The 118,256-nt window shown below is 29.1% G+C and overlaps 1 long non-coding RNA gene across 1 annotated transcript; it reads left to right on the top strand.

Moving 5' to 3' along the window:
* The first annotated feature begins 5,053 nt into the window (after positions 1 to 5,053).
* Positions 5,054 to 88,594, top strand: LOC108558042. The gene is made up of 4 exons (XR_001890883.1): positions 5,054 to 5,327; positions 33,545 to 33,576; positions 63,513 to 63,830; positions 88,521 to 88,594. It is a non-coding gene; the product is annotated as an uncharacterized LOC108558042 (long non-coding RNA).
* The last annotated feature ends 29,662 nt before the right edge of the window (positions 88,595 to 118,256 follow it).

The following is a 118,256-nucleotide window of genomic DNA, read 5'->3' as shown; positions in this document are numbered from 1 at the left end:
GGATGATAAATATTAATTGATTAGTATTATAAAATACATCAGCAAGTGAACAAGTTATGGCTTCGACTTGTGTAGTAGAATCGTTGAAGAGCATATTGATTGAGCTGGAGAATTGTTTGAAATGCTATTTATATAGTATCAACATAATCTGTAGAGACAGGAAAAAGGGCTTACGTAAACAACCAAATATCTACGAGAAAACCCGAAAAGTAGAAAAAATTCAAATACACAAGCACAGAAAATCTCATAATCATTATGCCCTTAAGAAATGTAATAGGTGGTTGAAAAATCAAAAAACAACAGAAACAGAATTTTGGAATGTAATATACCAAAAGTATAAGGATACACGAAACAAATATACGCAATTTTCCGAAAAAGCTGAACTGTTTATTAACAATGAATCTGATCAAAATAATCAATATACACTAATAGATTGGTCTTGGGATCTTGTAACATATGCCAACGATCAGTTGAATCTTTTGTTCGCATACATTGATGGTCAAAGAGAAATTCTCAAAGATGAAGTTCAACCGATTGACTATCTTGAAATGGTTCATAGTAATGATAAAATTGCCAAACTTTTCCAGAAAACATACAAGGAAATGATTTTAGGAACACATAAGTATCGTTATATTATATCGTGTAAATGTCATAAAACATAGCATATGTTATGTTTTATTTCATAACATTTTAATTATATAAATATTATTAAAAAAATATGTCTTTTGTAAATTATATTTATTTAATATACATTATTAGTATAATTTTAAAATTGATGTTTTATAATATTTATATATTTATTTTTTTAATGTAAAAGAACTTTGTATTCCTAGAAAACTTAATATTCAACACAAGTTCAAGAAACCCAAATGTACCCTCCTTCAGTACATAGTATTTCAATATTCATACCGTCCTTACTTGTTGCAGTTTCTTTACCTGAACTCTTCAATTTGTAAATTTTATGTTAAACATATGTGATCTATTTAAATATATTTCATTAAATCTTATATTTGGTTTTATTAAAACGCGTATTTAATAAAATAATATTATAATATTATATAAATATTTTTAATAACGATGATTTTAAAACGTTCAACTAACATAACTCTCCTTCAGTACGTAATGCGGTCCGGAACTGAATTTTTCGATACTAAAATTCTCCAAAAACCTTATGTAAACGTATAGAGTGAATTATTATGACCATTATTTTCTTAATGATTTTTTAATTTTATGTACATATCAAATAATCAATGTCTGAGAAAATGAATAAATGAAATCAGTATATTTCTTGAGTAATTTGCATTGAAATTTTAACTACATAATCAGTTATTTATAATAATTAAAATAATAATCATAATAATAAGTAAATACAGCAACAAACTTTCAAAATCAAAGAAAATCAATACTCCATATCAATCTATACAAACTTTTTTTTTGAATTAGTTGATAATTTTTTGACATCAAATTCCCCAAATGCGATATCTATCCTTTTTCAACAATAGGTTAAAATATTCTGAAGAAGTACAGTACATATGAATTAAATATTATTCTTAGAAATAAATTATTTGAATACCTTATGCTATAAAGTGCAAGTAACTGCAATAAAATTTAGAAAATTCTTCTTCTTTTGATAATCTGCTTATACCAAAAGTTAGCTCAAGAAAAAATTATAAAAGTTGACTGTAATTAATCAATTGAATTAATATTACAAAAGACATTAATAAGTGAAGAAGTTATGGAATCGACTTGTGTACTAGAATTGTTGAAGAGCAGATTTCATAAGCTGGTGCGATATTTGAAATACAAATTGTGTAAGCTTGAAATAATCTATAAAATAAGAGAAAATGAATTGTCTAAATATCCAAAGATCTACGAAAAAACACGTAAATGCAACAAAATTAAAATATCTATGTACAAAAATTCCCGCATTCGTTATACCGCTCAAAAATCTAAAACGTGGATGAAAAATCATGAATCAACGGAATTTTGGACAATAATTCTCGATATATATTTAAGTACAAAAAAGAAGTACAAGAAATTTGCTAGTGATGTTAAAGAAATTATTCAAAATATACCTGACCAAGAAAATAAATATTTTATGTCACAGTTGTGTATGGAAATATTATTGTATGTTAATAACCAATTATTTATTTTGAATGAATGCATTTGTAATCATGTAGAAATTAAATATGACAAACATCACTTGAATGAATCTATTGAAGCGTTTCTCACTAATAATGAAAGGGGAAAACTTTTCTATAAATCATACAATCAATTGATTTTAGAAATAGTGAATGTCATTCATGCTTTCAAATAAATTAGTATATATATAAAAGATTGAATTACATTTAAATTTTGTAAATATTATTTTGTATTCAAACTACGTTACATGTTAATTGTATGTTTTTATACATATTAATAGTATAATTTTAAAATTGTTGCTTACGTTTTCCAACATATTTTTTAACTTTACCATTTGTAAATTTTACGTCAAACTAATGTGATTGTTAATTTAAGTAAATTTAATTAAATTTGTAATTTGGTTTGGTTCAAACGTGTGTTAAAAAAAAAATGCAACACTTAGATTTTAAAAAAATGTTTGATGATGATAAAAAAATGATAACATAAGATTCAATATAGACCCAATTTATTTACAAACATCTGATTTTCGAATAACACTTTCAAAAGTAACTAAATTTAAGAGGATATCATTACTTAAAAAATAAATGTATATAGAATTTTATGATTCATTATTTATAATCTATTCTAATTGAATTAGATATATTTGAATACATAAAATAGATTTATTTCAGTTAAGTATGTCAATATTTATAATGGAGCTGCTAATAAACACATGTTAAGTGTGAATAATCAAATTCCCCGTCACAGAAATAAAGGTATATAATGTTGTACGGAGATGCGATAATTGAAGTAATTAGTGTGCGGCATGTAAAAGGAAAGTGCAATTTGCGACTGTAAGAAATTTCGCGTTACCTCGAAGGAAATTACGGATACTACCTTATATTGTAAAGATAGTTAGGAATGTGTATGTTGCACTTGATTACTGAAACTTTTCTAATCATAAATTACTTGTGGAAGAGGTAGTACGAGTAACATCAACATCCTACCTACCTGGTTACCTATTGGGAAACCAAAATTCTGTTCGGAAATTTTTTCGTCTTTGTATTCATAGACCGTATTAAATAAGGTTAAACATGTAGAATTATCTTGGCCATATTTATTTTCAGAAAGGTGTAGAAGACTTTGTACTAGATATTTCAAACTTAACGACCATAACAAGTTTAATACAAATAAGATTAGAGAAGACTGTACATCATCATGATCATTTTAAGCATAGGTTAAGAGAAGCCAGCCCTTTGCGTGGAAGATTGTTTTAAAAATTATCACAAACAATAAAAAAATCGTTTGTTTTTTGATTTTAAATAAACTTTGTATGTTTATATTTTCTGTTCATTTATTAATACATTTTCTGTTCATGTAAGCCAACCATAAATGTTTATCCTATCCTTGAGATTTCCATTCATATTAATACATCATAGCAAGTAAACAAACTACGAGATAATTCGTAGTTGATGTACTACCTCAACGTGTTAATAAACTATTCTTAATCTTATAATTACCCGAATAGTTATGTGAGAAGTAGTATACCGTCATTATCAGTGTTAAAAACTTTCATCGGCATTAAGCTAAATAATATTTCAATCTACTACTATAAAAAGTTTGAAGTTATTATGTAGAAAACTACAAGTAATGGTTACTATGTATTTTTTTGATAAGCCTGTCAATAAAATCCAGAATTTCTACTCTTTATAGTTTTAAAGGAGTTAGTATTAGCATGATCATAGTCTTGATTATTTTCGGAAAAATGTGTATGTCTTTGAATTGAATGTAAATAATATCGCAATTTGCAATGCGTTATTGAATCAACTTGTATTGTTATGAAGGAGATAGTACTACCCTAGTCATCATTCTCCTCATCTTTTACCTATTATTGAATTATGTGTATATTATACCAATAATATTAGGACTTAATACAACGGATATCATTATATTTATGAATCTTTTTAGAAATATACATATATCATCATATTTTATTAATATTGCTACTAAGCTTTTATACCATGCAAGTTACATCAAAAAATATAAGGTCATCTTCGGCAAGATTCATTTTAACTTTCACCAGATACTAGCTATTCACTGGAAAGCTTCTAAATATCATCATAATTTAGATGGAAATAGTAGTACCATAGTCATCAACAAGGTCATCTTTTCAAATATGCATTTTTAACTTTCGCCAGATACTAGTTATATCACTCGTAAGTTTGTACATCACACAAGTTACACCAGAACATATCCTAAGAATTCCCATACTTTTAACTCTTTGAGGTGTGGTGGTACACGCAATGGACCACCTTTTGATTATGCTTAATAGGGAATTATTATAATTTTTTCAAAAATGTATAGGACATAGGAATAACCATTTAATTTGGTTGGTAAGTCAAGGGATGAATCTTGATAGGCCATACCATCCGATGTTGACGAAGTTGTCTGATTCGGTTATAAAAAAATTAGTTGGGTCTAAAAATTTAGGAATTTCTCACATCTCAAAGAGTTAAGAGAAATAGTACTACTATGGTCATGATCAAGGAGCAGATGTTTCATAAGTTGCATTTATAACTATCGTCAGATACTACATCTTAAATACTGTCATCCCTGATAAGCTTGCAATGATGACAAGTTCGGAACATCTTATAACCATCCAATATACTTCTGAAGGAGTGCACATCTTCAGCAAGGTGCATATCTAACCAATATTAGATAGCATGCACATCGCGCAGACAACTTCAGACCCTCTTCTAACCATCCAGCATACTTCTAAAGGTGATAGTAGTACCATAGCCATCATCGTCGTGATCATCTTCGGCAAGGTGCATATGTAACCATCGTACGGAGCGCATGAGGAACGCTGCATTGCGCGGAATCTGGGCGGGTGCGATTAGAAAGTCTCTTGCGCGTCGGATCTGCACGGACGTTCGAAACGCCGCGCGCGAAATCCAGTCGCACTCGCGCTTTCCGCTCAAACACATTGCGACACTGAAACGAATTTATTTCGCGCGTTGCGTTACGAATACGACAAAATAAAATTACAAACAACATAAACATTCTCGTGAACTTCCGAAAAAAAAAGTGTGTTCCCAGTTGGCTTCTATTCTAATCATCATTTATTTGTGCGCTGCAGTTTTACCAGAGAGAGAAAAAAAACTTGTTAACTCGTGATAATTACTACAGCGATTAAGAACAATTATGTAAGTAATTGAAGAATTTTATTGAAAACCCAGTAATTTTTAAAATTTCTTTTTCATTTACTTTGAATGGAAATTGTATATTGTATAGAAACTTTTATAAGCGAATTTGAACTAACAATGTCGAGTTATTTGAAAACAAATGGTTTACACATGTCATTTTAATAATATATGGATTATTGTGATTTATCACAGACAGAGTTGTAAACAATAATAGTGTCAATAAATAATATTATTCTTTTTATTTAAATAAATATAATTCATTGTTATTTATATGGGGTTGGCCTCAAAAATAAATCAAATATTTTGAACAATTGTATTAAATTAAGTGTGATATTTTTACACGATTTATTATTATTATTTAATAAATAAATTTTATTGAAAAATATGAATAATGATGAAAAATAAAATTATATTGCAGCTACTAAGTTTCAGCAAATATGGTTTTTATTAAAAATTAATAAATTGATTTAGTTTAAATGATATTTATTTTAATTTGACTAAAATTATAATAAAATGGAAATAATTAGCTAAAATCAAATTAAACAACATAATATTACTAATATTCATATAATAATTATAAGTACAAAATTTAGTTAATTATCTCAATGTATATGCAATATATAATAATACAAAAAAGATAAATATGCTAACTTTTAGTAAAAAGTATTTTAAGCACTATTTATAACCAAGTTGAAGAAATAGTCTTAACTAATAAAATATAAATTAAACAAACTCATTTTTTTTTAATTTATAATAGAAATTCAGAAGTATGTAGTTTTTTATTAACATAAATAACAATTGAATGCAATTATTTATGCTTTTGAAAGTAAAATGTTTGGTTAATAATATACACAGCTTGAGTCACTTTTATTTATAAAAAGAACATATTTATATGTTCGAAAACACTTCAATAATTTGTGTTGCGAATGACAATGGATAAAGTATTTGGTATTTATTCAATACTCGTCAACACATAAAATTCCAATTGGACAATATATATGTAAACAAAACAGTAAAAATACCATAATAGTTACACAATGTTTTATAGTTTTCATCAGGGTTTCTCAAACAAAAACTCTTAAATTATTATTTGATTTAGAAAATGATATTAATATAATAAATAAGTACTGATTAAATTATATAATAAGCTTAAATTATCTAAAATTATTAGATTAAGAATCGAAGGTGGAAATATTAGCATATATACACAAAACTTTTTTTAAGGGAATTTCTGCTTTCACCTCTCATTGTAGCAAATTATATGCTAGTATTGAATACGTATACGTTTTATTGATAATTTTACTGTTTATTATAACTTTTCTATTGCAATTAAAGTATGCATAACAATTTTAAATAAAGGTTACTGAACTGAATATTCACAGTTGTTAAGTTTTAATTGAAGTTGCAAAAGTATATTTTTTTTGTATGAATTCACCTTCAGCAGAATAGTTGTTGAAGGTGAATTAAATTCACTGGAGCATGGAATAACTATGTAAAAACGTAAATTGCAGATATTTGTATGATGTGAAAAAATACTCATCGAAGGTGAATTAAATGCATATCATATGAACCGTTGCAGAAATAAAATAATTTTGTAAATACTATTATCGAATGCTGTTATTATTTCTTATTTTAAAGTTTATTTTCCAAACCGATGCTTTGTATAATTATTATTGAATATTTGTTTTGTATATTTACAACAATTTTCAACTTATAAATTAAATATTAATTTATAGAGTTTTCCATATTTGACATATACACTTTATTTATAAAATAAAATGGAGACATTTAGTGATTAATACAGCATCATTAGTTCGATATGCTTATATTTATTATGATGTTCCAAAAACAGTCTAATTATATAAACTTAAATGCAAGTCAATAAACTCAATTGAGTAGTTTATTAAGCGGATGGCTTAAGGTATTTAAGGAAAATATTAATTAGTTGTCAATTGTATTAAAAACATATTTATTAGTTTTAATATATTTTTTATTATACTGTTTAATTAATTTATAATCGTTTCAAACATAAAAAACAGGCATTTGCATATTAAGATTTAAATTGTCTTTAAATTCAAATAATACTATTGTTTTGGTGTTTTTAAAGTTCTAGTTAAATTCTCTATATAAACAGAGGAAAGGTCCATTTGTGCTAGTCGTTATTGATTTTTTGTCTTAATGATATTCATGTTTGGCGGAATTTGAATGTACTGTCAGTTGTCAATGCTTTTCCCAAAGCGTAGTACGTGCTGTTTTTTAGATGCATAAAATAATTTACGAAAATCAATACCAAAATACCTTTTTTTATATTAAATTAGAAAGACGAAATAGGCATTTGCATTATAAAACTTTGAAAATTGATGATTATTTGAGAAAATATTATTCGATTATCGATTATTTTATTCCTCTAATTCCGAATAAACTAACATCATATATTAATAGTTGAACATGAAAAAGTTAATATAAGAAAATGTAACAATATTTTTTTTCAACAGCTGAAAAAGTGACCAATAATCGTAACATCATTCGTATAATGCGGTTTCCATATGTATAGTTATACCTTGTTTAGCGCTTTAGATGCGTTCCTGAAGACAGAGCGCTAAACTAAACAGCGTTATAGGAGATCATTTTAACACATATCAAATAAGGAAACAGGAACACGCGACCAAAAATAAACAAATTTTAAGTTGTGTTTATAGTAATTTGTTTTATATAACACGTAAATTTGCACACAGAAATATTAAGTTTATTTTTGTGATGAAGGTCCTAGTTCTTCTGATATTTTTCATTTTTGGCGATAAAAAATTTGGAATCATTTGTCGTTTTCTTTTTCTTTTATTAAGCAAATATTGGTAGCAGGCGATCGCACCCAAAACGGGAATAATCATATTATATACGAATTAATGAAATGCCTCGATAATTTGAATCAGGGTAAATTTTGAGCTTTTTTAAGGCAAACCGCATTGAGGCAGCGCTAAACGAGGGCTAACTGTTTCTTATAACGCGTTTTCCATATTACGTTTTAAAAATATCATTATAATTTTAATAAAGTAGTAAATAAACAATAAATAAATTTCGAACTCCATGAATTATTAAAATACCGAAAGAATAAAACTGGTAAAACAACAACATATAATATTTCTTCTCAGACAAATGAATAAAACAACAACGACCAATTTCGTTTACTAAATTGCATGTAATGGACTAAAAAAGGCATGACAAAATATCGCATTCAAGGTAATTTATTGATTTAAAACCATTTTATTGAATCGGAGAAAAGAAAGATTATAAAAAATAAGAACTTATAAATATATATCAAATCGAAATTCACAATTTAAGTTCATTGATCTGTCACTAAGTGATGAAAAAAAAAACACAATTAAGTCGATCTATTTCTTATAGTCATATATATATTGTAGGTCCCCAATTATGTTGAAATAATAATACGATTAATTAGCGGAATTCTTTCAGAAATTCCATTTATGTAACTCCCATTAGATTTAATGAGCGAATTTCTTATTATTCAAATGTATACTCTCAAATAGCTCTCGGTCTCGTTCGGTTACGAAAATTCTATTATATGCAATTATGATAATACATTTATTATTTCCATTACGTTTATTTTCTTTTTTTGTTTTGTTTTCGTTTCCATTGGGATTTATTTTCCCGTTCTCTCAGTAAAAGTGAAAGGACGCGTATTACAGTTATAAAGCATATACACAGATTGTGCATGTATAGGAATGTGTATGTATATATATACACAATGTGTCGCAAGTGTTTTAGACGTACGTATGTGCTCGTTTCCCAACGAAATATTGTTCGATTGTATATAAATATATATATGTATATATATTGTACGTAAAACCACGGAATGTTTATACCCGCTGGGGCGTTAAATTAATAATATTGTAAATCCAATCGGGCCTTCCATAATGGTATTTTTCTATCCTCTTTTTTTTCGATCGCACTCTCTCCTTTTTACGTCTCTCTTTTTATTGTAACCGGAGGGCGGCCAATTTTGAAAACGTAAATTCCGTTAAATTAAAAACCAATATGAGTAAATGTGTGCATCGGAAAAAGCATAAAGCAAACACGGTATTGAAAATAATTAATATTGCTTTTTGATATAGCTTATTTATTATTTGTGCTTTTAAATAGTCAATATGAGTACCATTATTTATTAATAATCGTGTACGTTATTAAAATACAACATTGGTTTGAAAATTGAAAACATTAAAAACTTTTTTCGTAATTCCATGTTTGTTACAATAATGAGTTCAAATAATGAGTTCTAATCAATTTATTTTGGATTTATTAAGTTTTTAGTTATTTTTAATTATTTCGAAATAATTTAAGCAGATTTAATGAAGTTTATGGCTAATTATATTTGTTTTAAAATAAAAAAATATTACTGTAATATGTTTTATTACGTAAGATACGATACTCATATTATTTTCTTTCTTATTTACTAGAATATATTAAAATGTTTCTAAAATAATATCAATTTGTTTAGTAAATTTTAAATTTATAGCATAAATTCTTAAGCCTGAACATAAAATTTCCTGATAAAATGTTTCTAATTATTTTTAGAATTTTCTTTACGAAAATAGATCGAAATGTTCCTAAAACGAATGAAATATATTTATTACAATGAATTTTTGTCTATAACTTCCATGCATTTAGTCAAAAATATATTATCAATATTTTTTAAATATTAATTTCATTACAAGAATTTTCTTGAAAATTTTTATTCCTCAGTTCTTCTCATTAGCAAACATGTATATGTTTATGTTTTATAAACATAATTAATTGGTATAATTTATGAAATATTATATATTTTTCTTTGTAAAACTTTTATTTAACGTTATGAAATTTTTATTATTGTTTCTGAAATTAGTCATTAAGTTGAAAAATATTTATCTTTAAAACTTTGAATTCCGAGAAATTACTCACCATTATATGTTTATTGTAATTTGGATGATGTAAGAATATTGAATAATATTCATATGAATATTAATTATTTGTTTATTTCGATTGATGCTTTATATTTAGAATGAACTTGAGTCATTAAACGATCTTGATCAATTATAGCAAGATTAATATGCAGCCGGTTTATGGGAATCCCAATAAAGTATGTTTAATTATGTTATTATGTGCTTGAAATATGAACATTTTTTGTTTTAGTTCAAAAATGAAGTAAACGTCATGTATTGTGAAATAATTTATTTGTGAATTTATTGATTTCTATGTTTTTTTTTATAATAAATTAGTTTTGATTGGTGGTTTATAACTTGTTCACTATATGTTTGATTCTATAAACAGTTGTCTACAAAAAAAACTCGTTTATGGAACACAATTTAAAAAAACTTGTTCGAAAACCGAAACTAATATAAAATGTCATAATACTAAACAAATATTATTGCTTATATAAACCATTAAAAAGTAATTGATGCATAAATCATCTATAAAATAATGGAATAAATATAATTTTAAAGAATATGATATTGATTACATCATTTATTGTAACAACCAGAATATTACATATAAATGCAATAAATATAAACAAAAATTAAGTTTACTTTATAAGTACTTAATTAATTTTATTGCGCACATTATTATGAAGAAATTGCATTTTTCTGTTTCTTTTGCTGTACTTCGCACACATTTATTGTTAGTTTTTTGCGTGGATACCGAAGTTATATGCGTAAACCGATGTATTTTTTGGGTTGTATTTTTGTTTAACTCTTTGTCATCTGACCTAAATACTTGTTGGTACTTTAATGTAATCTTTATATTGTATATAAAAATCATTTGTTTTGCAATTGGAAACACCAAGTTAGTAAAAACCTACATTCAAGTAATACTTAATATTTCTGTATAGGTTATTTTTTTATGATGTAATGAAAAGAAAAATTGTGTAGCTGAATATCATTAAATAAATTTATAAAATAATATTGTTACTAAATATCTATATGAAAATTGTCCGTTTGTGAAAATCCGTTTTAGTAATCTAAATCACTATAATTCATCGTATAAGTGAAAGTAAGTTAAAATTGCCTGACTTTACCAAAAACTTTTTTTCATTGAAAATATTGCTGAAATTTAATAAACAATTATAATCAACTTAATTTTAATGTGTTTTAATTGTATGTCTCATGTATTAGTCTTTCATTAATCAGAAAGGTTTATTTAAATCTTTTAATAGATCCTAAGTTAGAATAAAATGCTATCAATTACAATTACAAAAGAAAACAAACTTATTACTTTTTTTTTCAGTGCTTAATATACAAAATTTGATTTTATATTTAAAATTTGGGCAGAAATATCAAGTTCAATAAATTTTATTTGAGATTTTAATGTTATATCTCAGTTTGTTTTATTCAATAAATTATGATTTATAATTAAAAATATTATATTAAACCTGAATTAATTGAATATCTGTTATTAAACAGTATTATTATTTTATAAAATGCTATAAATTATAAAGAGCTTTGAAAATGTGACTAATTAATGTGGAAATGGAATCACAAATAATAATTAAATTGTAATGAAATGTACGTAATTTATTTATATATTTAATTAGATTAAATATGTGTGCCCGATACGAAAATCCTTTAAAAGCTTGATCGGTTAATTAACTTGTAATTATGCACAGCCAATGATCAAAATCTGCATGCGCGTAAAATTTTTTTCCTATGACAGTTTGACGTTGCCATGATTAAATAATGTGCGTAGTGAAAAGTCGATGAAAAGTGTAAACAGTATTTATAAAATAAATAATATAAAATGACCGTAAATCATGTGGAGTTTGTTGAAATGCCCTGTACTCTGCTGCTGTGTGTGTTATTTATGGGCGAAAGGAAATCCCTTGCAAATTTTATGCGAAATATTGGCGGCCGAAACCATAATTTCTGGCGTTAAATTTTACGTAAATCTAGATATAACAAATTATCGTAAATCTGGTAACCCCGAAGCGTCCACAGGGAACTACCCACTAAAAAAAAAGAACGTACAAAAAAATCGTACAAAACCTGAAAAAATAATACTGCGATTTATTTTGCTTTGCCGGGGAATGTTTACATAAAATTTACATGAACAAAGGCTGTTTCCTTGTCTCTTCTGATTCTCGCTCTGTTCAATTTTTTTTTGGCGCTGTGTCTGCAGGGGTTGCTGCCACCCTATCATGATTAAATTATATCGGATCGATGTTGTAGGGTAAAAGTATCGGCGAATTAGAATTTGAAAATATTAGTGACATTTTAGAGATGGAGAAGGGAGGATTTTATATAGATGCCCTTGGGGCGTTCAATATTCCAGACGGTGCACCGGAGAGTGAACGAGGCGGCGAAACACTTTTTGAACTTAAAAGAATAACATAAACTGTTTTCATTTCTTATTCCGTACAGATCGTTAAACATCAGAATACAGTTATGCAATCAATAAGCATTTAGAGCAATTGATCAATAAAAAATGTTTATTAATTAAATAAATTTTATTTTTATTAAAATTTTTTGTAATTTCTCTATAAAATAATTTTGTTAATAATAATAGAATATTATTTAGTTAATAGAAAACTGTAAATCTTATGTGTATCGCAATACGTAGCATAGATTAATCGGTTCCGTCAATATTACGGAATAAAAATAAACAGCACAAAAGTGACTCTATAAAGGAAAAATAACGGGAATAAAAGGAACAAACTTAATAAAATCGGTTTTCGAATATGAAGGCAAATAAAGTTTGTAGCAAATTATGCATATTTTCTAGTCTTTTCTAGTAGATGACTTTTTATTTAATTTTATTTTTTTTATAATACTTAATTTATAGAAAATAATCTTAAATAACTAAGAATTGTAATTATTAATTTAATAAAACTATAAATAAAATTTATTAAATTATACAAAATTATTAAAAAGGAAATTTAAGTTGAATTAGTAACATATTATTATTGCTTCTTTTCTGTATTACTTTTAAATATTTAATTGCAAAACATAGTTTAATAATTCTTACGCAGTTATGAAATTGGATACAATTAATCACGAAATTAATTAATAACTGTTTAACTCGTTGATGCGGGCTGTCTGAAAAGTTCGTGTTTTCAATTATATTAGGACAATTAACGAAAGCAAATTAGCGCGTCTGAATACTATAGAAAGTATGTAAAGAAAAAAATCCTTTAGCAATAATTTTGAATGTATTTTGAAATTGATATAATTTGAACAAAAAGCCGGGAATTCAATGGTTTTGAAATTATAACGTATATTATAATAGTCTTCATTTTTAATTAATTAGAAAAGGAATAATTATTATACCTGCTCGAAATATTTGTATACACCAATTCTATTTTGAAACTAAAAATATATAAATATCTTTTTTTTAATAAATAACTATAAATAACTGATAGAGAACATTACAATGCCGTTGGAATTACTTGGATTTCATATACCTCATAAAAAAAAATACACAAATTGAAAATTATATAAAGGTTTATGAATTATTCTTATGACTAATTCAGTCGTATAAATAGTATTATTTACTAGTAAAATATAATGAAACTTTTCTCAAAATTTTATTTTACTTTTTACATGTGCTTATTTTCAATCATAAGTATTATATGGACATATGTTCATTTATTTATATATTTTAATAATTTGCAGATATCATACTGAATTAATTACAAATTTTGTTTATTTAAAAAAATGGACTTACACCACTTTCTAAATAAACAATCCATGCAATGAATTCATACAGTAGGTTTTCATTTTGAGCAATTTTATAAAAGCTGTTATCATCTAATCTAAAAATCTTACATTGAGATTGGTTTATTTTAAAATTATATAATCCAGCGTGGGTAATCGGTTCTGACAATATCCCGGCCTTGAATGTATAAAGTTAAAAATTCGATCTTTTATGTAGCAACAAATAATTGCTTTACTATTTTTTTTTAATTGAGTTTCATGATACTTAATTAAAATTTAGTTTATTTTGACATTTTCGAACCGAAAAAATAGAGAATTCATAAATCCGCACTATGTGAGGTATTGCTTTAAATGCAAATGTATTTTTAATATTCTATAATTTATGAAAGAAAATGAATTCTATTAAATAAAGTTATAAAGAAGATAAACCAATCCTATGGAAACATGAAGTTTTTAATCATTGAAAATTCAAGATAAATTCGATTCAAACAATATGCATGGGTTTGCAGTGGTTTTGACGTGAAATTATACGTAGGTAAAAATACAATATTATGGCGAGGAAATGTTCGAAAAGCTGCAAAAACAATTGCATATGTTCGGCTTTTACGTCACCGTTTGTGTAATGCGAATTTCACGATTACATTTCATTCGAACATTCATTTGCACTCTGTCCACCGACAACAGCAAACAAATTAAAATAAATAAAAGGGCACGCCGTGCAAGTTAAATCAAATATTTTTAATTACGTTCGAATTCAATTAATTATATGTTCTCAAATCCATTCAAATATATAGGTTTTTTTTTAATATAAAATAAACTGTACATCGAGATTTGTATTTCATTAAATAATTTTAATTATACATTTTAATTAGAACATTTTTATTATACAAATTGAATACTAACAAATTTTATCATTTTGTAAAAGTTATATGTTTTATAAACAAATTATATAAATGTTAATTTGAAATGTTTTAGTCACTAAAGTTTTACTACGAATACAACAATACTTTGCATAGTGCGGGTATTCGGTTTCGACAAGACAAGATCGAGGACTTTAAAACTGCCTAAAATAAACTGTACAAAATGAGAGTTGACTGTATAAGTGAAAATAAAACATTTAGTATTTGGAGAATAAATCTCTAAAATAAACCATAAATTTAAAATATTATGAAGCTTTATCGTATACAATAATTCAATAATTACAAAAAATAAAATGATTAATCGAGTGATCAATCAAAATACAATTATATGTTCGAATTGAAGATATTTCAGTGAAAGTCTTCAATGCGGCTACCAATCTTAATAAAACAACAACAAATATATTATTTATAGCTCGATACAAAACATTAGCAGGGATTTCTCCAGATTGGCAATAATTAAAAACTTTCGCTTCTGAAAATCCATTTCCTTACTGTAAAAACGATTATTATCTATTTATTTTCTGTCTGAATTCAAACTCTTCCGCGATAATTAACAAATAATTAAATAAAAACAAGAAGAAGAAATAAAGTGAAATTGCAATTTAAACATTCCATCCATCTAATTCCACACCGGACGCAAAAGAAAATCCTAATAAATCGAGTTTCCCCAATTGAAGAGTTGAAGAAATTTTAATTAAATAAGATGTGTAAATGCAATTTGCTTATTTCGCTCGCGCCTCACAGTCTATCTGGCCCGGAAAACTGGATTAAACGAGTAGTAAGCATTTCTTTTTAAAATGCAAATTTAATTACAACTTAATTACAGTTTACAGTTTTCGCATAGGTCTTTGTTCAAACAGAATGAAAAGGGAAAATATATAGAAAGGAGGGAACAATAATAACACATTTAATTGTGTGTAATTTCATTGGGTTGATAATACTTCGTTTTTTTTTTCGTTAACTTCTGGTATAATTATTCGTGAAGGATAAATGTAAATTCGAGCGGAAATAATGCGTAATTAGTTAGATTGAAGGAAAAAAATACATCTAATGTGTAATAACTTTAATGGTCTATTATGAAGTTTAAATATCATTACTTGATTATGCAAAAAATGTCTATTAAAGCTTTAATTAGGTGTTTTTTTGATCCAACATGAGCTTCATTATAAATAGCGCCGTTATGGAACAATGGGCTCAAATCAGAGTTCCCATTAATAATTCAACAATTATGGATTATAATAAAATTATGCGAAAAATGATATTTTGCTCGCGGATCATTAATCCCGCGAAAACCAGTAATTCCATTAATTGCGAATGCCGCATTATTAAAATAATGTACATACATTTATTCTAATTTATTTTGTTTTTAACTTAATATGGACAGAGTTGCCTAATTTGGACCACCAGAACATTTTTTTTTCAAGTAGGAATATTTATATAAAAATCACGTGAAGGTAAGAAATGTATTATTAATTCTCATTTTAATTAAATCTAAAAGTAGATGTAGTGATTGCAAACATTGCATTCATAAGGTTATTATGTCTAGTTTAAATATATTTATAACTAGTAATATGTATTTCTGTCCCCCTCTCTGGTATTTCGCTTAGTAGTATATTTCCCTAATATATCGGACTGTTCGAAACCGGACTAATTGAAAACTGCACTAATAAAGGGAAAAACATTCGTTTATCTACATAATTTTGTATAGTATTTTTTTAATGTAGTCAATTAAAAATTTTGAAATTAAAATATAGTATTCTAAATTACCAATTTATTAATTATTCAATCATTATTTTATGCTATTCTTTCAACTAATTTATAGTACTGAAAAAAAATAGTTAAAAGTTCTGATAAATCATTTTAAACAACTAACTAATTTAAAAATCCATTGTTTCATTCCATTTTTTTTTTACTTTAAATAATTTATAATTGCTCATGCATGAATAACAAAATATACGTGTTTTACTAATTATTTTGCCAACGTATTTACCGTAAATACAAAATCGAAAATAACTGTTATCTGTTTAATTGGCGTTAATTAATTAATGAAAATCACTCTCCAGTTTATAAAATTTACGGTACGATTTTTCCAATGATTTTATCCGGTTTAATAAATATATGAAGGGTGCAAATCGGATTCCCGTTTTTATTTGCTTCACTGATGACATGTCGACATATAAATTTCGATTTTATTCTGTGTTAATAATAATGTTGATGATCATGGTAATGATGCCAAAATGACGATGAATTTTTCAGCGCTACGTAAATATTTAATCCGACAATTAAAGTCAATTATGGATTTGGCGGATGGATTGCGCTAATTGTTGTGCGCCAAATCCAATTAGATTTGCATTTTTATTCGAGCTGAAAAATCTGCGCTCGTTTCCATTTTCTTTTCTTTTATTTTTTTTCCTACTTCCCTTTTTTCGGTATCGAATCGTAAGTTGAATTATTAGGGAGATCGTTCGAACTTTGCTTCCACTATACACGGCACAATTGGAATACTTTACAGGAGTTTCGATACCCTTTTAATTGGCAAACTTATCCACGATTTGATATTGATAAGAATGTAAGCTTTCCTTGCTTCGGCCTTTCTTTTTTTTTGCTCCTTTATTTCGTTCGAAAGCTTTAAACTTTTCCATTTTATAATCCATTAATTACAGAAATCAAATTCGTATTAAGGCGTATTTCCTTTCATTTTTAAATTCCTTTAGTATAAATTACATGAATAATATTAGCAAGAACAAACGTTGATACTAACTTATTTTTAGTTAGTATTTTATAAAAATTGGTGTTGTTTCATATTTTTTTATTGGAATAATATATATTTGAACTTAAACATTTTGTAACATTTAATGACACAAATTCAAAAGATGACATCTTATCAAAGCAAAATATATTTTGTAAATATTGTAAATTTATATAATTTGAACCAATTGCAGAATTTTTAAAGTTAGTTATATTGAGAAGAACAAACATTTAAAAGAAGCAAAAGTTGAGAAAAATAAAATTTTTAATTAACTTAAATCTAATTAAAATACTTTCATAACATATGCGTTCACAACTTGAAATTTTTCTAAGTATCTCAAAGTAAATCTTCATGAATTTAAACACGATTTGTGTTTCTATTTGTGAGTCTGAAATGTTTTCATCTAAAGATTAAAATACTCAATTATAACAACAAAAGAAAGTTATTTTAAAATTTTCAAAAATTCAATTTTTTTATTTACGTTTTTGGTGAAACCATTGCGGTTTGCAATATACACTCGATGACATGCACCTGCGTTTGCGTTCGTTCCATTTATACGCCACAAACTATTTTAAATATGAAGAGGTCATTAAGGTCAAGTGTGCAATTTTCCCTTTCTAAAAAGCTCGAGCCTCGTTCAGCGGCTGCCAATTCTATTTGAAGACACGGCTTTACAGCTTCGCTTAGAAAGAAGGCAATAATAACGAGGAAGAAAAAAATATAAAAAAGGGCGTTCAATGTAAGTGGTGTAATAATTCCCATTAGCAAGGAATGCGAATCTATCAAATAAGTACGTGATAAAAATGGTGCATGCAATCAGGCATGATGGGCGTGGACCTCGTATAATAATTCTTTTTCATCGAACCTACAACCATGGAACAGTTAGGACGTTGCGTGATGGTAATGCATACACGCGTATACGGTTTTATGGTTTCTCGCTCCTGTTTGCAATTACGTAAAACTACCTGATTTTTATTTGCTGTCTCGATTTCTCCGATTTTTTTAAATAATATCTTGCGTAAATGACGCAACTCTATTTGTTACTTTTCTCGTTGATTTTCATCTTTTGTATTTCACTCATTCATCTTGACAAGTTGATGTCCTTTGTTGGTTTACCGTTGGTTTTCTTAAGTGTTTTATGTATGTAGGCTAATGCTCTTATTAATTGGAAATACTTCGCTTTTAGTTAGGTGAAAAGTATAAAAGAAGAAGCGCGTTACGCTTAACAGCTTTATGTTCGGTGTGCTAACAAACCAGAGAGAACTATGAAGAATTCTAACAGTTTTTTGGAATGACACAATGCAATACTTTATTAATGTCGAAAATATTTATTTTTTTAAGTGCGAATGCTCTAAAATGGTTTCTTTTTTTGTACCAAAAGTAGCGGAAAATGGTAAACACGTTTACAATTGTTACAAGTCGATAACCTGAATTTTGTTTTAAAATGCTTTTAACTTATAAATTGAAATTTAACTATGCTTTTTAATTACAATGAAAATATTTTACAATTACTTACTTTTATTTTGTTAATTGTTTGACTAAAATTAGTTTATATTTTGTGACTTTATGATAGTATATTTATAACTACTAAGTGTAAAGTGAATTGATCAGTTATAATTTTTGGCCTGCATTTATTTATTTCATACTATGTAATTCATGAAATAAATTGCTAATATATAAAATATTTTTAAAATTCCAAATCTATCGAATATTTCATAAAACAGGTATAAATTGTAAAAGAAAAGTTGTATTAAATAAAAAAATATATAAAGGAAATAATTGATCCCTTTTAAATTATCTTGCATGTGTTTTGTTATGAAGCTTTATCAAATAAAGTAGGAATACAAGGTAATTTACAAACTTGAATTACATTAGCCTCGTTTTGTTGATCCAATGCATTATTATGATGATTGTCGTTCGGTAATGATGGGCTGCGGTCTACGAAGATCCCTTGTAATTGATCCAGTTTCTGGGTCGCAAAACGATCGCACTTCTAATGCTTTATCGTTTACACTATGTACTAAATAATATCTTGTTACTGGGTAAACGTTTAAAGGGGGTTAATTGAGAAGAAGAAATGTGTTTGGGCAGAATAGCGTTATTCCTTTTACATGGGGCAATAGTGGTTGCTGACTCGGTAAGAGGACGCTCATCGGAAATGTTTATAGTTAAGAGAAAGGTCATCTACTTTTATTATATAAGATATATCACGACAATAGATTATATTGCTATTACCAAAGGAATTCATGTTATAAACGATTTTTTATTTACAAAAGGTTGTCTTTTTTATTTCGATTATAGAAGTTGTTTTATTTACTTCCGTCTACAAGATAACTCTTAGTTGCAAGTGTATTATTTTCTATGACATTTTGTATCTAGTAGCGGAATTTATATATTACAGTTATACCTTGATTAAGAGGTAACTTTTAACGAAGCTTTGATATAAGGAAGTCCGATTTTTTTTTATTCAAACTATTCTATTTCCTAAGTTCAACCATTATAGCTACGGAGACAAGAGCTGATACCAAGAGAAAGCTTTGTGCACTACTGACGCTGGACGTCAGAGACTCGTTCAATATATTCGCATGGAAGACTATCATGGATGAGACAAACAGAAGAGGAATTTTCGTCTATCTCCAAAGAATTATAAGAAGCTACCTCAGAGTGCCACATAAAGATCCCGAGCACCCATGGCGAAGAAGAATTGGTAATAAATAGACAGTTTCGCAGGGATCAATGCTAGGCTAAGCGCTAAGAATCAATCAACCTGCAGACATAACAGTCATTGGATATGCGGATGATCTGGCAGTAGTTATGGTAACAAAGATTGAAGAGGAACTCACTGAAAAGGTAAATGTAGCCACATGCAATAGTCAGAACTGGATGCCATGAGAGGGGACTGAACAAAGAGGATGCTAGACTCAGACTGCTACAAAAATGGAACAGGTCGGAGAAAGGAGCCTGGACTCGTCGTCTAATCCCACAAATAGAGCACGGAAGCACAGTGAAACAACTTTTCACTTAAGCCAGGCGCTATCTGGTCATGGATGCTTTGATTAGTACCTGCATTTCATCGCGAAGAAGGAGGACGAGAGGTATTCATACTGTGAGGACGACGACAGCTTTGAGCATAGCTTTTTTTTGGAAGCTGAAGATGAGTCTGGATGAGGAAAGAGGTAGAAGCAGAATTGGGAATCTTGCTAGAGCCAGAAAATTTTGTTAGCGAAATGCTGAAGAGTGGAGAGAGCTTGGAGATAATATCAACATATTTACCAGAAGTGCTACTGACTAAAGAAGAAGAGCGGAGCTGCAGTAGGCCTACGAAGATAGCACTGTATGCCGAAGAAGAAGGGGAGAGCCTTTAGTGAGGTAAGAATACATCTGTACCACGACTCCACTCGTGGTCCCTATAACGTTGGCTCTCCTCTACAAAAACAAAGTTTGACCCCATAAGTTTCAATGAATCTTTTCATTTTGTTTACGTGTTTCCATTCTATCTATGGTATTTTAAACTCTGAAAAGGAAGTTTTCTTAACGAAGTAATTTTGCGGAACGCATCCTGTTCGTTAACCTGGTATGACTGTATTATTTATATAGGTGATAGCTGTTATTTGAAAGTCACAGTTTAGTTAACATTTAATTGTTTTATCTCAACCTTCGTAAATTGTATTTACGACATAGAAATCATTTAATTAGAACTATTTTCTATGTCAAAATGTACAATTCATTGTTTTAGGTCGAGGAAAATCTAGATTAAATGTGTATCAGAATCACCTGCAAAGTAAGTTGCATTGACCTAAATAGGATCTCGTTTAAAATAAAAATGTCTTCGAGATCGTTTTCACACCTACGGCAGCTATAAATTACGGGGCGCGGCTATTCTGTAATACCACAATAGATCTGGTTATTAGATAACATTATCGATTACACATTTTTTTCTTTCTCTTCCATCTCGCGATTCGTCTCATCTCTTAACCGCTAACATCCATTGCCAATGCATTTAAATAGACGCACCTATGCCGCATATTTATAACAACTTCAGGCGCTACAATGAAAATCAATTTCGTCTAAAGGAAAAGGACGAATGTAAATAAAAAAGGAAACATTCGCAGAAAAAGTCAATGACCAGCGTTAAGTTAAACTCAGAATTGAAGCCTTATTGCAAATATTCATGCTTGGATTAACATCATCGAGTGAAATTCCAGACAATTTGTATGTTTTATGCAGGAATTTGTTGTTGAACTTACAAGTTACATATACATATTATGTATTTAAATATAAATATTAAAGAAAATGTTATAATAAAATTTATTGCGTATAAAATATGAAGTAACTATGAATCGATATTTTTATTTTGTTCAATTTAAATTTACTTTGTCTTATTTGGATTATTTTGCAATGTTTCTTGTATAACAAGGATATTTAATAGTTTTGTAACAACACATCATCATTATCGAAAAACTATTATATTATTTCTGCTTTTTAATACAAGGTAAAGTAGAAAATCGATAAACCTACTTTATTAATTGAATAATTGTTATTGGCTGGTAATAATTATGCAATATTACATTCATGTTTAGTAATTGATTCATTGAAGAACTTATATAAAATTTGTTATTGTCATTCTACTGACCTCAAGTAATGTTAATTAATAAAGTTATTTCATATTTATTCATAATTATTATAAAGAAATTTTTGGGCTGGAATTATTTTTTTAATGATTTTTATTTAAATAACAAGAATATCTGTATATTAAAACTATTATTGACATGCTGAAAGTATGGTTATAAAAATGTACATGCTGAATTGCGTAATGAATCGGTTTAAGAATTGTCAGTAGAAAGCTGCTTTAGCAAATAAAAAAAAACTACACTTACAAATGTCCATTCAGTGTGCTTAATACCGTATCAAGTTTGTTTTAAAATTGATGAATCTTACTTGAACTAAGAACAAACATCCTTTTGTGATTAAGTTATATAAGTCGGTAATTATTATGTAGGAATAAAGTAAGAGAAAATCATTGAAATAATGCAAGCTTGAAATTAATTATGATAATAGATGAATACTACTTATAAGAATTGAGATGTAGGCGTTAAAACAATGGAATTGCAATGGATAAAAAAATCTATTAGGTAATTTTTGTTACTACTCAAAGCATTGACACAAGATACAAGCATTCAACAGGTATTTGAGGCTGGTATAATATTCCTTTCTCTGCGGAGTTGTGTAAGTGCGCCTACAATGTGTCAATCAAAGCATGTGTATGTAAAATGATCTTCAAATGTAATTGACGTGGGGAGCAGTAAGTGGGTTCTCTCCTCTTTAAAGTTATCGAGACAGAAAGGGAATGAGAGATGGAGGATAGAAGATGCATCTCCTTGTTTCCTCTTCTCTCCATCTCCACAGTCCGAGGAGCAGCATCTTTTGAAGTCGGTATCCGTTTAAGGAAATAATAAAAGGAATGCGGCTGGCATTTGAAATTACACGCCGTTCGATTCTAATGAAATAATAAACTGGCTCTCGCAGCTCACGAGTTTCGGTCCAGTGAAAGTTATCGTGTTTCGCGATGCCTCCAAATTAGATCCAGAAATGCAAGAACAACAAAACAATGCGAGAACAACAGGAGAGGAGAATATCTACAGTTCATCCTCATTTTCACTGTTCGAGCAAATCGAATGCCATTGCATTGCAAGTTACGGCGTTTTAGTTTATTTTTTATTTTTTTGTTGGGGCCGATGCACCGAGAAGTCTTGCAATAAAATTCAAATGTCCCGGGGTAAAGTAGTTTTTCAATAACGTTTTTCTCCCAATTCTCGACGACGCTTGCGACTTTACAAACTGTGCGCGTCCTGAACTTTCGCACTTTCCTTATGAGAAAAGCGAAATAATAATGGATTCGGGCAGGATGACTTTCAGCTTAAAAGTTTCCATTTTAAATCCATGTACAGCCTTGTGCTGTGCTGCGGTCTTATCCCAGCGATATCAAAATATAATTTATCGTTTTTAATTAAACTTCGCTTACTAAAAACAGATATAAGAAAGGGATCTCCTATTAGCTCTGATCAAATTGTGTCAAGAATTGTTCCATTTAAGAAGTCCAAATATATTAAGATTAAATTTCTTGAAATATTAATTTCTTACAAAATTTAAAGTTCTATAATCTTCTAGAAGGAATGTTATGTGATTTATGATTGTATATAGTTTTTTTTATGTCGTATAATCTGTTCACAATCTGTTCATCAATGTCACGGTTGACATTAAATGGATAATCTTTCCCGGTGGACACTTACAATTATAATGATTTTTGATTTAATTTGTTGGTTGGCTGTCGTATTGTAGGTTAACTTCAGAAGTATATTGATGCTCTGCTGTTCCACTATTTTATTTGACTGTGAATCTGCTGCTATCCTTAACACTGTCATTGTCCATCGACTTGGCTGAAGGTCCATATGCTGAACCTCATTCATATGAATGTCCATCCATCTGTGATGAACGTTGGCACTATTGCTGAAATACCGACTAAACCATTCGGCTATTAACCAGTTATATAGCAAATGCGTCTCTTTTGAATAGAAATTGCGTCTCATATTGGAAACTGACTGTTTTCTTAATTGGAAAGTGGCTTTTTGCTCCAAAAAACTTTGTTTTTAATGTACTGATATTTAAAGTTAAGTTAAGTAAACCTAAAAAAACTTAACTACCGAAAAATAAATTAAGCATAAAAGTAATTTGAACTAAGCAAATACTAATCCAATCAAAAGTAAACTAATCCTAACAAATCAGAGTTACTCTAACCTAACTTTATTAATTATGTTAAACCCATCATTCACATACTGATCAATGAGTTAGTTGGTATTAGTTAGTATTACAACGATAAATGTTAATAGTTTATCTAACTTGCTGCCGAATTTGGACAGCTTAGATAAATTTTTATTTTATTAAATATGTAAAGTGGTGGAAATATTGTTAGTATTATCATCTTCATAATAATAATTAACTATTAATATTTATTAATTATACGTATCAAATTTCACTAAATATATTATTTTCACGTCTTATTTTTTTCTTATTAAACATTTATAAAATAAATAATTTAATTACTTTTTTTTCTTCATTTTTTTTTGTCTATATTAGCATTATTTGTTGATTACGTTCAGTATATGATAGGTATAAGAACAGTTGCAATCTTCGTTTCATGTAGCTTCGTTGATTATAAAAGTTTAGAAGACCTGAAGCTAATGTAAACAAACTATACCCGCTAGAGCAGCGGATCCCAAACTTTTTCAATTTGCGATGCGAACTTTATGTTGACAGTAGTTTTTCTACAATTTTCTCGGCGTACAGTTTGAGAACCCCTGCGCTAGAGACAACATCGCAACTATTCTCTCTACAGCCATTCCATCTATATAGTACAGTCCTACCAGTATAGTCATCGGTATGATTTACGCGACTTTGATTAACACAGCCATTATCAAGAATGCAACTACCGCGTAAATCGAGAGAACCCACCGTGTATAAATTGCACATATGCTAGTAGGATTATGCAATTAAAATTATGCAGAAACTGTACGGCGGGCATCATTTGCATACTGCAGGCGCAGATGACTTTTTTCTTCTTCTCTCTAAGCGCTAAGTATGTGTGTAATAAAGATTACCAGAGGGGAGACTTTTAATATGCGAATTATTTGCAATTACGTAACAAGAGGCGGCGCGGCTCGCCGCATAGTTTCCCAGCAGGTTTTCCTTCCTATTATTTTTTTTTTCCAGAAGAAAACTTCGTACGCATTTGCAAAATGTCATTGAGATTATTGAAAGTTATTAGCGGACAAGTGATAATTCCCTGAGCAAAACAACCTTGATGGGATTCGAGGAGAGGAAAATTATTCTTTGCGTTGCATATGCTTATATGTAAGGTCGTTAGATTGAACATTGATGGAGATGTATAAATAAATAAGTTAACGGAATATTGCGATCTGCTGCTCGACATTGTAAATATTAAATAATTCCTTGGGTTTTTCTTGTTTGTTCATTTTTTTATCGTTGTTTATTCAAAGCTATGGAGAACAAACAATGGATGTTATTTGATGCACATCGTATGACCTTCCTTAATATTTTCGTATTGTTCTATCCACGTACGTGCTGTTCTAGACTTACAAAGTTAATTTCTCGAGTTGAGCGGAAGTCGGTATTTTTGTTGATTTCCGTGATTCTTCTAATAGATTAGATTAATTTAACCTCTGACTGTATAAATGTACTTGAAGACATTTTTTTTGTCTAAACAAGTCATTAATAGAAAAAAAAATACAACTTTACTAAAATACTTTTCTAAAATACTTTACTAAAGTATTAAAAGAATACAAATCACTATATTGGAACTATACCAAAATATGTACTGGAGGGCGGAAATATTGCGGACAATAGTTCTACGTTTATGTATAAATACTATTACACATAATACATTTTAGTTATGACTGTTTTCTCATCATGTATTTATTATTTATGTACTCGTTACTTTCCAGATTACTTGTCGTTATTGCTTAACAGAAACTAGTTTAGCATTAGATAATTTAAATACTTGGTAATAACATGCTAATAGATATGCTTTTGATACAAACAAAAAAAGGATCAATATTTAATTTCACTTAGTTGTAGGTTTACAACCTTTCACTTTCTTTTCATTACTTAATGAGAACCGGAACACAATTTGTATAAATATTAGTTTCATACCATTATGATATTTTTTGTATTTCAAATTATCAAAAAATAAATCATATTTTTTTTCTTGCACTCAGTTTATTAAATTAATTAAGGTTATATACTAATGTGAAAAGGATAGGAAAAGTAACAAAAAATGTATATTAGTTAATGAATGCGTTCCATTGAGTGTTCTCAAGTCTTTGATCCGTTTTTGCCGAGTTTAGTAAGTGCTACTGGAAAAGGTGATTCAGCAATTAACTTAATTAAACGTCACTTTGTATGTGTATATTTTCATTATATAATTAATAATGAATTAATGTTTTTTTTTAATATATTTGTTTGTCGAAAACTTTACTGGATAAATTTGTGTTACATTGTTACATTAAATTTATTTTGATATATAATTAAAATATAAAATAAAAAAAATCATCTTTTGATTATATCTAACTTATATGTATATATATATATATTTTAGATAGACAAAAAATAAATTTTGCTGTCTTTAGATTTATAGTAATAGTAACACCGTATAGAAGCTGTAATAGTTCTAACATTTAGTTTGTAAAATAACTTTTAGTTGGTAGATTTGAATGTAAATCTACAGCAATGTCTCGCATAGTGCGGCTTTGTATTCATTATAGTCAAGGGGTTTCCAAACAACGCGCCGCGGCGCCTCCATGAAACTTATGATATATTAACATAAAATTCGCCCTAAGATAGACCAATGTTTTGACTTGGGGCGCCGCGGAGAAATTCTGATACATTAAGGGCGCTGGAAATAAAAAAAATTGGGAACCCCTGCTATAGTTAATAAATTCTAAAAAAATAGAATAGAATATATTTTTTTATATATAAATGTTCGGATTTTTCCCACTATGCAGTCAAGTGTTGTTTTATGTGGTTTATTTTTGTATGTATTTATTTCATCGACAATGCGAAATACTGGCGGAATCGATTTCCCGCTCTATGCTTCGTATTGTTGTATTTCGATTTAATACGATCTAAATTTCAAAAACTAAAATTTCAATTGTTAATAACAACTTTAAAAATTTGTTTTTTTTTTTCATGAACAAGTAGTTTTTATTTTTCTGTTTAATATAATTATTGTTACGGTAAGTAGCGAAAATATTATATAATTAGATTTTGCACATAAAATCGATTTATTACAACTTGGTTATTGTGAATTTTACAAATAAAATTTAATGTCATAAATAACTGATAATCAATCATTAATTTATTATAAATTTAGTTTCTGAATACAAATAATAAATATATATATCACTAGTTCTACGTAAGTATCCGGAAAACATGTAATAATAGAATTCTCGGCATTCTAAAAAAATATTGTTTGTTTGCGCGTTCTTGGTAAGGAGAAGTTTTGTAATTAAAAATTGCCATTCATTCGCGTCTCACGAAGTCAGCCCATTGATTTTGCCTTTCTTAGACACGTTATGTAACTGCTTCTCTCGCTGTATTGTGCAAAGTGAGAAAAAAGCACATAATATAAATACAAATGGAGATGAAAAAAAAAGAAGTGGCGAAAGAATGCGAGGGGTTTTCGACGAAGACCTTTCTCAGCAAAAATAAAATTGCTTTAAAGATAAAATCGATACAAGTCAGTTGCATTTTCAATACGGCTCCCAATTGCGGCACTGTCGAAACTTATTAGTTGTCTCTTTATTACCCAATTTTGGTTAAAACGTTATCGCCTGAAGGCTTTCAGCCAAATCGTTTCACTGAACCAGCTGTAAAATAATTATGTACAGTTATTTAACTAGCAGTAATAATCTGTAATATTTATTACTTATTAAATATCCGTCACCTTTAGGTACAATACAGTCAATTATATTTTATTTTGTTCTTTTATTCGAATTTAAAGGTTATGCAGTAATTGCATAAAAATCAATTTACCGATGGAAATTATTTTGTTCGTTATTCAAGGAGAATAAAAAATTATATGTTATTTTTAAACCTGATTTTATGAGAAAATATATATATATATGTGAACGATGTTATTATTTGCAAAAGTTATTATTTTTTTCATAAAAACTTTATTAATAGAAAACTATTGAATGAAAATATAATCAGCATTGGGACACGTTATAGTAAATGATGTCATTGAAAATCTAAAAGATAAAAATATTATAGGAGTATTGATAAATGTGGATGTATTTTTTTAAGGCGTTTTGAAAAAATTGAAACAATAAATTCGAAATAATTTTTGTAAAAATTATATCTTATGATCAACTGCAGCCCACGGACCGAATGCGACCCGCCTAGAGTTTCTATCCATTTTCAATTTTAATGTTTTTAAAAATGGCGTGTATGACTGTCTAATTGTATAATATGTATCGTCTAAGCTGTATAGACTAGATATAGACTGTATAGTGGTAGACCCAATAACGCGGGCAAGCGGGGTCATTTAGGACCTTGCGGCGTGGTGTTGCGAGAGCTGGTACGTCCTTCTGGGGTCTCTTCCTGCACCGACACAGGAACTCAAGATCCTTACTTCAGGAGGCGGATAGATAGCGACCGAAGCCGGGCTGCGGTGGGGGTTAGTTACCCCGCGCGATCTGATCAGGCCCGCAAGCACCTTCGGGACCTTGCAGCGGGGTTTTGTCTTTGCTTGAGGAGCCCCAGCCAGGTAAATCTTAACTGCAAACATGGTGTTACCCGTCTTATTCTCTTCAGGAAATAGGCAATCAAGACTGTATTGACTAGACATGATTTGTATCTCCAAAAAATGTATCAAAATATTTGCGATTAAGCGATTAAGCGGATGGCCCAATTATCCGAATTTCCATTTCTTATTTGCTCGGTTTATTTTCCGTTCTTTAAGATTTGTCCTTAACAAGCGGCTGTCCCGATTAACCCAATTAAGCGGAATCGACTGTATTACTATATTATTATAACAGGTTAGGATTCTAATTAGAAAATGATCGCGAACGATATGTAAAATTATTTATAATTCAAATAATGACATGATCAATTTACTTAAAAATTGATGTCTACTGAGGAAGGAGTAAAATTAGTTTTTATGTAGAAGTGTTCGAGATTAACGAAAGATTGACTTGTTATCCAACCGTATTATTGAATGCGAAATGAATATAATCGCACTATGCGAAGTATTTAGGTAAGTTTTCTTGGAAGAAAAATTTAAACTTTTTAGAGTATAAAATGTAAAGATATATTATTAATTATAATGAAATAGTTGTCCAAGATAATTATTTAATACATGGTTTTATAATTCTTTCAGATCTATTTTTATCTCGTTCAAGAGAATTTATGTTTATTGTATGCAAGCGACATTAATACTCTTTGTAGAATGAAATTTGGTACAGTTTATGGATAAAGAGGTCTGGTGTGCTGGTAGTATTTCTAATGTAATTTACTCGAAACAATGGAATAGAATCAGCTGAGAATACGTGCCATTCTCTGGTGCAGCTTCAAGTCGGAATAATGCAGAGCATGAATTTATCCCCAGCCATTGGGACGTGCAATTATTGTGTCTGCGGAAATTCTTTTCGCCCTCTCTTTATGTTATTCAGGCCGCATGTGGTGTTAGAGCTCCTCTTGTATAGTCGAAATTCGTTACAATAATGCAAATAAATTGCCGTCGTAAAGCAAAGTACTAAATGCTTTCGCGCCAATACAAATGGCCCACCTATTCTATTTTTCCCATTTAGCGGTCCCAGGCTGCTACGTAAAGGGCCAAAAAAGGACGACAATTACGTATCCCTGATTCCTCTTTATTGTGCCTTTTCTTTCGTTTTATCCGTACGCAGGCACTACGAAAAAGAACTTTTCAGCAGCGCCAGTTCTTCAATGCATTTTTATTTCTGTATTTTCGCTTTTATCGGAATGTTTCCGTTTCATCGATTGTGAATATTTCTTTTATATATTGAAGCTTGCTGTCTCTTACAATATATTCATATTTCATATCTGGAATCGTTATATGACAAATATTTAGAAAAAAATGTTTTACAAACAATTTATATAAATATATTTGTAAAATTTGTAATATTTATGTATGATATAAAGGTTAATACGTGTACAATACATTATGTTTATTAGTATTAATAAGGAAAGATTGCAAATGATTACTTATATTTGGGCATTTTAATGTTTTATACATCATAAAACAAAGAAAAATTGAAGAAATTAAAAATTGATGTAACGATGACCTTTTATTATTTATTAGTTTTTCAAGCTAAACTAAATTAACGCTGTTAATTGTCTGGATAATTGTTGCAAAGTTACATAATAGGAATGTAGGATGTAGATTACTATTATGTGAACTATGTCAAATCTTAAAAGTTGAAACATTTTTGTCAAATGTTTTCCATTATGATCAAGTTTTACCTTCATCTCTTTTTTCCATTTAGACTGTATTTAAGCTTATTGCGTATCAAGAAGAAACAAGTTCATTTTCTCTTGATATGTAACATATGTATAATAATATTTATTGATACTATTTACAACGTAATTAATTGGTACCGTGTTATGTACCAGTCAACCTTCATAGGGTTATTTCTGATTTACTTGAATGTTGCATTTTTACTTAATCTTGATATATCCAAGATTATTGAATGCTTATTAGTATATATGTTTATATCTGATGGACAGAATTATCATTTTTATTTATCTCAACCGTGATTTACAAAGATTTGTTTCGTTATGTCATCTTTAGTCGTAAAATATTAAATCAAGGTTTTCTTATAAGAAATATATTACAAAGTCTGGATTTTGCATCGAGTAAAAATGCAATGTCATTATTACTGTTTAAATAGGTGCAGAATACTAAGAAAACTTGAATGATTCACTATGACCATTATTTTTGTATGACCATTATAATTGTATTAAAAAAAAATAAAATATTTAAATAAATTGATTACATTTTGTCGATTACTATAAAATATAATAAAAAAAAGTACTTACTTTGATGCTTTCTACCAGGAGAAAACGTAATTGTCGATTAACATGTTTTTATTATAAGATTTATTATTCATTTAAATAATTCTCTATGTTTAAATTTCCATTAGAGAAGACCTTAAAACCTGCAGCAAATTGCACGTAGTTACCTAAAGATTTTTTCAATCCAATTTTCCCATTGCCCATATTCTCGAGAAGTATAGAAAGTCAGTTCAGATTAAGGAGTTGCAAACTATGAAAATATGTACAAAATGCTTCAACCAGATTTCTCCCGCTTTCCCAATGAGCAAAGAAATAACAAACGGTACCGACCGTCCAATTGTGTATGCACCACAAATGCTGCAGCTTCACTGTTCAACAAGAAACAAGAAATAAATAGTGCGAATAATGAGAATGAAAAGTAAATATTCCAGAATATTTGTTCAATTTACCAATTCCATTAACTAGGAAGCATCGAAATGACATTAGGAAAGTATTTACCGAGGAAATTAAATGAGTATGGTGAAATGAAGAGGAGACACGACGCATATGCTTTCGTTATGTGAATTGATTGCGTCCGTGGTTAGTTTAATGGTTTGTTTTAGTATTTTATTGCTGGAATCCTCTTTTTTACATCATTTATACAACTCAGTGAAAGTAAACGGAGAATGCGCCACTCGACCAGCGGAATAGAACGCGAATTATCTTTTATATCTTCACGTAATTGCGTTTCTCGGAGTTTAAATGAATCCGGAAACCTTGCGTTGCTTAGAAAATACTAATAATTAAACCATAAATGCATGCACGTAACGATATTTTATTACATTATTCATTGCAAATTTCGCCGTAAAATAAATTTATTCGCATTTTTTTTTAACGTACAAATTTTTAGTAATTAACATTTCATAATTATACTAAGAAACCGCAGTTTGCTTTTTAAATTATTTAGTAATTAAAACAGTAAATTTCTTTAAATAATTATTTTAATTACCAGAAACTTTCAAACTTCAAAAATTAAACTATTGTGCAGAAATTTGATGCAATATAAAATTTGCTTTAGTCCGAAATTTATAGAAATAATATAAAATTCTTATTTGTACAAAATTTATTTAATTATGTCATCTAAAAACTATAGTATTTAAAACATAGCATAACTCATAATCATGTAACAAGATAAATAAATATAAATTATTACAATTATAAGTTTATTTCAAAAATATTGTTTGCAATTAAGGCGTATTATACATGAAATTTATTGTGCAATTTTCTGAAGAATAAGGATAATACATTAATTTGTAATAAATATTTTTTATTTATTTTATGTTATAATTATAAAAATAATGATTTTCTTTATACAAATATAAAGTATTATTATTAATAAATAGCTTTTTTATAATTGAAACCAATTAAAAATGATATCATTTGCAAATGCGCACATTTTGAATAATAGTAATTGTGATTTTTACTTTATATCTGATTATAAGTAAAGTTAAGGTTAGATAGCAAACATAGTATTAATTGTAACATTGCTCCTGGCTTCCAATCAGCGGAAACCTTAATCACTTGTAAATACTTTATTTGCATACTAGATATGCAATTTATATATGATTATGATTAATTTCAACATACAAAAGTCACATAAACCGTTTTATTCGCTTTCTTATTAAATATGCATATATATATTAGCAAACTGTTATTGGAATTCCACATCGGAAATTGTTTATGCAATCGCATTAAAGGCATTTCTGCATATTTAATATAAACCTGATTATACACACATGTGTTTGTTAATTGTTTTGTTTATTATGTATAAAGAAAATATTTTTTATTAAAATAACAGTAACATTATTCAAATGCTGTAATTATATAATTATAAAGTTTATAAAACTAGCCCTATACTGCAATGCCTCGCATAGTGCGGCTGCAATCAATCCGAACCAAAATTATTTTAGATTAACAGCGTCATGCAGTTATTACAATTTGTAGAAATGGTAAAAAAAATCTCTATTGAAAAATAGAAGAAATCAGAGTATTTTGTGATAATTTATCAAAATTAAACATTGTCCTTAATACACAAAGGACAATGCTGTTAATCTGAAAGAACTCAACAAATGTAGTTTGTTTGTTAATATTGTCGATGATATAATGAAACAATTATATTTATTTATTAATAACAAAATATGTTAGTTGTTATTTTCAATTTTGTTGTTAAAAACTCCTAATTATTTTTCTCTTTTACAGAACCACGGATTGGGAGCAAATCTATCATATTGGTAAGTGTCAGTAAACTAGTGCTGCCACTAAATAAAACATGAAAAAAAGTATTGTATTTTATGGGTAATATCTTGAACCCAGTGCGTACATAAAAAGGGCATAACATGTAATTTTTTTTTGGCAGGCTCATTTTGTGTGCGCCTCAACCCTTATTAAAAGCCACCACGTTTATATGACAAAAAAAAAACAATAAAACTGCATCCGTTAATGCCCCCGGTGTGGTGGTATATCATAAACATGCAAGTCTGCAATTACTCCACTTCTGATTTATTACGAGAAATACAACCCGTGTTGTATACGTACACAAATGGAACTCGCTGGATGATGTTCGTATAATGAACACGTTTTGTTCCCCAAATGGGGATTTAAGGAATCTCCACGTCACGGTTAACTCCCATATCATAATACAATATTATAATCAACATCAAGTATGTTTCATTTAATTAACATTAATTAATTAAAATACAATAATGATTTATGCGAATTTAGTTATGAATTTTTGCATATGAAATTTTGTATGCAATTTAGATGAGCCTGTCCCAACATCCGTGATTTCAATAAATAGAAATGCTTTTGACAAAACAGAGCAAATATTGATTATCCTCGTGCATATATTAAAATTTATATAGTACAATATTAATTCCAATGTAAACATAGTACACGGCGTAATGCATATAAAATAGATACATGCACTTGGCACAGCAACAACAACAACGCCGGAGTTGGTATATTAAAATGGCAGACAATTTATTTATATAGAAAATGGATTTACATAATTTTTATTTTCGCACAAATTAAATTTTATGGGGTCGTACGGACGACATGTATATATGTACGTACGTGCATTCATACCACTGGGCGCAGGTTATTTTTATTTTGCAGTCATCCCTGGCTCTCGTTTTTCTCCCGCTCTCGGCTTTTGTGATATGAATTCAAATATAAATATTTGCATGCGTGTAGTAATGTTAATAACAGGTCCGGAATTTTTAAATATCCCTTCACTTCATTCCGCCTAGTTCATTTAATCTGAAGGAAATTTCTAAATAAAAATATAAAATAAAAATATTAAGCCAGTTTTTAATTAAACAATACCGTATGTTTCTTATGAAATATACTCGCTGTAAAAATGGATGAAATATGTAAATTTTTTGGTAAAATTATTCAGATATGCAAAGGACGTTACCTATTTGTTTCACTTTGTTCGTTGCTTTTAGAAATCAATTAAATTCAATATCGATTCTTTATGTGAAGGTGATACTTCTATTGTCATTAAAAAGACTTATCTTAAAATGTATTCAAATTTACGTACGCTAAGCGAATGTAAGTTAATTTTAAAGTTCTCATGTAATTACATGCATTTATATATTTTTGTATATCCGTACGAACGTACAAGATTATGGAAGTTCCTGAAGTTATTGATTGTTTCCTATAACGATATAGTATCAATTTAACATAAACAAAAGTCATAAACACCATATGCATATGTCTAGTGTACGGTTGCCGGAATTGTTGTACGTTGGTATGAATGTTCGTACGTTAGTTCGGTTATGTTTTTTTTAAGATTGTTTTAGTTATATATTATATAATGTTCGGTCAAAGGATCGTAATTCGATAGGATATTTTTCCAAGAAATCAAATTTCTACTACAAGATCATTTAGAAAAAATAAAAATAACCATAATTCTTTCCTAATGGATACAGTATGATATTAAAAATAGAATAATTTTCTTGTGTTCATATATTTATAAAAATAGGTGAATTTACTTCTTTATATGTTTTAAGGATTAAAACTGCGTACTTTTACTTAAAGTTATGTCATTATGCAAATTGTAAAAGGAAATATTCACGAGGTTAATTACAAATGAGCGAACTCATCGTCGGTGTTCTTTCGCTTCTCCGTGAAGATGCGGAAATGAACATAAACACAGAACTTTTACTGACACGGATAGAGGTGGATGAGCGCACCGAAGTTTACCAGAAATAGTTTGCATTCAATATATACATAAAAAGCAACAAGACTAAAATAGTGGGAAAGAACGCAACTAAAATAATGTTCATTGAGCCGTGACGAACTGCAAATAAATGCACAATCATTCGCGTAAAAGAATGAAGGAACGCAGCTATCCTGATTTGTAATTCCTTGCGTGCAACGAAACTCCGGGAAATTTGTAAGCAGTTCAAAAAGTTTTATTTATTACCAAAAATAGACGGGTAAACGGTTAATCGTGGATTCCGCGAAGGTATTCGACTTAACTGTAATGGGAGCCTGGGATTAGTGCAAGTTAACAATCAGTTTCCTTTTGCTCGTCATCTTATTTTTACTCTTTTCTTTTGTAAGCTGATAGAAAATAGAGGAGAGAACGGAATGAAAAAGGAAACTCGAGGTTGAGTTGCCATTCATGGCTGTGAAATTAAATGGGACACTTTTTAAGTCCCCTCTCAGTACATGCAATTATTAGTTTACTAACGACTACCAATAACACACTTTCTTCGTATTGTGAAGAGCGAAGAAATAAATTGTGTAATTACATACGGAGTGGAGAAGAAGAGCCGTTCGATAAATTCTCCCATCGAACTTTCACGCGGTTTGCTTGCTTCTGCACACTCAAAGAACATAAAAAGATGATATGAGCTAAACGTGTTAAGAGAGGAGAAAAACGGTGAAGCCGAGTGAAGAACGCTTGCTGTTTCAGATTTTCAATTACTTTTTAATAATATAAGATTAATATCTTGAAAGAAAATCAATTACATCCCAGTGCAGTACACTTATAATGAGCCATTTTCTCTGTAAAGGATGTTGTTAAGGTTGAAATTTCACGTTAACACAATTAGCGTTTCCTAATTCGGTTATAGCAACTGCAGTCTAAATTAAATAGGAAAAGCGAAGTCTTTATCAGCAACATCATTTAAGACGCCAACATTGCCTATAGCTCTCATCATTTAGATAAAATATTATATAACGGTTTGATAATATTACTAATGATAATAACTATTTATATAATTTGTATCTCATCGTATACGATAAACTAGAGTTACAATAAAAGTTTGAATCATAATTATATTTGCTTCTAAGCAACCAGTGGTAATATTTAATTTATAAAAAAAAGTTATAAATTTATTATATTTTAGCTTCTTCTTTTTGTACTTAATTATTTCTGCTATTTGAAGTAATCATATTTTTCAGTAAGGATTGAAGTATGGTTAAAAAAATTTCAATATAAAGATCATGCGTAGGTACAATTTTGGATTATCAAATATATAAACATAATTGTTTCAATAAGAATAACAAAAAAAGTATTACATATATATACAATTTGAAATTATGTCTAAAAAACTTACAAAGTACATTAAGCTAATGCAAAGTAATTGTGAATTCTAATAGACATGTGTTGTGTTATCCCAGTGATTCCCAAAGTGGTCTATATCGAGCCCCAGGGGTCTATGACAACCTGCAAGGGGTCTACGTCAGCGAAAAGAAAATTTGGGGGTCCATGAAATGAAAATAGGGGTCCACGATGGTGTATCTCAACATACACTGATAGTACCTATTTACTTACATTATACTATCTTATAATATAAAGACATATACATTATTTATATATGTTTATAAAATTGTGTAAGTTGTAGGATGTAGGCATTCGCTTTGTGGTCCCAATACATTTTGAATTTGTAAAAACCTGCACATAATGATATACCAGTATCATCTTGTTACAAGCATATGCGCAGTCTCAGAGCAAAGATCTTAATAATTATAAAGATGTCCCAATATAAATAATAAATTTACAAAAAATCAATATCAGGTAAGTAGGGGGTCTACCCAAAACCGAAAAACATGGCAAGGGGTCTACGACACAAAAAAGTTTGGGAACCTCTGTGTTAGCCGGAACGTACATTTTGCAAAAAACTCAAGCATCATTTTCAGAATATAGATATTTTAATCAGCCGTCGACTAACCAGTTTTATATTATTGTACGTTGGTATGCATATTTCTAAATAAGTCAGGTCAGTGTTTCTAATTAATCATGTACTTATTATTGAACGTACGTTAAAGGAGCATTAACTGTAAATAACTAAAAAAAATAAAATTTATAAAATGAATTATAAATCTAGGAAAAGAAAATAAAATGAAATTTATGACAGTTTCCTGATTAATATTACACTTAAAATTCATAATATAGTTAAAGTAATTGAAGAGACGATTGACTTAATAAATACGAGCTGTCATATACAGTGAAATAATGTTTTTAAAATATAAAAATAATATAAATTGCAAGCAAGTCGAAAGTAAAACAAAAATGGCACGTAGAGAAAGTACTTCGGAGAATGCACATCACGAGTCGATTCGAAATTAATTAAAACAAGGAAGAACCGTAATATCGGAGACATTTGATCGCTGACAGCGTATTTCAATTATTCAGAGAAACGACGTCGGTTAAGCATATTTTACAGTCGACTGCTAAATCAAATACCCATTAAAACGTTGCATTCTATTTATATGCTCACCATATTTTTTTTTATATGTATCTTTTGTTTCGTGTTCAAAGCATGCGGTAATTACGTAAAGCAGTGTAGATTCTTAATGCGCGGAAATGAGTTTCATGAAACGTGTTCGGATATAACGTCATTTTATTGTTGGATTTTTTAACAATATATAAATTTCATTTAAAATATTTTCTATAGGTAATTACATGCTTTCTAACTTTGACTTTTTCCTATGTTATATGAGGTAATTGTAATAGGATTTTGATATTCGTTAGTAGAATGAGCATCTTCAATCAATCATTAACGTATCCATTCACAATTATTTTTTTTTTAAACATAAGAAATTGAACGTCTGTTATTATAGTATATAATTTGATTATTTGAGATGTAATATACACATCTTATCTTGAAGTATTATACTTAAACACGGCTGTAAATAATATTTTTTTATTACAACTATCGGTGAACGAACAATTCTAACTACGAACAAATATTCGGATAAGGAATACTTTAATACAATAAAAATCTATGATCGGTTAACGAACATAGTTTTTGATCGAATCACAAAGGAATTATGAAAGTACATTAATTATTTATTATGAATACTTCTTTATAATTTTTTAGTCTTAATTGTTATTCAATTTGAGTTTATTAGTTTATTATCTCATACAAGTTATAATGTTATTGTAATTGTTGCTAAAAATGCTTTATCATATTCCTTTCTTACGAAATTTTGTATACATTTTGTTGTATATAATATATGTTGAAATAATAGAAACCAAGTTTGTTGCCAAAAGTGGAAAAAACGGAAGTTATTCAGGATGTCCAAACAGGTTTCAGGAAAGCACATAATGGAACCTGTGTTAAACTCCACTATATCATTATATACTTCTACGGCCCTTGTTCAAACTAGACACATTAGGGATGCTTTTATTAAACTCATAAACATATAAATAAAGATCTCTACCGTTATATAACTATGTAATGTTTAATATTTTGAATATATAAATTCATTCATATAGGAATTTACTAATTTTCAGTATACACGTTCGAAGTAACGTACACTTTATTGTAGGACCTTATCATATATTCGTACGAACGTACAATGACATTCTATATTAGGGATCGCCAAATTTCTTTGACTTTTTTACACACCCTCTGGTTCACTATTAAAATTTGAATATAAATCCACCAAGTAGAAAATGTAATTCGACGCTCAATTCAATTTTATACTGGTCTATATGGACGGTGACGTTTGGTCCTTGATTAGCGCTTCCTTGATTAACGATGATGTCATATAATGCAGTTTACTAGAATCTCTAAATTTACTTATTTACTATGGTTAATTGTTATCTAGGAACAAATTTTATTGAAGTATTGTACATACCTCAAACACTCGTCGTACGTTCCTGCGAATATTTGTTCTTTAATCAGTCGGACCAAAATGAATAAGTTATAGTTAAATGAGCTCTAAATATATAGCATTTATATTACTATTTATATATACTAACTTTTTCATCCGAATTAACATCAATGATGATCCATCAATCAAACAATAAATGCAACAGATGACACATATGAACTTCATAAATAATAAATGGTTTGTTCAGTTTTAAATAACATCTTCATCGTTGTGTAAATGATAAAAATCAACGCACAAAAGTACGTCAGTATTTTTTTGTTTTGTTTGCTGTTGTTTTATTTGATAGGGTCAAAGCCGCGTGATTTATTATTGATGGAGCGTGGGTGGAATGCGCACAGTATACCCGACCCGTTGATGTAATCGCTCATAAAATGCGCGTCCAATTTTCCAAAACCATATTTTAATACGCAACATTATATTATCTGGCATCAAAATTAATCATCCAATTTCCATTTTCATAAAACCATTCGAACGAAATCAAACATTTTCATGGCACGTGTATCTCCACTCCACTCCCTCTGTGTATCGACGCTTTCCACGTTTGGTTTGGAAATAGCTCGAAATGATGGCTCTACTATAAATAATGAAATTAAATGGAAATGTACGGCCTACATTTGAAAATTTTGTTATTGGATACGCTGTTGTTGTGCATGGCCGAGTGTTGTTGGATGTGTATCAGTGAGGGTTGGAAGCCAATGCGAGGACTAATCCACTTATGTTAGTGTAGCATAATAACCGTCCTAATCCTGTAGTCCATATAGTCCAAAGTAAACATTACGAAAATCGTACGGTTGTCAAGTTTACAAATCCCCGGCATAACTTATAATTCCCAATTATTAAACTTTGATTTGTATTATAATTACCGCTCATTTACATTATTAACATTCTACATTCATCGTAATGTTTAATTACAATTATATTGAAAATATTATATTTTTTTTATGTCTTAATTTTATTCACAATCTGTTCATCAAAGTGAACATTGAGTAAATTTAAGATCACGGTTGACATTAAATCGATAATCTTTCCCGGTGGATAGTTACCATTATAATTATTAGATTTTTTTAATTTGTTGGTTGGCTGTCGTCTTGTAGGTTAACTTCGGCATTATATTGATGCTTTGCGATTCCACTATTTCCTTTGATTGTGAATCTGCTGCTATCCTTAACACTGTCATTGTCCATCGACTTGGCTGAAGGTCATTCATTTGACTGAGCATCTGTGATGAATGATGGCCTTATTGCTGCAAGGACTGAGAGGGCTCATAAAGGGCCTGGCTTAACCAGGATTCTAATCGGCGCACACGAAATCGTGGGTAGGGCGACTTAACCATTCAGCTATTAGTAGCCCTGAAAATATTATATGAAATTATTAAATTTGTATAACAAATCCAAAAATAAATATAAATTTTGAAATATATACGCAAATTTTTATAATACCCAAATGCTCAGTAATTGTTAATAATATATACATTTTCTTACCTAATTTCAGATCTTTAACTTCTTTTTTTATAGAGTTTAGAGAATTTGTATTTTTTTCAATTTGAACTCATATTTTATTTATAATTATATTTTATTATTTTATAAAAAAATATAAATGGTTATTGTCATCTATTTTTAGAAATTTTCTTTAAATTTACTTCTTTTATTTTTTTTAGAAAGATGTTTTTTTTTCGTTATATAAAAGCGATACAATGAAATCTTAAATAGAAAAACTATTAATTTCACTAATAATGTAAACACATACAATTGTGTAAATTTAAAATGGAAGCATCAGGTAAGCAATTTATTGTAAGTTCTATAATCCAGATAATCTCCAATTTGGATAAACATAATCGGTTTTGGTTATAAATTAGGATTACGAGTTTGTGCGGCATCGAAATCCCAATGTTACATGTAATTCTCCAATATTTATTTACACTCAATATAATACGGAAAATTTTTCAATATATAAATAAAATATACAATAAGTATTTGCAAATTATTCGCAACCTGTTATTTATTCATTGTTATTATATTAATTAAATTTATTTGAAACTACAAAAAAGAGACTTAACATATAGACGAAAAAAACTGCCGCTCTGTGTACTATTTTTTTTAGACTTTATTTTGCTCAATTCAAATCTAGTTAATTTCTAGTGAATCTGTGTGGTATTGCTACATTCTTCATAATTTGTTATACTAAATATGAAGTAATTTATCACAATAACATTTCAATAAATCTCACCTATATAATAAATCTGAATATAATTAGTTTACCCATAAATCTCTATATTAATAAGCCTTTGAAAATACAGAAAATCGTGATACATTATTCACGATTTTTGTAGGTTTCTGAGTAAGAAAATGTATATATAAATCTAGTACGCAAATTCAATGCCATGCTTTGATGGTCTGCATATGAAAGTACAAAAAATGCCAAGGTCTTTAAAATCGTGATGAACACGCAAATCACAAACACTAAATCGCAATCACGAGACATAACAAGCAGGAATCTGGAGAGACAACGCAATAGGTGTTTTATAAACTTGTATAAAATGTAAACTAATTGTTATTCGTATGTAAAGTAAAAATTATGCGTAGATATTTTCTAGCATTTACTAGTTTCTTTATTGCTATTTTTTATTCTATCTCACACTTTATTAAAACCAAAAAGTTGTTGAAAATATAATAATGAAAATTATTAATTAGAATTCTATATAAATAATTCAAGTAATTTTATTTTATGATTCTTTTATTTATAAGGTTTTTTTTTAAATAATTAAAATTGTATTTGTAATTCATTCAATATTTAAAAGAAAATATTATAAAGATCAAATATTGACCTTGGCCCTTGATTATTTATATACATTATGTTTATTTATATCAAATTTATGTTTTTGTACTGCTTTGGTATTTTACATTAGTATTTGTTGTGACTTTTGTCCGGCCAATAAATAACTATTATTATTTGTTTTTTTTATACTCAAAACCTAATAACAATTTGAAAATATTTTCATTTTTTATACCTTTTAATGAACTTGCTTTTTTAACGAATTTAATAAATAATTTATGAATGCTCTTCATTGATTATATAAATTAATTATTTTACCAGCGTGTTGTTAAATAAGGTCGATTTTCGTATTTATTTTAATTCGGATTTTCGGTGTCCATCGGTTTTGAGTGGGATATAAAGTTCGTTTACCGTAAATACGAGAGTTCATTAACCAAATGAAGCATTTAAATAAATATTGATTAAATCCGAATCGACCTGATTGCATTCAGTTTAGTTGTACATGATTCTAATAGGTTTTACCTAAATAATTCGGGCAGTATTGTTTAGATTGCAATTAATTCGGAACCCAATTGTTGTTGATTAGTATAAACTTCAATACCATCTGCATCGTGCACTTTCCACTTCCGACTATCTCCAAACTGAACGTGTTTGTGTTGATTGATTGAAAGGCAGCAGGCAATTGTGGTCGAGTTAATCAAATCAGTCTTAATACGATTGCTTTAGTTTTAGAGGTAAACGAACATTGACGTTTTGCCATCGAGGTTTCCATAGTTGGTTGGTATACAGAAGATAAGGGGACACACCACAATTATGTGTTTACAAAGTTCCTAATGTCCCTCTGATTGCAGTCTTCACATAGTTGCACTCTCTCTCACTGCCTCTATCCACAGCTATACTCTCCAGCTTTCTCTCTCCATAACTGTTCTCGCCATAACCGCTCTCTCTCTTACTCTTGTGCAAACACTCTTGGACTTGGGCCATCCATTAAACCCAGCAGCTTAATGAGTTCTTGCATTTCCCCAACGTGCTCACCGTCCGCGATATCTACACCGGCCACCCGATCCTCTCACTCTCCCCATTTTTTTTGCTTTCCTTTCTTTTTTTCCTCCCTTTCCTTCCTGTTAATACTGGACCGAAATTAAAATTGCATTTTACGAATGTTTCCTGCTCCGATTTTAATGGATCACACATCGTACGTTCATCAATCAAAAAACTTCGTCTTCGAACGCTCTGGCCATTAATTTCAGAATTGCAATCATCAATTATTTCGACCCCTGCCTCCGTTCCTTCCGCGGCCTTCGCATCATCTTCCATTTATGTTTTCTATGCAACAAAAAATAATTTTTTTCTTGGTAATTTGTTTTTGCTCGTATGTTTAATGCATTATCATTAGGCATGCCCTTGATATAACTAACAGATTTACGAAGAACGTAGTTTGTAAACATCTCTAATAACGAACGTAAATACAAGAAGTATTTTACGTTTTTCGCGAATAATATTGTTGGATAAGATAATAATACGCAATAGAATTACCGCAAAAACAATTTATATTGTATATGAACCATTTATAACATATATTAGTATGTTAATCCATCCTCCACAAGGTCTTTCTGTATTATAAATAAGTTTTCAGAAAAGTATAAGTTTCCTTTATATTTTTAATTACTTTATTATTGAATCAATTGTTACTTTGTTAAGAGATTTTGACTATGAACAAGGGGACCTCAAATTTTAAAGTGTGCCAACAACAACCTACATTCGTCGTTTCAAGAACGGATTCTTCATATTCTATATAATTAGTGAGGATTCACTATAGTGTGGTTTGAATATTAAAAAAATAGTTACAAACAAGTCGGGTTATTGGCGTAATTGATTATCCACACTATACGAAGTATTTCTTTATTTTATTAATGTAACAAAATCAATTGAAGTTAAATACAGATATGAAAATACAGAAACGCATATATTATAATTTTCGCATGGAGGATTTGTTGCTGTTAGCATTTCGTATTTTTAGGTTGGTTTTATGAATGCGAAAGCTAAAAGCATTCGCATTGGAATTTTATACAAGCTTTTCGTTTGCTGGCTATATAATTTTACCGTACGTTTGAACGAATTTCGTTGGCGAACGGAAAACCCCTTTTCCGACCGTACTGGAAAATATTCCACATATACGATTTTTGTTTGTTTTTTTTTTATTACATTTTCATTTCCACTGTACGTTTTTATTACATGTCTACACTGTCGTCGGTTATTATTTATTTCAACTTTAAATTTAACCAAAAATTGGTTTTCAATAAGAGTACAATAGTGGATTGGTAAAACTTTTGCGCGACATAAATCAAATAAACTTACCAGAAAAGCTCCAATCTAAATATAGAATCTATTTCAAAGGCATTTAATTAACTGTATCTATAAATCATTTGGGAAAGGCGACCTACACAAATCAACAGGTGCAGAGGACACAGACGCCGCGACTTTTCCTTGCATCTGTAGTTATAGCTGTAGTCTGGATCTATACACTTTTATATATATATGATGTCTGGAGAGGAAGAAATAAATAATGCTTTATTTTTCGCTTTCCAAAGAGTTGCCACACATATTCGGTTCATTTGGTCCAAATTGTTTTAGGCCTCTCTTTTGATTGTATATAACCCGATCACGACCTAACATCGTGGAGGTCAATCGAATGAATGAAGTCGACGAAGTTCCCTTTTTTGTGTTGTTTTCCCTTCTTTATGTATGAGAACCACCCGACCTGATCTAAATTCAGTAAGCCAAAGTCAATGTTGCCTACTAACAACGAACCTAGGAAAGTTGGTCGGTCTTGCAAGTTTTTCTTTCTTTTTACGTCCAGTTTAGAATAAAAAGAAAATTTATATTTCCCATCATTTGTAAACATTGCATTTCGTATTTATTCCGTACAGTTCATTGTATAAGGATTACAATTTTCTCCTGGTAGACGATTTTATTGTATATTGCTTTCTTTTATTGTCTCATTTAATTGCTTCTCTCAAAAGATATGATATCTACTGCAAATGGAACATTTTAAAGAAATCATTACGAATACGATAAAATATTGTTTTCTTCCTTTCAGTTAAGATTTCACTTTTCCACAATTGTAATCTTCAGGAGATAAGGAGGATAAATGGCTTCTTAAATCGATGAAGAAACAAGTCCGGTAATGAACCTCGTTTTTGAATGGTTTCGGTAGTTCTGTTGGTGATGTGATTCTTGCAGTTGGCAATACCGGTTCGTGTAGCGCCCTCTATTGACGGTTCAGCATATAATCGGCACATAATATAAATATTCTTAACATTGTTTGTTAACCGAATACTCACTGTATTTGTCTAAGTACAGTAATAAATAATAATAATTGTGTGCTTAAGCTATTTTTATATTTAGGGTAGTTTTCGAATATCTTAATCAAAAGGTGACAACTATTTCAAACTTTTCGAATATTTCTTGAATTACAACTAAAAAAAATTTTTTCATACAAATAATTTTAATAATAAGTTAGAAGGTTAACGCAGTTTCTAAAGGATGATTATAAATAAATATTTATATTCATAATTATTTAATACTAAAATGTGTATAGTCATGGTTATACATCATTATTATCTCATTTTTATACATCACCATTAAGAAATGATTTGACCTCGCCGTTTTGCTAACAGTGTCATTATTAACGATGAAAACAATTACTATATAAACGTTTAAAGAATGAAATGTAAAAAATTAAAATATTTCCACTTATTAATATGTCGGCAAATTAATATATCTGCGTATAATGAAGCAAATATCCTAGATTTCTAGAAGGATTCGCATATGGTATTTGTATATATGCCTGTTATTTTATCCTTTTTTGTTTAATTAATTGCCGATAGGAGAAACGAAATACCCATAGAAAATGGCGTTTAACGATGTACATTACAAAATGTATTTCGTAATGGAATTTCGTTTGCGAAACTTCTGCACATTACATGGAGTCATTACTTGCTAATGACATTGATACTCATTTCGTTGAATAAATCAAACAGGTTGGCAATTTGCATATTACTTGAGATTATGTATTTGCTTTTTCTTTTTGAATAAAAAAACTACAGTAATAATTTCTATAGTTCGAGTATACCACGAAATGTTTGAAACCGGACTAATCGAAGGTATCATCTCTATGTTTTTCAATCAATACAATGAGACTAATTTAGATACTTTTTATAAAACCGCACAATAAGAGACTTGATTTAGGAAAAAAAACATTTATCAATTAGATACAAACAATATTTTTTTAGAATTTATATTTTGCTGATTGAAACCGTACTATTCGAGGCACGGTTGTAATTAATTTTAACATGTTATGTTTGATGGAATTTGTTCTCGCTGTAAATAAAAAAATTAATTATTGTTTTATTATTTTTTTATTGGATGTTAAATTTTTCCGTAATGTGGTGATGAAACAATATATTTTTGCCATATTAATTATGTAATTTTCTTGGAATGCAATTCTCGTAAAATTATGTTTCTTTAAAGTTTTGCGTAATGTTTAAAGCAATTTACTTTAGAAATCAAATATACGTTGTCTTCCTTATTGATGCGGGAAGTTAATAAAATGTTATATGTAAATGTGCATATGAGATGCCTATGTACTCAAGATAGAAGGCACGAACAATCTGTGATGGATCTGTCGTTAATAGAGTTCGTGATTCATGGGATAAACTTTACATACGTTTACAGCATCATTCATATGCATCATATGGAGTTTAGCTAAAAGACTACTGAAATTTGGACTGTTTTACTTTCAGACTGACGCATGTAAAGATTAACGTGAGATGTGTTCAAATAGCGGTATTCATGGAGTACACTCCTCATCTGATATACTGTAATAAAAAATGAATTACAGTTGTATATAACATATTTCATTTTATTTTCTGTCATTTTATAAATAATGATTGCCATTATATCCCTAACATTTACATGAACTAATATAATTCAATAATTTATTTAGAAATATAAAAATTGTAACGTTTCTATATATTAAAATTAATATGGTTTTCAATTACTTAATTTTTAGATAAAATGTTCATATAAGATAATTTTATACACATCAAAAAGTGTAGCTTCAATCAAATAATATCACTATTTAAATTTTATTTTATAGTAATTTAAATAAAAAAAATCTCAAATTTTAAAATTTATACTGTACTTTTTCATTCCCCTGTCATCAACTACCTAACTGGTGTCTAGGGCTCACGACAATCTTAATGTGACTCTCCAAAAACCGATACTATACGACCCTGTTATCAATTCTTGAATTGGTGTATTAATATTTATTGCGTAACATAAATTGTAAAATGAAGTGGATATTAACACTTACTACTGCATTTAAGATGTTCTAAAGATATCATCGAATGTGCTACATATTAAGCAACTCTAAGTACCTATAAATAAGTTGAAACTGCATGTTTAAGTAAAAGGTACGAGTCAAGAAATTTATATATAAAATATATATGTCTATATATTAATTCCAAATAGGGTACTAAATTTGGTGTTTACATTTAATAATGTAGTTATTTACTCCATATAATTTAATTGCCTGTTATGTAATTACACCTTGGACGTATTCTAATTAACAATTGTATGTAGCGATTTGAATAATGCGATTACCTCATATCGGTTAATAGATACATTTGATTTTATCGATTCACATATTCTTAATGTAATGATATCCGATTTAATACCAATTTGAAACAACCGATTTGGTAAATACCATTTATATAATATTGAAAATAATGAACATAACTTGTAGCATATTTTCGTATTGAAAAGATTTATAAATTACAGTGAATGATCAGTTAACGAACAAATCTGACAACGAACACTTTCGAGAAAGACATTATTTTACTATTTTTTACTAAAGTTGTCATTATCTAGTTTCTATGATTTATGCAGGATTTCCAATATATAAGATATATTATTAAGGTTCTTCGAGTTATTCATTTAAATTGAGATATCTTTTGATTTGTCTCATATAATAATGTATTTTTTCTATAATCAGTGGTGGAACTTCAACATTTTGTTCGGACCCTAACATTTTTATATCAAAATGATAAAAATAAAATAAATTTATAATTATAGCGACCACCGTAGCCTTGTGGTTATAGTAGTCTGTATCACGAAAATTTAATAATAAAAAGTTGGTTCAAACCTCACCAACAAAAAAATGTGGAGTCTTTATACAACGAAAGGGAATAGAAAAGGGACAAGAGACTTGCGTAAATGGACAAGGGACTTGCGTGATATCCTGCTTCGGGGCCAATAACAAATTTGAATTTGTTAACAATTCTGGAAGCCACAAGCAAATCTTGTAGCCATCTTATAGAAATCCCATAGAAATCTCATAGCAAAACACCACCTATACATCGGACCACTCCGCTTTGTGGTTCAGTGGCTAAAAATGTGTCAAAAATTTCTGGTGTCTCTTATAGTCCAATTATGGTGCAACCTCACTTTCAGATAAGCGACATCGTGGTAGCATGTCTCTCGTACATTAAATGCGCGTGCGCATTGCAATAAATCAAAAGTAACGAGGTTGCAACATTAGGATAATGTATGGAAATTATGAGTTATCTTATCATTGTTCTACGTAGTTTATTGCCTTTGAATGTGTTTTTGCAATGCAGAAATTGATTGATTGATGTCCTTCGCGAAAAATATAACATGCACAGTTGTATCATTCATATCATGAATCCTTTATGCGTGGAAAGGCCGACGGCAAATTATATACAGTGCAATAGTGAGCATAAAATTTAATAAACCGCGACAATAAACCACGTCCGGGTGAAATATTCACTTGTGTACAGTGTATACGTACTCACATCGTAAATCCTAATCGCTATTGAAACCGTTCTACCTCTCGTTGGGTTCTGTATTAATTTATTATTATTAGGAAAACCTGGGGCACTAGGTGATCTCCGGTCCACATGAATATTTCCGTGGTCTGGACTCGTATATCACGATATATATCCGAAATACTGGCAGTAATGGGTACATTCGGAGCGGCTTTAAATAGGAAAAAAGCTACAGCGAAAAATACATCCAGTGAAGGCAATAATAATGCATTACTCTATTAACTTGTTCGAGCTGAGAGATATGGAGATGGAGACTAAGAAGCGAACGGGCAAAAAATATATATATAGCAGAAAAGTTCTGAAGAATTACGTTCATTTACGTTATTAGCTCTCCGAAAGCTTCATATTTATTGGACCTATTTTCGAAATTTATGCCGCCATAAATGCGTCACTTTTTAAAGGAATTATGTTTTAATAATGTATTAAAGGCATACCAAATATTTATTACATTTTAATGATGAAGTAATGTGACGTTTACACTTCATTTTATTTTACTGGCCATTTATCTCGTCAATTAATTAATTAAGTAATTGAATATAAAGTCAAGTAAATTTTGTCCTTTATTACATAAATGATAAAAAAGATATTTATATACATTTAGAAATAAATATTATTACTAATAGAAATAACTAACTTTTTCTGTGTTTCTATAAAGTTTTATGTATATAATAAATATATTTTATTTATTATGTAATATACAAAACTGTGAAAACTGTGAAATAAAAACAACATGAACCATTGCAAGGTAAATTTCTAAATTTATACTAAGTCTCAAACAAATTAATGTAAATTACATACGTTAATTAAATAGTTCAACGTTAAACTATTTTGTATTTTAAACTGCTTATTGTGTTTTGAGTTTGTAGTTGAACTAAGCTTGAAGGAGCTAATTTTCCTAGCAATTTGAAATGGAAAGACAGCGAAATTCAATTAGCACCGAAAACGGATAAGACGCCGTCGTATCCGGTCTGGCGCAGGAAATGTGCTTTAAATCCATTTCTACACTTGTACATCCGTATTGTATCCACGCGCTAAGAAATGATAACACAGAACATCCGTAGCAGATCCCATTATTTCCTATACATTGGTTATTATTATTTTTTTCCTCTTCTCTCGCTGAGATTATAAAGCCTTTTTCATGAGATGAAAAATATTTTATTATTATTTTTTTCCCGAACGTTTCCTTTTTGAGTGTCCTTGAGTTTGGAAATGTAATAATTTTCAGCGAATGGAAAGTTTCGCCCAGTTCAATTCCAATCACGGAGCTATTAAGATAATGGAGTGATTCGTCGAATTGAAATCATATATTTGAACGGCGATTTTATGTAAACATCTATATTCAATTTCAGACACTCGAGATGGTTATTTGCATTTGCAGAATTTCTTTGAAAATTGATTTAGTTCATTCAGATCTGTGTTTTTAATTATGTAAACAAAATACAATTTCTGATAGCCTCATATATGTTACAAAATAAAATATAATTCTGTATTCTACAGATTATGTAAAACTTAAAACGATTAGAATTAGGATAGCCATAGTTTTTAATATGCATGCAGTAATAAAGACATAAAAAATATTTCTTAATACTTTCTGTATAATAAGAACTTATTTTATTATAATATTAGAAATGGCGTATCAATCACACCCCCGTTTGTACAAGGTCATACGAGTTAAGGGTGTTCTTAGAATATGAAGTATAAGTTGTTTTTAAATGTCGACAAATACTTTTGTTGGGGTCTCAAAATCAAATTCAAAGTTGATACTTGCTTGTAACCCATATATTTAAAGGGCCCACTTTGATTGTGATTTTTCTTCAAATTTGTTAGATATTAGCTAATAAGAAACTGAAGATAGAACAATTTCTAAAATTAAAAAAGTAATGGACACAAGTATAGATTTATTATTAAATTCGTAACCTAAATCTCAAATTAATTATTGCCTTCCCTTGATCTAATGATATACAGTAAGTATATACTATGTCACGGATCAGAGTAATACACTCTCTTATACGGCGTGATTGATCCATGACGGTGATTAACCTTTAACTAACTCGTAGATGTGTGGTTAGCTTCTGAAATAAAAACAGTTTTCATTTTATGCGAAGCACTTACAACCGTTATATCCAAACTGAATTAAAAAGAAAATAACACTTAGATTTTAATTAGCAATGTAATGGAAAATTAAGCATACGCCTTAATTATTATTTTATTCTCCCGTTGTGTAATTGGTCGAAGTTAATAAGGAGCATTTAATTAATGGCAATTAAACGAATATTTAGCAGCAGCCCATCTCAAAAGCAAACGGCGTATTTAATTGAAATATCAAATACAAAGTTTATGTCCTTATTTCCCTCCGGTGGCAGGAGTTTCGTTCTTCTATTACGTGTCCTCGTCCCTTTCGTTGCTTCTTTTTTACAGTCTGCGCGACAGTAAATAAAAAGATAAATGGAGCGGGCATTAAAAATGAAACTTGCCAGGGAATAATTTACTTGATTTATTGCCCTTTCTCTCTCATACTACCATCTCTGCTTTCGCCCTCTGATTGACGTCGGGGGAAATTAATTGGTTGTATTGCCATGCATCAACTGCGATTTCTTTTTAAAGACAATAAATACAATAGGAATATCGCATCTATAACAGAGGTGTACTGGAACTTTGTAACTAGTTTCCAACTCGTCTCATTTTTTATTCATAGCTTATACGTGATATAAGAGTAGTGAGAAACACTTATAATAAGTTAATTAATGAGATAATGATATAAGTTGAAATGCAGTGGTATTAATATTGAGGCCATTGCAATTACTTTGCCCTAGATGGGACGTGTACTTGAATTAAATCAGACCCAGATACTCCAGCTCTCTGACTCGCGCATTTCAACTGTGTTGAAAAAGTTGTGGCGTTTGTAGAAAGCGAACGACCGTTTGCTCCAGAAAAACTTCCGATAGATCGAAATGAAATGTAAATTGTCTGGTAACGGTGTGTGATAAATTATTTCGGAATCGTGGATTTCGAGTGAGAGTACGAGCGGCCTCCTCTCGAAGATCTTCGAAAGTGGTTATACCACTCTTGTCTTCTCAATGAAAGTTTCTCGATTAGTTCGAGCCGAGCCGTCGTTTGTTGTTGTTGTTCGCTATACCAAGTAGTTCCGATAGTAGTGAAGTGACTGTGTAATTTGTCAATTTTGGGATTACAACCTCTTCTGCTTGTACTAACAGGTATACCTCAGATTAATTGAGCAGACTCAAGTTTTCAGACATTTATTTTCTTGTGGTCTTTTGTTTACTTCATTTAATATATTTTTTTAAACTTGTTCAAATAAAATTATTAAAAAAATTTCAATGAAATTGAAATAAAAAAAAAGAAATAAAAGTTAATGAGTTAATATTGCTTGCTTGATTATAAAATAAATTTCATGTTTAGAATTATTCCTAATTTTTTTGATTAGAAAAATATATTCAGTATTTTCTATTATAGATATCAACAATAGTTTGCTGAAATAGTTGATTCTGAAGAAAAACAAGCAAGATATTCAAATTAATTGATCAGTCTGAAGTTTTTTTTCAAATATTTATTTTCTCCTTCTAAAATCGATTGGTTCCACTGTATGTGGAGCCGACCGATATCATCATTTTCCGAAGCTTGTTAAAAATTTTACACAACTCTGCTTTGTGTACAAACTTTGTGCAGAGTTATTGTTCAGTACGAAATTTGCATAAACTCTCCCCAGCGGTTTTTGGAAACGGATTTTTCCCTCACGTCGCTCCTCGCCTACGCTGTTATCTGCTGTCGCGATAAACAAATGAAGAACACCGAATGCACTACATAATAAGTAGTTTCGCGGCGATTTATTGCGTAACCCTTTTGCTCCCCCTCTTCCTCCTGAAGGGGTGGAAATTTATTCCGTCGAAATAATAAAGCGTGTAGCTGTAATTTCGCTTTCACGACAGCAAGGATTATTATTTTAAATGTTTTATATGACGTCGTTTTATTCTGTTGTATTATCCGTGTGCATAATCTCCGTTACGGCATAATAGAACCGACATCACAGTACGGACGCTGCTTTATTGGAGCGCAAAAACTACATTAACGCAGTTATGTAACTATCGGTTAAAACGAAAATACTCGTTATACCTGGCTTTTAATTACCCATCGTCGATTTTCACATTGTTAAGAATTCACGAGGTTCTAAATATAATTGCACTTAACATTTTTTTTTCTAGAAAATTTAATTAATATTTATTAATTTATTTCTATAATAATGAATAAAAAAAAATTATTTTTATAGTTAATTTTTTAAACAGATTTTAACAAATCTATTACCACGTTATATAAAGTGTTATTAGTTGAAACACTTACATTTATTTTTTAAATTAATAATGATTTTTTTATGAATATTGTAGATTTACCAGATTACGTTTTATTAGTAATGTTACCTATGGTCAATAGCTTCTTGTAGCAGTTGACATTTGTTGTATGAACAATTATTATTTAAGATGCAAATAATTGAAAAATATTCTATACTTATATTTGTTGTAATAATCACATAAAAAATAAACAGTCTCATACAATAAAAATAATTATTTAACAAAAAAAATATCAACTGCTATAAAGGTTCATTAATTATTCTATATTTTGAAACTTTTGAAGTAGTGATCATTATATTTAAAATAAGACAGTTAAAAATAAACTTGCAATATTTGTTAAACGTTTTCATAGCTAAAGTTGAAACTTGTTTTTATTAAGAAATTCTTTTGATTGAGGTACCGCATTTCGCCAGCATAGATAAAAGTAATGTACCTTAAGAGCACTTCCGTGGATACCAAACAATATACTTCTTGGCTCACATTACTCCGTTGTTTATTTTCCGCAAAAGTTCACCGCTCAAGTAGGTTCAGATTTGTTTTTGCTTTCACACTCCAAATACAATGTATACAGTTAGTTTATAACATTATTGGCAGGTATATTTTTATTATACATTGTTAAAATTTTTAATTTTAGTTTACATAACTTGAATGTAATATTTTTATAGAATTTTATACATTCCGGTATTACAATACATTCAAATAATTTTTGTTAACATTATAACTAAATTTCCTTATTAAAGTGAATCTAAAAAACAACATAAAAAAGTTTATATTAATTTCGTTTATATGTGAAACAATAACAAATTATAAAGAGTAAACATTTACTTTTTATTTATTATTATGTTCTACAAATTTTTAATTGTACTTTTGTATTACTTTTTTAAAGATCCTTATTTTATGTTCGATAAATTTTGTGTTTCTAAACAAATATTATTATAGAGCGTGAGAAATTTTAAAGCAAGTGATTATACTAAGGAGGATTTAACAAGAAGCTACTAGACATATTGTGGATAAGAAGATAAGATAATAAAGGTTTATGAGAGAAATTTGTGATGTAAATAAGTAACTTTAACTCTAAGTACGGATATGTGTATAAATATTGACGATTAAGCTAGGTTCCACTTATTTAGTTAACTACAACTATCGAGTACAGCTAACAAAATAATAAGTTTTAAAGAAGCTCTCGTTTATAAATTGATACTAATATTTTCCATTAGAATATTTAATAAAAATTTATAGTATGATGAGTAAAAGATTTTTCATTAAAAAAGAAGCAATTTCCATATTAAGTTGCCAATGGTTTCCCTCGATAATAATAAAATTGAAGAAAATTGAATGTAAGTGGCAGTGAAGCTTAAAATGCAATTTACGTCTGAGTTCGGTAATGATAAATTTCTATAACTAGCGGAGAAAGAAAGATGTAATTGAGTTGCTGGAAAATGAGTATTTACGGATTGATTGTTGAATGGAATCCACTCATCGTCCTGCCGTTTCGAAATTATCCAATAGAAAATATCTATTACACAGCCAATATAACATCCATGATGTTTGCAAACAATTACGTACATCAATTAACGAACATTGCGTATATTTATCGCAGATTCAATAATCGCAAATTGAACGCACGCCGAAATGTAATAATTTCCGATCCGAATAATTCCTGTTTTGATTATATGGCGTAACGTCGTTTATTACGGTAATTGAGAAATGTGTTCCTGGGATTATACAAAATTCAAAAGTTGAAGAAAAAACAATTATATAATTCGAATTTGGTTTTATTTCTTCAGATTCCTCAAGGAAATTCTGTTTCTATTTCGTGCTTTTTTTATTATTGCCTTGATTACTAATTAATTTTTACATATTAATTTTATTACATACAAACATTTTAAAACCAGTTATCGAATTTTACTATTTATACAATATTAATTTAAAAACGCCAAACTGTATATCCTTCCAAGTATAAAAATAGATCCAGTTTGTTGTTAATTTTTAATTGTTAGTAGTTTATTAATTCATAAGGAACTGCATTAAAATAATATGGTTATGACAAAAAAGTTAAATTTCTATTATTTTATGCGCATTTTACCTTTCCCAGTACTATATACCAATATCAAGTACAAGCAGTGCTCACTTAACGTACACCCTTTAATGTTATTTCAATAATACGTACGTGAATACTTACAACACACAAACCGAATGTCCGCACGAATGTACAACAATGTACAAGTATTCATATTGTGTATTTGACCTATGTTCAAGTTTTGTTAAAATATATTAAAAATAAAATTTCCATCGGATTTTACTAATTTATCTAAAAAAACGATTGAGACAATGCCAAAACCTGGATTATAAATATAAAATAGATGCATCTCACCGTTAACTTTTAAATACGAGATAGAAACAAATTTGCATAAATATTCAGATGTGCTTTCTATTTCGAATCCACGGGGAGAATTCCGGCTTTGTTGTATGACGGTATGAATTTCTGTGTTTGTGTTTTCTACTATTTGCCCTCTTAAAATATTCAGAAACTTCTTCCGCTTTGCGCGTCTTCTTGTCGGCATCCCTCGGTACCTAAAATAAAGCAATAACCGCTTGATTTATCTGCTCGTCCGCTTAAGGAAAAGGATCTCCACCGTTATATTCATAGTGTACCGACTGAAAACAAATTCTTCGAGATGATCATAAAAGGCAAGCGAAACAAACGCTGTGACTTTTAATACTTCACCTCGATGCAGCGTGAAAGTTCCACCATGTGAAGGTGTTACGCAATGCGGTATGAAGTATTCGTGTAGAACAAGCGAGAAAATATTATGTTTACTAAGCCAGCTAATGTGGTGAAAGGTCAGTGGTAATCCGAAGTCAATAGCCTCAAATTAAAAAAAAGATTTAAATTTGAATAATTAAAATCTTTTATGATAATATATTGTATACACCGCTCCTACATCCAATATTTTTAAGTTATTTGTTGTCTTGCATCCACATTAAGCGTAACTTGAAATATAAATGTCAAAAGTTCTAACTATTTCTATATCATAAAATATATTTCTATGAAATATGGATTTACACATTATAGTCATATTTCGTTTAACTTTGATAACGAAGCTTCAATATAACGAAGTCCACAATAGTCCGAAAACTTTAATAGTATTTCTAACTTTAATTATTTTCTCTCGCACTTATGAAATAGTTTCAGTAAACGTCGACTGAAAAAATAGAAATAAAATTGTGCTGAAAAATAAATGAGTAAATGTAATTAAATTGTCATACAGTTGCATTTAAATGAAGCGCAATGTAACTAACAATTTTCGGTAACAATTAGTTCCGCAGATGGAATGGAATTATTAAAATTTCTTGCGCGGTTTAACAAACGGAGAGCAATTCGTCCACTTCGTGGATTGTATTAAAATGAGACCATTAACACTGGAGCGACAACATTCGTTATTTTAATTGGTGGAGCTGAAATGAAGTCTCAAACGAACGTGAATTTATAAAGACGTGAACGCTGAAAAATTTTTACGTAAATGGAACGAAAGATACAAAACGAGCGATATGAACTAAGACGGAAATTATACCGCCGGACCTGGCGGTTCGCATCGATTTCAAGCCGAATTAAACATCGTTCATTAAAACGTCATTACCATTTTAATTACCAAATAATTACTTGTATTCAATTTATTTTAATTTTCAAATTTAATTAAACTAATTTATTATTTTGTCTTTGATGTTAATGTTTATGAAATGATATATATACATGAAAATATCAGGAAAGTTTTTAAAAGTAATTGGTATTAATTACATATATTAATTAATAAAATTGAATTATTAATTATTATAATAATTAATATAGTTATAATAAACTCAATAAAAGCATATTATCATATTTGTAATAAGTAAGAATTACAGTTTGCTAATCGTTAATTTTACATGTGGATTTTTTGGTATAGACATCTCTTTATTCACACTAACGTAATCCATGTTCATGCGAACGTACTTTTTTTCTATCGAATTATGTAATTTATTTCCTAAACCCGAATTTGAACAGAAGACATATACACAATCATTGTACGTTCGTACGGATATTTGATTCCAGTATAGTAAATAATCATGAATCTATCGAAGTAACGTGAAACGATTGTACGTTAAGTGAACAATAACTGTACTTGATCATGGTTATAGTACTCGGAGTAATTATATAATATTCAAAGTATACTTTTATTGAAGCAATAAAACCTTGGATCTGTTTGAACCACATAATTCAAAGGAATAAACACTTTTATGATGAATAAATAAAATACAAGTTTACAATTACGTTTATTTTATTTGATTTAATTCTAATTATTAGATAACTATAGTAATAATATTATTAGTAAGACATTTTAAATGACATTTCTTAAGATAGAATCTGTCTTGCAATCTTTGTAGAAGCGCTAATTGTAAAACTTTAAAGTTATTTCTCTAATAGCATTAAATGTGCGAAGGTACTTAAAGTGTGATTAAGTACAGTGGATATCTCTTTTAATGTTGAATGTGCGAATGCACTTAAAGTGTGATTACGTACACCGTTGATGTGGGACAGTATACAAGTCCAATTATAAGCAATAATCGTTGTCAAATACATTAAAATTTCATTTCTTTAAAAAAGAAAACAAAAAAAATAGTCAAAACAACTAATTATTTTTATACATATTAATTTACTGCATATTTAAAGCAGATGCGTTAAGAAACTCGAAAATAATAAATAGCCGCATTTTAAGTGCGAACGGTCAATACTCTGCAAAACTGGATCGACAAGTTACGAAAGAAAAACAGAACAATAAAAATTATAATAACGCCGTGCTTCACATTTTTTTGCTCTCTTCTTCATGGCGTAATAAAAACTACCAACAAACAACAACCGGTGAAAAATATTTTTCTACGAGTTCGCCGCTTTATTATGTAATAAATTATTTTTACGCTTCGATAAATTAAAACGCGCTCATTTCGTGTAACGTAAGAGAGCTGGTATTTATTTCGCACGTACAGCTGAAACGTTTTTCCTATTTATTTTTTTGGTTCTTCGTGAAATATAAATCATACCGGAACAAAGAATAATTAGCAGCACGGCAGGATATTGTGTTCGCAATGCGAATGTAAGGCACGACCCGATCATCTTAATTAGTAGCTTCATTCCGATTAAACGCTCTGAAAACATGCAGAACAATGAGTGAATGCATTTCGCTTTCTCGATTGCCAATTGTAAAATCGAAACTGTATTGCATTCTAATTGCGACGTTTAATGGACGTGCCAGATGGTTTTATAGAAATTTGACACGAATCTATCTTCGATTAATGCTCATCTAAGTATCGTTGACCTCTTTTCCTTGCTTTTATTGTGGATAATAGTGCTGTAACTTTCACGACATCACTTAATTAGCAATTAGAAATTCAAGCGTAATTTACAAATCCGAAATTTTTGCAACTCAATTTGTGTTAAACAGAAATTAGATCATCATTAGTACATTTTATAAATACTAAATGGCAGATGCGGCTCATTTGATAAAAAAATACGGCTCTAGACTCTTTTTTAACAGATAAGTGGCTTTATGCATTAAAAAGGTTGCAAGGTTCAACTATAATTGTAATGGGATTTCTTTCCTCCAAAATATAGCTCCCACTTCTTACAGTGGTGGTTACAGTGGAAAATTTGTGAGGCTCCCTAGACTTTTTTTAACAGACAAGTGGCTCTTTGCTTCAAATAGGATGCCGATATGCTGCAAAGTTCCACTGCAATGGGGTTCCTTCATATATTTTGTACAAAAGTAATACATCAATAATATTGAAATATGCTAACAAAAATAAAATAAATACATAGGGATAATTCTCATTATTAATAATAATGACAAAAGATATTGATCTTTCCGCCCATTATTATAATATTTTATCTAATAATCATAATCAATATCAAACCTGCTAATAAATTATAATATATTTGTCTTTAGATTTTAGTTGATTTGAAAGCAATGTATTATGAAACTATCAGTATATAGATTGAACTATTCAGCATTCCAGAAACCTTGAATTAGAAACCTTTTAAATATTTCTATCCGACATTTTTATTTTATTGAGATTCGAATACTGAACAGTTTCTCAGGAAACAATCTATAAGGATTTACTACTGCCTCGAAAAATGTTGATCAAAGCTAAAGACATGGGTAAGAGGAAGCAATTTATAGCGAAAGTTACCTGACTCGAGGATTGATTATTGAGCAGAAAACTCCAGACTTATGTCGGATAAAAATAAAACATTCTAATATTTTCATTAAAATGAGTAGATAGTAGTGAAAGTATTGATTAAATGAATATATTCTGCAAAATACATAATTCGTAAAATTGTTAAAAAAAAACAGATATCATAATAACAAATGGGAATGGATACTGAACACTTTTAATTTTAATTGAAATGTAAATTGAACGTGTGTAATTTATGTTGGACATTATCATTATACGATGTGTTTGTAATGTGCATGTTTTAGTTTACAATGAGAGCGAGAGTGAATGAACGAAAGGGGGGAATGAAAAATTTATCGTCCGAAGGGCACCATTAATCCTAATTATTTTAATGCCATTTAATCTGCAGATTAGCGGCGGCATTTACGAACATCGGGATTACGTTAGATAATCTAAAAATAGAATCACCGCTACTCGGTTTTGATACCTTCCGTTTCGCATCATTTATAATTGTAACAAAAAAAAAGGATTATAAAAATAATTTAGTTTAATCTGAGTTTATCGATTGATTATATTTTAAATACAATAAGTTTATATGTATGTGGAAAAGACACAATAATAATAAACGTATATTTGACAAAAGTCCGAAATTCGACAGTATTTTAGTTAAATTAAAATAAACAAAAAAAATACATGATTTAACTATTTTTCCAGTATTTTCAACCATATTTTCAATAATAGTTAAATAGTTAAGTAAAAGTTTGTTCAAGTCAAAAACTTTCTACCCATTTTTTTTATATTTTTAGCACTTGCTTGTTTTTTTTTTGTTAAATATAAAAGTTATACAAAATTGAATATATTATAAAAAAGCAAAAAATATTATGATTCCTCGAAAGGAATAATAATGACAATAACCGTGAAAACTTTCTATTCTACTTTATTTATTTTAAATTTGTTATTGCACATGGACATAACTGCGGTCAATCTTACTGTTTGCTTTTCTTCGTGTTTGGATAAATATTGAATTTGTATGTAAATTTATTCGAGATTTGGAGAAGGTACGAAGAAAAAGGCAATCCAATGCATGTAGAATTAGTTGAAGTTACTGTACGGACTCGAAATTCGCTTCGAGATGGAACGAATCAACAAGGAATTGAAGAGAGAGACAGTGTGTAAGACAGGTTGAGGACGGTAACGTTGGGAAATCTCATTTCCATTGTTATTATGTGATATCGAGTACAGAAATTTTATTTGAAATTCAAATGCTAATGGAAGATTTACCGTTCTGTTTTTAATAGAAAACAAAATAAAGACAGAATTTAATCAATACGGAATTTTTAGATTCAAGATATAATAGAACTTATTACTTTTATAGTTTTTTATCGACATAAACACTATGATAATATTTTAATGTAATTAGTCTCATACTTATAATTATTTATTTTTATATAGTAAATATTATTGTAAAACTATAGTAAATGTTTTTGTAAAACTATATATTAATGAGATTTCAGACTTACGAACTAGTTCCTTTGAAAAAGGTTGTTCGTAAATCGGGGGAATTTAAAAAAAATCGAAATGTACTTATCTGACCACACTTTATCATGGTTTTTACTTTTATATATGTTAAATTCCTTATTAATGACTGCATACATTTGAAAATATAGATTAAAATAAACAAAATACTTACTTGCAAATACTTTTCAATGTAGACATCACTATTATTTCATAATAAATGGCAAAATAAACAAATGTAACAAAACAGATAATACATCTTTCAAAAATATTATATTTTATTAAAGAAATTATCAATTTTTGTGTGGACAGATTTTTTTTATCACTGTAACATGTTAGAGCTTATAGAATTTTATTCGTAATTCCGGGAGTTCTTAAGTCGGGGGATACCTGTATACTGTGACACAACTGTCATTTGAATACACCTGATTTGACAGGTGTACTACTAGAAATACTAGTATACATTTGACATTAGTTAAATAACAATTGAACTAATGTCAAATGTATATTTTGTACACCTGATTTGATAATAATGTCTCATATAAGATATACCGCAATACATGTAAGATCCACAATATGCATGACTTGAAATTTGACACAACTGTCATGACAATAGTTGGTACGCTTGAATTTGACATTTCTCTTATATCAGATACTTTATCAATTATATTTTACATAAACAAAACAAATATATTAATAATCTTTAATAATTAAAACATTTCCCAAATTTCCAATCAATGGTATTTCCAATAAAAGAATTTTATTCAAATATTTTTCACAAAGCTTTGTTCCACTTTTTTGCATAACCCATTTTTTTTTATCTTTAAAACGAAACGCCAATATATCATTAACAATTTTTTTCGGGCTTGTTCGCTAAATTAAATTTCAATGGTGAAATCGTTGGACCTTTTTCATTAGTTATTTGTTTATTTATTTGCGCCTAGTTTGCAACTGCTTTTTTTTCTCTCACGATAATAAATTCAATTACCGGAATTTCCAATTATAGTTTTTTTTTGCAATACGTGTCTACTACCGACACAGGGATGGAATTCGTTTGTGCGTCCTAAATGAAATCTGGTATTCTAAAAAAACTTTTTATTTTTTTAATAACAATAGTAATTTCCGTGTATGGATTAAATTGTTTAATCATCAAGAATGAAAATAATTGTATTTATTAAGTAATAATAATTTATTATTAACAATGTTGTGAAAAAACAGTGAAACAAATTATTTTAAAATAATAATTAATTAAATAATTACTTTATATTGTTATTTATTTTGTCTATCGATTAATCTACCTTTTAATATGAAAAAAAAATAAAGAAAAACTAACGAATCGATTATTAATTTATTTACATAAACTTGAAACCAAATCAATAAGATAATACCTCTACTCTACAAAGTAATATATTCAGGAATACATTTTAATACAATATTTACCTAAAATTATGCAGATTAAAAACGAATTAAGACTAGCTTAAGTAAAGTCTATTGACTTATAACTACATATTTTAATTACCTAAGGTGATATGTTTGTTTAAGTATTAAAATTATATAAATATATTATATTTTTTATATTTGCATGTGAGATTTATTTGTTACAACTTTACATTTTATGTACTTATAATTTTAATCGTAACTGAATCGAAATATACCGATCTTATAAAAATTTACAATATATCATATAATTCCCAGAAGTAATTGTAAATGTGCTTTATCATCATAGAAATGTATGGTTCAATGTATATTACTATTGTATTCACGTATCGTTCAGTGACAACATTAATAGTGAATGACTTTGGATGACAAGCAAATAAATATTTACAGAACAATTCGAATGATAAAACTAGTTGCAGTACGTAAATTTTTATTAAAATAATTGAAATAGAATATTTGTACTACCCACATCAGTTGCGGAAATTATATTGAAAAAAAAAATTAACTGTAAAATTGTATCGGAACATTTATTATAGTTGCGCATAAACAAATGAATTGTTTGAAGGTAAATTGTTAATAATACTGTACTTTCAATTACACGCACGCATTGCAATCGCTGCGTGTGTCTGTGAGGAGAATTCAATAAATCCATGTATGCCTACATGCGTTTTAATTAATACGAGTATAAAACCCCCACACACATAACACACGAACAATTCCAATAATAAACAAGCGATAATGCCCTGTCGACATCAATTCGACCACACGATTCCATATCACCGCAGAACTGCAGAGAAATAATTGAATTTGTATCTGTTTCAGATTTCCTCGTCCACGCTCGTCCTTCCAAGGATCGCACGGTATTATGTGAACAGCCGGATTGTAGAAAAGTGCGCGCGCGTTCCTCCAAAAACAAACATTCGTAAAACCAATCCACCTCCCCTTTCATCGTGTTTCAAATTTAATATGGACGCTGGTTGTGAAAAGATAAATTAATTACTCTGAAGATATATATCTCTGTTTGTACATCTAAATATATCTTTCGCGTTGGCTTTCGCTTCGTTGGAGGGCACACAGACAGACGACGACGACGACATGGAGACCGAGGAACTTATTAAGCTCGTCGATGGCATCTACAAAGTAAGTTTACTCATTCTTTTATGTTACGAACTAATTGCGTAAGTCAAATCATTAATCACTCAATTGGAATTACATCGAAATCAGCAGTAAAACGTATCTGATGATGTTTTTGTGAAGGGGAATACGACGTCTTTGAACTCACTGGCAATCGTAAACCCGACAATCAAAATCCCGACAGTTTCAAAATCCCGACAACCATTATGACGAAAGTATAAATGTTGTTAAAGTTTATTACAATTAAGTCAATGCAAACAAATTCAATAATAATATATTATTATTAACAATAAATAACAATTAATAATCTAGTTGCATTTTAGATTATTTCTTATTGTTAGGGTCTATTATGTATAAGTTTTTATCAACCAATAAAATATACTGCCGGGATTTTGATATTGTCGGGATTTCGATATAAACCCCTTTGACTATGACTATACAGTAAAACCTCGTTTTACGTTAATCGAGGAATTTTTACCTCGATTAACGCCAATTCGGTATTGCGCCTATAAAAGGTATACATTTATATATTTACTATATGTTAATAATGCATAAAGACTTAACAAGTATGAATTAAAACAATATTATTCTTCAAATTTAATTCATTTTTTTATTAAGAAACTGTTATATCCTCAATTTTAATTATTTTTTTCTTAGGAAACGAAAACGTGCTTTGTTTTATTTTATAATCATGTTTATATTTGTTTCAAACACATTAATTTGCTCTAAATTAGTTTAATTAATTGTAAATTGAAATAACAGAACATGTCAGTTATAATGAAATTAAACAAATAATAATTATCTAAAAATATACTATTTATATTTAATAGTATTATAATAAAAACTCGGTAATAGTATACTTCATTTTAAACTATGATGAAATATTCATATATCTCATTACAAAGGAAAATGGAGATAACAAAGGAGTAGTCAGTTATATTTAAGAATACTAATATTAAGCATTTACATATATTTTATAATCAAAATTATTTTAAATGTATCAATTATATCATCTATTTCATCACAAAATTTATCTCCAAATATTTTTTAAAATAAAAATTTTAGGTGATCCAAAATTATGCAACTCTTTACTACATATTTTTTTTATTTTCCCCACTTTTACTTTCGTGATTTGTATATTGTATTATAAAATATTAGAGTTTATTTCAAGAAAAGGGTGTATTTATTACGAAACCCTTAGGAAACCAATTCCAGGAAGGAATTCGAGCATGATGCCACGGCGATTCCAGTCCATCCTTTGAATTTTTTACATTGTCGTTTTACGGCCATTCCTTGCGTTGTAAGTCTCTCCGGTGACAATTTTTCGTGTACGTAATAAATGTAGAATAAATCCAGTACTGGGCGGATTATCTTTACAGTTTCGTTCTTTATGCGTTCGTTGATTTATTAAATAATATAATTCACGTGAAGAGAAAGAGTTGACGGTTATTATGAGAGTGGAAATAAATGTATGGGTTTCATGCGGTGGATTTATGTGTAGGGCATCCGCACATCCGTGGCCTCCTTTATTTTGCAGAACCAAAATTTTGCTCTTCAGGTGTAATTAATATTAAGCGAAACGAGCCTAAGCTGTAACTTTAAGCGAAAAAGTTTTAATGATATCTAAATTAAGAAAGTCTCGCCAGAAATTATAAATGTAACAAAAAAAAAAGTTTACAATTTTTTTGGTTTGCCGTAAGGAAAAATTATAATTGTATTTTATATTGTATTCATTATTTATGCCAGTGTAGAAATTATAACATAACAAACAAAAAGTTTACAATTTTTTTTTGGTTTTGTCTCGTACGGGAAATTCTTTCATTCATGCGAATACAGAAATTATAATTTATATCAACTATAGGGTCGGCACCATTATTTCAGATGTATTGGTTTCGCGCGAAGGGACTGAAGGGAAGAACGAATACGAAATAGAAAATAAAGCCATAACTCAGATAGAAAGTCGCTTTAATAAAATGGAAATTCAATTACGGTTATGACAATTCAGAAGAAAAATTTATAGTAATAAAATGCATCAGATACAAAACGTGGACTGGAAAGAGGAAGGTGAGCTGCTCTTCTCCGCAAGAACGTCGCTCCCGCACAACTTTCCAGACTCTCTCTTATTTTATAAGTCAAGATTTAATGCAGAATGGTAAATATTTTATAAAGAAAAAGATTGAGGAAATATTTTTCAGTATTTTTTTTAAAATTTTAACTAGCATTGTTACAATTCAAATTCTTATGTAGTACATATCCATAATATTTCAATATTTTAATTCGGATAGTGCGGCTTTGATTAGTCCTGATTCATTATAGTCCGGTTTGTAAATTTAAAAACAATCTAAATTCGAATTTTTGATACACGCATTATTGACTTTTTCCCTTTATTCAGTTTAGTCTCTTTTTGTGCAGTTTATGTTAATATATATTTAGTTCCTAGATTAATCCGATTTCAAACAGTCCCAGTTATTGTCGGAACTGATTAACAGAACTATAAGATATATTACTCTATTTGGTATTGATTAATTGTCAAGTCAACCTTTAGACTTGATTGGTGGGAAATATTCAAATGTAAATTTGTAGTGCAATTTGCCATACATTTAGAAATTAATAAAATAGATATTTTCAAAATTTCAGCATCTTGATTATGTCTAGTGTCATAACATAAGGGAGAGTTGCCGAATTTGGACCGCAGTTTAGATTACTTACATGACTTGAGCTATATAGAGAATCTGCAGCGACAGAAAACAAATGTAGGTTCATTAGGCATAATAAAAGTATCGTCATTGAACAGTTGCCTAAATTGGACTTGTTAAATTCAAGAAAAATTAATGCAACTGGTAGAAATGTATCAAATAGATATTTTCAAAATTTCAGCATCTCAGAAACCCAAAATGAAATATCTTAGTGTCACACCTTGTATATTTATACCACGATAATAAAAAAAAAACTATAAATTATATTATACGAAAATTAAATTTATAGTTGAAGAAAAATTGTTATTCATCTCATCAAAATATGTCTGCATACATAAGATAAGGATAGAACTCACGTCTAAATATGGAATAATTTCTCAATATATCTGCGAGATTTTTCTCTTGCACGGCGGAAGTTTTCATTACTTCTCTAATATTAGCATGTTAAATATTTGTCGTTGCATAATCATTTGGGGCTGTATAAGGGATGGAAATTGGGAAAAGCGCGCGCGAGCGATTTGCATAAACAGCGCTTCAATTACCATATTAAAAGTTCCAATTTATGATTATTAATTTTCATTTCTCTCCCACGTCTGGGGAAAACACAAGGAAAATAACAACAAAACGAACCAAACGTTCTCCGTACCAAAAGTCAAGTCACTATCGCTGAAATTATCATGAATTGTGCGAACGTTAGTACAATTACATTTACCGCAATGAATTTAAAATGTAGAATTTTAATTGCTTCTAAGAAATCTTTTAGGTTTTATTGTAACTTTATTTACAAACTACATAATAACAAATGATAAAGATAAATTTTGAAATAATTCAATATTAACGAAAGTATGATATTCCATTACGTACTTTCAACTACCAATTAATTGTTAGTGTTCATATCAATTTTATTACTATTTCTAAATATTTAGTATTCTGTATTATTCTCGTGGTCAACTCATTTTTTTTACTACATATAGAATAATGCTTCTTTTTTATATGTTGACATTGGTTGTATAAATCGATAATTAGTAATTAAAATTTTGTTGCACTATAAGTATAGCAATCTTATAAGTAAGATTGCTATAAAAAAGCAACATCTTATAAACTAACAAATGTATGGTTTATTTATAAGAAATTTGTACATGTTTCACAATTATAGCATCAAATAATACTGCGTTACATTGTTTCTTAAGTGAAAAGGGTTTTCCTCAGGTGCATTAAAACAAAGCCTCCACTTCATAAGTACTTAATACGATTTTGCGCATAAAGCTTTTCATTGGACCGCTGCATATTTAATGTATTTATTGGAGGTGGCGTTTTTGCAAATGGAACTTTTAGAATAAAGATCCATACTGCAAGTTCCATAATCAAATATTCTAGAATTCATAATCCGCAGTCTAGACGAGCTTTTAATGTACTTTCTGGCTATACCAATATTTTACTGCATTGCAATTATTTTTTATTTGCTGCATTCATGTTTTTTTGTATGCACATTTGTTACGTAGAACGTGGAATAGCATTTGCGGTCTCGATTGGCATTGCTTATTTGGATCATAGAGCGCAGAGGGGCGAACATGTTGGCCAAAAATGATTCGCGCACGAGTAAATTCCGAGAACGATTTACAAATTGCGGCTGAATATATTTGGGAGGTTCATCTTCTCGAATAGAGACGTGGGAATGGAGAGGACGTGATCTCGGCAAGAAGGCGATTTCGATGATTATTATACGATTGAATTATTTATGGAGTATTGGAATTTTTCGCGAAGGTGATTGCATTAATATCGTGGAGAGAACCATTATTGGAAACCTGCAGTAAAACGCTTATTATGTCAGAAGTCTATTTATTGCTATTGCAACACCCTGCAACACTGATGGTAACAACAGAGGAGTTTCCTGAGATGCGGGTAGATTCTCCAATTTTACTGCCAACCATTTTACATTTCTTTTTATTGCCCATTACCTGTGAGCAGTTTTCATTTCACCTTAATTAAATTAAAATATCTTTCGAGCTGCTTCCACATTGAGAGTCTTCCATTCCATTCCAACCAGCCTCGACGGTCTTACGTAACAGCGCTCGAAAGGAAAGTGCAAATGATTTTTGCAAATACTTTGCGCACGCTGCGATCGTTGCCCAACGAGAATTGTCTGTGCTTTTTCTTTCTCTTTCTTTTATTTTAGACACATATCTTCGAGAATGCCTTCGGTTCTTTTTCCTCCCTCCCTCCCATCTGACACATTGGCATTTTGTATTTGAACCCAGAGATCGATTTAGGCCATCAGTATTTTGTTTGTAAAGATTATCGACGCATTAGAAGGATTGCTGTTATGTTATATTAACAATATGCTTTATTTGCTATTGATTTCACTTTCCATCAAATTATAAAACATATGATTAGAATTAGCTAATTTTACATTACAACTTTTTTTAAATGAATAATTCACTGAAAATGGACAAGAAGACCTTGATTAAATAAAGAGTTTTTAGGAATGCTACAGGTAAAGTTGGAGTTTTTACGATAAAAACATTTATTATTCACTATAATATTATTTTTTAGTCTAGATTCCAGTTGCTAAGAAGCATATGTTCGATGTTTGTTACTAGGGTTTTTATGAGTCTAACTAGGACTAGCGACTATCTAGGACTAGTACTAGGGACTCGACAAGAATCCCTTTCGAGGACTCGGTAGGACTAGAAAGATTTAGGAGGACTAACTTTGTATTAAATAATCATCTTATTTTATAGTAGGGAATTATCATAGTGAGAGTACAATATTTGGGCTATTGTACTTATATTTCCCTAATTATGTGTTTAGATGAATGTACATATTTGTAGTCATAAACGAATTGACTGGTATGAGACAATAGTCATTACTTAAAATTAAGAACAATTATTACAGATTGATTAGTTTTGGAATTTTTCAAAAGTGTAAAACTACTGAGTAGTTATGGAAGTACATAATAAGTACCAATATAAATAATATTGGATAATAATGGTTGGCCAAAGCAACTTACTCTTGTTTAGTAAAAATAAATTTAGAAAGATAAAACATAAAGTGTAATTATTTAAATAATTTTAAGATAGAATATTGTAATTTATAATAAAGGTATTGTGAGAGACATGTTTGTTATTATCATCTAGCATAGTCCAATTAGCAAGGAACATGACATCTGCTGGATAGATAATGCAAGTTTAACATTCTTGTGAATATGCTTAACACTTGTGCTGATCTACTTTGCATTAATGGTTAATAAGTTGCGCAGTCCCGTTGCCGTTATGAGAGAAAAAGTTGTCCTAGTTTATTACTGGAAATGGAAATAACAACCAATAAGACCCAGGAGAGGAGATTCCATTGGGACTGTAAAAATACATATTCCTTTCAGTTCCATATCGAACAGATCCTTTTACAATCATTGTTGTTTGAATTGAGTTTAGTAAACAAAATAATTCTATTAATTCAGTAGAATTTCGGTTTTCGATTATAATTATATTCTTATAGGCTGTTCGAAAACTGAATTGTTTAATGTAATATTGCATTGTCCATTCTAAAACTGACTGGTCGTCCACTTATATTTATTTTGCATTTTTGCATTTTTACTGCATCTCATTTATTTACGTTAATTATTATAATTTATTTATCAAGTTAAATTAATTTTAAATGAGTTATTTAACATATTATTTATAATTTACATTGAATTCATAACTAATTTGAATTCTCTAATGGGACACATTATATAAATCATTAATATAATGTAGTTTCCATCGCAATCGATTAAGATGAGCAGGCAGAATATTTATGAATGTATGCTGATGACAGATATTTAATCTATTGAGGAAATAATGGTATAAATGTGGACCGATATCCGGAGCGAAGCAGATTTAACAAAATTAATTAACGGATTTGAATACCTTCCTCAAAATTGATTGAGAAATTACTTAATTAAGTTTCTTGGTAAATTTAAATGCAGTTAGAAAATAATTATTATTTTAATGAATATTCATGTTTATTTTATATTATTTCTTAACAAACTTTATTAATTACTTATATTTTGTTAAAAATTTTATATATCTTCTGAATTAAATTGAAAATGCGTTAAAGTTTTATTAAATAATTATATTTTATCAGAAAAATATGTTACAGTTTATTTTTTATTTTTTTTTTAGTTTGGTTTCAAACAGTCCAGGATATTAGTGGAACTAATTATACGCACTATGCGAGTATTGCTGTATCATGTTATTAATGATGCAACTAAATTTGAAAACAAATGATTTATTATTACATTGTCTGTAATTACGTTATTCGAAACTAATTATGAAATATAATTAAATTTATTGTCATCATCTATCCGCAAATTACCCAAAAAGTTTCCGATTTCACCTAACGTCGGATGTGATATTTATGTTTGCCGGAGATAATGCCAAGACGGAGATATCTTCTCCTTTATGCGCCGAGTGGCGAACTTCCGAGTCTGGGATTGGGGAGACTGGTAAGAAGATTCCGAGGGGAATTCGAGCTAGTTTAATTAAATAGAGCGAGACATAAATATGGACCAAAGTTTCTTCTCATTGTGCGTGGTGTGTCTGCCAGAGTATCGCAACCAACAACGGAATTATATCTACTTTTTGAACAAATACCGCATCCAACAGAAGAAGAAAAAACAAAATCAAACAGACAAAAACACAAGTAGAAGAATGACTGCTGTTGGCAGAGATCAAATCCGGATAACAGAATTTCGTCTTTCGCACGAATCTCAGCAATTGGATACAGCGTAGCCATTCCTTTTTTTCTGTGCCCTTCCTTCCAATTTCTCTCAGCATGTGTATGTCATGAATTACAATGGCCCATAAAGATTCCTGAAATATCCGCGACAAAGGCATTCCGCTATTCGGCCATCTTAGCAATTGCATTTATTGATCGATCGATTGTGTAATAGGTTGAATGATTTAATAAAAAAAAATCTGACAAGGCCGTTCGAACAGTTGGTACGAGTGTTAACGTAAACGTTATTAATATTTATTTACGATTGTGAAAATCGTTTTAAGTAATAATTTTGTGGTGAGCTGAACCCAGTGAAGCCAAGCAAAAAGAGGAGGAGGCTGATCTCTTCGGTTGTTTGTTGAAAGAAGGTGCAGCCTCGATGTGGGACACACAATGCAGGCGTGAAGAATTCCGAGCTGACACACTTCTCCATGACAATCCATTGACAAATCCCTGAATTGCCTTCACGGAATAATTATAAAATTAATGCACAGCTTCAATCGAACAATCGTCTGCTGTGACGCATTGCCCAATGCTGGACTCGAATTAGCCTGATCCAAATTGATTCGTATCTCCCACTTTATCCTCTCCTCTTGTCTCCCCTCACTCGGAATTCCATTAAAACCATAAAACGGCTTTCCAAATACGAAACTACATAAACATACCGAAACATACCGCTTTTATTTATTTTTTTTTACTCGCTCTCGATTTATATATATAAAATTGCAATTTTAATCAGATCAGACTAATCGATTACCGAATAAAATGGTTTCCTGGTGAAACTACGTTAATTATTTCGCTTGGACGTAATATTTTCGAAATACTTTTATATTGTAATTACATTCCTTTTACTTACTTTAACTAATGCATTTCTACCTCGCTATGCGATTTCTTGTTCGTTAGTTTTGATACGATTGCGTAAACTCAAATTTGTTTGATACTTTCTGTTTAAATTTGCAATGACCATAAACAACTATTTACTACATACAAGATTTTCTTCACTACCAGTTTTTGTTTTAAACAGAAAGTAATAATATAATTTATTTTTTTAGATGGTACATTGTAACGAAATGTTAAAATAATTATAATAATATCCACAAAAACATGCATTTTATTATATTTATAATTCTCATTTTCACAATATATTATAATAATTATAATATATTATAATACATAATTAAAAATATATAATATATCTTCACAAAGGAAATTATCTTTTGTGAAAGCTAATGAAGGTACGAAGATAGATCCCTAAACCATGTCTCCTGCGGTCCCTGCACGCATTATACATCTGTCAGTTGCGGTCTTGCTCAAACCCTTCGACTTTAGGAAGTTTATTCGTCATAGGTATTTACCTACCTGCATATTCGGAGCTATCCGAGTATTGATTAAATACTAAGTTGAGAAATGCGTCTCAACTATTCGATATTCTTGAAGTTATATTAATACTAATCAAATGATTTAATAAAACCAACAACAATTTCTTTACATAAGTTTTAGATATATCTATTAGATTTTATATATATACTGTAAGTGAATTTGTTGATGTTTATAATATATTTCTTTAAAACTTTTTTTTATTCTTGATGATGAGAAAGAGGTAAACAACATATTTGTATGACAGTTATATAATTGAAGATTGCAAAGTTTTCTTGGATATACCAACTAAATATAAACAAGGGAAATTCAATTAAGTAAACTATAAATGTAAGTATAGAACAAAAGTAATTATAGAAAGAAGTACCAATAAAATAATAAGAAAAGAACTAGTTCAAACTTTAAAGGTTCACATCAATTACTAGTTCCAAAGACGGAAATTATTGAAATAACTAATAGACAATTCAATCATATTATCTTATTGATATACTAACTGGTGACTAACAGATGGAAAGACTGTGGTCAATAATAAATTAAATATCTTTTTTTAATGATCATCTAAATAAATTACGAATATTTTAATAATGATAAAGATTTTTCAATAAATTTTAAAATAATGAAAAAATGGAACATATATGGAATATCATTCATCTGAATAATGTATGAGTAGTATATTTTACGTACGATTTCATCCTTTTTTGAATGTATAATTTTCAACAGTGTATTATAGAATTTCAAATGTATTCATTTGCATTTTTATTTTACCAAAAAATTGTTAACTTATTTTCAATTAATATAAATATTTACACAACGCACCCAGGATGTATTTTTGTTGTACATTCAAATAATTTGATATGAGTATTTCCATATTCACTTTAGTACCTTCTCCGCTACTCAGCTGGTTAAGGTTTGTATTTTAAAAATACATACAAATACTCGTGCATTTGACGTGATTATTTTACTGTGCGCTTTTGTTACGGCGCCTTAAGGCAATATAAATAGTTATTGACAGCAGTCTCTTTACCTTTTTTTTTATAATATTTAGACTATTACATATTTTAAATATAAATTATCAATAAAACTATAACTCGCATTGTGCGGGTACCGCCCATATCCCGGATTGTTTGAAACTGGACAAATATTACATTTTAGGACCTTAAAACCACATATAAATAAACTTCACATTAAGATCAATTATGTATAATAAAAATAAGTAATTTGTTAGATTTTTTTATCAATTTAAATTTAATTTGTTTTCAAATTTTCTAATTTATAAAAAAAATCGTTCGATCGAAGCCGCAATATTGTTGTATTTATATATTTGAATTATTTAATAGATTTATCGAGCTTCGTTATTCAATTTAACCTTTCAGATCAAATTTCAAACCAGTTTAATTGTACGTACTGAATTACCGAGAATATACATTTCATGATTGTATGTGAGTCTGCAGACGTTTATTTTGTTCCTGCGTGCGTTCTTTTCGAAAAGTTGTTTCGCGCGAGAAAGAACACAGCGCGTTTGATGTAGTCGTGGTTGGCTCTCAAAGTGGAGCAAGAAAGTGGAAACGGCTGTATATGAATGTGTGTGTAGGATAAAGGTCGGTGACTCGTAAATGAAACTAATTACTTTTCAATATTTATAAATACACGAGTACACACTTTCATTTATGAAGTGGATACTGCTGTTCTTTGCGAAATTGGACAAGGCCATTTGCATGGTGCCTTATAACCTTTACTTCATAACGTTTGGAATGATCGATCGCCATCATCTAACCATAACGTATTGCAAATTACCGTTTGCTAAACGTCTCAGTCCTGCATAGGTTTTCATCAATACGATAAAATATCATTTTCTTCTCATCAAAGCCTTATTCGATCTGGCATTTTAGTCACATTACTTTCATTGCTTTTCAATTAGAAGATGTTTATGTAATCAACGTTTCGTTTTAGATTTAAGTTATTATGAAGACATTTGCAAATTCCATGTCATTAAATTACTTGAATTTGCAATTATGTGCATATAATAAGTGAAGCAATTTCGATAGAATTGTAAAATCCTATAACTTTTATTTTCCAAACAGTTGAGGCAATCCACTGCAATTTTATTGTCAGAGTTTATAAATTTACAGGCATACCTGTAAGTACTATACATTACATTTACATCACGGTTTCAATCTAACGCGATTAAAAAATTCACATAACACGAATGGTGATAACTGTAAGGAAAGTCAACAATTAAAATTGAATAACCTTGATAGTTTACTTTGTAAGTTATTATTAGGATTGTGTCCGTTAGAAGCTTTTAATCTTTCAAATTGTGTCTTTTGTAAAACTATTTTACCATTACATGGATATTCTGGGAATGTAATTAACTTGTTATAAAAGTCTTGTCCTGTTTCAATAAAGTTGCAAAATTCCATGATGGATAGGTTTTATCTACCAAACTGTTGAGGCAATTTTGTGTAATACTTAGCAAGTGTTTGATATTTACTTGACCTAAAAGCACTGTTGCAATGTTGACAACAAATTGATTCCAGTTGAAAAGTTTTCTCTCCCAATACACACATATCCCATATAAGTTCGGTCAACGGAACCGAAACTTTCCTATTCGTCCATCTACCAATTTTAATCTTCACGGAAGTGTGTTATCGGCCGGAAAGCCTTTTTCGCATAAGTCTGATCGAAGGGTGTTGCTGCTGCTGGTCTTTGATAGATCGCTAGGTTTTTCAGAACTTTCGTAAACTCCAGAATATTTGCATGTATGAAATTTAACGTGCACACGTTTCCACTCGCTGACATTCCAGCGATTAATGTACTACATTTTCAGGAGATTGATCACTGTTTCATACTTTTATACCTGTCGCATTTTCTCATAATGAATTACGGAAGTTTTCGCCAAACACCATACATTACGACGGCGAAGAAGACGAGGCAAGCAAAATAAAACAACGACGAGTATATAATTCAGTTTGATTGATCATGGAGTAAAATCTGAGAAATATAAAATGTATCGAATTAACGATTCGATTGTAATTGATTATAAGTGCTCTAACGAGTTTTCTGATTCACTAAATTCCAGTTCGTCCGGAACAAAGATGAAGAAATTGATCCCCGCTTTCACTCTGCACCAGTTCCTCTTCAATTTCAATTTAGTCTTGTTCAAGTAATTTCAACGTTAATGGGAATCTCACGACAGTCAAGTACTTTTATTTTTCAGTGACAACAGGTGACAAATACATTTCGATATTTCAACTATGATGAATGAAACTTTATGATGGATTACTACTTTTTATAAATTTCAGTTTATATTTTATTATTCATATCAATTTGTTTCATTGTATTTAGTTCATATAATAATATAATATTTTAAAGTTGAAAAACAAACTAGTACAAGCAATATATTTAACAATTTTTTTTAAGACAAGACAATATCATATAAAGATGTAGATCATATCCATTTATTTTACAAAAATAATGTTTGTGCCTATCTAAAATCATAGTAGATTAATATGGAAAAGTCTGTTAGAAAATAAAAATTAAGGTGCGTTCGTAATATGTCAGAAAAGTAAAATTTTACAAATAATGTAAGGACTTCAATCAAAGTTCATTATAAATATGATATATCATGAGGATACACAATGTATATGTTGTGAATACAGTAAAATCCCGCTTAACCCCTGCTCCGGTTAGTATTACGCATACGATTTTGTTGCTTTGATACTCCCATGCAGTTTGATAGCGCTTTTGAGTACGAACTAATGTTTGCTATTTTACTCATTTAGCGCTGGAACTTATTGGAGCGAGTCTTACTATACATGTTGATAATAGTACTTGAGCCCAAAGACTTAAACCTTTCTTTGAATTAATATTTTAGGTATAGGCTTAGTATCTTAGGTAGATATTCAATTAAGGTTTATAAGTCTTCTTTATATATTTATTTAATAATTGAAAGTCATTTTATTAAGGTACGTTCACATTAAGTACTTTTCAATTAATTAAATGTCATTAATGAAATTATCATTTATGTCTTAGATCAAAGGAAATGCTATAACTCAGAAGTGATCTAATCTGTTCAAACATAATGTAAATAAAATGAGATGCTGAGAAGTCTATTAATTACTATTTTACATTAAAATATAGTGAATAGAAAGGAATTACCTTATTTTATTACAGTCTTTTTTTATATCTCGTATTTTATGTCTGCAATGAATTGCATTGCCTAAGTAACATTAGCAATGCAATGCCCACACTTACGGATTCAGTTATTTTAAACAATTTGCGCGGCGAACTGTGGAAAATTCTCATTCGATGCAAAATAAAACCAACATTTTATTGCGTAATGGAATTGAATGTAAAAACACATCGCGATTGTCTGCAATATAATTTCTATATAAACTTTGAGCACGTTCGGCTCTCACACACGGAGATCGGCTGTACAATTTTCTGATGAAATTGTTACAATAGCGCCATTCCAGCGAGAGGGAAGCGTGAAATAATTTACATATTTTGCAATCCGCACCGGCGTGCGTTACGTAACGATTTTTAGCGCCTAAGTGCCGATCGGACAATTAAAGTCGACGCTTTAATTGGATCCTACTCTTACGGTTTCGCTCTGAGCCCATTCAGAGATGTAAACGTAGCTCGGATTTCAGGAATATCATTTCTTCTTGTCGCCATATGTAGGAACAATCTCAGTCCTTCTATTTGTTCTTGCTGAATGTCAGTGGTGTAACTAATCGCATGCGAAAGATACTTGGGATTGTTGTAAATTACGACTATGCAGTTTCTGTGTGTGTGTGTTAGCATGCAAAGTGCTAATTTGTGTCTATTGGGTATGTTCGAGCGTTCACAATACTTCAAAGCATGTTCTTTTTTTATTTCATCTGCTAATAAATTCAAGTGTTACATGCACACTGACAACAACGCACTAAAAATAACTATTGCATAGACATTTCCTATAGTTTAAATTTTTACAGCTTTAAAATGATTAGTTTCGAAACTATGTAATTTGTACACCAATATTTACAAATTTCCATAAAGTAATTTATATAATCTGACAACTCAAATGACAAGGGTTGTCTACCAGTATTTAGTTAGGTATAATTTGATTTATTTTTGTTAAATAATAATAAAATTTAATAAACTTAGGTAATATTAATCCATAATATTATTATATAAAACTATATATAGGGCCCACGAGGTTTTTTTGGAGCCCAGCTGCTAAGATACCGACACCTGAATAACCCCCCACCCTTAACTGGTGCCTAGTGACCATGAGAACTTTAATGCTGCCCTCCTTGGAAAACATTGTCCTTTTCTCAAGTAAAATAATTACACGATAAGAAAGTACTGAACAGAGAAATATAATTTACGTAATAATTCTGATATACTAACATTACACCAAACAATTGTTTCTACATTTGCGTAAGCACAGATGAAATTTCATCATTCTCATTCTTAAATTAATTGATATTACTTTTAAAGAGGATAAATCATGTCGAAAAGTAATTATAAATTTAAAAATATGCAACAGGTGGTTAATGTAAATCAGAGGTTCCCAAACTTTTTTGTGTGGTAGACCCTTGCCATGTTTTTCGGTTTTGGGTAAACCTCCTACTTACCTGATATTGATTTTTTGTAAATTTATTATTTATATTGGGACATCTTTATAATTATTAAGATCTTTGCTCTGAGACTGCGCGTATGCTTGTAACAAGATGATACTGGTATATCATTATGTGCAGGTTTTTACAAGTTCAAAATGTATTGCGACCACAAAGCGAATACCTACATCCCACAACTTACACAATTTTATAAACATATATATTTTTTTTTTACTTCATAGCTATTTTTATAAATAATGTATATGTCTTTATATTATCAGATAGTATAATGTAAGTAAATAGGTACTATCAGTGTATGTTGAGATCCACTATCATGGACCCCCATTTTCATTTCGTGGACCCCCAATTTTTTTTCGCTGACGTAGACCCCTTGCAGGTTGTCATAAACCACTTTGGGAATCACTGATGTAAAATTTATTAAAATGCATATGGTATCCATACAAAGGAGACAGTAAAATTAATAAACTGTCAATACAATTTTAGAACACTAAATATATGTTTTGGCAACAAATTAAGGTGCGTACATATGAATTATGTTATGTATTTCAACATTAATAATTTTAAATAAATTAATCTTAATTCAATCCGATTTAATAATCAATCTTTTTTTATGAAAATTGTGTCAAACCGAACTGGTACTCATAACATATCCGTTAATTTGTACTTCTGTGATGAAAGTTATACCTCGAATTGACCTTGACATTACACGTAATCAATTACACCATGTAATTACGTGTAATTAATATTAATCGTATTATATTTTAAAACGTATGATACCCAATTACCTAAGAATGTTATAACCGAAATAATATGTACATTCCTGCTTTGCATTTATCTCCGGTATAAATCTTAATCTAAAAACTGCACTGATTCATATGTGAATCATATGCATTTACATAAGAATGAGGAACTAATAAAATTCAAAATTTAATTACCTTCGGTTTCATATTAAAATTATAATTCACTCGTATACAATGTACATATAGAGTGCATAAATCATCCGTTTTTTAGACCTTGCCCACATCACGCTGAAAGTTGAATAGAGTACGAGCCACAATTAATTTGTTTTTTTTATTGTGTATGAAACCTAGCTTGTCTTGTCTATTATTTCTATTATAATTAACAACGTAAGAATCATAAATAATGTTTATTATACAGTAAGACCTCGTTTAGCATTTGTCGTCTAGAAACGTATCCTAGTTGTATTGTAAATAAGTTTGTTTCTAATTACAAAAAGGTATCAATCACTGATCTAATTATATATGACAAAATGTCAACTATGTTTCATACTAAATAATAGATATAATTTATATTTATGGTGCAGACAAATTCTATGTAAAGTAAGCAATGCAAGGAATTTTATGCAGATGTTGGAAATTTGGTAATCAGACCAATATTGTGATGCTTAATGCAGAATTATCGCGCCATTGAGAGAGCTTCGACCAACTGGCCGTGACTGGAAATTGCTCGAAACCAATCTCATTACACGAGGGAACACAATTCGTTCCGTCAAATAACTTATGGTCTAACATAGTGCTATTCTTCTGGTGCAATTTCTAGGAAGAGCGCGAGAAGTTAAAAAGAAAGAAAGGAAGTAGTCGTCGCTCTGCAAAATTCCGTATGAAAGTGGTATATCCGTCATGCATACTGAACGGTTCTCTTCGATAGCATCCGAATAAATTTCGAGCACGCACAAAAGGTCCTGGCGCAGTGGCACTTCTTCATTCCGCATTAAATATTCGATGTAATTAGAAGTTGGAAAGTAAAATTGTTATGTTTCCTCTGGGTAATCTAGAAAGTATGTAGAGGTGCCCGCCATTTAAATGAGGCTACTACTAACACTAATGCAACCTGTTGTTGTTGTTTCACGCGTGTTACGTAATGCGAGCGGCTGCTATGGTTTTATTCCATTTCCGAAATGGAATGGTGGATGGTATGCAGCGGCGGCGGTGGTTCGGTGGTAATTTCGGATGAATAGCTCTGTTTCAAAGAGATGATGTTTTGGATGCTCCCAAGTTTTAATGCGTAACCAAAATAATGGTATTTGCCAACGTTCGTGAATAGAATTTCAACATTTACACACGTACGCACACCAAATATTTGCTTTTATATTTCATATAACTCGTTCATCAAATACCAGGCAAACAGCGGATGCCATTTTCTATTTACCTAATATGTTAAATATTAGTTAACTACTGCAAAGCATACTCGTATTATATTGATTAATTGTTCTGATTAACAAATATGTTTATTAAATCATACTGTAGTATCCGAGTAAATTTAGTTGATTATTACCCACCTACAAATAATAGGCAAAATACAATGCTTTTATAGATAATCTTCATTCAACGTACATTTTAAGATATGACAGATCAATCCAGGATGTTTTTCTACACATACCCATTTTTCTTCGGCGTCGCAGATTTTTTTTTAAGTGCAAAAGCGAGTCGCGAACCAAGAATGTTTAGAATCGCTGGTACAAATTAATATATATAAATATATGATCAAGCAGTAGTATGAACAATAAGGTGTTTCTTGAAATATAGTAAAGGCATTAATTCATATGGCAATTTACGTAATTTATTTAAAATATGAACTTATAAGTTATACTTAATACTGTATGTGAGATACAGTATTATTAATTAATGGACTATGAGATTTAACATAATAATAAAATTTGATAATTAATGTTTTAAATTAACAAAATTCTTGTCTATTGACCATGGGTATTTTTGTCGAAAGATATAAAACAAATTATCCATTCGGAAATAGAATTGCTGAAACTTTATAAAATTAAAAATATCGCTATAAATTGTAATTACGTACTCAGACCAATCCAACGCATCTTGTAACATTAACGAGGCATAATTAATATGCATGACATTTAATACTAAATAATAATTAGCGGATTAAATCAGCTGCACAAGTTTGGACTGTCCTGGGAGGATATATTGCAGTCACAACATCGCCCACAGAACTTACTCATCAAGAAGTGTATCTTACGTATGAGTAATATATGCATTCGTTAAAAATGCAAATTCGGCTTTTCGCAATATCCCATAAAATACCGCATCATTGTTCCTCGCATAAAACTGATGAATATACCCATTTATTAAAAGGGCACTCCTTTTCTATAGTACCTTTTTCGAAAGGGATCTGAAAATGCCGACTTTCTAATCATGATTTACGCCAAGATATGAGTGTTGTATATGAGCGCAATATGCGCCTTATAAAGGTGAATGCATTTCCAATCTTCCTCTTGGATTATTCACATCTCAAGCATTTTATTTCGCTTAATTAAAAAGAGTATTACATAAGACTAAAGCGCGTACCAATTGTGTTTTGTGAGGAATAAGTAGTTAAGCCCGGGTTAATTGACCCCTGGCTAAGCCCCCGTGCCACTAGGCAGATTAGAATCCCTAAACAATTAAACGGCATGACGAGAGCTCTGACTAATTTCCAACGTATGAAACTTAATTAAACAGTTGCACAACGCATTCACGATACGAAGCGATAATTGCACCGTAAGGATTAGGTGGAAAACAAATGATTTATTTTTCCAAACAATCCAATTATTAGTATGGATATCTGTGCTTAACAAGGTTTGATGGGGGAAATCCGGTTCGGACAATAAAATTTAATTGAGATTAATACAGGAGACACATCTTTGGATGCCTTCCAAGTCTGGCAGTTTTTCAATTAACTAAAGACATTCGCGATGGCGCCTCTGTGTAATCCTCATTAAATGCTTTCGGCTTGTAATTGCTAGGTTATTACGCATAGGCGGGTTTGTAATTAACGCTTGACCTTCCTTCCTACAGCCTCTCGGTACACGCACAAAAATTTCGCTTGCAGAAGGGGGCGAGAGGGTGAGGATGTTGAGGAATTTGCATTTAAATTTGTTTATAAACGCCCAGGAATGTAATTAATTCCAAACTCGAGAATTTATTGCACAGTAGTTACATTGCTCGAAAGGTAAATAAATAATTTTGGACTTTCATGTAAACGTTCTTTCGCATTTTTAACTTTAAATACATTTTAGATTTATTGAAATAATCATAAGAAAACACTAAATAAGACTATTTCTTCCAATTATTTATTAAAAAATAAAAAATATTCATAAAATCTTAATAAATATAAAAATAATTTAGCTATTTATAATATTTACTAATAAAGTAAAATTAGATTATAAGTTGAAATATTTTGAGGTTTTTCGCCTCCAAAAAATCAATTTTTTTAGTTAGGTTTTATATTTTGACAACTAATACTTCTTTAATCAGGTTATAAAATCATAATCATTAAATATAAAATACCATATTATAATAAATTTTTATGTTAAAATATTGATAATAAAATATTAAAACAAACTATTTTATAAGTCACTTTAATAAAATTATATAATATTATTTGTCCATTCATACAATACATTTTCACATATATTTATTTGTGTAGAAAATTCTGGTAAATTTCTTGAAATAAAACTTACTGAGTTTATAACTGTAAAAAATAACCTAGTGTATTCCTTTATATTACTAATATTTTATATGAATAATATTATAATATATTATAAATAATTACTTGAATTAAAATACTAAGATTAATATAACAGGAAACATAATTATAAAATCAATTGAATATAATCGCAAATTGTGTGTTTAATTACAATCATTAATTAGTGTCTCCGTAATTGTCTAACAAATATATAATTAATTAAACGTATGTTCATTAGAATTTAATTGATCATTTGTACTCCATTAATGTAAGCTACTATCCCCACAATGAAGGACACATGCTAGATAATATTATAGATATATTCAAAATAAAAATTAAAACACTTTAAAAATTAAAAAAAAAACATGTAAAAAACGTAAAAATATCACAAACATAATAAAAAACATAACCTGTTCATTTGTTTATATTTTAATTATTTAAAAAAATATTGCAACAAAGTAAAACTGTTGATTGCATTACATTCTTCAATTTATTTTTCTCTCATTCTACTTTCTATATTTTGTAAAATTTGATCATAAAATTTTCATATTGTTATTTAAATATACATTTTCTATGAGCTTTTGTTATTTCAAAATATATTATTGAAATACGAACAAAATGGAATTATTAAAGTGTTATATAAATTAAAATGTTATCAATTTATTTAAAATAATTACATAATTGTCTAACATATTAATCTATGTTTTTTTTTTCTAAAAAAATATTTAATAATCAAAATATGTATAAACAACTATAATGTATGAATAATGAGTTTTTGTTTTGTTGATATATGAACAAAATTGTATTATTTGGTTAGATTTATTTATTTTTATGACTTTTAATAACATCTAAATAAGAGGTTAAATTATAGATACATACAAATTGATGATATTGAAATTAAAATTTTATTAATTAATTTAAAATAATTAGATATTAGATATTTCTCTAATATAAAATTTTAATTACAATATTCAATTTTTATCTCTGCTAATTTTGATAGATATATTTTGTATTAAAGATATGCTTTTTTTTTTTTTCTAAAATTCTAATTGAATCGTCGTGATGATCATTCTAATCATAACATGTAAAAATAATTACATAGTTCAATAGAAATAACTCTAAAAATAATGTTTGAGCGATAATTTTGTATGAAAGAAAAAAAAATGGATAAAAAATAAACGTTTTGCAAACCAAAATATGTATAGGCAATTCAATAGTGTAATAGGAAATATGAATAATGGAATGATGTATGAATAATGTAAACTTATGCAAGACTGGAAAATGCAATGATAACTGAGTTTGCAGTAGTTACACGGTGGCATCGTTTTCCCCTCTATCGCACGTTATTATAATTCCGATCGATAATCCAAATTGATATGAAATTGCAATTTAAACTATGACACGGCATCCGACTTTCAAACTGACAAATTCGAAATGCGCGCACGGATACCTTTCAGGACAATATCCTGGGACGCCCTAATCGCAATCTGCCGCTAATTTAAATAATTCTACGAAGGCATCCATTAAATATTATGTGCGTCTGCTTAACGTAATAATGGATGCTCTTCAGCGTCACAAAAGGGTTAAAGATAAAGGGATCTCTTTAAAAAAAACGAATGCATTTATGCCACAGAGTCAATCGGATTTCACATCATCATCGACTTTGATTGCCGAGGCGGTGTATGTTATTCTTCTGAGGATTCCTTTTGAGAGCTGGAAAAGGTTATTTCTTCTCTTTTTTCTCCATCTGCTGCACGAGTGTAGAGGAAGAAGGAGGCTTTCATTTCGCGACTGCATATTCTTGTTTTCCTTTCGGCTCCCCCAATTTTTCTCCCCGAAACTTGTAGGTCAACAGCTGCCATTTATCGTAACATTTCATTGTAATACAATAAGGAAGGGAAAGAAACAGGAAACAAAATCAATACAATTTCACGCTTTGTTTTAATGCGTCGAAGGCGTCAATAGTATCGTGGGAGGAATAAATATCATCGCAGATAAATCACTTTATCTCGGAAATTGTCTCATTGACCGCAGACACTTCTTCCAAGTTGACCTACTTTGCCCACGGATTTCGCCTACTAAAAATTCGATTCATATAAATAAAGTATTTCCCAAGTTTAAGGTCAACAGGAAATGGAACACATAATTATAATAATTACAGAAATAAGAAGCAGTAAAAAATTAGTTTACTTCATAGCAAGGTCACCACCAGATTTGGGCTAAATGGATTAGAGTAGACTGGAGTTCACTTTCAAATCAACAAAACTATTTCGGAATGTGTAAATAACACGGTAGCATTTTTGAGTTGTTGCTGTTGTTATTTTTTCTTTCTATTTTGTGAAAGGTTAATACACACTTAATGTATTCCTCGATCTGTGACAGAGCGGGAATTTAAAGCAGTTTGCATAACTTATAATTTGCCACCAGGATTTACAGGCGTTTCGCAACAATGAACGAAACACTTTCGGCTCTTAAAACACGACATAACTCCGTGAATGGGCTGCGAATTAAAATCAACGTTCGTCCGTGTGGCCGAAATGCAAATGGATGTATTCGTAAAGTTTAGTAGTTTATTTTAACGAGGCTTCATTATGATTTTGCCCAATTAACCTGATTCCAAAATTGTTCGTCGATTGAAATTTGCCAACAGAACTGCAATTTCACATCAATATTTCGAATTTGCTTTCACCGCTTTGACGAAGATCCAAAGAGACCCGACATACTTATAACTAATAATTATACTAATTACAAAACTTCAATCAAATCATAAGTAGTTCTTTTTTTTTTGTAAATAATCTTTAGTGCATATTTATATAGTAATAATATATTTTCTAATTAAAAAATCTATTCTTCATCAGCAAGTGATGTTTAACAACTATAATAATTAAGTCAAACTCAAATTGCATGCAAGATCTGAAAGCCGATTTTTTTAACTAGATCAGCGGTTTCCAACCTTTATGCTAATACGCCTCCCCGATTTTGTTTCCGCGCATCCCTTACCTTTTGTTGTTTTAATATATTAAATAATATAGATACATTTTATTATGGTATAAAAATTAATTTATTAAAAAAATTTGGCGCCTCCCCTGTTATTAGCCCGACCTAGCTCCAACCTATTCACTTTTACCTTCAATAGCATTCTTACACATAAGCTATATTTTTCTAATACTATAAACATTGTAATTAAAATTCGCGGGACGTGTAAATTAGCATCAGGGCCGGTTGCCGCACGAAGACCACTGAGTTAAGTAACTTGGGTAATAGTTGTTATTTGAATGACAAATGGTGCAAATATTAATTTATTTTAAAATTGACTTTATATTTTGTATTGAAGCCAAAAAAGTTTTTTGTTTACTTTTTCAATGTATGTTATACAATTCATTAAATATTAGTTATATACAAAATTAAATGCTGATATATTTTATATTATGTAATCTAACATAATGTATCTAATTAAATTTTGGTACATACCGAAAATTGCATTGGGTATATAAATATTCACGTTGTAAAATATAATAACATATGAAAAAAAAACCAAGGCTGTGTTGGGTCAATAGGGTCAACTTGTGAAAAGAAGCGTTGAAAACGTTATATTAAACGTGCCATTAAAAAAAAGTAATGCCATTGTTCTAAAAACGTGTACTCACCTTGTCTTAATAAGATGGCCATGACAAAGTCAACGAATAAAACGGCTCCACGGTCGGAGGTCACGGAACACGGCGAATGAGTTTTCCACCGGTAACATGATGTCAGTATCTTTCGGTAGATTTGATACGTTCTCTCTCACATGCGTGATTCAGAGTTACGTATGATGTAAAATTGAGATCCTTGAAATAATTTAATGTGAATTTATATCTCAAGAAAAATATAGAGTTAGATAGTGAATTAATTAAAACAATAATTATGATCGTTATCTCTAGATGTTAAACAAAATACTAATTGATTTATATTGAGCAGAAATTTTAATCTCATGCATGTATTCAATAATATTGCGACTAATAGCCGAATGGTTAAGTCGCTCTACACCAATAGTATGAAATAAAAACATATATCAGAGCATATAAGTAATTTATATTATGTAATGTAGAAAAAAAGAATGTTTACGATACTTTATTGGTAAATATGTGATAGAATTATGGCGCTATCAAATTCGATCTGTAAAATAATACTGAATAAATCTGTCGATAATGAAAAAGCTTATAGAAAACCGCACCTTCGATTCAATGATCCCTAGAAATTCCACCTGCGGTAGGTGAAAAGCTAATCTCGATAGCGTTTGAAAGTGAGCTTGTTTGTTCGTTTTTTTGTATGTTCTACTCGTTCGGAATGTAATCGCCAAATAAAATATCTTTGGCTACGTGTAGATATGCCACACCTAGGTATAGATTCAGTGTCGAATGAAAATTAAAAAAAAACATCGGGTGTATAGAACGTTGTATGTGATGATGGGGGATAATAATAATAAGAATAATAGTAATAAGCTTCAGTTTATTGCATTCATTTCGCCTTATTCAGAATTCGCTTATACATTTCGATGTTCCATTCGGGGCGAACGTTGGACGGGGCGCGTCGCATTCGCATGTAAATATCGCATGCAGATTGCGCTGGGAAAATCGGCCGCAATTTACTTATCTGCACAATCCGTGCAGTTATGTAAACTTGGCACTGCAAGAATATAAAACCGAGTGGTCATAGTGGTGTCGTCTGCTGCTCCTACCAATACAGATATATTTCATTACTCATTTCATTGAACCTATTTACATTCAAATATAAATGACACGGGCAAAGGCCGTTTCGACGCGCAGACCTAGTTCATTATTGCGATCACGGTATATTTTACTGCGAGAATAATATTAGCAGAATGATAAACAATACTTGCAAATGCAAATAAAATAACAAGTTTTATTGAGTTTATATTTATTTCATTTCATTAACACAATAATATTAAATAATCATGTACGTATTATCGAACATGAAGTGATCACAGTTCGATAATACGTACATGACTATTTATGCTTGTCCGACGGAATTAACATATAAATATTCGTATGAACGTATAATAATGTCAGTTTGTATAGGTATTTATAATGTATATTTGATAATGTATATGAAGAATTCATATTATCTATTTGAATTCTGCCTAACATATTTCCTGTTTTTTCCAAACTTATTTTTAGAAAAGCTAAAACATTACTGTTTAATGAAGAGACAGAATTTTAAATTGTAACTTGTGCAATTCCAAAATTGAAAGGCTGCGAAAATAGCTTATATTCATAATTAGTTGAATGAAGTTTATATACCATTTAAATAAATTTCATTTGCTGTGTTCAAAAACCAAGTAGACGCAATTAAAACATGAAAATTGGCCGGGGAAAAGCGATTCCCTAATTAGTATAATTAATCCCTTGGAAATGAGAGCTATGAGATTTTTTTTGACGTATTTCCTTTCATTGCATCGTCCGAAGGGAGCAACGCTAATTCGAGGCCCAAAAACCTCGATGGACTGAAATCAAAGAATACTCAGCACTTCTTCTAATTAACTGCAAAAAGCGCGAAAACTTAATTTTCAATGCCTCTGAGTATGTGTGCGACTTTTCTTTCCTATATTTTCTTGGTTTATGTGAAATGGTTGGATGAATGTATGAGTGGTTGTGGAGAGAGTCTGTTTGCTCGCCGAACGATATGATTCGTAAGCGATTTATTACCACTTAAAAGCCATTCATCTCATGTTGTTTTTCCACTTTTTGTTACAGAACATCCTGGATAAATTCAATCCTGGCGCAAGGCAGATGATAAATGCTGGGAAAGCGTATTTGAAAGCACTCCACGGTAAGAGTAAATAATATTTGAAGAAGGAGCAGAAGCGGCGAGGAAGAATTTTGCCCACGGTTGATTTATAAAATGGTTTGGAGTACGTAGATGGAGACGGTAGAAATGGCTCTGATCTCTCAGATTCCATGTTTAATTTGGCATTAAGAATTTTAATATTAACTTTTATTACATTCCGTCTACGGCCTCCTTTCAATATCATCACTATTCCCTTTAGCGATTGTGCATTTGTTTGTTTAGTATTCTTTCATTTTTTAAAGGATTTTTTTTTTACAGATTTACTTAAGAATATATTACTTTCAGTTTATTCCCTCAAAGGATTATAATTACCTAAATACCAGATATTTAACCATTTAAATATAAAATTCACAAAAACAACAGCTCTTTGTAAGTAAATTGTCACTGCTGTTCATAATTATATGAACTATTTAGCAAAAGAATATCTTGATGAAGGATACTAATTTAATATAAAATATAATAGCTGATCAATGATAAAAATTCATTAAATTATTTAAAATAGTTATACTAAAACTACTTTAATTCCACTTATGCAGTTTTGTAAAATAAGCAATTTTATTGTATTGAGTATAAATTACTTGTTTAATTAATATTAATGTATTCATAATTAATATTAATGAATACATTAATATTAATTAATTTATTTATAGAAAAAAACATATTTTCAGCAAATTAAATAAGGTTTTGGTTAGTTTTTAAACATTGTTTTTAATTTATAAATTTGCTAAAATAATAGATCATAATAAATATTAGCAAATAATTAATTATTGATAAAATGTTTGACAAAAAAGGATTGTCTACATTCAAAATGGTATATTTATACAAATATAATATTTTGTATGTGTAGTGTAAAACAAAATTACAATTCTAAATGGAATTTGTTGTTTTGCTTGCTAATGAAGTCTGCTGCTTTGGTTTGGTATAGGTTACAATCTGTTCTGCATTTCTATCGTCGCACAACTGTGTGAACTTTGCAAAGGGCATTAACTACGAAATAAACCGACTCCATAATTGTGTATACGTATACATACACATAGGATTGTGTATGTGTGTGTACATGTGTTGGTAAATGTTAAAACGCAGTGAACATAAATTGGGATCGTTGTGCGAGCGAGCATAATTAGCGTCATAAATGTATGAAGTTGTTGGGCTTTATTCAGTTCCAAAAAGGGGGTGGGCCGAGGAAAAGTGGGGGTTGTTGGATGGGCGACATTGATTACATCTTGAAACAAGTTTACTTACTTGCATTGCGTCTAAGAATACCTTTTAATGTGCAAATTTAATTTCGCGAAACTGGAGAAAGTTCCGTTTCATAATTGAATTAAAATCGATTCAAATGAAACGAGTTTCCAATAATAAAAACTGAGATTGTATAAGGTTCTCGCGGTATTCGCGTCTCCGAAGGAGGTGGATTCGATTAAAAAAAAATAATTTGTTACTGTGTGCAAATGTAATTGGCCTGGGCTCGTCGAGTCTCACAAAATGGAATAAATCCCCGCAAGGTTGGGCTTTCAATAGGGTGTGAAACGAAGAGTGCGTTCATTTATTTCGATCAAAGAAAATTGCCGAGGAGACCGTCGTCCCGCCCCCGATATTACCATTTGTTAGAAGTCTCAATTGCATCTGGCCGTGTCGCCCAGGATTAAATTAAATTCCCTTTTACCTAAGCCTCGTCCACTGATTAACGTTAGAGTAATAGAAACTCGACTATCCCTCGTCCATTTCGTAATCATCATCAACTTTGTTTGCATCACTTAGTTACCTTTTAACTCGTATCCGTTTTATTTGCAATCATTCTGATTCTTCCTATTCGATACATTATTTGAAACGAAATTATTTGAATTAGGTTTCGTTACTATTTTCAAGCAACATATTGACCGAGCTATTTTTCTCCTAATGTGATGCTCTGTAATGAAGTCATTTATATGTGGGACTATTTGAAATAAAGGAGTCCAATCAATGGGGACGAGAAATAGCCTCAGTCTAGTAGACTAGTCCTCGCCACTTTCGTTTCATTAAGTTGAGTGGAGAGGATCCAACGTCGATCTTACAATTCTTCTATGGAAATTTTCTCATTACAAAAAACATAGTAATTGGTGTTTTATACTGCATTGCATAATTCAATATAATACAGTTTATTCTATATTACTTGTACGCAAACTAATATGCAAGAATCATATTGCAAGCAATAAATTAATTTCTATATTTTTGTCCTGCGTATACTATTAAACTAATGTTAAATAATTATAAGTTAGTTTTTGATAATCAGTACTATTAAACTTTTGATATACACTAAAATTTCAGTATTTGCTTTATTCGTTACGTTCTTATTTCTGCTTCTGGTGTTTCTTAATCAATACTGAGATTGAAACTCATACCTCGACATTTTGAAACTTTTAAAATTTGTTAGGTGTTAGGTGCTTAACAATTAACACTAAATTAATCATCATTTCATAAATTAATGAGATATGTAATAAGAAAATTTATATTAAATAAGAAATATTGGCTTTAACAATACATTTTATATTTTTCATAAATATTATCATTTACTCCAATATCAAAAATAAACATAAATGAAATATTTTGCACTTAAATAAAGAAAATTTTATACTGAACTAAAAATATTATTGGTATAAACTTAAATACATTATTTGTATTATTATTTGATTTATTTCAATATATTATTAAGATTATATTTAGGCATTAAATAGAATATTGATATATGAACATTTAATATATGAAGTTTTTATTTTTAAAACTTCTGTCAGATGAACCAACTACGATCATATTCAATCATAATATTCAAAGTCAAAAAAATAAAAAAATAAATGTCTAGATGTAACGATAATAATTGTCCATAATGGACCAATAAAGTATAATATTAGAGTTTTAATTAATTTATTAATTATTGATCATAAATGATTTTTATTTATTTATTTTTTTAATCTTCTACATTTTAGCAATAATCAAATATTTTGTATATACTTTATATATAATGCAGATGCTAAGGATTATTGTTTATTTATTTTATATTGATAGACTGTGTTATAACACGCGTAAAACATATATAATGTATGTCACTATATTTACTTCCTTATGGTAACTTCTTTAAGTGAAAGTATTTGGTACGTGATGTATGCACACCTAGAACAAACTACATCATATTACGCAAGTTACTTCGTACGTTTCCCTTATTTAATAGGAATACATGATTTAATTGGACGTAAGATTACATTAATATTGACTTTAATTAATCTTTGTTACTAATCTATTAAGTGAAGTTACAACATTGGTTATCAATGAAAATTTAATAAAATTGCATACTTAATCTATTGTTTATATATTTATTTATGATATCTATATTATTGCTGCTTTGTCTTTGAGAATTATAATAGAAATTATTATAAACAAATAAAACATTATATAATCATAAAAAATAAAGAATAAACAGTTAAAAAGGGTTATTGGCTATAGGTTTTTCTGCTCCACATATACTTATATTACATATATTTTACTTAAATAATTATACTAAGAAAATATAATAACAAAATTGTTTACAAAAGTAATAAAATTTACATAAAATAATGAAAATAAACAAGTTTTTACTTTATAATTATGTTGATTGTTTTTATTTAAATCAATTTAATATAAATAATTATTCATAAATCTATTGACCTTGTGTGTGTTTGTTGTATTGATATAAGAATAAACTATGACATTTTTAACATTACAGGGTCATTCAACTGTGTACTTTGCACTTTAAAATTTGTATAAAGTGTCATTTAATTTATTTAACATTCGTAAGTAGTTTTGTAAGATATTCACTATTTTCATAATTTACTATAAAACTAATATATTAATATTTCCATAGTGAAATAATTATATTAGATCGATTTATCCGCAATAAAATGAAGCATTTAGATTACAGAGAAAAGCAAAATAATCCTTGCTGTAATTCGAAGCATTTCTTTATATAAATACAATTTATTGTAACAAGGAAACTGCATTTCATAACTTGCTTAATTCCGAGCTCGGAAAACGTACTGTCATGAAATACTTCTTCAAACGTAAAATAGAAAAATCGGTTGGATTTATTGTCACTGTTGCAATTTTGACGTATTTCTTCTATATCAAGCAGCTATAAATCAGCTGCTGTAAGCGAAGTATATAAGCGGCAGCAGCTTTTCTTGGGCACCCATAAATTCCACACACTCTGGATGAAATTTTTCGGAGAGAAAATATTGTAAAATTAAAAATGATTTACTGGATCGCCCGGAAGATCATAATTATAGATAAAATATGTATGCTGTGCATACGCAATAAACATAGACCGAATGTAGGAAGAAGAAAAAGAAAATAGGGAAAAACCGAATGTGTGTATAAATATAAAAATTTATATGGGACGAAAGGACGGATAATGCTGTAACGTATAGTGATTTAGAATTATGTGGGTGGACAAATTTGTTTTCGGAGCAAAGCTTGAAACTGTGTGATACCAGTGTAAAGTATATTGTCTGGAAGACATTTAGGTCTGGGTTATGGAAAAGGCAATTGAGTGAAACGGCCGATGATAAAGCATCGTATCTAACCTCCTCCTGCATGGCATATACATACTCACAGGCATGCATAAAGGATCACACGTGCTGCATATGTCGCACGGTTGGGAAATGGAAGGATGAAAAAAAAATGGAAGCAAAGGAAAGAGAAAAAAAAATATACATAAAAACGTTTCCTCGTTTCGTTATGTTTCCTTAAAAGGAAATTGCCTATTTTATATACATTTCTGCCTCAATTTATGCCTAAACGATCCCATATTTCTCCTTTTTTGTATAAAAGGACGTTAACCGGTTTTTTTCTTTATAAACAATGTAATAAGAAATGTAAGATTTGATATGGACGAAGCGTATCACTCCATTGGGAATTTTCTTTTAAAGAAAATAAATGTTAAAAAAAATTACAGATTCTTCTTTTTAAAATGTATTTACAAGTTAACAGAAAAATGTTTTTTTTAACTTTAAATATTTATTAGAAAACTATAAGAAAATACTTTATAAATATCTTATATAAAGAGTTTAGTTAGTGGACTTTAGTGTTGACCCAAACTTAGTACTCTGAATTGGCATTGTGTGAGAGGGAGGCTTAGAGCTCCAACAACTCGAGACAGTTTCCTTTGGACTTTACGAGTTTACCCCGATGATGACAGCGAGTCTAAGCCTCGACTTTTATTTGCTGTTACTTTAATACCAGTTTGGAAACCGTTTTACGTACACCCTGGTCTGTTTTCGGTAACGAATCTAAACCTTATCTCGAACCAAATGGATTATCCAGTATCTAAATTAGACTGAACTAACGTGATAATTTTGCAAGAAACAGTTTGTAAAAAAAATGTTACGTAATTTTCATTTTAGCGCGAAGACCTAAGGATAAAAGTCCGTTATATAAATTCATATATTTTTTATTTATATTTATGTATTTAAACAAATATATTATTTTCGAGGATGTTTACAATATTATTAATGAAATAAATATAGTAAATTCTAGAGTATACTGTTATGTATTTGTCGTTTGTATAATAATGTAGGAGCTTTGTTAATTGGATTCTGTAAGCACCATTGATTTCGAGAATTTAGACCTCGTAATTTACACGGAATTTGCTAGTAATTCCTATAATATTCCAATTAATAAACTTATATCTTAATTGAGCTGAACATGAATAACTTATTTATAGTTTATTTCTTAATATGAAGGAAATATTGTGATCAATATTGTCAAAAACCTATTTGTTTTTGTAGATATAATTTTATTTTACTACTCTTTATCGCCTTTTAATTGTTTATATCAGTATAAATATTGAATTTATATTTTAATGCATTTATACGAAACATGATATTAAAGGTTTTACAAATAAATGGCATAATTAAATTATTAAATGGTGTTTCTATATATAAATAATGTAATTGATTATTTTTGTAATGACTTAATTAATATGTAATTTGTTAAAGTGGTGCACCAAAACTATGTTTAACATGAGGCTTAAGTATCAGATAAACTACTATTTCTTTGAGTATGATGTAATTTGTAGCGGCCAATAGCAGTTGGTATACCTAACGAACATTGACGTATCTTGTCTCGTGTAGTGTGGATTATATATTATATTTTCAATGTACAGGTATCCCCTAACTTTCGAATTAGTTCATTTCCAGAGGGTTGTTCGTAAGTAAGTAAGTAATTTTAAAAATCATGGTTTTTACTTTTATATATGTTAAATTACTGACCGCATAATTAAAAAAAAAGATTAAAGTACTTACTTACAAATACTATTTTATTAAAGAAACTATCAATTTTTGTTTGGACAGTTATTTTTTGTATCACTATATATCTCCTTGTAACAAGTTAGAGCTTTTAGAATTTTGTTCGTAAGTCCTTGAGTTCGTAAGTCGGGGGATATTTGTATAGAAGGTAAGCCAGACTATTCTATTTTGGTAATATTTTACGAATGATGTACATGACCCTAGTGTCAGATTAATAAATATGATGTAACAATAGAACTAGACAAGAAAAGAAGTATGTGTGCGTATTAAAATACTTTATTTTCTTAAACTTAAGTTTTGTGTTCATCCTACTCTTAGTGACTATGTAGTTACTCTCCGGCTTACTCTCTATTCTTGATATCATGATTATTTGCTTTCAAAACTGAAGGATCTCATATTTAATTATTGTGAATTTCCTGACAATTATTATAACTACTATTATTATCTGTAATTATAATGACATGTCGTTTATGCTGTATAATTTTGTAGTTATATCATGAATTTATATAAATATATAGGTATGTTCATGAAGTATTAGTTGATGCAGACTGACGGAATTGTCCTTTTTTCAATGGGACGAGTTTTGCAAAACGCGTGTTCGTGTCAGTTAACGCTTGTATAGTGTGATGCAGAGAGAACAGGACAAAAAAAGTACACGTAGTCTGACAAATATTATTCCGGTAGTAGGCATTATGTTTCCGACGTGTATATTAAATGTCAGGGGTTAAAGTTAAAATGGCGCGACAAGTGACAAGGGTCACACTTTGCAGCGGCCGCGCAAAACACCACGAGTGCGTTTCATACAAACTTCCGGCCAGATCAACGGCATTCTCTCAGTTTAATATCCGAAATAGTGATTTCCGGAATGACTTAATGGTGTGAATGCACGCTTTTCGAGTGTGCACGTACACACGCAGTATGCGGTTTCCTTTTGGTCCAGTGTATTGAAGGGCATAAAAGTAAACTACCGACCATCCTTTTATGTTATGTGAGAGAGGGCAAAGTTTGCATCGCGAAAACTTTTTACAGTCTGACCGTTACAAAGCGATCCTCTCTTCTTTCGAGGGTGGAGAAAAGGGAGGCCTTTTCGGCACTCCCTGCTCTCTACGCCCTCCATTCTGTTGTCCGTGCTGCTGCTGTTGCAACAATCACAACTGCCGCGTACATTTTTCATGCAGCCCTCTCCCCCAGAAACACGAAAACTTTTTATTTCCTCATTGCAACTTTTAGCCGCACGATGATGACTTTTTCATATGTATCCCTTCGTTGGCTCTCTCTCCCTTCTTTTCACAGAAAAAGACCACAAAAAGATGTAGCGTAATCCGGAAATGCGCACCGCGGGAAGAGAACTTCGGTTGACGTTTAATTTTGAAACTTACCCACTTTCGTCTATACTTTTACATTGTAAAACAAAATATAAAAATATCTAAGAGTACGATGATAGGATCAATATTTATATACCAATCTGCTCAAATCGTAAATTTATTAAAGTATAGAATATTGAAAATGTAAATGATACATGGAAACACATATAAAATTATTATAATGCTACCTACATCCACACTATTCTTAATATGAACTATATATGTATATGCGTATATGTATTTGTCCCATCTTATAAATCAATCAATCCAGGATTTATTACATTTTCTTCAAAATTCCTAATATTTTCCTATAACTTGTTGTTATAGGTTGTATAACTTGTTAATAAACTGAGTGTAATAATTGCTTTGGTTACTAATTGTAATATTTCTATAATTATTTCTATTAGAAGATGATTACTATATTTATAGATTATATTCTTGTTTCAACCTGAATGCACTTATTATTGACAAGAGTTATATTGACTTTTTAACATTTATTAAAAGAAATGAATTCGATTATAATTTATCGAAGCGTTAAATTACAAAATAAATTAATTTTATTTATTTTTTTATTAACATTCTGCCGTGTAGTAATATTTTTAGAAGACAACGTGAATAGTGATTACTTTCTTTTGTTTAATGCAAGAAATAAACATTCATGCGGATCCATTTAGAATTGTATGAATTAATGTGGTTTTACAAATTGTTTATGCGGTTTTCATAGAGAGAAAACATAACAACACCATTGATATATTGACAAATTATAACAAATTTAGAAAATATATTAAAATGACTACTTTTATCTATAAATAATTATAATATTTATTGCAATAATAAAATAACCATAGATATGAAAAGCAAAATCATGAAAAATCGAGACCAAGTTATACTTTTTTTTCTCCGGCATTGGTTTATATGTGAAAACGTATAAACTATACGGAAATTTTGGAACGGATTAAACTCGTTAAGCGAGGTTTCACTGTATATATCATATTTTATACATAATTTAACATTTATTTCTTTTTATTTAAACATTTTTATTGAATTTAATTGTAATTATTGAACTAAGTCTTTATGATACTATAATAAAATTTCGTTGAATTATTACAACTTTTCAGATAAAACACCTTTTCTGACATTTTTCTATTTTACTCCTCAAATTATTCTCCAAAGAAAATCTAATAACTTCTTTATTTCTCAATATTGTTCATCTTAAGAATTAGGAATATTTTTCGGTATATTTGCAGATATTTTATTTATATTTTTATACCATATTTTTATAATTCTGTCTGGTTTACCTAATTATATTATTGTATGGTGGATTGGCATATGGTCTATAACAGGATTCGGCAAACCGCATGCGGCTCCCAGCTCTACCACTTTACATAAGCTGGCGGTGGCTATGTTGTATAGCGAAAATTCATTTCATTAGCAAAAAATCGAATTTTTTGGCTCTTTACTAAAAAATGCCGACCCCTGGTATATAATATATGACAAACTGTCATGTTTTTATGAACTATAAATACGTGTCTATTTTGTTAGCTTTTTGTGACAATAAACATTTTAATTATTATACAATTATATAAAGCAAACAGAAATACTGAATATACTGTATCTAAGTTAGTTTTGATTAACAAATATAATACAACAAAATCGATCCCTAATATTTAGGTACAATTGTAAACTGGAATTCCAATTTTGATTGTTCATATTTTTTTTTCATTCCATTTATTGTTGTTTCCGCAATTTCCATTCGGAAAACAAAATCTACTACTGTTTTTTTTTGTTCGTTTGTTTTCCTTTCCACCCCATGTATTTTTTTCGCGATACGCAATTGAAACAAAATTTAATAACGCCGGAGTCGTTTATTATTACTATTAATGTGTCGTTATTTATTTATTTTTATGTATTTTTTTTTTCGCCCCAAAACAATCAATTTCATTGACAAAAATAGAACGTGCGCTCAGAACAACAGTGCCGTAATGTAGCTACACAAATATTTGGCAGGAAATAAATATTATGTTCCGTTCATTTCGGTCTTCGCCTCTGGCTATTCGAACGATGTTGCTGTCATATTGTTTGCTGGATGTGTATAGTCCCTTCTCCAATTGTTTGCGGAAGAAGGGATCTCCCCATGTTTTGTACACTTCGTTGACGTTCTATAATTAACCGTGAAAAAGAAATCTCTAATTGATATTTGAGTTGATCTACTCGCATTACACATACATAATAAAAGGAAGTTATTTGATTTATTATTTTTAACGAATGGCGATTATTAGATGTATCAAATATCCTTTTGCAAACAAAGGTGCTTCACTTCTAATTCTAACATCATTGTTATATTTATATAACGAATTACGGTACATTAATATAATGCGCAATCGTGTTCAATAATCATACTTGTTAAAGTTAAAACTTTTCATTATTTTATTTTAAATTGTATCAAATAATAATTAACAAACTTTAATCTATTCACCGAGAGGAAATAATAATGTTCACATTTAACTTAACACAAAAATAAGCTTACCTTTTAAGATTTTATTTGCAATTACAGTCGATTCCGCTTAATCGGGACTAGCATATTAGTCCCAATTAAGCAAAGTTCCATTTCCATTTATTATTTCCTTAGTTTTGTTTTCGTTCTTTAGGATTTATCCCTAACAAGCGGATGTACCGATTAAGCGGTGTCGACTGTATATCAAACAAAATTTAAGATGACAAAATTAAAATTCTAATACGCACTAATACTTTTTTAGGATTTTGTTTTAAATTGCATCAAATATTTTTTATAATACGTTTTGATTATTAAATGAAAAGTGCGCAATGTATAATTCTTTCTTTTTTTGACGTAGCTAATTTTATTTTCACATAAACATTATTTATAATTATAAATGTAATAATATATAAAAATGAAATAATGATATTTCAGCTGGACTGAAATGAATATATACTGTACAAAAACGAATAATTTTATATAATATATTCGTTTATGTAAATAACATTTAAATTTTATATATAAACTAAACTTTGTAAAATATTAAATAACATCCTACAAAGATTTGCTTTGATCCTTTTTGTGAGCTATATTTATTAATCTTTTAATACGCCCAGAATATAAAGCTGTAAATATTGGTTTAAGCTTACATTTTACTTACGGTATTTTAACGTAATTACAACATTCCTTTTACAGTCGATTCCGCTTAATCGGGACACATCAGGACTAGTACATTTTGTCCCGATCAAGTGGATGTCCCAATTATCCGAAGTTCCACAAAAAATACAGGATTAGTTTTTTAATATTATATTTAATAAATTGCCTAATTGCATATTCAAAAATTGTATACGTATTACATAATAGAAAATTATATAAATTCTACAACTTCGATATCTATCAGGCGCGGTCCGTCCATGGATCTGGTGGATGCGACACAAGCACATCATCCATGTGCATACACAACATCCATGGATTACTGTCCCGATTAAACGGAAAATTGTTCCGAAAAGCGGACAAAAATTGTGTTATTTCCTTAGTTTTATTTCTCTCTTTAAGATTTGTATCCAATAAACGAGTGTCCCAATTAAGCGGAATCGACTGTATTTAAAAAAGATGCATACAAACTCTTGAGTGATAGTCATTTGTCTAAAATTGTTGAAGTTTTTTTTATTTACTAATGTTATCGAAATCTATTTTACTTATAAATCTGTATTAATCTATATAGACCTAAGCGATCTTTCTTCCTGACTGATCAAATTTAAATTTAAAAGTAAGTAATTTTTAATAATTAATAGAATAAAATATATAAATTTCATATAATTTTTAGAAGATCCAAATGTTACAATTAATTATAATAAATTTGAAATGTTCGGATTCTGATTATGAAACAACGCATTAATTTACTGACCATTATAATAATCATTAGTTTTATTTCATTTGCAGTGGTATCTGAACCGCAGATGTAATTAACTAAAAACCGAAAGCATTTTATAAATTTATTAATACAAAATGTCAGTCATTAAGCGAATATTTATGAAATTGCTGCGGCAGTCGGCTAATAAATAACTGAACATTTTAATTGAAAGTTCCGTTGAAGCCATTTCAACTGCATATTTGTTTGATATTTTCATGGTTTCATAATTTTACTTTTTCAATGTATTCTGTGAATATTAAAATCCTATATTTTAAATATTATTTGATTCAATATTACTCAATTATTTGGTTTTATTTATATACATAGAAATTTTTGAAAATAAATATTAAAAGAATAAAAAATATTTAAAAAAATGTTAGCAATTATAACTGAAATATATTATAAACAAAAAAAAGTTTTTTTTAATAATAAATACAATTAAGTGTTTTTTAGTGTAATCGGATATGAAAGTCAATATATGGATTTCAAAACAGTCACATTAATTTATAGTAATTAGATTGATTTAAAATATACTAAATACTTAAATTTAGTTTTTTTTTTAACTTCAAGTAGACCGCGTTATATAACAGATGGTGCCTCTATCGTCAAATTCATATGATTTTTAGGAAGTACCAACCTTCAGTCGACGGCTGTCAAAATCATGGCATGGCAATCTGACGTTTAGTTCACAAGTTACAGTTGTTTTATTGACGCTACTTTTGTAATTTTGAATTGAAATCAGAGTTATTCGATATCTTACTGTACTATATCTTAAAATATAGGAAACTAAATGAATAGATGTACAAATAATTTATAAGTTTTTCTTTTAATCTAATTTATTCACCACTTAATTATGTAAACTATTGCTCGCATAGTACGTCTTTGATTAGTGCACATTCACTATAGTATTTCAAAACAAATAAAACAAGTTAAAAATAAATGTAAAAAAAGTATATACAATTATTTTTTTTATTCATAAATGACCGTTTTATTTCTTTCTATATCCTACAAGTTTTGCGCTATTTATTTGTATACGGTTTTAAAGTCCTCGATTAGTGCGTTTTTTTTAGTACAGTGCGAGATATTATACAAGTTATTGCTGTACTTGCAAATAGTTTATAGTATGTATCAATACTCATAATGTATTTTTATATATAGTCATAAAAATAAACATAAATTTTAATTAAAATTAATATATGTTTGAATTAACAATTATTACCTAAGCAATGTACTTTCGAACGCAAAATGTGTACACACAATGCAATTATTATAATGATAAACAGTCGTTCCAAGCCATTCAAAGGACATTACGTTTAGTCGATGAACATTGCATAGAATTCGCTATCCCTAATCCTTTTAATATAACTATGAATGTGTATATACGTAAACGTACATTATGTGCACAAACCGGCGTTCATAGCTTTTCGTCTGATAGCGATAAATCCTCCATTCAATAATTATCTTCCGAAGCCACTTACTAAATTAATGTTTCATTTATATTCTCCCCGATAATGAAATCGTCGCTTCGCTTTCAATGGCGTTTGTTCATCCAAGCCCCTCAACCCCCTGGGAAACTGGGATTATACTCGACACTAGTTAAATCAAAATTAATGTGAATTTCAACGATTTTAAGTTGAATTTAATAACGTGTTTATCCAATTAATTATCTCATTTTTTTGTGATATTTTAATATGATGACTAAAGTTTTCATTTGTCGATTTATTCGAGTGATTTTCTATATCTCTGCAAATTTAATTAAGAAAATTCAATGCGATTACAAACTGTGTTTAAATTACCGCATAGCGAAGCCTTTGCTCGTTTTAACCATCAGTGCGTTTAAGTGCACAGCAGTTACACTGCAATCTAAGCAACAATGTTAAAATATTTGCATCTCTATTAATGACCTTTATACATAATAAATCTTCTAGTCTAATGTCCGCATTTGCTAAATTTTGAAATGAGTATAGACCAGTTTTTCTCGAGATCTTAGCCTCTCGACCCAACATATTTGTTTTTAGTTGTACGTAGACCCAAGTGCTAAGAGTATTTCAATAATTTGTCGCTTTGACACCAGCTGTCATTTTGTTACCTATTTTACGTGAACCATAAGTTGAGAAATGCAGCTATATACTAGATGTGGTAAAAGTTAGAGTGTTTACCTATTAAATTATGTTTCTTTTATTCAAAATTATAAAAAAAAATAAACGGAATGATCAGTGGCGGATTAAGGATGTGGCCCACGAAAATATTAAAAACAATAACGTACCTCAGCCTTAATGGATAATCTGTCACTGGGAATTATTAATTTCTTCAGAAAGTTATATAAAAAAGGGATTATAGTTTTAATTTTAGTTTTGATTTAAGAACAATTATTTTTAAACAGAAAATACGAAAAGAATTATAATTTTTATTTATTAAATGATAAATAATTCTAATTTATTATATACGTATTTGCCTTATTGATTTTTAACAGTACATATTCCCGGCGAATCCACCATTTTTACATAATCATAGTAAATACATTCAAATCTCGTTTTTAGTTGATTACTGTAATACATAATGAAAATGATATATTTTTGAATATTTTTTTTACATTTTTTATATTATAGTATTTAGTGAATATCTAATTATAATTTAACAATTAATTAACAAATTGAAGAAAAGTATACTATTTTTATATGTTTATTAAATAATATGTAAAATGCACTTTTTGTGTGATTACATATTTATTTTGAATCTTTAGCATAATTGATAATTTATAAATGAAAAATAACGTATATTATATATAACATAACGAATATTAAATTGAACATTAAAAGTTTTTGTGTGATAACAAAATATATTAATTATTAGTTAAATTGTTGTAAATTTAATTAACTATATAAATGAAATGAAAAAGTTTGAAAAATTCCAGTCGTTTATGTGCGGGAACTGGCGAGGGTGGTACAGACAACTGCCTATAATCAGTGCGAATGTATCAATCAATTTGCTTTTGGTATAGGAATGCACATAAATTTAAATTCACTCGCCGGCGTCCCCCTTTTTGCATTTTGTATACACGCGATGGGCGCAAGTGGGATTCAGACTGATGCGAAGAGGGGGTCACGGGTAATTGCATTGTACGAATTCCCCAACATACCGAAAGCTGTCCCCGAGGGGTATGTGAGAGAGAGAGGAATACCAGCTCAGGATCAACCCCCCGAGAAACACGACATATATTATTCCACTACTTTTCATTTTCCCTTCGCCAGAGAACCATCGGAACATTGCAAACAACATTACGCCCAACACGACGGGACTTTACGGCATGTTTTCTCTTTCTCTTCATTCTTTTTTTTGCGTGTGTTGTTGTTTTGTTCCGTGCATTATTTTTATTTGCGCCCTTCAAAGTTCATGAAATCAAAAGCTTGGTTTATGCTTACATACTGTTCTCTCCGTTTGCTTTATGCTTTTCTCGTGAAAATTTATTAGGCACCTTTTTTCCCTTCTTCTTCCTGTTTGTTCTTTTTTTTTGGGAGCGCATGCAAAGGCGAGAGGCGCCTCAAAAGGGAAGAGGAAAAACATAATAATAATAACACCGGAAGAGAGTTTCCTTTCGTACTTTGAAACCAGTTATTCAATACCGCACGTTTCGTGAGATAAAGACCACCATCAAAATGAGCTGCAGGACACAAAGCCTTTTATAATTATAACTAAAATATTATAAAAAAATATTTACTTTTCTACTTCTACAAGATCTTAAAATTATCTTACAATTATATACATTTTTGGTAATTTTGTCTTAAAATCTACATTTTTTTCATCCTAAGAACAAGTAGATACACTACTACAGTAAGTAAGTTACTTAATTATTGAATCATTTTTATTTATTTATCAATAAAGAGAATAATATCAATGACAAGAATAACGAAAAATAAGAAATTGCTCAAAAGCCTTTATTTTACATTGTCTGTAATTATTTATGCAATTTAATGTTTTAATGTTGGAAAATTAATTTCGTTTTTTTGTTATTGGTGAAAATGTACGATAATTTTGAGTTGTATGTTACACTATTAAAAATAATTATATAAAATTGACTAAAACGGACTTTCCTAACCTGTCAGTTGCTGTTTGATTAAATGCGTAGATCTATTTATCTTGATGTGAGTTCATTACTTGGGGGGTTGAAAGTGAATGATGTCTAGACTGTGATCAAATCTCGTTCGCATTTTGATTACGTTGTTTTTTCTTCTTCTTTTTCCTCTTCCTCAGAAAGTCACTCAAGTAAGATCCATTAATTCTTCTGATTAGTTAGAAAGACGAACGCATGAACCGAGAATATTGTCACATCATTAACTGCAGTTCCTGCTCTTGATTTCAACGCTCTGTTATCAACTTACGATTGCATCTACCCTCGTATGATTAGACCATTACTCAATTCCTATTTTTAATGTGCATGCGTCAAACACATACAAATTGAAGGATGGAAAACTGTTAACAGAAATCCATTATAAATGAAATGAAAAGAGGAAAGCTTTATTTTTATACAATTTGTTATTTATTTTCCATCGATTTTATTTATTTGCATGTGTTTGTTTAAAAACAATACGGGAATATACAATTATTTGTAAATATTGAATCGTTTTTTTTAATAAGTTTTTATTTATTTAAATATCAGTAATTGTGTGTTGTTAATAATGAAGTATATTTACAGAATGATTTTATTTTAAAGCTATAAATAATGTAGTGTATATAATTCATTTTAAAACGCATTTTTATATTAAATAAATAACTATTAAATAAATAACTGAATTTTTTTAATGTATTATTTAGTGTGTTTTTAACAATTACAAAATAGCTGTAGAATGGAGACTTAGTATTTTTTAGTTGTTCCATGTAATTTCAAAAACTATAATTTTTTTTAAAAGGTTAGTCCTCAAAAACTTTACATTTGTGCTGTATATTTTAAAGTACTGGATTAGTCCAGTTATAAACAGTGGAGATATTAGCGGAAGCACTATGCGAGGTATTGCTCCAGTTTTTTTTGCATATAATAATTAAAATGGAGTAATGAATACTTAAAAAACTAAAAAGTTGAATACTTGTAAAAAAAAAAGGATAGTTATTTGCTTTAATGTCAACAAAAATATGTGCATATGCATGAGAGTCAATCGGCTTGAAGGAAGTTTTCGGAACTGAAGTTCGAGAACCGCATATTACGACGAACGCTGTGTAAAGTTTCACACGTTCTTTCGGTTAAAATATGCGGAATCCAGAGTGCGCTATTGCATTTCAATATTTTATTGCGAGCGTATGTGCGTTGTACGTGGAGCAAAATAAATCTGAAAAAAAGACAACAGGATTGTAAGGATAAAGAAGAAAAAAAATGAAAGAGAAAAGCAAAATGAAATAACACTACGAGAGGGAAAAACGCGGGGAATGAAACAATCCAATTTGGGGGAGGCGTGTAACCTAAGCTCAGGACGTAATCCTGCTGCATTACCGACTGGGTGGGATGAGTACGGCTGGATGTGTTGGGACGCGAGGCGCGTTCGTTCCGCTTCCTCGCGATTAAACAATCATTTGACATCATCTGACTGATGAATTTAATTTCAGCCGACAAGTAAACAAAGTGGCTAAGGGCGGGCGGAAAGGACGAAAAAAATGTATATATAGGTTGAGAGAAGGACTTTCTTTGCTCGAGGCTCGAGGGGAGAAGTAGAAGGAATAGAGGATGAGAGTGTAAGAGTGTGAGGGAGAAAGAGAGAGGAAAAAGGGAAAATAAGGGAATATCGGCGCGATTTAACCGGGTATCCCATGCGTCCCTTTTTTTCCGCATTCCGGCACCTCCACTGAATTGTTGCTTTTCATCCCTTGTCACTCAATCCACTTGAACGATATTTATCACTACGAATCACAGAGAAATACACTACCATTTCATTCGCAAACATGTCTGTTTGGATATCTCTAAATAAATGAAGACACTATTATGTTACTGTATTCATTTATATAAAATTATTTTAAATATTTTTAGAAATAAAAAATGTAGGCAAACGCCACAACTTATATTTGCAATTATTAATCAAAATTTGATATGTTTTATGTAATTGTTGATCAATAATTGAACGGTTATAATAGTATATAATTTCACAATTTACTTTTACCCCTTTTGGAGAAAATTTATCTCGGTACACCGACTATTGGTTTACAATAAGTTGAATATTATGAATAGTAGCTCGATTTCATATATATTTAATTATGTATATAAGTTCTTTACAATATTTTATATAATTATCAGTAGGTTGTGTTGTAGATCATTTCAACAATGTGAATTTAAAAGTAAAGTTTTACCAATGACTCACCTGAGGATCGTTGATTGTTTCGAGCACAAAGGGTCTCCAGACACCTCCCATGAGATAGTGGTCGTACGGTAGAATAACATCAGTAGTAGTCTTAAAACAATAGAAGCTTTATGAGCTTTACGTGTGTTTGGAATCAAGTAAAGCTTTATTCTGTTTCTTTTTAATGAATTTAAAATGTAATTATAAATATAAATTATTATTTATAATCTATTATTTGATGTTAACGCATTACGATTTCCTCATTTATGGAAAACAAAATTGATTAGCTTTATAATAATAATCTTTATTATAGCAGTCACAGTTACTTTTTCATAACATGTATAATATAATTTAATATTTTTCTTATTGAATTTATTGTATAATATGAGACTATGATTAATAAATAAAGGAAAGTAATAAGTAAATAATTTTGGTTATAAGAATTTAGTTCTCACATACTTGTTACCAAAATATAACATTTTATAGTAACCTATATGTATAATACAGGGTACGCGACAAGACATATTGAAATAAAATTTTAACTTATTCGTTTATAATAATAACAATATCTTTTTAGCCAGATAATAGAACATAACATAAATTTGATGTATAGCAAAATTGAAATGAAAATAATTATAAAAATTCCATAATAAAACAAAATATGTAAATTCTTTTCATATATGAGTTTATTTTTGATTTATTTTCAATTTTTTATAGAAAATTGAGTTTTTTTTTATATATATATATCAAATATATGTTATATGGCTAATACATTATTGTTAAAAAGTGTCGGTCGCCAACTTGTCGCGTATCCTATAATACATTATAAATGAAATGATTTGTTTTAATTAATGATTAATGACTATTCTTAATCCGGCACTGTATATTACCATTATAAATCCGCTAGTTATTTCATATTATACTTAGTAGTTAAATTATAGAATAGTATAGAGAACTTTTATGAAAGTACTATAAAAATAATGAACTATCACTTTATAAATTCTCGTTTAACTAAAGAATGTTCGGAAGGTTATTAAAATTTCTTATGATTAACATTTTTAATATAATCTCATATATCCATTTTTTACCCTTTTTTTAAATTAAAAGGTGCAGGGATTATTATTTAATAATATTGAAGGAAATTTTAAATAATTAAAAATTCTTGTTCGATGTTATAACATAAAATTCTTTTATTATTTTTAATTCCTACTGTATATATTTAAACGTTTGAATTTATTCACGATGCTTTACATAATATTTATTTAATCGTAACATGAATCAATAAAAAACGTTTATTTACATAATAATAATCAAATAAAAAATATTTAACTGTTACAGCATATCTCTTTTAAGCAAGTTTTTTTTAATAATTTAAATTATTAATTAATTACACTAATTGTTTGAATCAATCAAAAAAATTAATAATTATTATAAATTTAGATAAATCTAAGGTAATTATAATCAGTTAGGTTTTCCGCCTCATATAATTTTATTATTAACAATTATATTCTGCATACATTTTTTTTATTTGGAAAATTAAATTGTTACAGTTTCTTTATTAATAAATATGATTATTATTACATAAACATATCGAATTTAGTTGATGTTTTATGTTTTTTTTTATAGAAAATAGAGAACGTAGATGTGTTATGTAGTAGTAGATAATGATGATAAAATGAGATTATTAAATAAATCATAATAAATTAATTGTCTATTTAAATGAGGCTATTACGAATTTCTAGTTTTTGGCGTAGAGATGGAAAATGATTAGCTCCCATTGTCCCAATTACAAAATATTTGCTGATACAGGCATATGGCATATGGGCGGGTCACGGCTAAATTGGTTTTACGTGGTGGCCCATGCAGATAAAACGGACACAGACAACAATGCATGTGCAGGGTACACTAGGGTTCCCGTGTGCCACCGTTATTTATTCGCAATTTTCTTAGGCATGCAGTCTGCAATTTATATAATTAAAAGTGGTCGGCCGTCGCGCCGTCCCCTGATTAGAGTAATTAAAGCCCATCCAGTCGAGGGAGCTTTGGTTGGCCCGCCGGGGATTTCCCTGCAATTCCCCTGGATCGCCAGGATGTATGTAACTTTGATATCCGCCGTTTATCACATCTCATTTTTAAAACTTGTTTGCATAAATAATGAGACCTTATTACACCTCTAAAGCCTATTCGCACGCTCGAGCCGGCCATTAAACATGGAAAGTAATACACCGGCCCTTGGAATAGCTGACCCACGCACACAAAACGGGATTATTCCAAATGAAATCAAAAGTACCGGCTGTGAATTCATTTTAAGCCCAGCGAAAGTTACGGATTAAAAGGGCGAATATTGGGAGCTGCCCTTTAATTCTTCCTCTTCGTACAAACACCGCCGCAACGAAGGGTAGTTAATGAAACGGCGTTTAATTCGGTCTGCATCTGATAAACGGAGATGCTACAATCGCTGTTGCATAAAGTAGCTGTAAAACTTTAATTCGTCTTTGAAAGTTGTTTTATTAAATTCACCGCAATTTGTACGTATATTGTAAGTATATATATATATATATATCTTAAGAGTCAGACAAATAATAAATTAAGTCGAGCTTTTATTGTTTGGGCCGTAAAACTCGCGGAAGTTGTCTTGAATTTCTTAAGATCACCGAAGCGCACTGGGATCATAATTAAAGTAGATGGACCGTGTTGACTATTAACCTCTAATGTGACCTAGGAATATTTATCAAATACAGATTTTTCCTACAATTTACTTAATAATTCAAAATGTAAGAAAATATGTATATTTCTATTTATGAAATATATTTATCGTATGATTAAATAAAAAAAATATGGAAATATTTGAATATGTCCTTGTTTATATTTATTAGCTGGTAAATGTATTGATTAGTTAAAATTTAGTAAATTCTAACGCAACTCAAATTATAGCAGTGCCCGTTGGCAATTTATCTTAGTTATATAATCATTTTCAAGACAGTTTTTAATCAAACTACAATTTAATTGCTTTATTGTGTGTATATGTTAAAGAAATTATTAATAATGCATTTCATGACCCGTTAAATATTCAGATCCAGTTCTTAATAAGAATTAAAATATTTACACAATAGTCAAATCATATTTATATCATTCAGACCTGTTCGAATTTTCGTTATTTCAAAGCTACACCAAATCCAATATGCTATTCCATATCGTTCTATTATCAAAAATAAAACTTCATTTTTTGGTGTGAAACATCTTTATGTACAACTTCACTTTCAATTTTTAAATAAAAAAAATCTGTATTTCTTATGAAAATTAACCGGTTAATTGTTTACCGGTAATGAAAGTTGCGTTAAATAATCAATTACTAAGATGATTGAAAGATTGAAATGTATTGTAAGTGAAATAAAAAATAATAATAAATTTTGAAAAAGCCTATATTTATTTAAAGAATAATATATTTATACGTACCAAAAAATATGTACATTCTGATAAGAAATATTTATTTTATATTAAAAAGTAAGTAATAATTTCTTTTAGACTAAAGAAATTTATTCAATTTAAAATAAATTACAAACTTTGCTGAAATATTCTCAAAGCTTGTGAGTCTTGTAATTTGTTTAAATAAAACAAAACAAAAATAGAAATGGATCGTTTCTAAAATATATATTTGTTAAAGTATTGACTATGTCTAATGCTGTTAACATTTATTTAAAAAAATATATTAATTAAACAAATTTTATCAAGTGGTTATTTATGTCATTCCAAAAAAAATGTTATCAGGATGCAATTTCAAGACTAGTATAACTGAACACTACAAAATTTTATAGATTATTAATCTTATATTTTCTAAATTATCATATATCAATAATTATAATTATATATATATATCAAAATTATCTTCATATTCGTCAACATATAAGTTTTTTGGAATCATTCACATTGAACACTATTTGATCACATTAGTATTAATAAGTTAAAATACTATGAGGCCGTATTGTGGACATAAGTTTCTTAAGGACATATTAACAAAGACTGTGAATAAATCAGTAAAAAATGTCGAAATTATTCAAGATCTCTTTAAAAAGAGGAAAGATAAAATAGAACCCTGTCTCAATATCTATGAAAAGAATAAAAGAGTTTCAAGAATTCCAATAGATAAAAACAGAAGAAAGCCTAGTTTAGGGGCATTTAACATAATGTTTAAGTGGATGAAACGTCATCAAGCGTCGGAAAGGATATTTTGGCAAAAAGTACAAAAAGTATTTATTACAATATGGTGTGCATACAAGAAATTTTTCCGAGATGTTAGAAAGTATAGTAAAATGTTAGGAAATCAAATTGAGAAAGAGAATATCTCATATTGGATAAGAGAAATAAAGTTTTGTATAAATGATCATTTGGATGTTATACGCAACTACGTCGATGAGATAATAAAATTTTGTAAACGCTACGTTCAACCAGTTGAAGTAATGAAGAGGCTTTCTAAAGATAATAATTATGCCCAAACCATATGGGAAATATTCGATGAATTGGTTAGTGACACTATGGAGTTTTTCGAGTCAAATAACATGTAATTGCAATAGAATGTATTGATTTACATCTTTTATTTATGCATATATTGTTTTAATTTTCATTTATGTCAAATGTAAATAAAAAAATGTTAAATGTGCATAAAATTAAAATAAAACATTCAATTCATATTTTTATTATTTATTTATTGTCCAATTTGCTTAACTGGGTATTATTTTTATTTAATACAGTATTTATTTGTTATTAATAAATTTATTAAAGAATAGAAATAATTGTTAAATTTCTTATAAATTATGAAACAAATTATTGATTATTTTAAAGTAATTAAAAAGAATATCAACAGATTCTTGATGAAATCATATTTTAAATTAAAAACTATTTTAGTTTTATATATTAATTTTATTATTAAAATTTAATGAACATTCAACATTATCTCTATTTTTGTGCTATACTTAACATTGAAATGAATTGCTTGTTAAACATGACAGTCATATTAAATTCAATTTATTATCTATATAAATGAGTATATAACTTTGATGAGCAGCTCCAACTAATTTTATCATTTCTGCGTTCTGGTCTTGACATTTTGAATTATACGAACATTGGTAACAGATTATTGGAATGTTTCATTCATTTGGAAATAATAGACAAGGAAAATAATAACTATAAAATTATAAAATATTTTATAAATCTCTGCAGTAAATCGATTTGGTTTTAATTTTGTTATTTTGAATAATAATAACATTTATTGCAACAGATCATAATACATACTTACAAAATTAACTTAAATATTAAATTGATCTTTTATCAGATGGGCTATTGATCATAGCTCTTTCTGCTATTTGTTATTATGTTGAGTATGTCTTAGTATTTTATTTTTTAAATTCTTTTGAAATTAGTAAATAATTTATTTTAATCGTAAAAAATACATATTTTTTTTTATCTTATAAATATTGTCAATTTACTTATTTTATATACATATATATTAGATATATTTATCAACGAATGTGTACTATACAATACAAATAAGAATATATAAAATATATATGTCGAGGAAAGTATTTTTTTTTCTAGTAATATGGATTAGATGAATAAGGGTTATGTATAGTAGCTTCTTGAAAACAGACAGCGATAAATGAGAGCATCAGGTTAAAAAGTGGAGCACATTTTATCTAAGACACTTCCTATAAAATGCAGATACAAATAAAATATTTATTGGGTTGTCCGGAAAGTTCATAGTACATGACGAAACCTAAATATATCAGAATTATGAAAAACAATCTATATATATATTCTATCAACCTTGTGTATATTTTAGACTTTGATTCCTTTCCCGGAAAAATGTCAAAAATGTCACTAAAGCAATAACTAAGAATATTATGTTTATGACAATTCTCTAAATTTAGAGCTTAAAGTTCTGCTAGTAATAATGATGAAATTAAGATATTGATCAAGAATAACCTGCACTTCATTACACGTGAATGAGCAGAGATATTAAAAATATCAAAAACAACTATCGACGAACGTTTTTGAAGCTTGCTTGCAAAAACGGTTAAGATATATGAGTTTTGCACAATTTAACGAAAAAAATCATGATATCAGCCTTTTTATTTCTTTTACTACACAACAAAAATTGTTGTTATTTTTGTCCACCCTTAGTATTCAAACCAGACAAACTGATTTCAACAAATTTGGGCCTTTGCAAAATTCCTTTAACTGCAAGAACGATTATTTTTTAGTCGACATAATAAACCATCCGAAGAAGTTTTTTTTGACGAAAAACCTAATAGATTCTGGGTAAATCCTCCAAGAATTTATTTTTAAGTTTTGTAAAAGATGATGAAAGGTTTATAAATAAAAAATGGTGCAAACATAATTAAATATTTAAGTTAAAGTACTAATATTATAGTGTTAATTTGGTGAAAATATTTTGGTTCATATCCCCCAAATAGTTGTGGGCAATACCTTCGGGGCCCCGAATCGAGATATTTTTCTATGGTATTTACAATCCAACTATACTTAATCCGTCACTGGCCGTAGGTCCCCAAACAGTGTTGGCCTAGAGCCTCTAAACAGTGTTAGAGGTCATCCAAAGTTAACTATTTTGTGCCAAAATCATATTAATTTTCACTACAGTTTTCAACAATCAATGAAGTAAGAATTAAAAACTTTTTAAATATATGTTTATAACTGCGATAAGTTTTGTATTTAATTGAAAAGTTTAAAAATTTCTATCTATCCTAATAAATAGCGAAGTGCAATTTAGTAGCTTTAGTTTTATGAAAAAAAAAAATGAATTTAGAAGTGCGCGGAGCGAACGTTTAATCAAACATTTAATTAGCAATGGAAATATTTGTGCAGTTAATAAAAGTAAGAAGGAATGAAAAAAGAGTCAGTGAGAGAGTCAGTTTAATCCGAAACTGAGGGATTCTCTCTACAGCGGCAAAAGGAGATGGATGAAGGTTGAAGGTTGCCTCTCCTCCCGTTCAGAAACTCCGCCACTTGTAAATTTAATCCAATAATAAAAGTTTCGCGAGCGTCGAAACTTAAGGAAATTGCACAGTCCTTACCTAGGCAAATATAAATAATAAAAAAAGAAGGACTCACTCGCATACAAAGTGCAAAGAGAAAAAGATAGAACGGCTGGTGCAAGGCGAAATACATGTTAGGGAATTTACTCTTTTTTTATTTGCACATCAACACGGGAATAAATATTTTACGAGTTTTCCATAATAATTCTCGCGCAAAGCGCTCATAGGTTCCGGGTTCAACCAAAATGTAGAAAGGAGGGAATTTGTTTCTTTGAATGGGTTTTAATACATTCTAGTTGGAGCATTTTGTAAAGCCCTGTATAAGGAAATACGTACTTACAGTTCGTTTTAGTGAATGAATGTACAAAAGGGTACTGAATTTATATACATGTAAGATATATTATATTTCCAGGAAATATTTTGTTTGTTTTGCCTTTTTTTATTCCTTTTGGGCAAAAACTATGAGCTTAACTAAAAATTATCTTAACTTGGCATAAACTATTCTAATCTCTGAAGTAACCAAACAAAATATAACAAAAAGTAACTTTAAAATTAACCTATAACTCAATGAAATCTAACCTCAAATTGAAACTAAAACTTAGCTTAGTTTTGATTTTATTTGATATAAACTAATAAAACAATTTTAAAATAGATTCGACGGAATAACATTTAGAAATTCTACTAAGAATAGAAAATTTTCAGGAGATATAATTTAAAAAAACATGAAATGTTTATAAGATTTATAGCAAATAATATTCAGAAATAAAGCGATTGATTAGTAAAGTTGGAACAAACTATGTAAATATTGCTACAAAAAATAACTAAACTTTGTTACATATAATTTTTAAAACAAAATATACATTATATATTGTGATGAAATTAACAAGAATTTTGTGCTCATGAAGATTTTTTTTTAAATAACACAATATCTTTATATTTTACTTTTAAATTAAAATAAACTTTACCTTTTTAGTTTGCAATGTGTTTTTATTAGAATTGATATATTTTTAGATATTTGTATTCGAAATACATCTAGAATTGTAATTTTACAATACTACAAAAAAATTAAACAATTATTCATATGTATTTGTTATATATAAAAAATTATGTTACTTTTGAAAAACAAAATACTATTGATTTTATTTGCTCCAATTGACCTAAATTTGTTTAACATTTATTAATAATACTACTTATCGAAACATTTTACAAAACACAAATTGTTGTGTTAAAATTTATATGAGAAAATATTATTTTTTGATAGTACTTAGGTAGAAATTAAAGTTAATAAAAATGTGTATATTAAAAAATATTTTTTTACCAATTATTTTAAAATGGGATATCTATATATAAAATTTTATTCAATATGTTTTTTTTAATGTATTTTATCAATTACTATTTCATAATTGATAAAAATTGATTACGTAAAAAGAGGAAAAGGAAACTGGAATCATGCACATAAAGTGTGCACTAACAAGATTGTAGCACACGGGCTTGGCCATGTTTGGCGTGGATCCAAGCAAATTAACTTTTATATAAGACACATATATACGAACGGTGAAATATCGTGGAAAATTTTCCAGCGATGCCGATGTGCCAGAACGAATGCATTAACGAGTCCTTTTTCCGGCTTATCTGCATTCTTGCCTAACTAGGAAACGGAGAAAGTCGGGGGGACGGCAAGTCCCTCGTGCCATTTCCATACAGAAACTACCTAACAATGTGGCATTTCCACTGTAGATAACCGAACTAGTAGGTAGTACACAGGCGATTCACCCTCTCCACTCTCTCAGGGTTTTGGGTGTTAATTCGGTAATTCGGGACGAGTCCCCCCGTGGCTGTCGCTGACAGTTTGTTTTAACCCCCTCGTCAACCACCGCAATTGTCATTTACCTTCGCGGATGGATAACGTTTCCACTAATTATACCCCTTGACTCGAAAAATTTCAGCCGTTCAGCGGTGTAAAACTGCGCGAAAAACGATAGAAAAAAAAACAGCTAACGAGTTTCGAAACGATAGCGCATCGTTAATTACACGATCGTATAAATTACAATTCGCGTTTGCTAGAATTTATATACTAAATAAACGAAAATACAATTTTCTTTCTAATCCATTTCGACATAATCGAATGACGGAAAATTTGCTTATCAAAATTGTGAATAAAGAACATTGCGAATTATATCTGGTGGATGAGCCGGGATTTTCACCGTGAATTTATCAAAGTCGATCCAAATTTAATTGCATTAAATGAACAAATTATTGCACAGTTGTCTATTCATAAACATTTCGATTTTTGTATATTCAGTGTACGGTAGATCTGCGCGCATATATTTATTTGTTATGATTAAATCTATTTTACTATTGATTACGCTTTTAAAATAAATATTTTGAAATATATGTAAATATACAAAAATAAAATATAACATAGGTAATTGTTTTTATGTATATTTGCATTTCTAATTATTGTTGTTTTTTACTAAAGAAAAATCTTATATGGAAACATTTCTTTTCGAAGCTCAGTTCTAGAATATTTCGGTTCATCAAATTAAATCAAAACTTCTAGCTTTTTGAACAGAATTTTATTATATAACAAAAGCAATAAATATAATTGTAATTTAAGTTCATTTCCTAATGTATATAATATTTAAGTAATGTACATTTTAAAAATTGCTATAATTATCCTCAACTATTGATGTATAGTATAATAGTTATGTAAAACCCATACAATCATGTGTTTTTAATATACATCCGAATGCTTTCACATGCGTATTATTCATTCTTTTCAAATAAATTGAAATTTTGATATGTTGCTTTAGCTTTCTCTTATATAATCTATATATTTTTTTGTTTTGTTATATACATTTACATATGCATGATCTATCCGCATCCGAATCTTATATAGATATATACATAATACTTTGAAGATGTAAACAGATTTGTAAAGATATTACATTTGGCATGGGTTCTGGCCAATTTTACGATGCATCTCTTTTGAATGGGAACGTTGGCCGTGGTTCAAATGCTACTACTACATATTTGTTAAGATATAATCCAAAATAAGCTTGAATCCCAGGAATTCCATCGGCGCTCGGCACTGCCAAGTTGCGCTGCAATAAACTTGCCACCGAATTTGCGCAAAGTGAGAGAGCTTGCTTGCATCGAGGGTGAGAGTACATAAAAACTTAATGTTCTGAGAAATTTATTCGACCCCTCGGAGAAATAAAAACAGCCGCAACAAAAAAATTACAATTACGCAACTGCGGAATGCTTCTTGTCTCGCCAACTTGTATATTCCTCAATCAAAATCAATAATGCAGATAAATAAACAAGCAGATTCTATTGAAATTGCTTCGAATTGAAAATGTTCAAATTGCAGCGCAGCCTGTTGAAACGTTAATTTGCGAATTATGCATGCGAACAATGTAATGAACAAATTAATATTTTCGCGTGTTCACGGTGCATAAAATGGGACAAACATTGTATAATTATATCCGTTTATCTGTCGAATGTGATTTCACAATTTGGTTGTCTTTTGTGTATATGCGTTCGAATTATTTCCACGTAACAATATAAAATGTTTGTACGGAAAAACGATATGTTAATTAATTTTAGTTTTTACTGTTCGGTGGATGCGACGGGCGCGTTGCTCTTGATGTTACACTAATTACAAGTTAATTATTTCTTGAACAGGCTGAAATTCAGTTATTCGACTGTGTGCAACTGTTTTGATTGCTAATTAAAACTCATGTTTTATACAGCTTTCCAATTAGTCCGTTCAACAATTGTTTAATCCGATTGCACTTTTAATGCTACTAAATGCTGTTTGCGATGTGTGTTAATATCGGATTGGGTTTAATACTCACGCACACATATACTTTTTTTATTCCTTTATAAAGGAAGCCCAACAAACAAAAGTTCTGTAACGACGACCCTTTGCTTTAAGCGAAAAAGCGTGTCATATAATATTTCAACCTTAATTAAATTAAAATATATATTTAATTATATAAAAAAAATAGTTAGTAACATTTATTATATATTGAAAGCGCTATCGCCCATTTTAATAAAATTATATTAAAACTATCATCACTATGATTAATTATCCTCATAAAATATGAGTGAATTTGCATTTTTTTTTTTCAATAATAATTTTCAATTTATACCTTTTTTTCCTATTTGTACATTTTTTTTTCTTTGACGGTTTTGAATTTTATATTCTTAAGACATTTGTAAATTCTATGTTATTTTTATTTCTAAAAGTGTACAAGAACTATATATATATATTGTGTTTTCAAAATTTACTGCAAAATCATTCGTAATTCTAATTGACTTTTCCGTCAATTTTGTTTAGTTGTATTCGTCACATGTGCATCGTATTGTATACATGTGCAATTTATTTGTGTAACTAGTTCAATAGTGCAACCAATTACAAGCAGATTATTTTCACGTGCATAGAGATGATTATTTATTTAGGTTTTTTTGTATTATGTTGGATACATTTGAATTATTTGACTTTCAATAGAAATAGACTTTTTACTTTATTTATTAAAATTTTATCAAAAAAGTTGCATACCTTTAAATTTATTGAACATATTTTATTCTTTTATCTTACTGCATTTTTACTAATACTAGAGGTATTATTTTCAATTATTTTTCTATTTTTTATTTATTTCGATTCTAGTCGATTCTAGTCGAT

This window comes from Nicrophorus vespilloides, unplaced genomic scaffold (assembly GCF_001412225.1).
Source record: "Nicrophorus vespilloides isolate i.1.1-1 unplaced genomic scaffold, Nicve_v1.0, whole genome shotgun sequence".
Classification (NCBI taxonomy): domain Eukaryota; kingdom Metazoa; phylum Arthropoda; class Insecta; order Coleoptera; family Silphidae; genus Nicrophorus; species Nicrophorus vespilloides.
Note: the sequence above shows the minus strand (reverse complement) of the source record. Positions and strands in the feature narration are given on the sequence as shown.